Source organism: Dromaius novaehollandiae, chromosome 7 (genome assembly GCF_036370855.1).
Source record: "Dromaius novaehollandiae isolate bDroNov1 chromosome 7, bDroNov1.hap1, whole genome shotgun sequence".
NCBI classification, from domain to species: domain Eukaryota; kingdom Metazoa; phylum Chordata; class Aves; order Casuariiformes; family Dromaiidae; genus Dromaius; species Dromaius novaehollandiae.
This window is the reverse complement of record NC_088104.1, coordinates 1,238,853-1,382,390: the sequence shown is the minus strand read 5'-3', so window position 1 is coordinate 1,382,390 and position 143,538 is coordinate 1,238,853. Positions and strand designations below refer to the sequence as shown.

Sequence of the window (143,538 nt, the reverse complement as noted above, 5' to 3'; positions counted from 1 at the left end):
GAATATACTGATAGAGTTGTTCCGCATCTATCATGTATGAAATTGCGTTATTAAAAAAATGGTATAGATTAAGTCACATATAGGGAACGTACATTATAACGTGCTTGAGGGCTAGCGTGAGAATTAACTGTTGCAAAATGCAGCACGCAAATCATTGCATGAAAGCAGGAGTCAAAAGAGGCATCAACATGTGAATCGAACTCTCCCCTTCCAGGTCTCCGCTGCACTAGTGCAAACAGGCTGCTGCTCACCACCTCCGGGGCTGCCAGCTCCAGCACAGGTCTCCTCTGCACCTCGCCGTTCCTGCACAGAGAGCAGCAGGGACGGCAACAGCCTGGACTCGTACCAAGCACTGCACATGGGTGAGTGTGCCCTGCTGCTCACAGAAAAGAAGGGTTCTCTTGGATGATGCAAAGGCCACGTGCATTAAGATTTTGATCATTCATAGGTGTTTCTATAGGAGACACTACTCCACCACCACCAGTTGTGACCGTGTGCACCCAAAGGGACACGCTTTGAGGCCGATTCTGATCCCCTGTAGCCGGTACTACATCCCCGTTACAGCACAAGTTCCACTGACTTCACTGGAGCTTTCTACAGAGAGGGATAACAATGATGTTAAGAGCAAGTAACAGTATGAGAACTTGGCCTTGTAAATCTTATCCTTATCTATTTTTCAGAATTCTTCTCACAATGCAAAGCTTGCCTAATACCTTTAGCACATATTTCTGGAAAAATAACAGATGAAACAGCAATCTGAGTGTCACTGTTGTTACCTATAACATGAGTAATTCCTAGACATTCAGAAAGAACTACAAGTTCTTGAAAAGGCCTGATTCTGACCTCCCTCTTTTTTTGCATACTTAGTTATACTGATCACAATGATCCAAAGCCCACTGAAGTCAGATGGAAATTTTTTCCCTCCTGTGAATGGATTTTGGATTATGGTCTGTAGGAGCAAGAAGCACTGAATCAAGACATAAACCACAAGCTCATTACAGATATTTTTAGCTGTGGGTCCAGAACAGACCCTAATTCTTAATCTACATATTTCTTTTTGAAGCAAAATAATGTTGATTAGCCACAAACAACTAATTGCTAGAATTAAAGGATATCCCCAATATACTGCACTTCCACTATTTCTTAATACATGCTAGTCTCCTACCCAAATTTTATCAAGAGTCAACAAATGCATAGGAGACATTAAGAAGTGGCATTTTAGGTCCTAACTGATAAAAAAAATCCACCAAAAGAGGACTGGCAGTATAATCTCAGCTATTATGATTGATTTGTTAGCTAAATCTGTGTTTATAATCAATTGCCCTCCAGATAAATTGGTGGTTTAGCCTGGGTGGTATGTTAGATCACTAATGAAAGACCTAGGGTAATCCCTGAACAATTATGTAGTCCTGTGCTTACAAAACAAGCTCATATACTGAATCCATTAACCAAATTTAGGTATTTAAGCACTGTCTTTTGGATGTCTTAGAATATTAATTATACCTGATACATAAACTGTATTTCATTACAGCTAAATGCAAATCTGGATGAATTAGCGACACATATAAAGAATTACACACATCCTCTTCTCTGTTATGAACAATTTAGCATCAGCTCTGAAGCATAAGGCTTTGTAACATAAAAGATGTTGGTAGTGCGAAATCAGCTGTGAAGAACTTCACGAGAAATGGAAAAGACGGAACACCAGAGATCTCCTTGGCCACTGCTCCACAAGCTTGGGACATCAGCCAGGAGCAACCTCTACCACTTCACCAATGTGCTACCATGATCATCAGTGTGTTCTAGGTAACGACAATTTAATTTGGGGGAGGGGAAGTGAGAGAGCTCTGACTTTCAGATTTATGACTCAATCTCCATACTTTCTTTTAAAAATCCTAACTGAATGCACTGACCAGAAAAGACCATCTCAGAACCTCTACAGATCGAAATCCTGGCGTTTTTCAAAGTACAATGCACTACTACTGCACCAAACACTCTCCACGTGGCCATGCCATGTGCTGTTAACTTCCCCAGAATGATACTGCCCTTTTCCTTCACAGATTTGTATCTGTGGCCATTCCACCTTGATCTCCCTACTGAAACTGCCAACATACCTGCCACTTACTGTTATGATTTTCAGATACTGTGGATGGCTGTCAGCCAGAATGAAACTGGGCTGCAAATAATGGTAAAAACTGGAGATAGTGACATGGGTATCAGAATCATCTTTTAGTGAAATTTAGTTTCCCTTTTCTTCAATTTCCTGTGAAGACTCCAGTATGTACTCATTTATCCTTCGTCCAGAATTAGACCTGAAGTTTATGAAACTGTACTTCAGGCTAAAGAAGTTAAATGAATCTCTTTCTGCTAACACTACGTCTGGTGGTCACACGTAGCAGTTTCTTCACCACTGCGAAATGATTCACAACCCAACGTGATTTCAAAGGGATATTTAGTATCTCCAGCATAAATACGCATGGAAATATGCATGCTTCTACGAGCTTTTCTTGTGAGCAAGTCATTAGCTGGCCCTGCTTGAGCACAGGGTTTAGGCCAGACCATCTCCAGAGGCCCCTGCCAACCCCAGCTATCCTGGGATGCTGCAAGTAGTAGGGAAGTTCTTGGAAAAAATGTTAAAAAGGGGTAAATACCTTCAAAAGAATGCAAGGCCAAGACAGGTTTATAAAACATTATCAGTTCCATTCAGGCACTTCTAATCATTTCTGGCCAACAGAATCAGTTATAAAAGTGAATAGTTATCTGTCTTTTGACCAATGTCCCAAACAACTTTTCACCATTCTGTCACCACCACCAATTTACACCGCAAATCTATTTAGTGTATTTTTACTGCTTCCAGCTTGAACAGCAACGGCTGTCTAGCATTAGCTTTAAACTATGCAGATTTCCTCAACGGCAAAGACAAATACCAGAGCCACTTCCACCATTTCTTCTTTTGAAAGAAAATTAATTCATTTCCATGCAGTTCACTACATCAGGGAACTTTTGGATAAAACCTGCAAAACAGATGCCCCATTTCTGTATGGTTATTAGGGGTCATGGCTACCTGAAGTGCAGGGGGCTGAGTCAATGAACTGTCTTTCCTTATCCCTTGCTCTGAGGTGCAGTGAAGGTATATTTAATTAATTAATTAAAATTTTGCTATTACCTCCTCGGAGAAATTCTATTTCCATTTTTTATTAAAAAATACTATTGCTGTATTGATTACTTAATTATTCAGATACAGCAAACTTCCTAAACACTATAAAACAAACGTCCAAAGAGGAAGTAAGACGATGCCTGCCTAAACGGTGCTGACTAGCTTTAGCGAAACCCTGCAGCGGGAAATATCCCCACGGAGTGATCCCAGGTAGTGATTTCACAGCATTTACAGAGAAAACAGAGCGTTTTAAATCCTGAAAGAAAACTTACGGAAATATCATTTCAAATGAGAAAGGATCTCCTCAAATAATCGTGGGGAAAAAAACCCAACAGTGACACTGTCTTTTATCAAAACACTTGGTGTGCAAAAACCCAGCTGACTGCCTCTGCTCAGCGCCTTCTCATGTGCACAGCTACAACAGCATTAACCAAGAGGATCACGAGACCGCGGACTAAAAAATGTGACTTGAACAAGCAATTAATTGGAACGATTCTAAGCCCCGAGCACTGGAAATAATGACTTCAGAAGAACTTGCAAAGTACTGTTAGCAAAGGACTGTTTCCACGGTTGAGTCACAGAGGCAGTCTATCTTCCCCGAGCTGCGAAGATGAGTTGCACGGAACGAATAATGCCAAGTTTTCAGGTTCACGTAGCACATGCATGTGGTGCTTGGGCAACGACGGGTTTCGCCTGCATACAGAAATAATAGGAATCAGGAAACACCACAGTCCACCCAGACAGTTAAAGCGTTCACTCAGTCTGCAGGCAAAACTAGTCCCAGAATTTTGCAGGCAATTTTTGCTACATCTCTCACCCTACCACTACATTCAGTCAACATAAGGTGGGGTTTTTTTATTATTAAACATTAAAAATATACATACTTTAAATACCCCAGAGCAACACACACCATACAACTGTGAAGAGCATTTTTAATACATTCCAACAAATAATCTTATCTTTATGCATGGATATCTCGGTTTAGTGGGGACAAAGTACAATTGTTCTGCTGCTGTATTCCTGACACCAGTAAGATCAAAGCAAACAGTTTAATAGGACCCTCTTGGCTGAATCGCAGTTGTTTATAAAAGTGTCCTGTATGTTACTGGTACACAAAAATCACGTGCAGCTGGGCAGCACGTGATCCCAGATCAGATTGCAACGACAAGGGAGACGGAGCACGTATATATTGTAATAGAACATAATCACCAACTCACAGTATTTCTGAATAAAATACACATCTGCGCTTCTCTGCATTCTCAGGCACACCCTGAGCCCCAAATTTAAAAGAAAAGGTGAGAAGAGCTTCAGAGCAGCTTGTGCACGGGTTCGCACACGGCACAGCGACTCGCGACAACCGCCATGCCGTCCTGCAAGCCGCGGACACCCGGCGCTTTGCACGCAGGTGCCACGAGTACACATGCGTATGGAGCAGAGGCACATCCAGTACCAGGAACCGCACCGACAGTCACACGATCCCCGGGCGTGCATATGTAACTGCATTTTCTGCTACGCTGCACCCACTTCTCTCTCCTACGTGGCAGTTTCACACCAGCTATGCTCCGGTGCAAAAACACAGCAAGAGGCGCAGCTTCAGCCCAGCTTAACCTAAGGCTCAAGCTAGCCCTGCTCCTGCTCCGCGAGCAGCGCCTCGCCCCTCCATCGGCCTCCCAACGAGTGATGTACTCCACGCCATCAGCTGCGCCCCGGCATGAACTAGCTGGTTTAAAACCAACAAACCAATTAGCCTACAAACAGCCGGTCTCCTCCTAATGACGTGAAACCCGGAGGGCATCAGGCTGCAGCGTGGCGGCCTCTCATTGGAAAACGACGCTCAAAAACTGCAACGAGCAAGCAGAAGTTATTTTTAACTTTCACTGCCATTCATTATATACGTATTTAAAAGTTTCTCCCTCAAAAACCTTGCAAAATCTGCTCTATCGTGTCAGTGCACAGAGAGCCCTGTGGAAACAGCCTCGCAGGGACCCGGCACGGGCAGTCCCCCCGGCACGGGGTGCTCCGACGGCTTTGCCGCAGCACGAGGTGTTCGTGTAGTTTGGGACGCACTGCAGACGCTGCTGCAAAAGGGGTTACTTTCAAGGTCCCATCTGTGTGGTATTTTGATTTTTGAATACTGTTTGGCATGAATACACAGATCAAACTGATTTTTAATTAACACCTGCATAAATGCTTTCTGGCTGCAAAAATGCTGCAATCTATTATTTATTCATTTGATTTTTATAACATCGGACCCCTTCTTGCAAGTGAAGCCTGCTTTTTTTTTCTTCTTCTTCCTTCAGAACTCCCTTTAGAACAGTTTTTAAATGCAGTTTTGCAGTTCCTGTGGCACCCCTTGCTCCTCACAGGACGTTCGGCAGAAAGCCAGACGTGCAGCACGCAACCACCGTCAGGACAACAGCAACGAGCACCACAAACATTCACAGCACTCAAGCGGATCTCAGAAGAGGCGACGCACTTTGAAAGGGGGTACTCCTGCGGGAAGCCCTTAAGGAAAGCAAAAAACATAAGAAAGATTACAGCAACACCGCCCTTAAACGCATGGACCTCAGCAGAACTGCTCACGCACACAGAAAGACGGTGGCTGGAGATTCTGGCCCAGGTACAGCAGATATGTATTTAGGAACAAACACCAGAGATGTGCCATTTCTCCTACTGAAATTCTAAAATTCCAGGTATCAAAATAAGAGAATTGCACTATTAAAGGTAAGGCCGAAAGCTGTTTAAAATAATAACAAATGGTGTTCGAGCATCAGGTGTTCTAAACTTGTACGAGAGAAAAATCATCCTAGGTTTAACTTCTTATTCTAGCTACTCTTTTATCCTATATTCATTCTTCAAAACAAAGTTTATTCCCCAAAGCAAACTTAAGTTTTTTTTCCCGTATTCAAAAGAATCTTAAGAGTCCTCCAAAACTATTAAACCACCACCATACAGAATCTGATTTAACGTGCAGCCATAGTGTAATCTTCTAAGTCTTCATAACACATCAGATCCACGTTGCTTTTTCCCACTTTCAATATCACCACTGCTTAATCTTAAACTGTTAAAACACTTGATAATACCTTCCCTGGACACCGTCACTGTGTTCTAATACTGCTCCTTTTGCAAGCAAATCAAGTCCAAATCCATGTAACCCATGAATTTTAGAACAGTTCAGGTTTAAGATCTACGCCTAAAGCACCTCTTAACTTGCTCTAAATAAATGTACTGATATCCTACCATAAATACTTGACAGGACAATTCAATGTTTCAATGAATGCAAACGGAAAAATGCAAGATTTATGATCTTTCAGATAGAAAACACCTCAGGGTAGTCTGACCGTCTTGTAAAATGGAAGCACGTTGTTTGTCACTTACCAAAGAATACCAAATTAATAACACCACAAGGATTTTGAAGTAAAGTTTGAAATACAGATTGTGAGAAAAAGATGGATGTAATTAAGAGATCTGTCGTATACATATCCCCTAAATCTAACATAAATATATTCCCTAACCCTTGAGCCATGTCTGATTCAGATATGGCCAGCTGTCATAAAGACTGTTTTAAAAGTATCTGAGTTCTTTGATACCCTTTTTGCACTGAAGCCCTCCCGGGACGCACCACCTTCCTTCCCAGGGAATATATTTTATCGAAGCTCCACCAGAGGCAAGTTAAAATGCAGAATGACTCTCTCCATTCCCTCCTTCCCTTCCCCCAAGGATACCGGAATCTCAGCAAGACAGGTAAAAGTACCTTACCATTTAAAAACTCTCATTAAAGTATTTCATCTTAGAAAAAGAAATAATCATAAAGTGAGAAACTATAAAATCCACAAAGTTTCTGTAGAGTGTAGGATTTTTAAAAATGTCAAAGAGAAACCCAATAAATATATGCTAAGATAAAAGTGACAGTAGCAAATGATTAAAGTGTGGGTCCAATACTAGAAAATACTTCTCATAAGTAAGTAGAGAAAATGCAATCATCCTGCCAATGAAAAGCAGTCAATTACAATAAATAGTGTATGAACGCATCTTATATGCTTTCTATGCACTACACACAAAGTAGAACTGTTGAATTGTTATAATTTGCATGGGAGAACTACAAATGAGACATAAAATATTCTTTTGAAATGCAAGTTATTTTTATTTTAGAATTAGCATGATCAACAGTGATGCCCTGCATGCAAATCACCAGGCAAGGCAATAATAAATCGTACGTACCTACACTGCTGGCAGTAACGAGAACGCAGGGTAACTGACTGCTTTTCAGATGTATTACCAAATACACTATCCATCCTAAGCGTTCAGGGGGTGCTGTTTTAAAGTATTCAAGTTCATCCCAGCATCTAAGTGCAAAAAACGCCATAACAGAACCTAAATACTATATCGTTCCCTATGCCCTATTCCCGATTCCTACTTTGTCACTGGTATCTTTGGAATACTAATTTATTACTGGCAGTTTTCTCGATTTGAGTTGCATAAACTAAACTGGTGACCTCAAGTGCCTCAGCTAATATAAGGAAAGAAAAAAAAAAAGATGTAAATTGTTACTGTGGTATTTTTTGTGGCCCAGAAAGGCCAAGTTCTCATTCATTTATCTCCTTATAACCAGAGATCCATAATAAGTCATTTCAGGTCATAGCTTGAAATGGCACTTCAGCAGGTACAATTCCCAATTTCAAAGCTGAACCGAACAGACACCTAAGAATTGCATCAATCAACTCTTGCCCATTACGTGCTCCAACGTGAGGGTCGTTTCTCAGACCTGATCAAGAAACTGAAAAAGACAGTCGGGGATGTACTTTACACAATGTTTCTAAACAGCTGCATTTGCAAATATTTTTCCTCTAAGCCCAAATCTTGTTGAATCTCCTTAATATTTTCTAATGCTGGTTGAGTAATTTATTCCAAATAACTTGCATTAGAAATTTTAGCCATTTATCTTTGAATAATTATCCACAAAAATTTGCCACCAATCCACACAAATTAGGTCTTACTAAAGCAGCGGTTCCACTGGAATGAATGGAATGTATTGTTCATTTCTAGACTTAATGATTAGTTCCCCGTATCAATGCATCTTGTTCGTAATAACAAAAATGAAATATTTGTGACTATGGTGAAGAAAGCAGAACCATTTATCTTAAAGACTTATTAGTTTTGAATAAATGCTGTGAAGGACCCGACTCATCACACAGTTTGATGTGCCAGTGCTATCATTTCTGTGGTCATATTCTCAACACTTGTTACCCTTATGTGTTCTTCGGCTGTGGGTCAACACAAACAGATGATCAATCTAGGACACGTGAAATTCAGAGAAAAAAAATTGTTGCAAAGATACAATTTCAGTGGTAGAGATTTACTGGTTTATCCATAGCAAGAAGTCTTACAGTCCAATCACACAGATGTTCCATGAATTTTCAATGTACATACATGGAATACATGTATAGGTTTCTTTAAACTTGACCACTTTGGGGAACATTTTTCCACTTGAAATTCCAACATTTTGCTCATGTTCCCCTTTTCCCATCTTCCATCCTTTTCGTGAGGACACTCTCTCCTCTGACACCAGACACTAACTCCACCAATTACAAACTGCTATGACACTTCTTATGAGCTGAAAAAACTGCCCACCCCACTTCTGCTCCAATCTCTAATTCTCTTCCAACTTAAGTATTTTCAATTTTGCAAGGTATCATCGGCTAAGCTCCTGGCCAAGGATCAGAGCTTGGAGGATTCTGCATTTCAGCGTAAATCTTGGTTCAGAAGAACATCACTGCCATAGTCATGGCCTGGTATTGCCAAGGACACACCTAGTTACAGGTAAGGTTTCACCACTCCAGTGCCACAAACATACAGGTTGGCATTGATCAACATTGGTCAAAAGCTCGTCAACTACTGACCTAGTTGAAAGAAGACTGAGAAGACGGATGTTTGTTCAGGACCTCTCTGGCCTCATTTCTCATAGTTCTTCTCATTTAGGTCTTGAGTATTTCCACAGCTAGCCAGTATTTTCATCTAGGATTAGCACGATAATTAAGGATGAGAAAAGTCTGTAATCTGCGCTCAGGAGAATGGCGTGGCCTATCCTGGACTGGTATTGCCAACATGCACATGTGTATTTTGGTCTGCAGCATCGGATATGCTTTTGGTCTAAAACTAAGGACAGATGGGGGCTTGTGCATAGGGCTGACATGCTGCACAAGACTATGGAAGAGGATAGTCTAGGCAGTGGAAAGGCCAGACCAGAATAGCCTGACAGGTAATCTGATGAACTGCCTGCTGTATTTATGATATATGCTGGAAAGCGTAACTAGCCTAGATTTTAGTTCAGGATTTCTGTGGAAAAAATCAGAGATTAGAAATAGTATGGGCCATTTCAAAGTAGTGTTGTGCTTTGGGTTTGGTTTTACCTGGAAAAAGTTTAACAGGGCACAGACCGGTCTTGAAAGAAAGCTGGATCTGACTTAGTGCAGATAACCCTAAGAAATTACTTGTTACATTTAGGACTGATGCTGAAAGATGTCAGTGATATTTTATCCTATGACAGGTGTAAATGTTAGGGTTAAAACTGTGAGAGGTCTGGGATTAAGGCTACAACCTGAGCTCAGAACAAGCAAATATCAACCTAAAACTGTCAAGGCCCCTATGTCTGTATTTTGGGTTGGGACTGCTATGTGTAGGACTAAGGCTGTGGCTGCAAGATAATTAAAGGGACACAGTCTGGGTTTAAAAGGAGACATCATGCCTGAATGCGAGCAGGTATCATCACGTTCCAGCTTTCTAAATTTAGGACTATTTCTGTAATATGCCAGTAGCCTAAAGTTAAAGCTAACAAGTTTGGATTTAAGGCTACAGCATGGCTAAGGTTAAGCAGTAAAGGAAACTGATTCAGAGAGGCTACCAAATTGAACTGAGATCTCCTCTCCTAAGGAGATCAAAATTTAATCAAATTTTAATTCAAAATTTTAAAATTATGCTGTTAAGCAATGCCAAAAGTTTTCTAGAAAATTCACATATTTTTCTAAGATGAATACTCATATGAAAGAGGAAAATACTAGGCAACCAGAATTTCTGACACATTCCTGCTGTTATTTTAAGACTAATTTTACTTTTCTACTTCCTTCTTATTACCTTCTCTAGTCAGTCAGCTTCCCTCCTATTTGATAAATTGAGCACCATAGATAACATGCTATTCCAGAAGCAACATTTCATCACATGTTACTTGAAGATCTTGGCCTGATGCATACGGGCACTCCAGTCTTACACTGCTACCCTTCAAACACCACCGCCCCAACCCACACACAGAGTCAGGCACTGGTGCTGGGATGCTCTCACTGCCCCGGTACATTCGGAGCTGTGCAGATGCCCAACGAGGGGCTGTCAAATACTGCTTCACTCGGCTCCTGAAGCACTTGCGACTGGAACTTCCAAGTCTTTCCCATTTTCCATACACTCCCGGAGAACTCGCCTCCCTGTTACACAGGCATGAAAAAGGTTGCCGAGCAAGCACGTCCCTAACACCGCACAGCTTGCAAGCCTAGAGCAAAGAGGGTGCAAGTTCCTTTCTTTGACTATTACTTTTTTCCCCAAGACACTACAGAACCTCGTGGTTGATTCATAATTCATGTCCTACTCCTGGAGAGGCTGCAAGGAATTTTTTTCTTATGGAAGACCTGAGAACCTAACCCAAGCTTGGATTTTCCACTGGCTGCATTCCTCCAGCTCCACTAACTTCATTAGAGAAAGGCTGATCTATCCCCGATGAGTACCAGGCACCAGGGTCTTTCCAAACCAACCTGTCAAATTCTACTTGGCAATTCTAAAGATGAGAGTTTTAGTCATCAGGACACCTTCTATATGGCTGCTAAAAATCCTCAAGTATCCAAACGCCATATTATACAGTTTTCCAACAAGCTGATGAGCCTCCGAGAAGAGGAGGCTAGCTTTCTTAGCCCTCAAACTTGGTTTCTTCATTGGGAATTTCAAAACCTTTAAAAGCAATACTAAATAGCTTAAGATTTCCACTGAATTTCTTTTGCCACCTTTCTTAAGTAACTGGTGTGTTTAATTCACCCATCAAGAATATCCTCTTATCACAAAACCTTCAAGCACTGTAGACTTGTCAATTATGGCACAACAAGCAATAAAACCCAGTGCTACCACATTTTGGTCAGGTGTGGTATATTTTGATTGCTTTTTTTACACACTGGAAGGTAAAGCAGACTGAATGCCATACAGACATCTTCTCCTTGCTAGGAATTTGCAGAAGTTTCTAGAGTGCATCTTCCCCCATTTTAAAGCATCCTTTGTTACCACTTAGATCAACAGCTCTGCAAGTAGGCTCAGTCACTTGGGTCCGTGTGCCCCATAATAAAATAAAGCCAAAACCAACAAAAATCAGATTTCCCTTCATTACTGTGGATTCTATCTGACGATATGCCCATATTAAGATGGGTAAACTCAGATGCAACTGTAACATTCCCATAATGCTAAACCACTTTGAGATACATTAACACAGAGGCAGTTTTCATTTTTCATTTCTGCAGTCCATGTTGGTGGCTTTGCTGTCTCCATGAATTAAAAAAATAAAAAAGCAGCAGCGAGAATAGGGAGATAGTACAACTCTCCAGGTATCAGAAATCTCGTATGTATACCCTTTGGGCTTCCAATTTAGGATTCCTGGAAGCAATTTTTTATTACTTTTTAAATCTAGTGTATTCTAAAGCAAATAAGTATACTAAAAAGGAGTTATAGAGTCAGATCAGTTGCTTGGTTGGGGTATTTTTCCAGCCACTTTAAAAGTTACAGGAATTCCATTATCCCAGGCAAATGGATCTTAGTTTCCATGCCTATTCATTGGCCTGATCAAGCAAAATGCAACCCTGATTAATCAATGCTGATGGCCATCATTTCATTTTCCTCCTGGTTTCCGTAAACTGACTAATTTGTTCTGCCAAAAATCGTGAATTTTCTATCTCTTTGTAGTCTCCAATTAAAGTATATTATTAAAAGTAATGAATTATTTTATTGGTTTCATTATCTCTATAAAAGGCAAGCAAATGCTGTATGCTGCTTAGACTTATCTGGAAAACAGACATCCAGTCTGAAAGATGAGCTCCATATAAGGAGCACAGTATCAACAACTTGATGCAAATTTCCCAAACCAGAAAAATACACAAACAGATTTAATCTTTCCAAGTTGTGGATACACCAATTTCTTCATCTGCTCATACTTTTTAAGTTACCATACCTATCATACATTGGATGGCAACTCTAAAAATACAATACTTTAATTTAAAAAAAATCACAATTTACAGTTATATACAAAAAAGAGAAAGAAGAAAGAACAGAAGGTAGTTGAATAAAAAACTATATATTAATATCTTTATAGAAAGCTTCCAACCTCTCTTAAAATTTTCTCAAGAGAACATTAATTTTCTATATACTGCTCTTGAGAAGCCCATGTTTGATCAGGACCACAATGCAGAAAAGCATCCTCTTCATACTCAGTTGGATAGCAACAGGAATAAAACTGCTCAGGAACCTTCAGGGTGTTTGACCCATGCAATCACAGAAACAAAAGCGTGCCTTACAGTTTATGGTTGCTTGTCAGGATAAGCTAAATTTTTACATTTACACATTTTCTGTCACATTCAGAGATCTAGAAATCTATTCTCCATCAAATCAAATGATAAATTTTAAAGAATATTTACGGCAGTTATTTTTCCTTCCTTCTCATTTTAAATCAGCATTGAATTAAAGACAATCCTGGAACCTGAGGTAAAAAAAAATAGTTAAAAATTTGCCAATAGGAATATTTTAAAAACCATTTATAAGGACCTTCTAATCCTCAGGTGAAATTAAATTGTATTTGTCAGTCATAAGTGTGACTGGTTCTATGAGACCTGTTTTTCAATTTCTGTTTTTCAAACAGCTGCTGGTGTCCCAGGGAAAGCCTGTTTTTAAGAATTCAGCGGAGACGTAAACAGATACTCTTAAGCATCTGTTTGAGTACGTTGCTGAACAAACACGAAAGCCTCTCCTACCAAATACTCGTCTCTTCACTATTTTGTTTATACGCTCACGGTGAGCGGTCATCAGAAGTCCTGACCAGGGCTTTCTACAGAGGTGAGAAATTCAAGACCAACATCCAAGGCTGGGAGCTCACAGGCTGTCTTCAGATTTACTCATTACTTTTAGATGCATCTCCAGATCTCCAAGTACTTAATTTCTGCAACAGCATCTTCTTTTCCATTTTAGTTTCGTCACAAGTTCATAAAAAACAAAAAGAAAAACCACAAAGAAGCTATGCTTCTTTCAGCATTACTTTTTTTCTGTCAACAGTACCAGCACCTTGTTGGCCTGCTTTCCATATTAGATCACTGCTTCTTTCTTTTTCACCCATGCAATGCAATCCCCAAGTTTCATCAGCTCTGTCATCCTACCACCCCTCAAAACTAACAGCTGGCTGCAAAGTTTTTTGGCATAATGTATTTACTGTCCTCATAAAAAACCTATGCTATTTTATTATAAAACCCCCATCATATTAGACAGGCATAAGCCAATTACCATGAATTTAATGTTGTAACTCTTTCACCTCCCATCTCCAACCTTCATCTTTTTATAACATAAGAACATGTAACATAAGAACAGCTTTGGTCCCCTACATGTAAGTACTAATGGAAATAAGTCATTCATCATCACTGATACTTTGCCTTGTTAATTTTTCTACAATATTTAACCAACATCAAACCTTTCTGATTTACCTCAGCTCCAGCATCTATTCACCTAAAGTTTATTCCTGACAACTTCATCAGTACTGCAGTGAAAATAATAGACTCATTTTTTGCCTTCCACAGATACTTCTTTTAAATGTTTCATTCATCTCCTTTGACCACGTATTTTTCCTCTTCCATGACCAACTGCAACCATGTCTGCAATTCTGCCACATGTCTCTGAACGATTACATCCAGTACCCGCAGAACTGGCCAATACCTGTGCCTTTGTCCAGGCATAAAATGGAAGAAACTCCTCTTAAGAGGGTTTTTAAAACGCGTGCTGCTTGTACTCAGGGAAGCACAGGACACGGGAGCTTTGGTCAGCTAAAGGAGACCAGACGCGGGAAGCGCTACTGCAGGTGAGCAGTCTCAGGTCACCCCGTAAACATAACCTCCCTGTAAGCCACTGGGCTACTGCAGTATTGAAAACAATGTGCCTCGTGTCTTTCTAACTGTTCTTCTAGCACCTCCCTATCTTCAGTAGCCCGTTTTTTATTAATTGATTACAGTCAAATTTCTTCAATTTATCCCACATTCCTCAAAGTCTGCTAGTCTAAAAATAACCCTTTTGAGCTACTATCTTTTGTATAAACCCTCAGGTGGATTTCAAATATGATGATATGATTCCTAGACCCTAGATATTCACCAGTTTCCATCATATTTATCATACTCGGTTCATTTCCTAGAATTAAGGGCCTGATTCATTAAAAATTATATGCCCCATTTAAGCAGGTTTTCTGAATACTTTACTCAGGAAAAAATGCTGAATGCATTTTTTCCCCCACATAAAAGTATGTCTTTTTTGTGATTTATCAACCCTTTATACCCTGCATATCAGTGCATGCCTCTCAGTCATGTACCCTAGTGGTACATAACTCCTGAAAAGGGGAACATCAGGTGATAAGGAGCATTGCCAAGTTCCAGCTCAGAGTCTGCAACTATTTCAGGCAGAATAAATGTCATGTGCTTTTTGTTTTTCTCTTTATAGTATTTAATTTGTGTGTTTTTATTCCAGCACTATGATTCACAACCTGAATTCCCTGAAAGGGTTAAATTCACACTAAGTTTCATTTCAGTTTTGAAAGTTTCATATCCAAGCATTTGTAGTCAGTCAGATGAATTTTTTTTTCCCCACAAGCTCAGATTTTCACATTACTGTAATTTATCTGTCTTTATTACTTTGGAGATTTAAGTGATCATCTGCTGTTAGCCATGCCACAGTTAAGCACAAGAACTTTTAATAACATCTAGGATGAAATTCACTCTTGGGCACCGAGCACAAACAAGGCTCTCGAGCCCACCTGAAGGCTTCAACGTGGAGTTTACATAGCGAGGCACCTTTGCATAACCTCTTTGGATTATGCCAAATTTCATAGCTGAGGGAAGAAGAGTCTTTTCAACATTTACCTCATGAAACTGTTTCTTCCTTTTATTTCTTTTCTGCTTCTGGGGCGGGGAAGGGGCATTAGAGAGGGGAAACAAGGACCAAGGGGCAGATCTCGGAAGAAACCGATAACCATAGAGGATGAGACGGCCGTGTTTAATCGACATTCTGTTGTTTTGGAAATACTGAAAACTGATTACTAAAACTAATACTTCGGTATCTTATAAATCAGAAAACATCTGAGCCAAAAAGTTGTGTTTATAATGGACAGCTCATAAGTGAGTACCAGAAAGCTTAAAAAAAGTAATTACTGACATTTGTAGCTGAGTATAAATGCTATGTTCTGAACACTCTATATATATGAAAGCATGTTTCCCATTCAACACTTGGAAGCAGTCACCACTAACCAAAAAAATCCCAATAATTATCAACTCTTGCTGATATTCAGCTCACTGGAGAACAAATGTGGTATCTGAGAGCACTCTTAATAAAAGCGTACTGTAAGGATTGACAAGGATGGCCCTGTAAACAGTCATCAAGTACAGAGCATTTTCATAACAGAAGCTACTAACTGCAAGAACCACTGACTTTGCATATAAGAGCTATCACATCTTTTTATTAGTAGTATATTCAGGCCTAGAGAAACTTAGAGGGGATTCACCTGCAGTTCAAACCAAGAAGGTCCCAAACACTTGCAGAACGCTCAAGCATGCGGTCGCACTACTGGACACAGGTATACAACGTAGGAGAGAATGCCACCGTAAAGTACCAGGAGGAAAACAGTGCAGAAGCAAAGCGCAATTTTCAACATCACACAACTCAGAAAATCTCAACAGATATTCCATAGAAAGCAAGACACTCCAACTGACTAAGTTTTGAGTTTCTTCTCCAAAATACAGAAGTCCTGGAGCTATGAAATTCGGTGAGGGGGAGGTTTTGCTATCCTCTCTGGGGCTGCCATCCCAGTGATCATGAATTTGTTCACAGCAATCTTCTGCTAAGCTGACCCAACGAGTTTCTGCAATACTACTTTGCCTGCCACGGCAGATAGTCCTGGAAGGTGACGTCCCAGGAGCAGTTACTACCTGGCACGATGTGCCAGTTCCTGGGCTGCTCTGGACCGGGCTATACAGAGCGCAATGACCTGCGAGTGCTGCAGCTCGTTTCCTGCTCCCTTCTCAACAGCCTTGCTGCACTCAGGCTTATAAAAATGGTCAGCAACAGAACTTGTTGTTTCGATGCTTCTTCTTGCTGTACCTGTATCTCGTTTGGCAGAGCAAACAAGTCGGAGACTTCTGCTGCTCGTACCGTTTGGACGGGAGAAGGCGGGTTGCTGAAGGCACCCGTCTCTTCAGAGCACCCGACGCAGGACTGGGCCCCTCAGTCTATTTGCGTTATATCAGATAAAGAGGAGTGAAATTGTCTCTTCTTTTGTAACCTGAAGTGACGGGGTTTGTTCTGAAACACAGTTAGTTCTTATTTCACATAACTTAATAGTTAATACACACAAATGTCTAATTCTGAAGTTATATTAAAAGATTACCACAATAAGTAAAATACTCCATCTTTTAATTTTTCAAATTTTTTTAAAATATATAAATGCTAAGCTTTGTGCAATTATTGTTCTCATTGAGCTAGCCAGCCAGCCAGCTTCAGAAAACGATAAACATGTTAGCACACAAGAACATTGCTATTTTACAAACACTGTCTGTTTCAGCAGGAAAAACATCCCCCCAAAAATCAAGATGTTTCCTTGCAATACAAGGGGCATTTTTCTGTAATGTACTTTTATAATACCTTCGTGTTTTACACCATATAACTGAGGACTGAATCATTTCCTGGAGCTCCATGGATGCTCCTGCAGCAGACAGTTACTTGCTAACATTTAGTAAAGATTTAGTAACAGAAAGGAATCTGCCGTCTCGGTCTCTGTCTACACCGCCGAGTTTTACAGGCACAGCTACCAGAGAATTAGACTCAATACCGAACAGAAGAGAAATGCACAGATTAATGAGAAAACAATCTGACAAAACTGCATGAAAAATCGTCATAAAAACATGCCTGGGATTCGACTGAGATAAAATACAAGTTGGCCATATAAGTACAGGGCATCAAGTGGCTTTTTTTTTTTTTTTTTTTTTTTTTTTTTTTTTTTTTAATTTTCAGCTTTCAAGTAGGCAGTGAAAGTAGCACGAGAAGCAGGCAGTTAGCACGGAGGAGAACAGATTCAGCTGCTGATAAAAGACTATTCACAAAATTGCAACCAGTCAGAACACCAGTTACTCAGAAGTACGCTACATTTGCAGTATTTTGTATGTTTTTCAACAGCGAGTCTATTCCACAGGCTAGCAAAGACAACACACAGTCATGGCAAACTATGCAACACTACTCCACTGTATCCAATTTAGCAAAAGTGTAAAATTAGGCCAATTTTAGTTTTACATGGAACAAAGATAAATCATACTGCAATTAAATAGAGTTACACTTTACTTTTATCAATATCCTATTAAATATGAACCTGAGCAAAGTTACCAAAAGACTAATTTTTCCTCAGCTTTGGGGGGGAAGAGAACCTTTATCATAGCTTCATTTCAGTATGCATTTCGATATTTGCTAACAGTTACAGTTTTTCTTCTAATTATCTAGAAAACAACCTATTCATGCAGCCTTTGGGAGGCTCCACACATTATCCCATAGAGTTGGGCATACTGCCTACATACACTTGCATCAACCTGAAAACTAAAAGTTCAAGCCAACAATAGAATAAAAAAACATTTAATGTCAGGCACAAACATCTTCCACATTTACTGCCACAATTAAACCCATATGCTATTTGCATATAGAAATGAGACTTTTTTTTTAAATGAAATAGCATCCAGTTAAAATTTGTTAAAAACTATAAATGAAAGTTTGCATAAGTGCTTTTGCAAGATATCCCTCCTCTCAACTTAAAGGCTCTTTTTGTGCATGTTTTCCAGTTGTTTTACTATCCACACAAATGATCTCCCCATAAAAATCTTAAAAATTTTGTAATCATTCCTATTGTTCCTACAGTTCTATTTGATCTACACTGTTTATTTTGTTAAGCATCTCATGCTATAATACATCTTTACGCAGACACTGTTTCAGTCATCACCTACTTTATCAGTCACATTTCATCATGTTTTGTATTAGGCTGTACACACAGCTTTAAATTTTTGCTTTGAATTACATCCTCACAACATTTGATTACGCCTAAGCAAAAGAAAGAAGCCACTTAAATATTTGCTATAAATTTCCCTCCCGTATGCTGAACATGACATTCATCCCAGCCAAATCATGGAAGCAAGATTAAATTGTCCAGAGCATTTACTGGGAGAAGTGCTGGCAACATGGAATAAGATTCTGGAAGGCACGGGTGGGAGGAACGAGAAGAGCTTTAAAGATTAGAAGGCCTAATGGAGTTTGGAGGGGACACATTTTGAATCTATCAGACTCTGACATTTGAGGTAGCTTTATATTTTGCTTCAAGAATAGTACAGACACCAGTGAATTATATAATGGAACCTGTCGCCCAGTGTAATCAAAGCTGGCCTAACAGATCCGTCGTTCTGGTGATAGAATCTACCAAAAATGGTCACTATAAGGAAGTCAGAACCAGGTTCTAATTACAAAGAGAAAAATCACTTTTTAAAAACATTACAGGCTCAGAGAAAGCAATTCCTACCAATTATAAATCCCACAATGACAACCCATCAGGAAACTCCTCTTCATGACTTCTGAGGAACGTGTGCCACACACGACTTTTGATGTGGTCAGAGCCACCAGAACTTAAGGCAGCTGACAGGGACAGAAAAGTACAGTTACAGGCAGGAAGATACACACCAGAATTATTGTCCGTAGACCTGTCAAAAGTGAGGACCAATAATTCAACAAACTTCACAATGCAGCACTGAGTAATTCACATTGCTTAACCTTCAATAACTAGCTGTAGGTTCCCAAAGTCAAGTTTACCTGTTGCTAACTAAATGGAATTTTAGAATTGTTGTCAACTGAAGTATGTAATGCTGATGTCCAAGAAGTTGAGAGTAAAGAGCAAGATTCCAGTAACAGATGCAAAAATTGAAATTTATATTGTCAAGCAACTTAACAGGAATACCTAAATCAAAAGACACAGCCACTGCTGGTTTCATGAGCATGCAAAGTAAAGCCAGTCAAATACTATTTGTTAGACCATATTATTCAATTAATTTGCCTTCTTTACTGAATAATTTACTTGATGAGCCAATTCTTCTGGTAACTGATCACTTTTAAGTCATATTGATGACTTCTGTGTGGGCAAAACTGATTCTTCTTTTGGCATTATTTTCCAGAGCCAGCACAAAAGGCATGGCTGGGTCAGCATGTAAACCGAGGGAAACCTATAAAGATCATCTGGTGGTGGTGAATTAGTAGGTTACCAGCAGTCTTGTACAGTATGCTGAGGTTCTCCTACCACTCAAAAAGGAAGTTTGTAGGGAGCACGCAGAATTTCAGAGCCACAAAAGAACTGATGGCTTTCACAGGAGTAGAAGCAATAGCTTCTCTATTACAGAGAACGTGCTGCCATTTGGAAAGGCATCCTTTATCCACCAGCCTGAACTGTTAGAGTTTTTCTCTCCAATCAAGGAGCTATTACATCCCAAATTAGCAGTGTTTATATGTCAGTAGTATATGAAGAAATCACTGCTCAGTCCATACCCAGCTCGGTTCCTGGCCTCAGTCACCCTCCTGCGGGCATTATGGAGAACATGTCGGCAGGGACAAAACCTGATTTTTTAAGTGCCACAAAATAGCCACAACAAAAAAAAGTCAATTGTAGATAGCCATCCACATATAGGCACTCATGCCATGTAAAAGCCTGCACCTAAGCAGAATAGCAAACAAGTTGAAGTTGTTGCTACTAGTGCCACTAAGCATGTGAACTGCTGAGTGTTTTAGTAAGAAGTGTAACAGCACATTTAAAAAGGGGAACCTTCTCTGCCAATAGGTGCACAAAGATGGTCCTTTTCCAATGATGCTATAGACATTTGCCATTAAAATCATCTATCCCATCTTTGAATCCACATATGCAATTGCAATACTCAAATGGGGATCCGAGATTCAGGAAGAGGAAAGCGTGATGACACTAGACCTACTCGGATACAAGGAATTCCTTCAAAACAGCATGGGGCAGCAGTGGAAGAGTGAAACAGTGTCTTATTCTGACAGAGTATTCAAGATTAAGACCACTTTTTGCCCCTGCTCTCAGTTAAAGATTATGGATGAAATAGCAAAATCCTCTCTCTCAAACTACAAAAAAAATCCTATCGACCCAAACAAAACATAACTAGTGTCAACTTAAATACATCAGTGATGTGAGGCTGGAGAACAACCTTCCACAATGGTTTAGTACAGGGAATGAAAACTATCTTTCCAAACAAACTATTGATAATTCAGAAGCTAATTAAGTAGCTAATATTCTTGTGAAAAACACCATTATGTTTAGGACCTAAATTTTACATGTTCTACAGAAATTACAAGTTAGAAGTTTTACATTAATTTTACAGAAATTTCATTTGATTCAAGAATTCAAAGGTAGCTTCTCTCTGGCTTCTACACAAAGTTTTGTTTTTGAGAGAAAGTATTCATCTGGGGCAAGGGAATGGTCGCTGTTTTACATCACGTCCTAAACAAAGATCCAGTTAAGGGTATAATCAGCTGCATCTGTGAATCAGGAGTCATTGAGAAGCAGCTAAAAGGCAGAGAATTTAGCTACAAGAAGAGTTTGTGAGATAGTGATGCCTCCCATGACCTTGAATCCTGCATTTGCTTAGACTAGCAGAGCGGACAGGTATGTAGAACAAGATGTAGAACTGGAACTTTAAATCACTGAGCTAAACACAACTAGCACGAGCTCCTTGGGAGCTTGTAGAAGAGAAGTCTGCCACATACAGAAATGAAGGAATGCCACTATTCCTTTTAACAGGACTGAAGAGCTAGCCTGAAAGTAGATATTTTCATTAGCAATAAGAGGATGTTCTCTTTTTCCCTTTCAGCCCTATTTCCCTGTGCTAGCACTGAGCAAAGCTGTTGGTACCTAACAGGAATCCACATAGGATACAGGTGGTGGGAGAAGCTGAAAGCTCTGATTCCATTTCCATCACAATCCTGAAGAAATACCAGGGACTGCAGTTATCCGCTAGAACCTCCAGAAAAGTACCAGAAAAGTCAAATATGTTGCCAATAACTTAATTTGGTGAAAAGTGAGAAAGTGTTGTGTAACAATTCTAGGTAGCTTGAAGATGCTTAACTATGTCTGTAAATATGCTCATTATTTACTTGCCCCATGTACATCGGTCCAGGTGTCTATATAATAAATATGTGCACATACAATAACAAACACTTCCGCATGTTATTTTTGTGTCTTTAGTGCTTGAAGTTGTCAGTAGCCTTGGATGTGGAAGTCCTCCCTTGATCCATGAGGTTATCAACAGTGCTCCAACAACACGCTGCAGCCCTTAGGCCACCATCCCTCCCCGTGGCATGGGAGATTTCATTCCCAGAGGCACCCACGTTCCACCTCCTCTCTGCCAGGACTGCTACGACGGACGCAGCCCTTTCTCAACAAGGAATCACTTAGGCCAAGCCCATCCAAGTCACCAGAGGCCACAGAACAACCATGCTAACTCACAGTTGTTGGCAAACTATGCCAGTTTAAACCAACAGTGCAGATGCTGAAGTATATTTTTTCCCTAGTTTGACCAGCCTCCTAGATTCCCTTTAAGTATTAAATATGATATAAAAACTATTAAGACCAAATTTTTATTTTCACATAGTTGCATGACTAGTGAAAAGTGTTACAGCATTTTTAAAAATGAGGCTTTCCTGTAAGCAGCATCAATTTGCTTAAACTGTTTGCTGTGAAACCTTTATCTGGGAGAAAAACTAAACATAAGGATACAGATAGGAGATATTTCTGCATCTATTTGAAGAAATCTCATCCATAAAGAAACAAATTGCCATGGTAATTATCACTATCTTACTTGTAATTGTAAGAATAACCGTACATGGTTTATACATATGGACCTTTCTCATTCCATTTGCTTTAATTCTCCCTAGAAAGAAATAATCTTTTATGGAGCAGAAGTATTAAATGTGTTCTGGCAACCAGGAAGCAGTGGTTTATTTAGGTTCTTTGCCACAAAACAAGCACCGTTGGTGGATTTTTAAGCGTTCCTGGTTGTGCTTCAGTGCAGTATAACTGAAGACTAAATGGCTGAAGGTTCTAGGAACACTAATTCAACATTCCCCAGCAAACCTGAGAACTACCTGCATGTTTACTAGGAGAGCACTGTCCAAAAAGTCTCAGATGTTATCTGCACATATAGCAGAGCTAGTTTACATTAGATTTCCTTTCAAAGTATTTCCTACAAAACAAGAAAGGGTCTGTATTATCTACATTATGAATTATTTAAAGATCAAGAAGGAGGTTGAGTTTTGTTTTGTTTTTAAACTGGCACAGCACCATGTAAAACTAAAAATCAAGTTTGCATTACAAAGCTATCCATGGATTACTATTTAGTTCTGCTAGTCGCTGCAGATAATCTGTTCTGAATGGCCAAACACTGCAAGCACCCATATTCCTAGTCCAATTAGTCAGTGGAGAGAAATAGGCAAAGTCTTTGAAATGATAACCAGTTACCTATCGGGAGTAACAGCCATCTCCTGCTTGCTCAGGTGGCATGCACAAAGCAGCCACAGCCTCAGTGCAATTCTCTAATGCTATGTATTTATTTCCTGAATGTTTGTTAAGTATTTGTAAACAAGAGCAGGTTATTTCATAAAGCCAGTTTGATTTCAAAGACAGACTTCCATAAAATTGGTCGAATTGAAAAGAGTCAGTCATCAGCTGGAAAAGCTCTGTACGGAAATGAGAGGCTCCCAGGCTCTGCCCAAGCCACGCGAGCAGAGCGGACTCACGGGTTGCCCAAATGGCAGCATCCGAGTCCGATTTCCCACGTAACAGCTCCGCAACCCAGCGCTCTAGAGAGGTCACATGTGGTCTCCCGCAAAAAAAAATGTACCAGGCAGAAGTCGATGACTAACACTGAGAACCACATTAACTCATTTCCTCTAAGTCGCCCACACTGAGCATTTTGCTGGCTGAGCCGGCTCCGAGCTCCTGGGAGGCCTCAAAGAGCTGTTGCAGAAGGGGCTGGTGCAGCAGCACCTCAGCTGTCTCCCCCACTGTGCCTGTTCCAGACTTGGAGTACTGACATACAGGTATTTTTCTAATTTTAAATATCTAATTAAATTCTAACCTTTGCATAATATCTTATAAAAACCCTGCCACTTAATCACAGTTGCCCAGTACTCTCCCATAACCTATTTTTGCATCCTCAAATTAAACTACAGGCATCAATCCATATACACCTAATTTCTGCTTGAGGCCAGAGAGTTAAAAATGGGTAATTACAAAGAAGCGTATCCACTGTTAAATTACAACTACCTTTTTAAGAACCTGTATCAAGCCATAATAAAGGCTTGATAGATAAGGATGGGAGCTGACAGAAAAATCAGCCTTTTTACTTTTCTGAGATACAGCTATATTCATAGTTAATTGTTTTAAATGCTTCTTTCACACTACATACATCTTTGTGGGGGATGCTATTTGTAAGTATGTGACAGTATGAAATATCAGTGAGTGTATCTCCAAAAATGAGTTCACCAGGAAAAAGGTTACCCTAAAGAATGAGCAGTTACCCGCCAGCTGCTGATGGAGGAAAGAGGAGGCCAGAAGATACAGACATCTTATCTCGTGAGCAGGGCTTGTTCTGCAGGGTATGGTTTAAACTCTTGCTAAGGAGATCAGACTATGGAGCTGCGAGGACAGAGGTTAATGAGTCCTTAGAGGAGAACTGACCAGTGAGAAAGTGCTTGTAACAGGCTAGAAATACTAGCCAAGTCTGATGGTTAACTCCGACAAAGTTTTCAAATATCAAGATGTACAACAGAGAACTGGCATTTACACCTTAAATTTGGTATACGCTTAAACTAGGTTTGTTTATTAATCCCTCAGAACAGAGTGAATCACAGTCCACAACTTCCATTTTAATTTATTCACTACTAGTTAAAGTTCCTACTGAAACCAAAGAAAGTCAGCCTACAGAAGGCTTAAACATATACATCCGTATGTAAGCCAGCACAGTAAAGTAACCTCATAGAAGATAAACCATAACTTTCACATTACTAACTGCATCCCAGTTTCACTCTCATTAAACTTGGGAAAGATTTTATGACTCATTTCAGGATGAAGATTAGCTCTGAACTTAATACCTTAAAGAAAAAACATTAGTTTATCTTGCTAAACTAAGAAAAAAATACTTGCAAGTTAGAGACACAATAACTTTGGTCATTGATTAAGATACTGGAAACTTTTCACATTTCACTTGGTGCAATGAACATTTCTATAAAATATTTTTAAGGAAGATATGGCTGTTTGCCTAATTTTTGAGCCCACAGCTATACATACACCATACATGTATACATTTTCATATTACCTTTGACAACACATAAAACAAAATGTAGTAATGTGCTTGTAGAGCAGATAGTTCAAGGCAGTACACGTGCTGATCGTAGAGCAGGTAGATAAGCGATAGCATCTGAAAAAAATTACAGCTCATTTCTGGATATTCTGCAGGCGTTGGAGAATTTCACCGCTCCTGCGGACACAAGGCTGTGGGCAGCAGTGCCGCCCTCACCTACCCCGAAAGGCACCTGCCCAAGACTCATTTAGCTATGCCCACTCCTTGGGTTTGGCTTTACTAACACAAAGCCAGAACTTTCTTCCCCTTAAGATTGACAGCTTCTCTACTCTGGTACCTTCTGCAACAGCCTGCAGGGCCCGGAGGCCACACACCCCGTCAGCACCCAAAAGCCACATGCAGCAGGCTCCCGTCGGAAGGCAGCAGCCTCGGTCACTCCCTTCCCAGGAGGGCTACACCTCAGTGGCCAAGATAAAGTACCACTTATCACAGGGCAAACACATCCGTGTATTAAAATCAGCTCTAACAAAACAAGCCAAAACTCAATACATTCTGAGAAATATTACAACTACCATATTTCCGTACCTTAACTTTCAGTGCAGTGTTTCAAACAAATCAGACATGAATCAAATTAAAAAATAAGAGAACAACAATGAATCGTCTCATTTTGTAGTCTATATGTTTTTCTGCTAAGATAAAGGAGTTTGGTAGGCTATATCTTACTGCTTCAATAGATCAGAAAACTGAAAATATTGTACAGGATTGTCTATAAAATCATATGCCATAGCTGCATCTGTGCAAAAAGTCTGTTTCTTGGTTTCACAGTCCAAAAATTAAAGCACTTGAAAATATTTTTCGTAATTTGCGTTTAATTATTTTTGACTCAGATGTTTATAGCAATCAGTCTTAAGAAACCTGGAATTTAAAAAAACTCTCTCATTCGTTAGATTTTTCTAGTTCTGCATGAAACTGGAATTGTTACTGTAATATTATTTATGAGTAATGAAAAAAAGACATTGATTTCATTTCTAGCCTCAAAAAAAGAAAAAAGTTTGCTATAATGAACAATGCAAATATATATCAGTTTGGAAAAAAGTACAGGTCTACAAAACACCAGTGCCCTTGTAGCAAAAGTGTGGTTCTGAGCTGCACAAGAGCTCCTTGGAAATGAAACCCCCTTTCACCGTGCTCCAGCTGCATGACACTCTCCAAGGAAAGCATCACTTCAGATGAATCTGAATGAACGGTCTTGACGACAGTGTAAAACTAAATCGGGATACAGGTGACAGCAACATTACCCAGGTTTAACTCCAGCATTTCTTGGCTGCAAAAACTTCAGGTTGCACTGGAGTCACACTCAGATCTCTGCTACTGTCGGTGTCAGAGGCATCGAGGATCAGGCAAGTCATCATTTCATCTCTTAAGTTTCTAGACATATGCTCAGTACCACCACAGTCCACTTTCAAAGCATCCTAACTGCTGCACTACTTTCCTCTACTAGTTACAGGGAAGTCTTGTTCTAATCCACATACTACGGCTACTCCTGACTTCCACAAGATCATAGGAAGCAGAGATTAATTAAAGTGACCTCACAACCGCCTTAACTTACATTAGGAGCTGATCAGCCGTGACTCCTCTATGAATGCAGGGAATACAAAGGCATAAAAGAGTCTACCCTGTGCACTCATCCTACCTTTTATTCCTGACACATGTATATGTATGAGGAAACAGAAACATACTTACTCTAGAAGTTTTCTCCCAGATATTTGGTGTGAAGTTTGTTTAAAAAAAAACACACAGAGGCACCTCTACTCCCATTAATAAATGCAATTAAACTTCAAGCTAGAATGTTAATAAATAATCTCATTCAGGTAAAAGACCTATCAATTAAGATCTGATTACTCCTCTGACTTTAGTCTTGAATAAACTGTTATTTGCCTCCAAAAACAGCTACAGGACTCAGCAGTTCATGAGAACTGGTGCTCAGTGCCTCGACAGCAGGCATCCTAGGATCCAACAAATTTTATCATCCATGTCCTTAATACGTTCACATATCATAATCATTTTGAAAGCTTCAACACATGTCTTCTAATGGTGTCACTCTATATAATGAGATATGCAAATCACAATGTTACAAGAGAGTCTTAATTGCATTATATCATCAGTTCTAAATGTTCAGGTAGTTACTATCCAGGTAGGGCAATCAGTAAAAGAAAAGAAAGATATGTTCTTTTAACTTTTTGACCCCAAAACAGAAGAGACTGCCATTACTAACAGACATACTAATATGCTTCTCAGACACATGCAGCAACAGTGGGTAAATACAAATGGCTTCAGGAGATGCATCAGTTTTCCCCCTATAAATACTCCAGGAATCCTGGCTTCAAAAGTTTTGGGGTCCTCTGGCCATATTTCATATATTGTTTTTAAAGCTTTCTATAGACCCTGAGGAGGAAAACTTAGATCAAATACAGTCTGACAGGTAAAGGGCATTCTGAAGACTCCACAAGCATACCTGCTACAGGGGGAACGTGGTCGCAGCACAGGAAACCCTTTCTGTGCCACGAAGAAAGATGTCTCCCTTGCAAACTTTTTCAAATATTCCGTATTACTGATGATCAGGAAAATGACTGTTTCACTGATTTCTAGTGTAGGCACTACCTTACCCCTTCTGCGTTCTCTCCCTCTCTGTCACGTTGCTACTGTGCAGATCATCAACTGCAGAAACTGCAAACCAAGGAAGAGAAGAAAAACAGTATTACAAATATCCTCTTTATATCTGAACTACAATACACTTGAAACAAAGTCCTTCTGTATGAAATCAGTGCACTTCATAGCAGTGATAAAGACTAGAAATGTGGACATTTCCAAGAGTCTCTTTCTGCCTTCTCACCAGTCTAGCCAAGAGGAAAAGCTCACATTTTCATCAGTGACAAGCATTTTTATGTACGTAACTTGAAGTATCTTAATGAGGGGGGACTCCTCACACAGCTCCTCCTGGAAGCCAGCAGTATCTCTCACACGTCTAGATGCAGGTATCCAGAATCTCTGCTCACTTTTGAAAAAATTGGTCTAGGTCAACTTAAGAGTTGTATTTAATTATTTTCCTACTTAGTAGCATAATTCTCAAGAAACAGTACTGTCATTCTCACCAAGAAAACAGCTGTTGGGCTAACAAGGCTTCCTACAGCAACAATCACAATTAGAAAAAGACTGTAAAGCATAGTATGTTTTGACTGTTTTTAGACTCACAGGTATGTATACCTATTGCTGTAATACTTTCTACTTCTACAATGCTTTCTAAAAATCTCAAAACTGTCCACTCAGTCTTTGCAGTGCTCATGTATATGCTCCAGTTTCTTTTTCATGCATTGGACAAAAAACCAAACATTCTTTAATGACAGAACAGCCAGACTTTTATTGACATGTTACACAGTAAGTTTATTATACGAAAAGCTGACAAAGCAGTACTGAAAATAATCTTGAGTTCAAATTTATGTCATGTTACCTTTATGCAATCAAACTGAGTTCAACTGAAGCAAGACAAAAAATTGTAACACAAGGAAGATGTCAGTCACAGGCGTTTCCTTAGTACACACTGGCTACCCACGTGCCTTCAGCCGCCAACAGCATCCACGCACACCCTTCGCGTTACCATGCGAACTTCCATCAGTTACTTCATGCCTCTGACCCCCAGCAAGGACACTGCGATGTTCACACACGTCACCGCTAGCAAGGTCGCTGTGCATGTGCTACAGCATTATCACTTCGGGAATTTGTTGCAAGGGAGGGGTTTTTTAAAAAAAATGTATTTACTGTAAATTCCACAGATTTAGCACTAGAGACCTCCAAACAGAAGCTGCAGAACAGGATGAAGATTGGCGTAACCAGACGAAGAGGAACAACGCAGGAGGATACTCACGACAAATGGTTTTTTGATCAAGAGCCCACCCACGAGGAATTTCAAGTCTGAAAAGCTGCCTATTCTGCCCAACAAAGTACAGCTTATCTGTGCCCTGGAAGAAGCCTGTCCATCCTTCAGTCACAGCTTTTCAGCCAGCACGCCCTTGCCGCTGCGGCTTTCTCCAAACGCTTCCGAGCTGCGGGATGACCCGCCTGGTCACCGCTCCTGCACGCTCCTTCGGCCCCAGAGAGGAAGACGTGGTTTCAGACAGCCCCAGTCCTGCTCCAAAGCTCTCCCGTCGGAAGCAGATCAGCCTCACGCACACCGCGTTCCCTCAGTCCATATGAACACCAGAAGGCAGGACGTTTCGGCCATTTAGCCAACACCCCGCGCAAAACCAAGCCCTGCTTCTTCAGAGCCCTCCACCCTGGGGAAGCCCCAGCTCCGGAGGGCCCAGGGCGAGAGGCGCTGCAGCCGGCTGCTCATCGCGCAGGGATTTCTGCTCAGACGTCCCACCGCGTAGCAAAATACACGGAGAAAAATCAAGGGGCTCCCAGATTCAGAGGCATGCTGTACATCATACCTAAATTAAGTAGCCATAGGCGTCTATCCGCCTGCAGGTAGCACGATCATAGTGGTCCTCTGAAATCATGCTGAATAGCATCAGCGCTTAAAGCTCAATAAAAGCTATGAAAGACGAATTTGCATAGATTTGAATAGATAGAGCTGCAGCAGGCACAAATACCTGATCTATACTGGCTCTCATCTTCCCCTTCAGTAAGTGTAAAATACAAGAATATTATGACACTACTTCAAAACGTGCATTCTTCCCCTTGCAGTACTCCAAAAGTATTCTCTTTTACCTTACAGGTTGTCTTAGCTTTGCTTTTTCTTAACTACCTTACCAGTATCCCATGGTATCATCCATTCAAGATGACTTCCCACCATTATCTAGTAATTTACTTGATTTACTATCAGAAAATGCTTTACTCAGGTGCACTCACTGAAAGCACCTACATTAAAAATTTGTTCACTGATAAATAACTTAATGACTATTTTGTATATTTTGTCCATCCCAAAGATCAAAGTGTTTATTATTTTCATGCTTGCCTGTATGTATTTCTCTTTCCAAAGAGATTACGCATTTACATTTTCAGTCTCAGAATAAGGGAAGCTACAGAAGATGGACATTTCTTTAAAGGACAAAGTCCCAAAGGCAAATGCATTTTTACTCAGGAACTGTGCTTACTTTCACAGAAATTTCACAGAATCAGAAATAGAACCTAAGAAGTCATACAATATTCAGATTTCAGAAATCCAAAAACAGGTAAGTTATAGACTATGTCACAGCACTGTAGATGTACTGTATAGCCTAATGCTATGAAAATATGGCCTGGCCCTATGGAAGCTGCCTATTAAAACACACCTCATCACTGCATGGTTTTTAGTTTTGGTAGTACTCATCAGGGAAGGCTTTTCAAGCATAAATTGAGTATCAGTAGTCTTCTGAACTCACAAGATAAAGTGGAATGTAAGATTTGATATAGAAAAGTGGGAAATAAATAGTAGAAACATTCTTGTAGGATAGAAGTACTTTCAGGCATTATCAGGACACCTTGGCAGATACAGCAGGAGATGAAGATGGACCAGGTGCATTCTGCATCATGTTGACTCCTCTAAGCAGTCACATGAAAATTAAAAATAGGAAGCAGAAATAGGAAGTAATACGTAATCACACAGTAATAACCAACAAGATGCAAATTCAACACCACATTTACCAGTCACCGAATCAGCTTTCCATTCAAGCATAATTCTTAGCAGTTATTACATTCCAGGCCTCCTCTCTGGCTTAGTAGAAACAAGACAAACAGGTGTCCTTTCCTGACAGATACATATATATTTATATTTATATATTTTTTTCTCCTGAGAAGATAAAAAATATGTTTCTCATCTTTCTAAGCATTATTTTTATCTCTAAATTAATTTTATTTGGCTTTACAATGCATCTTATTCTCTCATATAAAGTTACACTGGCTATATACTATCAGAGTCATAGTGTTGCTAAAATGTACATTTGCAAATATAATAGAAAACAAAATTTGGCTTCAGTAATGTCTTACAAAGACACTCAATGCTAAAATATCTCTATTTCCTAGTTTACAAGTATTTAGAACCAACTCATAAATTAACTAAACAGCAAGTTCTTTTGTTAGTTCATTAGCATGAGTCATAACACCTTAATGAGATTAAGGTAAGCCATGGTATGTTTAATTCACTCTCAAACCCAACATTCAAATACCGCTATGTCTGCTTTAAGAAGTTAAAAGGACTTTAAGTAGGCTTCTCACAGGTGTCCTTAGTTTGTATTTGCTTAGCTATTACCAACAGTTATGTTATTGACAGCTATTGTAGCCCTACTGTAAATAACTGTCTACATACGAAAAGCATCTGGTTGGTACAGAGTGAAGAATTTAGCAACACAGTTTAGCAGAGAGAAGTCACATGAGGTAAAACAGTTCACCTGTACTATTTCACTGTCTGTAGATGACTGCAGTGAGATCCCAAAACACATCTGTTTTGAACATCCCTAGGCTGTTCTCTGTTAAACTTCAGGAAGATGGGTAAGTCTGCACTGAACTAACTCTACACAAAATCATTAAGCTAGGTCGTGTGCATGTTTGTTTGGGTTGGTGTGTTCATTTAAGTGACTCTTCCTTAATATTTTGAATTTATTTGCACCTAAACTCAGAGGCAGAATTCGGCTCAAAACTGAAGCAAACACAGCTGGGTTTCATAAGGATTTAGGTCTGGTGCTCATGTTGATGTGGATTTTCCTTCTTCAGCTTTCTTTTCCTGCAAAGTTGGTATTTTGCACTGCTTTAACCCAGCAAAATGTGAAGACTCTGAGAAATGTCTGATGGCTTTCTTCCACACTGCTGTCTGTTAGAAGCATACAATCTTCCTTCTGAAAGTGTGCACCTACATCTACAGGCAACAGAGAGACATGCCAAATGGTAAACTTCAATACAGGTACACTTCCACAGAATCTGAAATTAAACTATTGTTATTGCTCCATTCAAGGAATCCAATGACTACTAACCATAATTTAGCTAAGATCAAGTGTAAAATCTGTTTAATAATATCTGAGACATCCTCCATCTAGGAGATTATATCCTGCATTTGCAGGGCATTGACTCAATAATCTAATAGGTCTTTTCCATCTCTGACTTCTATTAGCCTATGAATTATAACAAAAGGACCATTAGGCAAACCATAATTGTGGAAACAGCCTTTGACACATGAGACTAACTACTGCTATGGTACAGGAAAAAAACTCCGAAAATTAAAACACGGACAGACAATTGAAAGTAAAGCTTTCCCTTTATCCAAGTGTTAACTTGCTTGATTAAAATCATGAAAAAATTCACTAAGTCACAGGGAAGGCACTTTTCCCCCCTGTCTTGTTAGGTAAAAATGCCTTGTTTTGACTGCACAGCCCCTGAAAGGGAACTGGAACTAGAGGGTTACATGAAAAATTTTGCCTAACTGCTGTGTCTATCCAACAAAATTGCCTTGCAGGCTACACCAGTATTGACAGCGTGCCCTCGTCCTGTTGAGGAAAGCTGCATGTCTTATCTTTAAGTGAGGTTTATGGGGGGAAGAGAGGCAGGCCTATTGCCAAGGTTTGCTATCTGTGAAGGATTCTGGAAATTCAGACATCCTCTAGCAACACTGTCTATCGCACATTCCTGCAAAGAAGGTCATCAGCTTTGCAAACACCTTAAAGAGAAAAAGACGAGTAAGAAATGAAGTCACTTTTTAATGCATTTACAGTGAGGGTAAATGCTACAATAGCCCAGCAGCATAAATACCCGCAAAGAAGATCAGCAAAATTTTAACACTCTTCTGCAGGGGCTAATTTAGATTTCTGAATTTTTTATCCTGCTGTGTTAGCAGGAGTCAGCTCTTGCTCTCCCATCATGTGGCAGCAGTTGCCAAAATCAATAAGAGACAGAAGGGCTGTCTACACGGAAACGCTACTTCTCCGCGCATCCTGTGCCCCCTCCTGACAGGCTGTCCCGAACCAGGCGCTCCACCTCGCCGCCACTGCCAGCGGGACCCCCCTGCACGGGACCAGCCACAGGACCAGCATTCCCAGCCGTAGCTGGCTGCAGACCTACGATTCACTTCCCATTTGTGAATACCGGGTTAATTCCAGTAGAGCTATGCACCAAGCACAGAGGTAACCCCAGATCTACGCTTCTTTATCGAGGCCTTGGTGCTACCAGCACACAGAGGCTACGCTTCTGACACAGGTCCACTACCTCCAGGTGTGCGGAGATTTAACACACCACGAAGTTATGTCTCTTTGGCTCCCTACTGTGATAGTTCATAACTGCATGCGACCCCTCCATTCATAAAGAGGGAGCAGAGCACACGGGTATTTGATATTAGTAAGGCACCGCTGACAGTAGGAGTGAATCACTGTTAATACACTTCTGACAAAATCACAGCTTTCAGTTTTCCGTAAAATTTCAAGTTTAATTAGCAAGTACTTTTTGCATGAATAATTTCCTTTTTTCCGATTACCTTCTAAAATGAATGTTTATGCAAAACATTCATTAAAGACAGCTCTACAGTATTATCTCTTTATGCTGTTGCTGTTTGCAAATGCTGCAAAGGAAAAGCACTGGCTGGTATCTTACCTTTATAAATGTCTATTGCTTACAAGTGTATGATTTCTAGCTGTAGGAACTGCAAACTGGAGCCAAGCCCATGCATTCATTTGTTGTACAAGCTTCCTCACACAGCTGTGCCAATGCACCACAAAGCAGACTTGCAACACATCTGCTCACCCAGTCCCAGCCCTCTGCCGAGGCGAAGCTGCCAATTGTGCCTCGCTGTGCCAAACCATGTGGCTGGGAGTTTTTATTATTATTTATGATACAGAGGGATATCCAGCAGGGATTAGGAGGACTCTCAAGATCATTTCTGTTTGTGACTCAAGCAGGATTTGAAAATGGGTCTTTTCAAATGGCAGCAAGTAAAATTACACATTTTTACAATATCGTACTTATAGCTATATTAACACTTTCATTTAAAAAATCATGTTTCCATGGGGTTTATGAGTTGGCAGTAAATATTCTCCATGGACCAATAGCAGCCACGCCAGAATTATATTTTTCTCACTAAAATCAAACCCCAGAAAAACACATCGATGCAGACAGTGCCTGCTGACTGAACAGAAGCCATGATAACATACAGGCAAAACTCACTTGGGTTAAACAGAGAAGTTTAATGAAAATGCTGGCGACTCAGCATTTCATCCTGCTGCTCTGCTGAACTCTGCTGTTCTAGCACGGAGAGGTTCATCACATTAAGAAAAGGAATCACTGACTGGTCTATTCTGTCCTGCCTTTCCACTTCAGATCACATCTCCAATTTTTCTTTTGTCTGCATGTCCCGTGACAAAAGACTGCGTTACATTTCCTTGCAGCTCTGATTTTACATCTTTCAAGTTCCTTCCTTCTCACTAAATACCTGTGTTCTGTATTGTTTCTGCACTAGACAGCAAGTAAGAGTTAATATGGAAAAAAATACATAAAGTGTCAACCTGACCCTGGCCCTAATTGATGGACGCAGCTTGTCTCAGGGAAGGGACTGCAGGTTGCATTCACCCAGAACCTTATAGCTTCTATAGGGCCCTGTATCTATTGGTAAAATAATATTAGTAGCTTGGTTGTTTGAAAAAACGTTTAGCTAATTTCACCTAAAAAATATGATACACCTGCTATTTATCTTTCAAATCATCAATAAAGATGTTCATCAAATACACTGGGCTTAGCACCAGCCCCTGCAACAGTTTACCCTGGAAGCCTGACCAAATCCAGCACCATGCAGTCCATCTCTGCACTGCTTATGGTCTTTCAGCTAGTTTTCAAACACGTCAAAGTGCTAATATCCTTGCCAGCTATAATTAATCTTTCAAGTAAGATTTTATGAGGCACTACATCAGAAGTCCAAACATATTAAAATCTTCTGCATTCTTTTTCATCCACCAATTTTTGTAATGCAGTTTAAAAAAATAATTGAATTTGATGCCATGGTTTCTTCTGTATTAAAAAAATTCTAACCACTTTTATTTTCATGTTTGCCTGAATGAAAACCACCAATATTAATCCTAATTAAGTATTTGCTGAACTTGTAAAGGAATTACAGATGCAAGAATAAACAGAACAAGATTTTTTTTGAAATTGCACTCAAACACAGTAACATCTATATGTGTTCTTAGGAACTGCACATCCTCTGTTCACTACACAGAATAAACCTTTATAAAGTTTCCATGACACAGATCTTTCTAGGATTCCAGAAATAACAGCTCCTCTCTAACTCCTTGCTTACTGAAACTGCAACTGCTTTCATTTCTAAGATTTTGACAAAGGAATAGAAAGTGGACGTTTGCAGTTGATTTTGGCTAACAACAATCTCACCCTATTTGCTTTGATATCAATAACAACTTGCTCCAATTAACTTTATGCCACTATTTCAGTTTTGTAAATCTGCTAAGAAACACAACTCTGGAATAAACATATTACAGAAAATACTTATACTTCTCTTAGTTGTAGCCATATCCCTCATTTACAAATGATTTCAGAAGTAATGTAAATACATGCAACTTGTTTTTGTTATGAAATTAAATGAAATAAAAATTTTACAATTAAGTTCCATAAGCTCCATCATTGGAAATTGGCACAAGGGTTCGTTTTTATAAAAATTTCAAGCTAAAAACCTCATTACATGATTTAAAGTTAATCTGTAATAGACACAACCGTGTTTTATTACCCTTGCTTATGTACTCAGCTATACTGTTATACTTGCCATAAATATCTAATACTTGGTTTGGGGTTTCTATTCTTTAGGAATCTCTACCATTTACTACATATGTTATGCTGCTATAGCTAGCCTCCAATACTAACACGTCCATTAGCTTTGAAAGTTTGTCAATGCCAGCGTATATTTGTGCCTAAGGTTTGTAAAATCAGGCTCCCATTATAAAGCAAAATTCACAGCCAAATACTGGAAGTTATGTCACAGTATCCAAAAATGGTATTGATGTCCTTTGGAAACATCGCATCCAATTTTACATTATAACAGAAAACAAGATCACTACAGGATCTGATCCTTTATCTTCCCAGAATGCTTAACAGCAGATAGGGGAAATGTCCTCAAGTTCTCTTCTAAAAAATATGGAAGTCCTGAAGCTTCAGCAAATAACCCTGGTTACAAGACAACACAGAAAACACTGGTCACAGGAGCAGTGAGTTTCCTTCCACTGAACTCAAATTCCTGTCTTGACACTTCTACATTTGCTATTTCTTACAACAGCAGAATGTAAAGTTGTCACAACTAAGGATCCGAAACTATTTAGATGGCTTTGAAACAAAATTACCCAACAACTCGTAATTATCGTTATGTCTGCTTATATAAAGGCATTTTAAAACTGGAGGCAGTTAACAGAAAATGCAGTTTGCGAGGATACTTTCCAAGCACTGCTTTACAAAGTGGTCCTTTAATGCCAGTGGACTGACCTACCCAGCCTGGTAGCACACAGGCAATGCATTTCACTGCAAGCTGCAGGTGGACTTCTGATCCCAGACCGCAGGCCACCGAAGCCGGGCACGTCAGAGTCACAGCGCGTCGCAACCGCAGGGAGCGGGGACGGACCACGCGGCTGGGCTCGCGCAGCATCCACCCCTGGCAGCCCCGTGAAGCAAAGCAACCCTGACATCACTGCCAGGGAAAGCTGGTCACCTGCCCTCCCACCTGGAGGTAAGGAGCTGTCACGGCAGCTGACAAGGAGTAAGTGGAGATAAAAACACAAGAAATATCTGGGACAAAAAAATGTCAGACCTTACAAAGTCAGGCACATTCTTAAAGAGAATAACATTTAGGAGTAATCCTACAGAATTAGCCATGTCAGTGTTTAAAAAAAAGTGATCACTGGATGTTCAAAGGTACAGAATTACCTGCAGAACTTTCTGATGAACCTCTCACAGGGAGAGGGGCAACTGCAACGCGTGAAGCTTAGTACCCTGCTTCCATACAGCAAAGGATTTAAGAGGCTGCACTTAATTTTCTTTCAGAATGGTAATGCTTAGTTACCTTAAGTAAACATACAGGCACAGCTACAACCACTGTAAAGCTGTACACAGAAACAGGGTCACCCCGGCTAACCCACATGGCCGTAGCTGCAGTTTAGTCCTAGTTGGTGCTGCCAAAAGGATCCCAGCTGTCCCTGGTGCCTCCACATGAGCACAGAGCTCAGCTGGGCAGAGCCCGGCTGCCTGCTGGCTTAGCAGCATCCTGTTCGTGAGATACTGCGGCTGTTCTCTACCTTCCAACTTCATATCAAGTATAACTTCAGATACTGATTTTGATCTAGAAAAGCCTCTGAAAGATGGACCCAGCTCATTTTACAGGTTGTTCTAATCCGCACATTATAACCCGAGCCCATCTCGGGCTCAAGGTGACTTTCCCTCGGGGAGGCAGAGGAGCGCTTCCAGAGGGGCTGGCGACAGCGGCTCGCTCTCCTTCCCGCAGAGCCCCTCTCTGCTGGCCTCTTAAGCTGCACTGCAGAGCTTGTCGCTTCTCTATTTTTCTTTTTTTAATGAAGAAGCTTGAGAATTTCTTGTTTTAATGTAGATACCTTAACTATTAATAAGGATATGAAATCAATGTAGGCCTAACATTTTTCCCTGCTATGCATTACACTGTGTCTGTGACATCTCCTCACCTTTGGATCAAATACAGGTAATTACCAAATCCAAATTGTGCAGCTGTTTCAGTAACTAAATATAGTCGCTTTCATTCTCAGCATTTAAGGAATACTACAAGTCCTAACTCTTCCTGGAAGTTTGGCTGGAGAATGGAAACATAAAGCAAAAACTTTTTGCCATTTATTGTACTACTGGATTACAGCTGCATTTTATTACCTGCATTTCTCCTTGGGTCATTGTAGCATATTGTGTAATTTGCATGTGCATTAAAATCATAGAATAATTAGAATTTTAGATTGATGTCTCTTTGTAGAAAATGATGCTAGCTAAGAAAGACTAGCTAAGTAACATTATTTAGTATTTATTAACATGAGTCCATATGCATAAGACCTGCAACAAGCATTAAAAACTATCTCAGCCAGTACTGTACCACAGATTTGTTCTGCTGAAGCCTTTCCACATTCTGGAGACCACCTCATTGTAGAAAAGCAAGCGCAGCAGCAGAATTTTTTTGAAACAAAAAAATTCCACTGCCATTTTGGAAGTTCTCTTATCACAGTCCCAGATCTACCACCTAGATTTGATTTCTTACAGAACACTGTGCATAGATGTAGATAAACACTAGAAATAATCTAAACAGAGGCCTATTTAAGTAATTTGTTGTTTACATTTATCCAAAATTACTTTCAGCATCAAACAGTCATTCAGTGGTCTCGCATGTTCGCTATCTTGTAGAAAACATTGTATTTGAAACGCCAGTGATAACAGATCCACAATTTGTAGGTATAAAATCATCTTGCTGAATTAAATATTACTGTCTTGCTAGTACTGTACTGTAATAAACCTAACACACATATACAGCATCTACACTAAGTTCTAGCCATGAAGAAATCCCTTGCCTTCAGAGTTGTGCTGATCTGTATGCCAGACATCTTTCTGTCAAAAGAGAACACAAATCACCTGTTTTGTCAAAGTGAACTCTTCTGGCTATAGTGGCATCACACTAAAATGTAATAATACCATTATTTACCTAGACCCATACTTTGAAAATCAAAGAACAAAGCTCAAGTTCCTTGGCAGATCCATCCTCCTGCCTCCAAACCAACACCCCATACCCCAGCAATCTGTGGAAGGCTACTATTTGCTACAAAAATGGGGAGGGGGGAGAAATAATGGAGGAAGTCAGGAAAACAGAGAAAGAGCACACCATACATAAAATGTCAAATATGTCAAAACATTCATGAATACCAACATCTCCCTCTGCACCATAACCAGCTGTAAAGGTTACTTAGGGCTAACGTTTCAGCAAGTGCAGATTATGCAGCAGTGGGTTTACTTATACATAAGAAATCAGCTACAGGTGCATTCAAAGTGCTTTTATGTATGCAGCCAGTACAGGGATTTCTACCACTGCAAGAAGAGTCAGAAAGGTAAAAAGGAAAAAAAAAAAAAAAAAAAAAAAATCACATAAAACATGAATTTCTAGCTTTGACTACCCTAGACATAAATTCCTACTGGCTGCTTTCTATGTATGTGACATATGCGATGAGGATAATTATGTAAAGGACTAAGAAAGCAAGTGTTGCTGATTGCATTCCAAAACTAATAAGGCTCCTACAAGGGTCTCATGCCCACAGTAATTCATCTTTTCAGGACTACATTTAGAAAAGGCAGTTTGAGAATACATTGCAACACTTTCTTGTCCCTAAGTCACCAATTGTGAATTATATCAGAATAACTGCAGACAAGTACAGTTTTATGGAACTTACAGCATAATACATGCAAGACATATTTTGTATTATCCAGGCCCTCAGATGAATGAAGCTTAAATTAAATGCTAGAAAATGAACAGAATATACTGTATAAGCAAATACCTGACCTGAATTCACCCCCAGTTTGTTAAGTTTGTAAATTTTAATTTATTTTGGAAAATTATATTTTAGTGCAATCTTCTCACCCTTTTGAATCAGCTAGAGAAAGGTATTCCACTTTGGAGAAGGAAAGAGCAATAGGACAGTCCACAATAAAACTCTATGTAGGCTTTACCAGAAACATAAATGTGACTTTCAGATAAATAAAGCAAAAGAGATGCATTCTTATGCATCCATACATTGAAGGAGTAACTCTTTAGAAGTCAGTGCAATTGTATGAGCAGAAGTTAGGTCTGAATCAGCCCAGAGGCATGCTGATAGCATGAAGTAGAGAAAAACATCTTGAGGAACAAAACAAAACATGTTTTTGTCTGCCTTCTCACACAAACCAAGCAGAAAAGGCAGTAACAAATTTCATTATCTGCATGGAGCTAAAATAGTTAATACAGCTACTAACCTGGAACACTGTATGCCTAAAAAAAAAAAATAAAGCTTTTAGTAAAACATCCCATTGATACTACCCTTTAAAAATGATTCCTTCGACTCTGCATTTTGTGTTGAGTTTCCACTTTAAACACTTTTCTAAATGTCTCTATATGGTGTTTCTTTCTTTCTTTCTTTCCAGGGGGTTCACACACACACACACACACACACGCAGCAGCCCAGCAGACTCCTCTCGGGGAGCACACTGACTTACGTAGCCCCTACCTCTCTGACTTGCTTGCCTGCTGAGAGCTGTTAAGATGAGAGAGCCCCTACACACCTGGAAGCCTCACCTCCTGAATCCTAACCAAAATCCTTTCTGATTAATTAGATACTACTAGTATCTACTCAGGTACAGGCATGCACTGGTCTTGCCCACGCTCTGCACTGCAGCAAAGCGCAGCTAAACAGTCGCCACATTCACCAGTGCTCCAGCGACAGAAGCAGTTCATGTGTATGACTTTATGTCAGTGTGCCTATCCCCTCCCCAGGAGTGAAGGGCAGAACTAGAAGACATGCTGCAGATGAAACCATTTAGCAGCTGTAAGGAACAGCAAGTCAGGTGTAAAATGGCTGCATCAGGACAACTTCTGCTCTTTTGCAGACATAGAGAATTAAGCATGTTAGGAAACTTATGATGGAAGATAGTGAGAAGGGCATGTAGTGAAAAATTCCTTCTGCTTAAGAGATTAAATCTGGCATAAAATTAAAAGAGGTAGAGTTTTCATTTATGAGTTAAAGTCACAACAACTTAGGCAATGTCTGTGGCAATATTATGCACTGACTTCACTAGCCCGATCCAGCCAGAACCTAACAATCTACTCCCAGACCTGGTAACAGCATAGGCAGGAGCCTGCAATACCACTGATTTTTATTTCTTTCCACAGTTCATATTATGAATTCATTCCTCTATGCCTATCCAAGCCATACAATTTCCACCCCGACAAACAGAACAGGTTCCTTTCATCAGAAATGACTGCATTAAACAACGCTGAAGCATCTGGGGCTTCGCAGTGTCTCGTGCAGCTCTGGGCCTAACCCTTCAGAGCGCCGAGTGCAGCGGCGGTACCAGCAGGGCAGGAGCACCCCAGGACCACCAAAGGGCAGGGGGGAGCGCTCACAGCCACCACCACCTCCACATGCTGCTGCTGGGAACAACCGCACTACAGAAACCTGGCTTTCACCACTGCGCCCCAAGAACAAAGAGATACTAGCAGAGCCCTTCCACCTACAAAAAAAGGTATGCACATTATGAACACGTTTGGGGCTCCCCAGAGAGTTGTTTTAGCATCATTTACCAGGGAACAGAGGCACAGGGGCTGGGGACAGCCTTCACAGCCCTGGCCCACCACACCGCACGCAGCATGGAGGAGAGGACTGCAGCACCTCATGCGGGAGAGCAGACTCCCTCCCTCGCAGCTAGGGCCTGTCCCCCAAGCAAAACCCTCCCTGCTCCGCAGCCTTCACGCACCGCTCGAGGTCCAGCCTCGCTGCCCTCACGCTAGCCGCAGCCTCGAGGCCTCCTCAGCTCTGACAGCCGCCAGGCCGCCTCTCCCCGGCCGCGCGGCATTTGTACCTCACGCAGAGGGCAGCCGCCGTGGGCCGCCCCCGCAGCCCAGCCCGGCCGCGCCCCGCCGCGCCCGCGGCCCTGCCCCGCCCCGCGCCCTTCCCGCCCTCGCCGCCTCCTCACAGCCGCCCGCGGGAGAAGGCGGCGGCGGCGGCTCCCGCCCGGCCCGGCCCGGCCCGGCCCTGCCGCGGCCACCCGGCACCGGGGCGGCCGGGCCGGGGTCGCCTGCCTTTGCCCGCGCTCTCATTTGTTTTTCCGATCACAGAAGTGGGAGCGGGTGAAAAACAACCATTGGGAGCGATGCGATCGATTGCCATAATTTCCCCACCTCTCCCGCACTCCGCGCGCGGCCGCTTAACCCGTTCCTCACAGGCGCCGGCGCCCGCCGCAGCCGGCAGCCCCTTCCCCCCCCCCCCCCCCCCCCCAGACGGGGCCGCTTATTATGCTTAAAAACTTTCCGTGATAGATTCAGCTGGACGTTTGGCAGATTGTAAAGGACTTGTTATCATTTCAGATTTACTTAGGACCTGACAAAAAGCTTAATAACCTATTACATAAACGTGTGCGTGCATAAGTAACGGCATCCTCGCTGCCTTTACAGCCGCCCGTGCGCGGCGCCGGCTACCTTACGGGTGTCGCGGAAGAAATAAGCTTAAAAGGCCGTAATGAACCGACACCGATTCCCGTAAGCTCCCGCACTTGGCTCGCTCGGCCCTCTAAAAACAAGGGAATCGGCCTAAAATACATCAGAGGTGCCTCGAAATAATTGGTCGGCGGCTTTTTGGTTTTAATAACAAATATTGGCGATGTAAAACCGCGGTATCTGCGGCCGCGCAGCCCCGTGATTACCGCCCGCGCGCGGCGGCACTGCCTGCCGAGCGGCCCCTCACGCGCTCCCGCCGCGGCGGGTAACGGCCGCCGCGTGAGGCGGGAACGGCCGCGGCGGGTAACGGCCGCCGCGTGAGGCGAATAACGGCCGCGGCGGGTAACGGCCGCCGCGTGAGGCGAATAACGGCCGCGGCGGGAACGGCGGCTCCGCGGCCCGGGCGCTGCGGGGCCGCCGAGTGCGGACGTTTTGTGGCGACGCCGCTTCCCGCAGCGGCGAGCGGGCGGCGGCGGGCAGGCGAGGCCGGGGGGCCGCAGCGGCTGCCGCTTCTCCGGAGCGGGCGGCGCCAAGACCCCCGCCGGGGAACAGGACGGAGCCCGTCGGGGCGGTGCGGGCGGCCTTCCGCGGACCAGCCGCGTCCGCTGCCGCCTTTGCCCGCAGCGCCCAGGGGCTTCCCCGCGCGGGCCGAGCGCTGCGCCGCGTTTCGGCCCGACGGACGCGCCCGGGCCGCCGCCGCCCCCCTGACCCGCGCCTCCGCGGGCCGCGCTGGCTTCTCCCCGCTCCCCGGAGGAGCCACCGCCTCCGCCCCGACGGCGAGGGCCCCTTCCCGGCCGCGCCTTCGGCCCGGTTCCCCCACGGCCGCCGAGCAGGGCTGGGCCCTCGGCTCAGAGGCGCTCGGCCGGGGCCGCGCCGGGCTGGAGGGCTGCGGGGAACGAAACCCGCCGGGCGCGCGGGGGGACGCGGCCGCGGCACTGCGCTGCGGGGCGGGCGGAGACGCCGCTGGGGCGAGCCGGGGCCGGGGCAGAGCCGCCCGGCGGGACCTCGTCTCCGCCCGGGCCGAGTGTGGGCGCGGCGGAGCGGCTCCGGCACCCGGGCCGTGCCCGCCGCTTGCCGCCGAGAGGGCGCGGGCGGCCCCGCACCGCCGGCCCGGCCGCTCCGCCTGCCGCCCCCGCGGGCCGCGCCGCTACCTCCTTATGCCCCGCCGGGGCCGAGGGCTGCGGGCGGGCGGTGCCCGGTGACTCGGCCGAGCCGGGCACCGCGGAGACGTTGCGGGGGTGGCGACCCCCGGCATCGCCTCTCCCCCGACCCGCGGGGCTGGCGGCTCCCGCTGCCCAGGCAGGGCCCGGCCTCGCCCCGCCGGGTGCCCGCGCCGCGCCGCTCTGCCCGCCGAGCCCCAGCCCCGAGCCCCGAGCGGCTGCCGCCGCTGCCTCCTTCTCCGCTGCCTCAGCTACGGTGCTGACCGCGAATGATTCCTGCAAACCCAGTTCAGACCGACCCCCTCCCTCCTTCAGACGCTCGCTTTAGCGAAAACCCCAGGTCTGCGGAGGGCAGCAGCCAAGCCCAACGCCAACAACTCCGCTACCAGCGCGGCGCCACGCTTTGCGCGGGCTTCGGGGTGTCGCGGCGCACGTGGGCTGCCAGCAGCCCCTGTGCGTGTTCCCCCCCCCCCCCACGCTGAGCAGACCTCGCGGGTTACGGGACGGGATTTGGAAATAAAGGAGATGCCGCAATAAGAGGCATTTGCTTATGCAAACACCTGTGCAGCCAGGCTGAGAGATTCCGTGCCGTAAGAGGGGCGTTCGGGTGCTGCAGAGACCTGCCACGAATAAAAGCCAAGAAAGGACCAACCTTGCAGTCTCAGGCTCTCCTCCTCTTCCTCCTCCAGAGCGGGCCAGTTCTGCTGCACACCTTACTTAAATGAAACAGCCCCATCCATTCTCCTTTGCAGTTTATTACTACATTGTCAGTCTATTGTCCTTTATTTGCAATGGATGCTGGTGTTGATGCTTCTCACTTAGACAGAAAGAAGACGAAATTCTATTCGTTTACATGTTTTATTGTTGTAAACATTAAAATTGTCTTTCCCAAAGAAAGAGTTATCAGGAAAAAAAAAATCAGCGTTTCTAACTGTCATACACCATAGAAAAAAAGGCAGTGACTCGTATAATGTGCCATACTGGAAATATACAAAGAAAAATATTACAGAATATGGCAATATTAAAAATATTACTCGAACATAAAATAATATATTAACCGACAATTTTAGACATTAAAAAAAACAAAACAAAACAAAAATTCAAAGTGCTCAGTAATTTCCAGGGAGTTATGTATATTATAAGCACTCTGGAAACAGTCAAAAGCTGCTGCATGCAAGATTTGTTTAGCTTTAGACAACAAAATAATCAAGATATAAACTTCTTTTTTTAATCAACATCAACAGTACATACAACACTTACAAACAAGGAATGTTGGACGGTGTTTACAAACACTATGTGTCCCTTTGTCGAGGATTTCGGGTTCTGTAATACTTGTGCCCACCTATTTTACAATTGAGAAAATGTTTGAAGCTTAGATAACTACCAATCTTTATAAAAGCTAACAGACTACATAGTGTCTGAAATACTATTTATAGAATATAGACATTACTGAAATAGCAAGTGCCTATAACATTGTCACCCTAGCATCATCATGCTTTCCTTTTACGGATTGATTGATTTTTCTTTCTTTTTTTCTCCTTTTTTTGCAAACATGTTTAGTTTTATTTTTGATTTTTTTAGCATTGTTTTCCATATTTGTTCATAAATAGGCACAGAATAATCAGAATAATTTTTTAAAAGCCAAACTAATAAATTTACAAGCCTTTGCCTTCTTTAATGACATGCCACCCACGCAACATTTAGGTTTTATATTTTTAGGTTTTATACTACAGCTTTCTTTTACAGCAGAAAACTTTAAGAGGGTGAGACTTGTGGGTCACTTTAATACTTGTCATCGTATGAGTCTTAGCTGCGCACCTGGCGTTGCCAGATATGGTCATCTTTTTAATCAGAAGTCCTTAATAATAAATTCATTTTTAAGCTGATAATAAAAAGTTTATACCATGGTATTTGTGTAGTCCATGATCTGAATCCATGATGCCCCAGAGCCAAAATGCCCATTCGTGTTCTGCCTGCAGGAAGTTAACAACAGTTTTTGGATGGGAATCTGGCACCCAAAGGTGCTGCTTTGCGCCCAGATGAATTCCCCTTCAGACAGGTGGAGTTTCTTTTGAGTTCAACAGAGGTGCACGGGAAGAGTCTTAAAAAGGTAAAGTGTCCAGAAAAAGTTTGTCGATTATTGCTGGAGGTGGCACCAAATCTTCCAATTTCAGGTAGAAAATGCGCTGCAGCCCCTGCGTGCAAAGCGTGCGAAGTTCAGGGAGCTTCCCCAAGAGTTTGGACAAGTAATTGGGGCGATTCAGCCCCCCGTTATTGAAAGTCACATGGTCTTTGAGACAATTCACAATCTTGTTTTGAAGTTCTTCCACCCTCTTGGGTTCCTTAAGCCCATGCCTCTCTGCAAAAGACAAGGAGGCGCGACGTTACGGGTCTGACACCGGGGCAGCGCGAGGGGGAAAGGCGATGCCTGGTGATGCTGAGGGGAAAAGAACCCGGGGAAGACACTGACCTGTCACCATAGCCAGGGCAGCGATGCAGGAGAACGCAGATATGTCGATGTTCATGTTCTGCAGGTTGGAGGAGAATTCCACAATGGAGTCAATCCACTCCCCAAAGCCGCGGACACACTGCAACCGGTGCAGCACGACCCCGTTGCAGAAGATGAGCTTGCCCTCCACGGGGTTTGACCTGCGAGGAACAGGACAACCCCAAAATGAACAGGGGAATGAGTGAGACAAAGAAAGGAAGGCAGAGCCGGAAAGAGAAAAACAGAAAAAGACATAGAGAAAAAGAGAGAGAAAGAAAAAATGAAAAAAAGAGAAAGAAAAAAGAGAAATAGAAAAAAAAGAGAGAAAAAAGAAAGAGAAAAGGAGAGAAAGAAAAAAGAAAAAAGGGAAGCAAGGGGGGGGAGAAAAGCTAAACAACTAATTACTTGAGGAGCAATAAATGAAGGATTTAAGAGGCACCTAATTACCGAGGAGTTAATAAAATGCAGATCAGTGGACCTTGAAAGGCTCTGATTTCATGATCACCCAGAAGCCCCCCCGGATTTTGGCCGCTCACCTGTAAGCCAGCCGCAGCACGAACAGCTCCAGGAAGGCCGATTCGAAGAGCAAGTCCTGGTCGGTCTTGGGGAGATCAGTGAAGCCGGGGATTTTTTCTGCCCACCCTCGGATGATCTCCATGGAGCCGGTCAGGAGATCGTAGAACTGCTGGATGTGCTGAGTGTCGTCCCCGCTCATCTGGTAGTCAGGGCTGGCCTGGAACTGCAGATTCATTTTAAGAAGCGCTTAATGAGGTTCTCTAAAGTATATAACCCGTGAAATTGCTAACCCCGGCTCGAGTAGGGGAGCCCGGTTTTTATAACAATTAAACCCCTCTCTGACCAGTAAGGAAATTAGATGTTCCAGGGCAATTAATTCAATTAGGAGCGGTGCCACGAGGTCGCCGCTTTAAATATGCAAATCGCCGCTCGCGCGCGGCCCGAGCGCGGGGGCGCAGGGGGGGGCGCGGGGGGGGGGGGGGGCGCAGCCGCGCTCGCTGTCCGGCCGCCCGCGCCGTCGGGGCGCCGCTTACCCGCGCGTAGTCCAGGCTGCTCATGGCCGGGTTGGAGTCGACGTGCGCCCGCACCAGCGCGCTGAGGAGGCTCACGGGGGGCGAGGGCGGCGGCGGCTCCTGCGGGCTCTTGGGCTTGGAGGGCAGCCGCCCGCGGCGCCCCTTGAGGCTGTCGGTGCGCACCACTGCAAGAGAGGCGGCCGCTCAGCGCGGGGGGGGCGCGGCGGGGGGGGGGGGGCGCGGGGCGCTGCGCGGCCGCGCACTCACCCTCCTTGACCATGCCGACGGCGAGGCACTTCTGGAAGCGGCAGTACTGGCAGCGGTTGCGGCGGCGCTTGTCCACGGGGCAGTTCTTGCTGGCCAGGCACACGTACTTGGCGTTCTTCTGCACCGTGCGCTGCGGGCAGCCGCACAGCCCGTCACCGCCGCGCCGCGCCGCTCCCCCCGGCCCCTTCCCTTCCCTTCCCTTCCCTTCCCTTCCCTTCCGGGGCGCTTAGCAGGGGCGAACCGACAGCGCTAACACCTGCGCGAACCTCGCGGCTCCCGGCCGCGTTTTCCCCGCCGGGAGCAGCGCAGGAGCCGCTGGCTAAACACCGCTGCGCGGGCGCTCCCCCCGCCGGCCCGCCCCGGGCCGTTGCAGCGGCTCGCTCTGCAGCCATGGGGCCGCTCCAGCGGCACGGCGACAGCGAGCGCGGCAGCCCCGGACCCCCCGGCCCGCGCCCCGCGCTCACCTTGAAGAAGCCCTTGCAGCCCTCGCAGGTGCGGACGCCGTAGTGCTGGCAGGCGGCGTTGTCGCCGCAGACGGCGCAGAGCCCCTCGTTGGACGGCGACCCGCGCGAGGGCGGCGAGGGCGCCTGGCCGTCGAGCAGCGGCGGCGCGTGGCCCAGCGGCAGCCCCGGGAAGGCCAGGGGCGGCTGCTTGCGCAGCGGGCTGGGCACGGCGAAGGGCTGCCCCTCGACGGCGCCGTGCGCGGCGGGCTCGGCGCCCAGCGGCACGTGCAGCGGCGCCTCGAAGCGCATCTGGCAGCTGGCGGGCGGCGTGCCGGGCGGCGACTGCTTGAAGGAGAAGAGCGAGAGGCGCGACACGGGCGCCTTGCGCTGCTCCATCATGTGCGTGGTGGCCACGTAGTTGGGGTGGAAGTTGTGCAGCGCGCCGGGGTCGTCCCACACGGCGCCGTGCTGCACCGGGAAGCCGGGCGCGGAGGGGGTCGGGGGCGAGGAGGGCTTGTAGTAGACGGAGCCCGAGTGGGACATCATCTCCTCGGCCGGGGGGGGCAGGTGGCCGTGCTGCTGGTAGCCGTGCATCTGGATGTCTTCCACCTTAATGGAGGACTGCTGTCCGGACAGGGGCACTTGGTACAAGCAAGGAGGCTTCACGTCGTAGCTGGTGTTGTAGTTGTCCATAAAGGTACTGAAGCTGGGGAGAGACGTGGTGGCAGTGATCTCGGTGTTGGTGAGGTCCATGCTAAACTTGACGAACTCCGGAGTCAGGAAGTCGGAGCTGTATTCGCCGGAGGAGTGGTAGCTGTAGCTCTGCGAGGCCGGGCTGGCTCCTTGCGGCGAGGACCCATACTGAGCCTGGACGCAGGGCATGGCTGCGAACGAAACGGCGTCAGCGAGAGGCGGCCGGGCCACCGCGCCGCCCGCCCGCCCCCGCCGCGGCCCCGGCCCCGGCCCCGCCGCCCCGTCGCGGCGCTCACCCACCTGCGGCCGGCGGAGGCAGAGGCGCTGGGCGGGCGGCTGGCGGCGGCCGGCGGCGGGGCGCGGCGGCGAGCGGAGTTCCCACGGCGTCAGCGGCCCGAGGCGGCGGCCGGGCTGCGCGGCGCGCTCCCTGCAACACAGACACCGCGCCGCTGCGGGGGCTCGCCGGCACCGCCGCGGGGGCCCGGGGCGCCGTCCGGGGCGCCGCGCCGCTCGCGGAGCCCTCCGAGCCCTTGGCTCGTCGCCGGGAAAACTTTCGGCCGGCGGCGCCGCTCGCTCCGGGCGGCCGCTCTGCCCTGCCGCCGAGCCGGCGCGCCGCGGCCCCCAGACGGCCCCGGGGGGACGAGCAGCGCCGGGCACCAGCCGCCCTCCGCGGGAGCCCCCGGCGCCGCCGCCGCACGCTGCGCCGCGGACGACGGGGAAGCGCCCGCCGCGCCGGGACGGCTCCGCGCCGACCGGCCCCACGCGCGGCCGCGACACGCCGCGCCTCCCCCGACGGCGGCCGCGCGCGGAAACCCGGCGGGCGACAACGCGGCGCCCTCCGCGGAGGAGGAGGCGGGGGGGGGGGACGGGACGGGACGTGGCCCCATGAGCGGCGGCCGCGCAAGTCTCCCCCGGTCGCGCCGCGACAGGTGCGCGGGGGTGCGCGGGGTGCGCGGCGCGGGCACTCACCGGAGAGCGGAGTCCTGAGCATTCATCCACGAGCGGCGCGGCGGAGCGGAGCGGCGCTGCGCGGGGAGGAGCGGCAGGAGCGGGAGCGGGAGGGCAGCGCGGCGCGGCGCGGCGCCGGCGAGCCAGGCGGAGCGAGTGGCCCCGCCGCAATGTGCCTTTGTTTATGTGCGCTCCGTGCGCCGCGGCCAACCTGCACCTAAAGGCTGCGGGCGTCAGCGCGCGTCAGCGCCGCCCGCCCAATCAGCCGGCCGCGGGGCCGGATCGCCCCGCTCCGTTGGCCGCCGCTCGCTTTGGTAAATTTCCGACGTGACATCACCGCCAGCGCACGGCTTAAGGTGGGAGCGCGCTACCTTGCTTCACCTTGCTGCCGCCCCCCCGGGCCGCCCGCGACGGGGCGGGCGATCCCTGCCTCCCCCCCCCCGCCCCCGCCCCGCGGGGCGCACCGGGGCGGCGCTGCCCGGCACACGCGAGCGGCGGGAGGCGGCCGCGGCCCCGCCCCGCGGCACCAGCGCGGCCGCGGACCGGACAGCCGCCCCGACGGGACGGCGATGGACGCCGCGCTCCCCCCCCACACACACTCCGGCACGGCGCCGCCGCCGCCGCCGAGCAGCGCGTGTCGCGGGTGCCCGGCGCGGCGGGGCCGGTCCGCCCCGTCCCGTCCCGTCCCGTCGGGGCGCGCGCAGCCCCCGCGGCCACCTTAAGCGGCGCGCGGGAGCGGGGCGGGGCGGGGCGGGGCGGGGCTCATTTGCATGCGCGCGGCGTCACCCGCCCGCGGGCGGCAGCCGACGAAAGGGAAAAAGTGAGAGCGGGGCGGGGCGGCGCGTGACGCAAGGGGACGCCGCCATTGACGCAACCGCCCGGCCGCGCCAAAAATAGCCGCGGCGCCCCGCGCCCCCGCGCCGGCCGGCGGGGAAGCCCCGGGGCCGCCGCCCCGCCCCACCCTGCCCCGACGGGGGCCCCGGCCGGGGCGCTGCTCGGCCAAGCCGCGGCCTTTGCCCCCGCAAAAAAGGGGGCAGCGGGGAAAGCACACGCATTCCACCGCCGAACGCGCCTCCTGCCCCGCTCCGGTGTCACCCCCGCGCCTCTCCCTCCTCCCCCGGGGAGTTCTCCTGCGCGCTGGGGTCAAGGGCGCTGCCTGGACGTGCGTGTGCGCGGGGGAACGGCTCGGCTTTCACACCGCGGACGCACGTTTTGCGTAGCGCCCTGCTTGCTTAAGACACCCAGCAGAGTCGTAAATCCACTCGGCAACGTTTTATTGTGTCTGTTTCTCACACCTGCACGCACAGCGCACTGCTCATCGCGGGAACTTCCACATCACACAGCGAGAGCAGCTTCACGGGGTGCCTGACAATGCGCACGCCCCTCTGCTCCGCGGCATCCGGGCCAGCACAGACCGCGAAGGGGAGACAGCACCCGCGGGAAGCCCTGGCGGGATTAGACCCCAACTGCTGTGGTGACATTAAGTGCACAGCACACTGAAAGCTGTCAGGAATGTGACCGAGTCAGTGTGACATCCCCTGCCTGTGCTGCGGTGCCACAGCACGCTGCCACGGAGGCAGCGATCAGGGACGGGCTATCAGAAGCGGTGATTTCACAGAAACCATTCGGCCTCTTCCGCAGCGGACTCTTTTTCCAAGTGCAACTCTGCATAATTCCTGCTTTCCTTCACGTTGAATCCTCTGCTGCAATCCAGCCTGTGAAAATGAAAGAAGCCATATAAATACACATCATTTTCCATAACAAATGGAAGGCAAATTGTGATGCTACAAGATGTATGATCTATTTGCAGGTGCTTCCCCTCCCTCCCAAAACCCACATGGTTGCCATTTTCAATAGACGAGAGAGTATACCCAATGTGATAATGCTAGAAAAAAAATACTATCCTGCACATCATCCATTTTAAGCACTGTTCTGTACAGAATAAGAGCTGATGCACAACAAGCAGTGCAACCTTAACCCAGAAGGCCAACATTTTGAACACAAGATTCTCCCCTTACATAAACAGCTCTTGTTTAAGTGCTTCATGGGGTTCTCATGTCAGACTAGGATCATCCTGTTGTAATACATTTCTCTCACTTCAAATCAGTCATCATCCTCAGTTTGGAAATTCTTTTCCCTTAAGCTTAAGCTACTTAAAAAAGAAAAAGAAAACCCTCGCAAACACAAGACAGACTGCTTAGCACAGCCTAGCTCGCTAGGCGCACCTGCACCGACAAAAACAATTTCCACCTTGTGGCTATATCCCCTTACAGCCACAGATCGCCCACCGAGATTCACTGAACAGAAGAGGTGATGACAAAGGCTGGTGAAGAAATCCTACCACGACGCTGTACATCCCTCAGATTCACAAGAGGAGCTCTTCAAAACAACTTATTTTTTATATATAAATATATATATATGCTTCTACCTGTGTACATGTATTATACATACAGAGATGCACATTTACTCACGCATGCACGTACGCGTGCTGGAGACGCGCAGCTCTCCGCAGCCGCCGCGCTGTCCCGGCCGGGGCACACCGCTGCGCGGGCGCTGGAGGAAGCCTGCGGGCCAGCCCGGCGCTTGAACCGCTCACTGCTCGCTCACTGTCACGCAAAGATCAGCGTTAATCACAGCACAACAGCTAGCCCAGGCCACAGCGCCAACGTTACAGAGGAAACGCACAGCACAGGCCCTTATAGTGATAAGTAACACATCTAATTACCATATCCTTAGAATAGATGCAATATAAATTTCATTACTCACTTAAAAGTTCTAAAGTTAACAGCATAAACTTGAAGTTGAGTAATTAAGTAATCCTTATATAGACACTTATTAAAGTATTTATACATATTATCTTAAATCTACATCTATCATTTTGCCAATTAAAATTAGGACTTTAATTGCAATTAAGTAATTTAATTGCCAATTGAACAGCAAAATTGCTAAGTGACTAATTTTAATGCCTATTTTAATTACCAATCATGACTGGGGAGGGAGCTAATCAAGCAGTATCAGAGTAATGATGTGAAAAAAAAAATGGAGAACAAACATTCAAGACTACATGCTTTTAAAAAAAGAACTCTAAATTAAATAAATGCAAACACAATTTTACACATGTGGTGAAATGCTGTATTTTGGTATCTAAATACAGGAGCACAAAGAACACATTTAATTAAAAAGAACTGTCAGTCTTCCACTAAAGTATTAAATATGAAGTGCCCTTTACACTTTATTTACATGTTAGTCTCACTTAAGAAGTAAACCCAAAACTGTGTATGAATGTGAGATTTGAACAAGTGAATGAATAACCTGACAGGCTGAGCTGCCATGGAGTTGCAATACTTAAAAGATAAACATATATACACTTTTATTAGTAAATCTAAGAAGGTATAAAATCCCTCTCCAGCACATTACACACAGAAACACTGTGGTACTAATGAGCCAGAGGCATATGTAATATCTAGATCCCCTAAAAAAAGTTTAGATTACTGACTGCAGTAGCAGTCACATCAAAATGAGACAACATCCTAAATGATTTAATGCACTGAGGTGAAGGATAAACCAGCAGCTGCGGTGGTAACACGGTGAAGGGCACAAGGACAGGACGGGGCGTCCGTGACCCGCAGGGTTTGTCACCGTATTCCCGCACACTCGGATGCCGAATCCGCTGCTTTCCCAGACGGAGCACAGGCACGCATGCCGTCGTGTAACCGCTACTCCCACTCTCCTCAGTCGGTGGCTTGAAGGACACAAGGGTGAATCACAAGTGTTTTGACGCTAAAATGCAAGGTTTAGAAGCACTGTATCTAAACATAAAAAAAAAAAAAAAAAGGAGAGAGAGAGAAAAAACCCCACGTTCACGAGGGGCCTCACTCTCACAGCGGGATCATTCGTTTGCAGCTCTGAGCGACTCTCCGGCAGGGACTGCTCCGCAGCCGATCCCGCCGGCCGTGTTTTGGGAGGCCTCCCCTCCCCGGCCTTGCTCAGCTACTGTTATTTTAAAAATAGCGCAGGAATTCACACCGCACACGTGTGCCCGCAGCACAGCGGGGCTCAGGGCGCACAGGGAGCCGCGCCGGCTCTTCCGCACCAGCGGGCCCCGGCGGGGACCGGCGCCGGCTGCAGCCCAGCACGGCGGGGACGGCGCCTCGGCTCTCCGGGCCCGCGGGCGAGGCCCTGCCGCCGGCACCAGGCAGCGCGGGCGACGTTACGCCGCGCAGGAGGAGGCCGGTGCCCGCCCGCCCCGCCGGGGCCGCGAACGGCAGAGCGGCATCGCCTCAGCGCGGGGGGGGGGGCGAAAACACCTCAGCGCCGCGCCCGCCCCGGGCCCCGCGCTACCGCCCGAGGGGCGCCACAGGCCCCGCGCCCCCGCCCCCCTCCTCCTCCTCCTCCCGCCCCGCCGTACCTGGCGCCGCCGCCGCCGCTCCGCGCCCCCCTCCGCGCCGCCGCCGCCAGGCGCGTCACGGCCCGTCAGCGCCGCAGCGCTCCGTGACGGCAGCGCCGCCCATAAATAGCCCGGCCCGGCCCCGCCGCGCCGCCGCCGCGGGGGGAGGGAGAGGGGCTTCCGCTGACGCCGCCGCCGCGGGGGAGGAGCCGCCCCGAGCCGCCGGGCCTGCGCGCTGCGCCGCCCCCTGACCCGGCGCTTGACCCGGGCCCGGCCCGGCCCGCTGCCCCCGCGGGGGCCGTTTCGCCCTCGGCGGCCCGCTGCCTGCCCGGGCTCCCCTTGCCCGGCCGCCGGCGGGGGTTGTCGCGTGCCCCGCGGCCGCCCCTCGTCTCGCGTCCTCGGGCTGGAACTGCGTCCCGAAAGCGCCCTGGAGGCCTCAAGTGACGCGTAGAGCTTGCTTGTAAAAAGTGCACACCTGTGTACATACCTAAACGCACACCCGCGTGCGTGTTATGCCGTAACGCACGTGCGCGTGGCGTTTGTAACTTGGCAGCGCTCTCTTAAAAGGCTCGAAAATGCCCAAAGTGGTACCTCTACCGCAGGGATCATTACAGCTTCTAATTTATTGCTCATTTCTGAGCTCTTACTACCTGGCAGCGGAGCCAAGCAGGTTGGAGGAATGGGCGAGCAGCGGTAAGGCTTTCCCCTGAGTTACACGGATCCTTTGCGCCGCCGCCTCGTTAGTCGGTAACGAAGGCGAGGGTGGGCGAGCAGGGCTGCGGCACCCTGCTTTTCGAGCCACCTTGCTTCCAGGAGGATATTTGAATGCAATTACGCTTTTGTTTCAGATTTATTCTGCAGCCGTGGAGCTGCATATAGATCAGATGCTGCTAATTGAAAGTGCTCGCGAGGGGCTGCGTGTAATTACGTGGACGGACGTATCTGACCACCGACTCGGCACCTGGACGCCCGGTGCCAGGGCGCGGAGTGCTGCGAGGCGGCTGGTGGGTTGGCCAGGAATAGAAGTTTCATTCGCATTTAAAAGGCCCCACACCCTCAGCGACTGCCTGCAGGTGGTCGTGGAGCAGCCCTCGGTGTGCGAGGCCGGCGGGGTGGTCCCAGGGCAGACCCTTGTCCTGGGCTTGCACGTTTTCTCACCCATCGGTTCCAGAAAGCGTTCTGCCAGCACTGGAAAACCAACAAAAATGCACTTGAGTGACGTGTTTATGTCATGAGCACCCTCAGATAGTATAAATGCACATTGTTTTGTTCTGTGTTTTGGTATTAACTGACAAAACACATGGAAATCTGACTTACTGAACTTCTTTAAGTGAAATATTTTTCAGTTTTGGGTGCTTCTCTCAGCATATCTGTGATCCTTCCCCTTCACAGAGCCTTCAAAAATATATTCTGTGAAAGATACTATGTGTGACTGCTAGAAAACAAAAATTCGCTGAAGTTTGTGAACATAAAAACGGGAATTATTATGCTTTGTAATGTGCTCGTGTTGCTTTCCCTTAGACACAGCCGTACTTGGTGCACGTGCAGTTCAATACATCCTGCCCCTTTTGCTTATGTTTCTCACCTCTTGGCAAAGCGCAGGTGCTGCTGACTCTGAGCCAAGGGAAGTGTTCAACATGAAAAAGGTGTGGGTTTTTTTTCCTTTTCCAGGGTGTTTTTCATTAATTAAGCCTCAAGACAGCAGCAGGAGGTTGTGACGGGTTTCATCTCGGGAGCTCTGGGTGCCGAAGCCCTGTGAGCGAGGTTGCTTCCCAGGACGTCGCATCGCCGCCGCTGCCTCCTGCCCCGCGTCGTGCTCGCGCCGAGCGCCGCAGCCGCGAGACGTGCTGCGGGAGGAACATCTGGGCTCGCGGAGCTGGTAGTCAATCTATTTCTGTCATCCTCAGCTAAAAACAATTTGTCAGAGACTTCTCAAACGGCTTCCTGTGGAATAGACGTGCTGCCAAATTCGTGGAGTTTTTGGACTCGAGAATTCGTAGCCGCAGTGAACGAGCATGGCCATTATCTCCCAAAAATATTTCCATAGGAAGACATAATATTGCTAAAATAGCGATGTTGCTGCTGTGTTCATAAAGGACAGTTACGTAACAGCGCGGGTTGCTTTACTGGCCGTGGTGCTGTTCGCTGTGTGCGTTAAGTGACGTTTATGGGCTGGGCCCGGGTTCTCCAGAGCTTTAGGGTCTCAAGAAAATTCCCACCAGCTCCCACCGCTGACCGTGGGGTGACCAGGCTGCGCTCCCGCGTCCCCCCACCAGCGGTTTCTGGTGAGACAGTTTGTAAAACACACTTTAATTTCTCAGGTGACGTTGTAATTTGCAATCGTTACTATGAAATCACAATTAAAAATGCAGTCACTTCTTGGCGAGAGGGCTGTTAAAACGCTTTTTTCCCTGCTGAAGTTACTCGTAATAACCAATTGAGCAAGACGCGGCGCAGCGAGCTGCGGCTGTGGTCGCGCTGCGTTGCGGTAATCGGAGGCTGAGTTACGAGCTTTACGCGTTTGTTCAACTGTTCGTGGGTAATTGACCTTCTATAACTTAATCTGTGACAGGTGTCAAACAATTAGTAAGTATTAGAAAAGAAATTAAGAAAAAGATTCGCGTGAGACTTCTGATAACCTTCTGTGTAGGAAGAAAGGTCGTGGACTACTATACGCCTTCAGAAATAGTGGTAAAATTAAAACTTAGGCTAGTTATGAACTTGTGAAACTCTTCATGTACATGACTGTAACTATCATTAGAGGTTAATGGCAGGGAAAATAAACCCATTAATGCAGGATGTTAATTGAAAACAGGACTTGTGTAGAGAATGGAATTTGTAATTATGAAAATAGTTATTAAAGTATCATTTTGCTTTGTTAAATGCCTGACTTGAATATAGAGTGTGGAGGAGTTGCATTTAAAGAAGTTAATTTCCAGTGTTTAAAAAAGGAGATCTACCCTGAAAATGACCAGTTGTTAAGGCTTTGTTTTTTAAGTATCAGCGTTAAAAAGTTGCTTTAGAATATCAGTTGAAAGTTATTTTTGTTTTCATTAAGAATTGTCAGTTATTTATATGTAGATTCTGCTCCTTTCCAAGGCTTTTAGCTTGACATGGAGTTTTGCTTCTGGTGTTTCTGTGGTGGTGGATCCCGGCTGCAGCTTTGGCTTTGAAAGGGCTCCTGGATAACTTTTTTTGACTCGGCGTTTTGGCCTTTTTCAGGACGGCTGCCTTACCTGTGGCTGCACGTTTGGAGGACTCCGGCAGCGGTGCTTCGCCGAGGGGCCGCCCGGGACCGTGCCGAGCTGGAAGGGATCGCAGGTGCCGGGCCCGTTTCCCAGAGGGATGCAGGCACCTGGCAAGCATCGGGAGGAGCAAAGAGGAAGGTTTCCGTGGGGATACGGTGCCGGTCAGGGCTGGGCACGTGTAACGCGGCGGACGCTCAGCTGGGCAAAGCAGTGACAGCTGCGGTGCCGGTCTGTCCGGTGTGGCCACATGGGCTTAAAGTTGTTAAATTAAGTATTCACTGGAAGGTTTACGTGCACGTAGAGGAGCACGTAATCTGCTTGTGTGCTGTGCTGCGGTTGACTGGAAGTGTCCCCGTTGCAGTCGCTCTCAGCGCTGGGCGATTGCCCTCTGCTAGGCATCGTTTCTCCCCTCCTGCTAGTTGTCTCCCACGGCTGCGAGCAGCACAGATGTTTCAGCAACGCACACTCCGTCCTGCAGCTTCCAGATAGCCTTGAGGGACCACAGCAGAAAGCGACACTTTAACAAAAACCTCTCGAGAGAAGCCGTATTTTCTGTTCCTGCACGACATACCAAGCAAGGTGCGCTAAGGCTCCTTCGTCCCTGCAGCGTTCTTCTGCTTTCACCAAGATTCGGCTTGCATTTAGTGCAAATACAGGAGTTACATATATTCAGTGGTAAACAAAGAATATACTTACCCTATTCAATCAATAAAATAATTACGGAAAACCAGGCAAGTCATAATATACAATAAATAATACAATCTTTGCAACATTTGGAACACAGTGAGTAATAAACACTGATTTGAGAAAAGAGTGTTAAGTAAAGATATTTGAACTATAGTTTAACTTGCACACAAAATTAAGGAAAAACTTTTTTTGGTTTCAAATAAATGGAATCTGGTTTTTCAATATAAAAAAGTAGATTAAAGTTGAGGTAAAAACTGAAACCTGCTGATAGTACGAGTGCATGAAAATACATTATTTTTTGGATCAGAGAGCTTTAATAATAACAAATATTATAAAGAGAAATCAAAACTAGATTGTATACTCACCAGATTGTTCAATACAAAAGCCAACAAAATTAGCCCATATTGATGTGATAAGCAGGAATAAATATATTAGTTTCCAGATCACGACATTTCGGTACAAGATATTGAAAAACCAGGTCAATTTTTATATCAGTCAGGTTCCTTTTAAAGTGGTCCATATCCTTCAGCAGGAAAATCTAGAGAACTGGCCCCTATTGATGTATCGATCATTAAATGTAAATATATTGCTTTCTGGTTCACAGAGATTCAGAGAGAAAAGCTAACAAAGTGCTTGCGTTCGGCGTGGGTGAAATCGGACCGGGTGCTGAGTGCCGCCGGGCACGCGGGAACGGGTCCCGGACGGGCCAACGTGGGGCACCCGGGCCGAGCCACGAGCCCTGACGATCAAACTCATCCTCCAGCTCGTGCACCGACCACGGCGGTAAGGACTCAGCTTTGCGGTCCGTGTTCGCTGGAGCGTCCTCAGCGGCCCCGACCGAGGGGAGCCGGTCCCCTGTGAGGAGCCGGGCCGGTCCCGTGGCCACCCGGGGCTCGTGTCGCCTGCTGGCACCGCAGGCTGTGCGGGAAGAGCGGCCGCCGTGCAAGAGCCCCGCTGTCGGGACTGCTCAAGGACACGCGGGTTATCGCCTGAGCAAGTTTCAATCGGGGCAGAAAAAGGTAAACAAAAGGGAGCAAATTCACTCTTGGAGAGAGAGGCCCTGGATAAACCTGGATTTTATTACGCTTTAGCACCTTTAACAGTGTCTTCTAAGATTTAGGATCTGCACTGTTTCGCTGATGAAAAAATCACTGCTGCAAATGGAATTAGTGTGGATTAATAACAGAGGAAGGAAGGGGCTGTCTTATGATCCAAAGTCTTTGGGCTGTAAGACTTGGTCATGTTTCTGCGGAGTCTGGGGTAAATTTGACTTGAGACAAGAATCAGTTACAGGGTTTCATGGGAATTTGAAATAGTCTCATTAAATTACTTCTTTAGAAACCCTAATCTTCCTTATTTACCTGAAATAATGTGTTTGTAAAAATGTATTCTCCATAATGATAGCTCTGTATGAAGAACCTGCTCAACGCACACTGTAATTAAGTGTCTTGTGTGTCTAATTATTGTTCAGCCATACATCAAGGTGCTTTGACACTGCATACTTGCAGACTAGGCTAGCGTTTAAGGAAATTTGTAGACCAGTGAAAACCTCATTGATAAATGTGACCAGTAACGTATCTATTAAAGTAGTAAATCTGCAATTTTGTTATACCAGCAGTATACCATAGCTTAGGTCGTAGCGGGTAGCAACTGGGAAACCAGTTTGGGAGTTGTATTCGGTGGGAATTAGAGCAGGAATTAACTGGCTGTGCTGGCATATTGAAAAACAAACAAACGAGACTTAACCCTGCCTTACATGATCCTTGTTGTCACGGTTAATGCCACTGAGATAAATACAGCCAGCAAGGAAGAGGAGATGATCCTCAGGAGTAATATGTCTAGGAATGGGTAGAACAGAGGATGAGGTAAAGAGCAGGAGGGAATGTTTGTGTGAATATGAGGGAGGAAGAAAAATGGGGGGGATCCATCCTTAGACGGCAAGGTGGAGCATGCAGGTCTGCTCGCTCTCGTTATCTATACGCCCATCAGCTACAGAGGCTTTCGTTTGATGAAAGGATCAGAGGAATACTTGGAAAAAAGCTTCAATTTGAGGCCTAAATTAAGTGTTGATATTAATAGCATGTTTAATTATGAGTGAAATCCAATCAGGTAAGCCTGGGAAGGTAAAATGAAGGGGAAAATGTGCCATAAGAGTTTCTGATTAATAAGTAAAATACAATTAACTATTCTCAATAAATGGAAAAAACGTTAAACATTATCAGCAACATTTTGGCAGAGCTACCTGAATGTGTCTCTGTACCAATGCGGCCGCACAGTAGCTGGACAAGAGCTGGTTTCTCTCCAGTCCACAGCGCAGGGAGGAGCAGGTCGTGCGTATCTGTCCTGATTGCATATCCTTTGCCTACAGTTTTATGGTTTGATGTTGAAAGTACTCTGAGCCTACGTAAACAAGGTACTGGGGCAAGTTTTCACTCTGTATGCAAACAGTTGTGGGGTTTTTTTTTGGTTTTTTTTTGTTTTTTTTGGTGGATTCTGTGCTTAACAGTTGAATTTCCCTTTGTGCTATACAGGAGGCAGAGCAGCCTGACTTGCATTGATTCTAGCACCTAAAAACCTTGGGTTAAAATGTGCAGCACTGCAAGGTCACAAATCTTTTTACAGATGCATACTATGTGCCTAAGTCCTTTCTAAGTCCCTTTGTTTAATTAGTGCTTGAATTTCAAGGATGTAGGATGAGAAGATAATAGTTCAGGATCTTGCTTTTTTCAAGCATTACATATTATTACTACTATAATTTCAGTTCCTGAGTCAAAAATACTTCTTCCTTCTTCACTGCATATAAAGACTGAATTGACATACTTGGTGGTGGTGGTGCTTTCTGCTTCTGAGTAATCTCTTCTTTCACAGTCGTAGCATTATAGTAAGATAGAAGGATTAACTTCAAGGCTCACTGAAGGAGTTACTGTGACACAAATGGGTTTGTCTTCCATGAGTTGAACTTGAGGTTCGTTGTATAATAAATTTCCCTTACAGGAATTTGTTAACCTGAGTGATAGCAGTAAACTCTTGTCCTGAGGGTTTTACAGTTATTCACGTTCCTTTTTAGTATAAAATTGTTGTTGTCCTTTGGTGTATGCTGCTTTTTCACAGCTTATTTTTAAGCTTGTTTCCTGTAACATAGCCGACTGGCAACAGCACCCCAAAAGCATGTGAAAGATGTCTTCTAGATGCTGTTCTAAGACAGTATTTATGTTGATCTGTTTGCACTAGCATAGAGGAATAAAAGCAGTCATTCTGATATTTTTGATATCACTAAACAATACTGAAATGAGATAAAGTTTAAAGCTTCTATTTTCCTCTTGGCCCAAGAGTAGCCTAGTACTAAAACTTAAATCCAACCATATCTTACAAGAGCTACCAGTACTAGCTCTTATTTTGCTTTTCTGTGCCAGTGAGTCTTGGTAAAGACCATATTTCTACATGGGTCAAAAAGTGAAGAAAGCATGATTTACATGAGAAGATCCATGATGTCCGAGGGGAAGATACTGAGTATATCAGTCTCCTGATTGGCAGAGGAGGCAAAGGGAGCAGTGATTTCCAAAAAACAAACAAAAAAACATATAAAGGAAGTCTGTGTTTGTAAAAACAATCAAAATGCCATGTTTCTCAAATGAGATTTGGGGTGGAAGGAAAACTGTGGCCACTTAACTGCTAATGGTACAAAGTTAAGACCTTGGCAAGGCTGTGCCGCTGCCGGCTGCGTAACCGCTGCCCGCAGGGGAGAGGTCTCCGAGTTGCCGAGGATTGCTTCCTAAGGGCCCACGCCAGCCCCGTGAGCCTGGGTGCCGCCTAACTACCTTAGACGGGTACTTAATGACTGCTGGGGAAGTTCATCTCTATACAAGGCACTGCTTCCTGCGCTAAATGTCCTAATTAGTAGTTTAGTAGCACAAGTAGTGCTTTTGCATGACTTCCCAGTAAATTGGGGCATTATTTTGGCAATGCAGTTTGAGGTCTGTAAGACAGCAGTTTTAATTCCTCTGCTTTTGTGAGATGGGCTACTTGTCGATTGATCATACATTTAAAACTCAGTTAAGAAACCTAAGCTACCTCAAAACTCATGAATACTTGCCAACAGAAAAAGGCGCACAGAGAAGAGGCTAGCGCAGGCGCAGCTGGAGCAGTTGTCCCACTCGTTCAAGTACCTGATGCTAAACTATCCAAGTGTCTTGCGTAATGCTCGAAGTTTGGAGTGTTCTCTCCAGTGATCAGCCTTTAGAAATATAAAGAAAAACGAGTGAGCCAGAGGTGGAATTTCTGTTGATAGCTGGAAACTTGGTGTTTATGACAAAGGTTTTATGATTCTTTAATTATATTTGAGGCAACTTGCCCCAATAGCAGAAGAAAAGGGACCAAATAGACTGTGGGAAAGAAAAGCCTTAATCAGTTTAACTTCTTTTGTCCTTGCAGAAATTGAACCTTTTAGCTGTATTACAAGTCAGCATTTCACAGAGAAGAAATTGTTAGCTCTCGTAATCCACCGTGATGAACAATCATTAGGAAGCGCAGACAAGTACGTGTCAATACGAGGTTACATCCCCGGGTCAGTTTGGCTGTATACAGTTGTACTGCAGGCTTCAAGGGCTACAAGCCTCATCCTGTAACGTCTCAGAACTACTTATTTCAAAAAATTACCCCTTTTGTCTGAAAAAACATTTATATTTTGGATTCCAGATGTAATACGAAGAACGTGAAGAATACAGAAGCAAGAGATTCCCTTTGAGAATCTGGAGCGCTGGAAACTGAAATTCTCTGTAGGAGTCGGAAGTAAGAATAATGCTTGATTTAAGAAGTATCATTTTTCACTATTACAATGATGAGTATGAGCCTTCCCCTCTTGTTGTGTAATTTCAGGCAATCGGAAAAGATCCTAATTAATATTTGTAGTGCTACTGTGGTTCAGATCAGGGTAATGAGCATGTCCTGTGTTACTTATCACTGGTAGGTAATGTTTCAGTTGAGATATATATTTCCAAAACTTTTCCAGGAACTACAAAGAACACTTGTTCCAACAGAGAGCTCATATCTCTTCCTTAAAAATATGACGTTTAGCAAGCAAACTGAAAAATAAAATTTGTCTTGCCTGTGTGGTATGTTTTGGCATGCTGGGAACAGAGTGAGAGCTGCAAACTGGGAATAAGGCTCATAGAATAAGTCAGTGCTTCTAAAAGTAATAGTAAATAATACTCTATTTTTGCAGAGTTAGGATAAAACAGTTTGCAGAGTATTTTAATCAGGTGTTCTCTGATCAAATATGAAGTGTCCTGTTAAATGATCTATCCTAACGAGAATGCTGTGTTGATTTCCAGATCAGCCTCTGTCTTGGCTTCACAGGTAGGGTTGTAAATTAAAAAAAAGAGTGTGGGGGGGCAGTAGCATTTAACTGTCTGGAAGCTTTGGCATTATAATCTGTGTAAACCTCTCTCTGTATGACTATGCATTGTTACTGAGTTTTACAACAAAACTTCTATTTGCATCAAATCCTGTAGTGTTAATTTTCTTCTCTTATTAAGTTGAAGAAGAGTTGAAGTTCCTTTTATTAAGTTGTTGAGACTTCAACCTGCTTCCTGAGGGCTAAATTTGGCTGAGAGAACCATTGTAATATTGTGTAATTAATTTGCCAGTCAAATAATTTCTGCAGGGCTATAATTTACTTATCTGTCTGCAACCCTAATGAATCTTCCAGTTCAGTGCTTTAGTCCTGTTTTCTGCCTTTTTATCTCCCTTTTTTGACTCTGACTTTCATAATCCCTTTAATATGGGCCGCTCGTTAATCTTGTGTTTTGGGGATCATCTTATGCTATTCTCACCAGCAATATTAAAAAACAGCTACATACCTAGAGTTTGTAGTATGAATGTGAACTAATTGAAGACTTTCTTGCTTTATTGCTCCATCTCAGGTGAGCCACCATAACAAATAAGGGAGTGGATTTAATAAAAATCAAAAATGTAAAAATACAGGAAAAAGTGATTTTTATTTTGAGGCTTTAAGATTGTAACTTCCATTTGATCTAGTCTAACATATGTGCAAAAATTCCTAATAGTTATTCTGAGCACTATATTCCTTAATTAATGGCACTAGATAAAACCATTCACTAAATGTAAAATTCAGCTAATTTTTGAGTTGTTTAACTTTTCAAATTGCTCACAAGCTTGTCCTAGTTTTTTCCAATACATGTATTATTTTTAAAAAGTTTGACAAGCGTCACGAGTAAGCAGTTGATGTGTTATTGATTATCCCTGAAATTTGTCAATTTAGTTAATGTTTCTGACCTCTGACAAATTTTTTTTGAAGGAGGAGAGGAATGTTTATTGTAATCATTCTTATGAAGCTTATACATTAGGTAACTTTGAAACTGAACTCTTTTCAGACTGAATTATAGAAATCCATCAGCAAATCTTGGAGAAAGATTGCCATGGAAAAAATACAGCGAATTTAAGAATGCACCTAAAGAGAATTGATGAAAAATGCAAAAACTGGACCAGATTAAATGAAAACCATTTTCTCAGGGACAATTAAGGCCTCCCTTAAACAAGCATAATGTTTGTGAGGTACCAGGAATGAGTTAATCCCAACAAGGAATGTAGGGAAACTGCTAGATAATAGAGTGACATTGTTTTTCCCTGATGTCAGCATAGAAACCCAAACACAAAGAGGTGAATGTAGTCCTATGAGAGCGCTGTTGAGAAAGCTGAATGTTGAGTTTGTGCTGTGGCATCCAGCAAAATTAAAAACTATTCTGCACACTATGACAGCGTATTTCCTGGAACCAGGGATTGCTTCCAGACATCTGGACAAGGCTGACGCTGTGGGGGTATTGAGGAGAATCATGAGATACGCATGTGGCATCACTGGGAATTTTAGTGCTGCTATGGCAGCAACAGTGTTAGATTCCTGCTTTCTGAAGTATTAAAAACATTCAGTATTGATAGGTCTGAGTTTGCCAGCAAGTAGATTTACAGCCATATATGGGTGATTTTGTTTTACTTTATAGCTTAATGTAAGGCATCTTATTTCCTTGCATAGGATCCACATTCTAGCCTGAATTACTCCATTTATTCTATATTTAGTAAGTGATGGTGTAGAGGGTATTCGGAGCTAGTTGCAATTGAAATATTGTTTCACTGTAATACCAGCTGCCCACAGCCCCTTGTACTGTTAATACATGAATATTAATTAAGTACTTGCTGATCCTCTGTGGATCTGTAGCTGCTCTTCTCAGCAATTTGCATGTGCTCTTGTCTTGATCCAGCTCCCAGAGAGGAAGTCTCACAACTGGCTCCACCATCCATCGAAGCTGAAAAATCCATAAAGGCATAGTAGTATCTGTATTACTTATTTTCTACTATTCTGAAATCTATGGAAAGATAAATGAAAGGAGAGAAACGTGAAGAAAAGGTTTTAAGTAGCTGTTCTTTCTTCGAGTGGTTGGTACCAACATGCTCTGCACCCTGCACTCGGTCTTGCTGCTAGCCATTGTTATTCTGTGCTTTTCATTAACAGACAAATCAAATCGTTTGTATGCTGTATTAATTATGAAAAATTCAGTAACTTCTAAAGGTTGCTATATAAAATCTGCTATATTGAAGACAGTCAAGTTATATGCTATTTTCTGATAGCATAGAAAAATGATAGTCGTAGAGGTTACGAATTTGAAAATCCGGAACAGCAGAGGAACAGGGTTTGGTGGCAAAGAGTGCTCATCATCGCAGGGTGCTTCAGCGTTTGTGTACACCTGCTTGTGGTGATGTTGTTATAATAGAACGGTATAAATGAAATGCAATATAGCATTAGATATCCATGTTGTGGAGAGAATAGCAGCTATTAGAAAGCAGGAGACGGTGCTTAGATTCTGCAAGTATACCTGAAAGGAAGGTGGGAGCACAGATAATTCCCACTAAAGCTGACGGAAGCTGTTGGTTTTTGCTGGGATTGTACAGTCAAAGACTGACTGCATTCTTTTTCTTTCAGCATTGGGAGTCTAAACTATCCAAGTCCAGGCTCAGATGGGAGAAAAATCCTCCAGGAGCTGCATGTTATGCCATGATGTATCTAATCACTCACCTGACAACTTGGAAGCTGCGGATACGTTAGGAAAATCTGAGACTAAACAAGGTGTACTGAAGATGTGTGTGCTCATACGGGGAATCATTGCATGTTTTCACAGGTAGGATACCAGAAATGATTGCATATTTTTACAGGTAGGAATAAAGAGTTGATTAAAATCCATTTTAAATGAAAGAAGAATGTTTTGATTGTGAGTTTTGAATTCTTAGAGGAAAAAATCAATAAAGGTAAAGGAACTCAAGTCGCTGTGGACTAGCACTTTGCCAGTTTAAAGATTTTCCCCAGCTGGGAAAGTGGCCTTGTCCAGAGCCCCAGCGAGACAAGACGTGGGTGCGCAGGAGACGTTCCCCGCCTGGTGCTCGGGGCGATCTCTGCCCGGCGGCACCGCAGCCCCTTTCGCAAGCCGCGGTGCGGAGGCTGACGGCCCCCTCTCCCTGGGGGCAGCCACAGCTCTTCCTTCCCTGTTGGACGTGTTTGTTCGGGCCGGGTTTGGTGCCTTCTCCCCCGCTGCCTTTTCAGGGCTTTGGGCTCCGGCCAGCGCTTTCTCCTCTCCAGATCCTACACGCAGACTGGGCTGCCTCACTCATAAACTCTGGAAAGCTGGAGGAAAGGGATCCCTGCTAGGAGCGAGTGCTGGTGGTTCTTGCTCCTCCTGCCTCTCAGCAAATCCGGGCTCGGCAGTGACGGTAGCGCGTTGCGTGCCAGCAGGGCTTGGCAGGGACCTGGTCTGAGAGATCTGGCAGCCGATTTCGCAGTATGCCATCGGTCTGGCCGAGTTGTTGTGGAAGCAGGAGGGGTGGTTTTATTCCTGTGCAAGGGACACGCTCAAACTGTCAGTCTAGCAGCGTCCGTCGGAGCTGGCCTGGTGAGCTCAGCGCAGGGACACGGGGCAGGCGGGCACAGGGACTTGCCCTGCCACCAAGGGGAAGCGGGTTGGATTGATTTATAGCCCTGTTTGCTTGAGCTGGACAGCTTTTGTTGGAAAACACTCACTTAGCACTTACTGCGAGTCCACCACGCTAGAAAGATTGAAATGAGGTGTGCAGTACCGACCCCTCTGACAGCAGCAAACTGAGCCAGAAGCTCATTGCAGAGCAGTAGAGACCTCATGCCGTATCTGTCAGAATGGTTTAAAAGTTAGAGGAACTTTTTAGAAAAATGAAAGCATGTTGTTACTGGTTTAGGATGAATAAAACAGTAACCAGGAGGCAAGCGTTGAGATCAGGGGCTGAGCAGCGTTTGGTTCGGCTGTTGTGGTTTTCTTGTCATGAATGCTGTTTTATTATTTTGTGCGTGTCCTTACTTAGGCTTTTCATTCTGCATGAAGCGCTTCGTTAACGCTGTGTTACAAAAACGAAGTGGTGTTTTGTTTTGTTTTGTTTTTGCCTGCCTCGCTGCTGCCGCCTCCCCGGGCCGAGCCGAGCGCTGCCGCCGCTCTGATAGCGCTCGGGGAGAGGCTGCCCCAGCCGGGGATGTAGCTCAGTGGTAGAGCGCGCGCTTCGCATGTGTGAGGTCCCGGGTTCAATCCCCGGCATCTCCAGCGGCTCCTTTTTTCCTCCGCCCGCCCGCAGGGGCCGCCGTTTTGCCGGCAGGCAGCGGCGCCGCACGCTCCGGTGGCGGGGTGCCGAGCCGGGCCCCCGCGGCAGTGCGCGGCCCGCCGGCGCTGCTCCTTGCCGCCGGGCGACTGGACGGGGGCAACGGCAAAAGAGAGCCGCGCTGCCGTTGCCCACGCTTTAAAGCCGGCGGGTTTTCTGCCCCCAAAAAAGAAAGTGCATTGGCCGGGAATCGAACCCGGGCCTCCCGCGTGGCAGGCGAGAATTCTACCACTGAACCACCAATGCGACCTTCGGAGAGGTTCCTGACGGCTCCTTGCTACAACACTCTCTACAACGGCGTTTGGGTCTGTTTTCTGCATCCCCCACCCCCTTCCAGCTCCACGCTCACAATTAGTTTTTAGCTGCTCATTTCCAGGGAAAGATTGCTATAGAAAGTTGGTAACGTTTGTATACGTTTTTCCTCTAAAAGAAAACACCTACAGATCTTTATACTAAATCCATCATCGTTTAAACTTAAAAGCTTTCAGAGTAAGTAACAATATGTTTGTTCCTTTTATGTGCCACAGTTGCTTGACTCTGCTGGAGCAAGCCACCATTTCAGCGTTTAGAGGTTCACGTGGTCTGTTAATAAAGTAACCATGGTGGCTACGGTGCATCAACTTACATCTTTGTTTTGTCAATTGATGCAATATTATGGGTTCTGATATTTCAGTACAACAATATAGCATTGTGCAATGATGATTTATCAGTATAATGCCATTGCTTGCACTGTGATGTAATGATATCATTTTCTAATATAAATTATGTAAAACCTTGACGTTCAGGTCGTCTTGGACAAGCTCCCAAGAACAGCCATGCATGAGACAGAGCTTAAAGGAATGCAACATTACATGTTTCACATCAAGAGAAAAATAAGGCATATATCTATATAGATGGATATGGAGAGTATCTGTGATTAATTCTATGATGCTTAAGAATAGAGTCTGAATTGCATGAACACCTGTCCCAGTCATCTCAGGAAAGGTAGTAAGCAGGTGTTTTATTCTTGGTTGAACGGTAATTTAACACTGTGGATAATGTTCCAATTTCATGTGTGAACTTACATTAATAACAAAATATAAACTTGCCTATGCAGAGGACTGTGCTTATCAATCCTGAAGTTATTACCTAACTTCCCAATTGCATATTTAGTTCATCAAAGAGCAGCTTGTCAGAGAGTAACATAGTAAATTCTTTAAGTAGTGATTATTATTTAGGCTAATGCTCACAATTTCATCAGTCAGTCTTGAAAAGTTATTTTCCCAGACAAGCGTAGAACCAGAAATCCCATAACAGTTAGGCAGTGAAAAATATTCAAGGAATATATTATCCAAAATCCTAAGAAGACTCTAATTCACTATTTTAACATACCTGAACGTTAGTCATGCTGAGGTAAATAGCAGTATTTGATGAAATACTTTTTTTCTTCCTACTCTTATTCTCTCCCCTCCTTTCATCTCCGGTCGGCTGGGATCCTGCAAGGCGGGGGCTGCTGAGGGAGGGACGCCTCTGGGAATATCCGTGCAAAGCCGGCTGAAATTGCCAGAGCCCTGTGAAACAGAAGAGTCCTTGGGTTGGTCTCCCATGGCAGATCAAGGTGAGTAACAGAACAGGTTCCGTTTCTGTCGGATTAGTCTGTTGGAAAATCGTTTTACGGAGGATTGCCACATGAACATGACACAGTAAAAAACTCTGTGCTATCAGCAACCAACCCCGTGTCATCCCCGAGTAATAATGAAACCACTTCTGACAATAGTAGTTAATAATTTTGAGAACTGTTGCCCATGTCCATCAGACCACTTCTTGCATCTGTTCAGCACATCTGTGAATGTTGACTGAACTATTACAGAGAGCTCTGCAAATCAGATGGAGTTTGGCAATACACATGCCTCCCTGTAGCTTAACTGTTGCTCTAGGACATGCTCTGGACAGCTTTTTCAAGCTGCATGACACAGGCCCATGCTTACCTAGCCTTTAAAAATGATTGTATGTGGGAGGCTGCTGAATGAAGGAGAGAACTGAGACCTCTAGAATCAGAAAATGATGGTCCAGAGCCAGAACCGATGAAAAATTTGTAGTATTGGCTCAGTTATTAATAATCTGTGCCCTAGTCCAAGAGGATTTGGAGCCTTTGGGAATTCATTTTCTCTATCAGCGTGATAGCTGGGGAGAATGCTCCCTGCAAAACCTGTGTGGAAGTTGTATGAGACGATTAGAGCAGTGCAGGAACACTAAGTGAAATAATGATCTTAAACTAAATTTAAGTGCAAGTGCTTCATAAAAACAAACATTTCTCAGTACCTCTTACCCATAAATCAATATAATTTTAGAACTTCAGTAGATGGCTTGAACGGCATCCAGAATCCAGCTTTATATAACAAGGCTATAAAGTCTAGGCAACTACTTTTAGCGAGATTGCTTAAAATGTACTTTTGTATGTTCCTATCCAATACCTGGTGAATGTGTGAGAGGAGTTATCTCATTAGAGACTCGGGTCATCACCGCTTCCATTCAGCTCCAACACTCTTTCAGGCAGCCGAGCAGATACCAGAGACCTTCAGCAGAAGCAAGGAGGGCAAAACTTATTATGGGAAGAAGGAAGCGGATTTTCCTCACCCTTTTTATCCCTCAAAAAGGGACAAATCCATTTTTTTCTCTCCCAGGTCACCTTTGGAGGAGCTCTGCCCCTGCTGCTTGACATGGTGTCTTTCCCCCGGGGCTCTCGGGGGAACCTGCCTGCACCAAGCGCCGTGTCACCGGGGAGGATGCCGTGGCTCAGAGGCACTTGCGACCTGAAACATTTCAAGCATATGTGACACAGGTGCAAGAGGAACAAGGTAGGGCCTGATAGGCAGGCGGTGGTAAAACAGCTCAAATCAAACCTAGGGCTGCAGGTGTGAATTACCTGGGGAGGGGTAAGCGGGCACCACTCGCTCCTTCCCACGTTGCGTGACGCCGTCTCGGCTGGGCAGCCACCCACGTCTCAATCAGTGCTGCACCAATCTCCATAGCAGTATATGAAAAAAAAAGTGTGATGCTACAATTTGCTCAGATTCCTCTTTTCATGTTGTGATGTGTTATGTGGAGTTCTTGTTAGAAATAATTCCTAAGGAATAATTCAGACTGACCTGAAATGCAGCATACCCCTTTGCAGAACAAACTGCCTGGTGATCTGTTTCTTATATTTAACTAACTAATGCTTAATCCTTAACATTACCAAACTAAGCACTTCTTATTGGCCCCCAAAATAATGAAAAATAACTGCAGACTTTTCAAAAGGGCTTCTAAAAGCCCTTCCAAATAAAGGTTTCCAAAGTGTACTCTTATCTCTGTTTCCACAGCACAGAAAATTTGCACCGTCCCTGGCACCTTCTCTGCCGAGTGGAATACACGCACATCGACCTGATTTTACCAGGCCACAGAGTAAGTTGGGCATTTAAAAATATCTGCCTTCTTAAAAAGACAAATGAATATATATTGTGTGGAGCCTTCAGCAAAGATTGTTGAAACAAAACAAACAAAACAATTGTGGTAATCTTTTAGGTAAGACTTATAATGTAGAACAACTTGTCAGTGCAGGTTAAAGTTTTAAGGCCTAGCAATTTTGACAGTGTCCCTTTAAGCACAGCGAAAGCACAGGGACTAGTAGGACAGGAAAAGGTCACTTGGTCACACGTATCTGCTGCCTCTTTTAAGTTTATCTCAAGACCCACGAGGCTTGTCCCAATTAATTATTTAAATACGTGGGGAAAATATTTCTGTAGATAAAAAAGTACAATCTTAAGTTCTGGGGAAGCTACAGGATGGCCAGTGTTGTCAAAAATAGCACTAAAAAGCAGCTGAGACATGATATCCAATCTATAAGCTTAAGATGCTAAGAGAAGTGATTTCTCTGTAGCAACATATATGTGTTTCTTTGAAACACATGTACAGTATCAGTGAAATGGGAACTTCCAGATTTTCACATATCCCTTTGTTTTCTGCTAAACAGTTCTGTATTGCAAAAGGTCACCAAACCCAAATTGACAAGGTACATGTGGTTATTTAAAATAACTTTATTTCCATAGACAACTATTGATTATGTGGTTAGCCATCCACATAAGTTTCTTACAAATATATGGACACTGCAACTCTTTGTCCCAGATATTATTCAAATACCTGTAAATGAAGGCGATCAGAGAAGCAATGATTGTGAAATGGATGTTTAGAAGAGGACAAGAGATTCACATCTTTTCTTTCCTTAGTAATGCATTGGAATGGCAGGCTAAGGCTTTCCAGGTGATTGTACATGTCTTCAAATGGGCTTTCTATGATTTTTCTCTGACTCAGTGGAGAAAATGTGTGGATAAAAAGCAAATGCACATATTCACTTGATATGATTTTGGTCTATCCCTGTTTCAGAGAAAAAAATAATATAGCACAAATTCCAGAAAGCCTTTTCCATTCCATCTTTGGAATATAATCTCTCCCTCTGCCACATATAAAGAGAAAGGAAATTTAAAAGAATTGTTATAATTTTGCTTCCTGCCACAACAAAAATCTTTAAACAACAAAAAATAAATACACTTAAATAGTCAAAACAATCTTGCTTTCCATAACATACTATCTTTCTTTTCTCTACCAAGCAAATTAATGTTCTCTATTAGATCTTAGACCTAGCTCAGCTGTAAGCCCCAGAAAAATACTCATACTCTACCTGCATTCTTGCACATTGCTGCTTTGCAGCAATGCCTATGCTACCGTCCCAGGGAGAGGCCAGTTAATTATTGTGTTTGTTCTGCAACAAATAATGTGACCTGTTACCTTATTCTTTTAAAACTGCAATTTTTGCATTTGGTTCTGTGACTCAGACCTGATCTGTTATCTTTATGCAACAGCAAACGATAACACATAATTATGATGATGACACATTACTTTTGTTTTAATAGAAAAATGAACCTCTTTCTCTTTTCAGTCACGCACACATGCGCACGCGCACACACACCCACACCCACCCACCACCATAGTGGATTTTCAACCTGTTGCGGTTCAAATGGGGAAATATTTGTGCAAACCTCCTACTTAAACACTAGCCACACAGCCCTGGTTCCGTTGGTAAGCTGAGTGTCTGCTATGAAGCAACACAGTTGGATTTCTGAATGACACTTGATACCAGCAGCCAGAGATGGGACATTTTTAAATGTTTGCTAGCCATGACTAAGTACTTTTGTTTTCCAAAGGTGGGACCTACAATGGCTCCTGCTTGAAAAATCTCAATAGAGAGATTCTGCTTCTGTTTCTGTCACTTCATTTCAACTTTTCTGCGATTATTATTACCCCTCATTCCTCACAAAGACATTTTCCTGAAGATAGAGTAGAAGAAAACATATTTGTGAATGTATGAACAGATTTTCTTCTTATGATACATAACTTTGGCATGCAGTCAGGAAATGATGATAATCTTTTTCTCTATCTTCTCTTGCTAATGAAGAGAAACTGCCTCTGGGGTTAAGGACAAAAGGTGAACTCTCCCTGAACACAATTTACACCTGCTGAGCACATGATTTCGGGCATCTAAAATTCTTGTCTTGGCAGGTGTCCCAGGGACCAAACCACATGCACAGATTAAGGAGGTAATATTTTCATCTAGACATTAAATAAAAAATAGACTCAAGAGGGATGAATTTTGTGATACTTCAAGGCATCTCATTTTTTGTTTAACCTTGTAAAAATCTTGCAATATTCAAACTTAGGAAGACCCATTTTACCAAGCTGTAACTAAGACAAAACACAGCTGTTGTTGAGCTTAATTAAGGGAGTCAAGAATTGTCCACCCCTCATCGGTTGGTACCTGGGTCTTGATTGTTTGGAGAACCTCTTCTGGAAAAGGAGTGTGAAATAAAGGTAATCTTTGTAGCAAGTTTCACTCATTCTTGGGTTCCCCTTTTGTGGGAAGAGTAGTACAGCTCTCATTTTATACCCCCTTCAAGATGTGGTTGGTTTGGAAGACTTTGTGAAACAGAGACGGTTGGGAATGCAGAATGTGCTCACTTGGAAACTGCCTATGTAGATATATTTTACCTTGATGCGCTCTCTTATTTTGAACCAACCCAAAGTTATCACAAATTGATATGGATAATGCAGCCATGTGTAGGTAGATCACAATCTTGTGGAGGGAGAGGGTAGAGTTTTGCCCAGTTCCAACAAGCATATGATCATGTTTTCAATATCGGTTAAGAGATGAATGAAGCTGCAAAATTTAGTGCCATGTTACTGTGTATATGGTAGCCATTTGCATCTAAAATTTTCATTCGTTGGATCACAGTGAAGCTATGAAAATTATTTACCCAAATTGCATTTAAATCCTCTTTCCTAGCCCCATTCCTTTCTCACCCTCTTCCTCCAGAAAGAAGAAAACCAATGCACCCACAGGCCTCCGGGGCTTTGTCTGGAGGTGCCTCCGTTGCCGTTCCTGCTGCTCCGTTGAGGTATTCCTGTGGATCCCAATCGAAGCGTACATATTTGAGCTGCTGCTCCAGATCATGTTTTGAGACATTACTCTGTCTCCTAATCTGTCTAGGATAAAAACTGCTTCCAGCATGGGTGGCCTGAATATCACTTAGTTTGCAAAACTTCTGAAATCCAACCCTTGGAGTTGTTTACTGACTTTAAATGCCACCTAGAGAGCTGATAGCCATACATTATTATTGCAGCTTCTAATTTAGCTCATCTAGTTATATCTGACCCTCTGTGTACATGTAAGAGGGAAGGATTGGGTTCCTATGGCCTCCTCAGATGAGACCTGTTGCTGACATTTAGCTGGCTGACAGGAGCTGGAGCGTGCCTCAAGGACACCGCGTGGGAGGGAGATGTGCCCCATCGCTCGTTGCAGCAGCAGGTTGTTTTTCTGTTCCTGATAGCAAACACGTCTCATGCTGCCTGCAAAGCATGTTGACTAAGCACTGAGCAAGGAAGAACAGCAATAAAGGCAGTTTCTGGGAGTCAGCCAAGTAGCGTGGTTAGAGACACATGCTGATCCCTGCATGTCTGGAAAGCAGGGAACCACGGCAGTACAATGCATACGGGACGCAGGGCTCCTGCATTTGTGACACCGACTACATTAGGCAACTGTTAGAGGCAGCATATAGACAAAGCTGGACTCATGGAGGTGTGTTTATGGATATAAACAGTCACTGGATCAGCTAGTGTTTTGGTCTAGCATGGAAAAGGAGATCCCAAACACTTGCAGGACCATGACTGGAGTGCACAAAAAGTGTAAGGTTGCAGGAAAAAGCGCAGCCAAAAGTTCAGCAATGAGTTTTGGAGAGGGAGGAAGATCCTGATGTACTATTAATTAGCGTCTGGCTTTCTCACTGCAAAAGAAGCAAGAGTTAGGAATGTCCATAAGACTCCCCAAAAGCATGGCCGTTTGGCAGCTCCCACAGATGAGCCGTCAGCTGTGGCCCTAGGAAGCTGGTGCAGCTGGGTATTGAGATGAGAAACAAAGGACTGTGAGAGACCTTAGTTCTTAACAAGAGCTCTTCCAAATCTTGTTGCTTGGTATCACAGAATAGAAGGTAGTAAACAGAATGAGGATATACAAAATTTCTCAAGGTATCACTCAGTCAGCCTGTGTGTCTTGCAACTCACGTATCAACCTTGAAGGGCAAGTGTCTAGTCTCATTCTTGGAAGTTCAAGACTGGAGATCTGCTATTTTAGAGAGCAAATGAGCTGGAACACTTTCAATTTAGAAAGCCCTCAACAGGAAAAAAAACAAGCCTGTATACCCTGTGCTGCAAAATGAAAGCGAGATCCACTCTGACCGAGCACTTGGTACTGCAGAGGATTTCCTCTCCCCACTGCTGCAAGCGCAGGCCAGCTTGTAGCATCCTGTGGTAGACTCCATCACCTGTGCCCCAAAGGGGTGGTTGTGCAGCATGGCTCAGGGTGGAAAGTTTGGCGGCTTCTACTCTACAAAGACTTGGATTAACTGCTAAATTCTGCTTCTGCCAAGTCTGGTAAAAATCAGTAGTTCAGCAGGGTTTCACAAGAAATTTCAGTTGAAGCAAGAGAGCTGGCAGATGCATCAAGTCACGGAGAGACAGACACAGATTGCATTTCTTAACCAGCTTCTTGCCATACTATAGCCACTGGAGAGGAAACAAAGTGAAAAATGTGACTCTGGCTCTATATATCCATTGTGCACTACCTGTTTTTTCCACAGATGGACTGTGAGAGATTTACTGTTTTTCTGGTCAAGAACTCTTGGATTTCCTCTGTGAATCATCCACATTATGAACACTATGACTCTATTACAAATCAAGAGACGTTGGAAAGGTCCTCTCTCTGGCCACAAATAGCGAGAATCTCTGGACTGCAATTTCATCTAGTAGACAAGTAGGGGAGGATCAGTGGCAGATAAATGGACGTTATATTAATGTGATAGATCTGTTTTCCATTAAATGGCTTTGTAATTTAGAGGGAAGCTGTCGGTGAGCAGAGCTAAACATCAGAAGAATTTCTAGGAGATAGTGATGATATATTCAATCAAATGGCCTCTCCTGGTTCAAGGCAAGGCCAAACCACCCCCAGAAACTAGAACATGGGGATCCAAGGTGTGAAGCCTTCCACGATGAGACCGCAGTGTCCGAGGCAGGTAGGATGGATCGGACCGTCAGGGTGTTTCACCCTTCAGTTAGGTCTTCACCCGAGGCAGCGCAACGCCCGTTACGGCCCTGCAACGCAGGAGCGTTGTACGCGCTGCCTATAAACCGACCGGCTGAGCGACGCATCACCTTCGGCGGTGGCGTAAAGGACAGATAGCCACCTCGCTCCTCAGCGCGCACAGCAGAACCGTCACCAGCCCGGGCGAGGAGGGCTGCTCCTCTCCCCCGCGGGGTCCCGCAGCGCAAAGGGGACCCGGCGGGAGGAGGCACGGGGCGCTCTGGATGTCGGGGTCTCGGCGAGAGGGGCACGACTGGCACCGTTACCTCACCAAACGCGGAGACCCTCCGGCTGGCGGGGCCGGGTGAGGGCCGTGAGGCCCGGTGGCCCTGCCGGGCTGTGGGCGGCCTCCCCCGGGGCCGGACCCCGCGGAGGGGGTGCCCGGGGCGGGCAGGCAGGGCGCGGCGCGGCCCGGCCCCGGGGCGCGCCCAAATATAGCCCGGGGCGGGCAGGGCAGGGCAGGGCAGGACGCGGCGCGGCGGCGTGAGGCAGCCGGGGCAGAGCGCGCTCCTTGCCGCCCGCCCGCCCCCCGGAGCAGGGCGCCGCTCCCCTCAGCTTCCCGCCTCCGGCGAGCCGGCGCGGCGGCCGCCGCCACAGCGCGGTAAGGGGCTGGGGGGGGGGGGGGGGCGGGGGCCGCAGCGGTAGCGGGGCCTAGCGCCTGCCCTGAGGGGAAGCCGGGGAAGCCGGTTGCCGCAGCCCGCCATGCCGCCTCCCTCCCTCCTTCTTTCCTTCCGCCGCGGCGAGGCCTCCCCCGGCCCGGCGGCGCGCCGGGAGCCTTGAGCTCCAGGGTCGCGGGCGGGCGGCCGGGCCGGGCCGGCGGGGCGCTGCCGCCGCTGCGGGAGGCCGGGGCAGGGTGGGGGCGGCGCGGAGGCGGCCGAGGGGCGAGGCAGGGTTTCCCCGCTCCCGGAGTAAGTTGTGGTTTTTTTTTTTTTAATTCGAGGGATTAATCCCGCTTTTAATTGGAGCTCGGGCAGGCGGGAGCCGGGCGCCCGGGGGTCTCGCAGCCGGGGCCTGGGCCGCAGCGCGGGCGCCGGTCGGTTCGGGCGCCCGGTGAGGCGGGAGTCTCGGAGCGGCCCGTGTTCGCCACGCGCGCCCGTGCCATAGCCTCGGGGCTGAGTTATTTCAGCTTCACAACCGCTTTATTATACGTTTATAGCAAGTGCATCGTTACGGTGTTCCTTTCTCTCCAAATTTTGCTCTAGGAAAGCACAGTAAGGGCAAAAGGGTTGTTCAGAAGAGTTTCAGCCCTGCCAAGGGCTACCCATGCCCTCCCTGTGGGTTTTTTTTTAATTTAAGTTTTTGGGAGTCAGGGAAAATAGGAAGAATGAAGGGGAAAAAATGAGTGTGTGGCTACATTATGAAAGCAGCGTAAAGTCCTTGGAGATATTCTGCCTTTCCGTCTGTCGTAGCCTCGCTCAGCGCCTGGGCACCCCGAGAACTTCCTGATAAACAGAGGCTGTGACTGTGCAGATGCAGAGGCTGATTTGGGGGCTATTTGCACACGTGCAAGCCTGTCTGTACAGCAAACGCTCTTTTTACAGAACCCTTTCACTGAATTTTCTTTAGCTAATAGAGCTAGTGGAATATCAAATCTCCTGTTATTAAAAACAGCATTTAAGTGCTGTTAATGTAGATGCTGGGCGTAGCATAGCTGTAGTAATGCTGATGAACTTCGGAAAGTAAAAATGGAGTTATCTCTAACTTGCATTGTGCACTTTTATGGGATCACTTCTGGGTGAGGGTATTTCTGTGTAATAAGTAACTGCTAAACTTCTTTGAGTCGTTCTCTTCTAACCAGTCACTTCAGTGAATGTTTGTAAGGCCATGGCTACATGAAGAAGTGCGTGTGTGTGAAGACATTGAGTTTGAAAATGCCCAGATTTACTACCTGCTGAATCTGCCATTTAGTGTGGGCTGGCATAAAGATGCATGGAAAGCAATCTTTTCCACCTCCTGCTGCCAGGAGCTGGGAGGTCTGTTTCTCCCGCTTTTGGGAGTGAGTGGCAGAGGGGAAGAAGTAATAGCATTTTTTTTATTTGCTGTCCAGCTTCTCACTGTGCTGCTTAACGTCTCCTCACTCCTGTAAGAGGTCCTGCCTGTAGTGACCAGTGCCTGCTGCAGCTTCCACGAGCTTTCTCAAGGGACAGAGGTATTAGATTGGCAGGAGGAGCTGTAGCAACAATGCCATCTCCAAGCTTGCAGGTCGCAGTCTACTTGTGCTTTTTTAAAAAAGGCTGGACAGCTGTAGAAGCAAGGACTGCTTTGCCCTGAAAACTTAGACTGCTTGTCTACTTCTGAATCCGTTACCACTACAAACTCCTGGATTTATCTTCTAGTGGTTCTTGGGTCATGATTATACTTCTTTGAATATCTCATTTTCATTTTCTGTATTTGCAGTCTCTTTCTGTAGTGAGCTCATTTTGAACCATTGCTGTTACTCTGTTGGGGTTTCCACCCTGAAAGTTTCTCTGCATCAGAGGTTTGCTCAGTTGTAAGTACTCTGACAGTAGCCTGAAGACTCTGAAGTTGCTTTGTAAAATAATCCGGTAACCATGGATAAGAAATGGGGTTGAGGATGCAGCTGTTAGTAGCATGGTGTATTTTTAATTGCAGTTATCAGACCTCTCCTTTTTCTCACTTATTTATAGGTACGGTTTCTCAGAAATGCCTAGTGATGAGGAGCAGTGACTGGGGATTAGTTGATAACTACTTGATCTGATATTTCAAGGTTTAACAGTTAAGTCGAAGCCATTATAGGCCCTTTCATAATGGCAATAAACTGAAAAGCTAATAATTAAAAAAACAGACTTTACCAGTTTTTTAACCTACCATTAGATACTATTTTCTAGCAGGCAGAAATGTGTATGTATATTATTATACACACATACACCTTGCATCTAATTTATAGTGTTATTTTGGTTGTGCTAACTGTGGATATACGCTTTGCTTAATTGTGTGTGGACATATATGCAAGCACAGGAGCACAGTAGTAATGACTTTGAGCTAGGCTTTTTTTTTATGTACTGTTTTCTTTAGTCGTCCATTACTATCTCCTATTCTGTCACTTAAGTTTAGAAAGCTGGAGGTCATAGGTTCAAACACCATTAGTGCAAAATGGAAACAGCATGTGAGTTCCTTTCAGCTGCAACAGTTTACTCTCGTCAGGTGCGGTGTTACAGTGCTTGCTTAAATACTGGCAAACAGGATTTTGAGAATTATTTTACCTCTAAAATATGTGGAGCTAGTCACAGGGGTCTGATAATCTGCTTGTATAAATTAGTTAAAATATGTTATGTATTGCTTGAGTCTGCATTTTTCCAGGGATTAGTTCTTACCTTTGTGGGTATGTCACTGAAGTTAATTGGGGGCTCATTTGTGTGAACAGGATTGCAGGAGTTGTTCTTCAGGAAGCAACAAATAGCTGTGCCAGTGACTTATCTGGGTGTGTACTTGTTGCTTTCCTTCCCAGAAGCTTCCAGGAGAGTGAGAGACCACTAAAAAGTAAACAAACATGAAATAAAAATTAGGATACAGGCTGGAAACCCCCCCCCCCCCCCAAACTCTGAACCAGATCAGACAAAAGTGGGGATACCATCCTTTAAAGGAGGAAGACTGAACCAGTATCAGCTGGTGAGACCAACAAAATCAGCTGAAAAGTATCAGCTGGAAAGACCAACAAAAAAGTGAAGTTGCAGGAAAACATACATAGCAAAAAGTAGTTTTAACTATTGGCAAATATAACAGCTAAAAGAGGTGTCCAAAATATATTTTGAGCTTACCTCCCTGTACTGCTTTTTCATTTGGAGAGGAAAAAGAGAACAGTAGTTTTGACTCCAAAGAAATCCTATGTGGTCCTTTTTTCTGAGCAGAGTATTGGGACACATCGCACTCTAGTGCCTAAATACTTAGTATTTACTATTTATTTAGTATTTACTTAGTATACTTAGTAACTGCAGTATGTCTTGTGCCACTGGATGTAACTAAGGTTCTAATTTGGGTCTTTACAAATTACTATGGGATCATTAACAAGGCTGCAGTTAGCTACAAAAGCACACTTTCGATCTTTATTTCCTGATCCTCTCATCTTTCTATGCCTTGGTTTGTTGTGGAGTGTCTTTTGAGCATGTGAGGAGGACTCCTTTTGGATGAAGCTAAATGGGAAGGTTCCCTTTTGGAGTGCATCTCCCATGCTTCAGCTGCTTCAGGGGTATCTGTGGGACCAGACTGGAGCTAGTTGGAGGTGAGCTGTGCAAAAAGTGTGCATCACGGAGGCTGTGTTCTCGGCACCAGCTGTTTTGCTCTAGGCGCCTACTCCTGGTGTGCCACACCTTTTGCTAATGGAGATGTAACCTATTTTTTCCAAAAACAATGCTTTATAAAACAGTATTATGTAATGAAAAACAATTTTAAACCAAAACTATTCTACAGGAGCACAGCATTTCTATTATAAAAATACTCCATATACCTAAATAACATTGCTTGAAATAGGTTTGCAAGGGCCCATCTCAGCTTTGTTGCAGTGGGGTTTCAAAACACCCGCTGAACCCGCCCTGAAGTTCTGCAGTGGTGGTAGCAGCGGTGCAGCCTGGTTTGTTCCTCTGCTGGCTGGCTGGGGACTCCTGATTGTGACCCTTTTTGCTTGCTTTGCATGTGCTTTTTGTGGGTTGCTCAAACTGGGCATTAATCGTGATTTCAAGATGTTGCTGAGTGCTTGCCCCTCCCGTTGGATTAGATGTGCGTGTACTCATCAGACCTCTCAACCTTTACCCTGATATAGGAAATTAGACTACTTCCTTGACACACCTAAGTAATTACCTAATTTGCAGCTATCTTTAGGGAGGTGCCTCTTTGTATATGCGGCTTCATGCCCATCATTGTAATGGGCAAAACACTCTTTTCTAAAGCTTTCTCCTCTAGCATTTGGCTAGAAGAAATAGCTGTAGGGTTTATTACAGTGATTGGTTTCATAGTATTTGTAAGTCTGTATTGTCTGTGGGGGCAGGGGATTTGTGGTTGGTATTAACCCCCACTAATACAGAGAGCAGAGAGGGAGAATGGCTGTTTGAACCATCTAAGCTGAAAGACAATGTTGGCACAGGAAGAAAAGGGTATGAAAATCATCCTGCATAAATTTAGTCAGCAGTTAGGCCAGAGATTAGGTTTCCCGCTCCTTGGATGGCAGGTTTTGAAGAAATCTTTCAGTAGGACTGGGAGGAGTTTAAATAGTTGTATGAAAGAACTTAATAGATATGTTACGATGATCATATGATGTGAAAGAAGCCCTAAATACGTGATGACCTCAGTTTCTTTGCATTCCCGTTAATTCTGAAGCGCAGTGCCTGGAACTGTAGCCATTAGTGTCAGCATAGCTGTTACTGTCAGTAAGTATTGCCTCATGCACTGAAACTTACTGCTTTTTTGGCAAGGTTATTAATATCTGAAATCCCAAGAAATATTTGTAAATAAGAATTCTTTTCTTCATTGCCTGTAAGACAGGTTTAGATATGCCTATGTCTCTGGATCAGGAGTGGGGAAAAAAAGTAGTTAGGTTCAAAAAAAAATAGATGGACAATGGGAAGAGAAGCCTAGAAAGTTTGCTTGTTATTGGGTGCAGCTTAGAGCAGCTGGGACATTAGCTGATGTGTGGTGGGAAGATCTGTCAGCTGTGTACATAAAGTAATTAAGCAGTTTAAAGCAGTGGGGACCATGAGGAGGAATGAGGATGGTATGGCTGTACTTGCTTTTTCTTTTTTGTTCTTGTCATGCATGGCATGCAAGGCAGCTGCTTTGGGGCATGATACCCAAGCTGGCTGCCTGTGCTGGAGCGTGGGAAGGATTGTCCTCATAACTTCTTGTGTGGTTAGTTTAATTAAAAGTGCTGTAACTTGTGTTTGAGAACCTGAAGTAGCCATCAGGGGCTTCGAGAGGATCTGGAGGTTGCGTTCTTCTGGTGACGGGTCAGTGTTTGTGCCTGCTGGAGCTCTCCCATGATGTGTGGTTTCACTTGTAGATATGGCTTATGCTAATTGTGTTTAGAAGTCGTGCTTCCCCTGGTAAGATAGAGAGCAAGTTCTGGTTGCTGTTGGAAGTGTTTCTTTGTTTTTATATCGTGTGTGTGTGTGTGTGTGTGTGTGTGTGTGTGTGTGTGTCTTTGTTACTTAACTTAGAAATAGCATGGCAGAACCTGGGAGATTACAGACCCGTATAAACTGAGGACAAATCCTTGGCGATTGTGAGGAGTGTTGCAGAGGAAGTATCTTTAGTTTTGTTTGATTGAATCACTTGCTTCTAAAATGCTTGCTTCAGTTAGTCTGCTCTGACATAGCCTTTTGGAAAACAAACAAAACCAGCTACGTGAAAGCTGGTGGATGGTCGTGCTATGAGAAGGGAGATCAATGTGACTATTTTCTGATTACATCCATTCCTTTTTTTACCTTGGTTTTGGCTGTTTCCTGCATTGATACAACCTGCAAGCTGTCAGTAATGTGCTTTGAGAATCATACTGCTTTAAATTCAAGTTACCCACAATAAGAATCATAATTACGGGCTGTCTCGCTACTGTTTAACTCCCTGTCACAGTGGCCACCTTCATAAGCCATCCTGCAAGCAGGATCAAGAGCTGGATGGACAGGGAGCGGAGGGTACCAGCTCTAGCTGGTGCAAGAGTTTTCCGCTGCCTCGGCTTCTCCCCTTGGCCTGGAGCGGTAGTGGTCTGGGGCGTTCATTGTCCAAAACCCACCTGGAAAGCTTTGGGAAAGAAAGGAAAACATTAAATTGGACAGCAGTACTGTGCCGATGGCAAGTTATGCAAACTGTAGTGGTGATGATTATAAGTTTTCTATTTTTGAGTCTTCCATTGAGTGACTCACTTTATTAGATGTGTTCATTTAAAATGGAATGTGCAGCACCCAGATTCCATGGTAATGGCCTCATAAAGCACTTAAATATACAACATAACAGATTGGATTACTTCTCTTAATTTAACAGGTTTTGCGTCTCATACACCATGTCTGATGGCAGCATACAGGGCGTCACACACTTATTGCTAAGCTTTACAGTTTGTATCCATCTGTCTCCTCGTTTTTGCTAAAGTAGTCGTCTTTCTTTGATCTCTAACTTGTGAGATTGCGTCTGAATTTTTCTTCATACCCCCTCCCTTCCCCGCTTCCTCTCCTTCTTCTCCCAACTTTGGCTATGCACTTCTTAGATCCAGCCCAATATCTCAAAAATAAGAACAGAACTTGGGTACAGAAATCCTGGATGTTGCGACACTGATTTCCCATCCCCTAGCCACCCTGAGCGGGAGCGGGGGCTCTGATAGGTAGCAGTGCGTTGTCTCGGCTGCATGGAGTTGGATGCTTCAAAATAAGACCTCAGAAAATAGGTTTGCTGTCTTGGCACTGCCTGGGCTGTGCCCTGTGGGAGATCACAAAGACAAGTCACTTCTAGAGTTTGTATTGCCCTACGGAGAACTGCAGGGAGGCAGACTTGTCCGCATGGGGTGTCACCTTCAGAAACATCTGCTGGAGGTGGGTGTTGAAATTGCTTCCTTAAGAAAAGCAGAATGGAAGCTGCACTCTGTTTTTTCTAAATATGGGGGAGAAAGTGAAGTGAAAGAGCTGTCTCTATTGGATGCACTAAATCAGTAGGTGGAGCACTTGCCTGTGATGTAAGAGATTCAGAGTCTGTGTCGAGGCTCGGACCCGCAGAGCTCGCTGGGGCTGGCCCTTGCACCACTAGCCCTGGGCTCTGGGTGGGAGCCGCCGAGGGAAGCGGTTGCCCCCCGGGGAAGACGCGGTTGTTTGGCTCAAAGCAAGCGTGACTGCAGGTTAGTGGTCGGGAAGTGCAAGGCAGAAGGCAGTGGCTGCTCGTGTGAAGACAGTTTGTGTAAACTTCTTTAATTTTGGAAATTGAAAGTTATCATTGGGACAAATTCATGCTTTTAAGTCTCCTGCGTAATTTCCATTTCATGTAGACTTAGCTCTCTTTTTCCCCTTTGTATTTCCTTTGAAGTTTAAAGCCTATTTCTTATCACAAATCTCTTAGTAGGTGGAGGTTTGAACCACCGTCCCGGTGACTGTTGCTGCTTGGCTGGTTCCCTGAGAAGCACTTCCTGCGGGTTACTTAACCCGCTTGGACGGTTCACGCTGTATGCAACACGCTCTTGATGGTGTGCAGCTTGCTGTTCCCGTGGCGGTGGGGAGCTCCCTGCTCCCATGCGAGCTTGCTCCAAAGCCTGTCGAGGACTTCGGTCAACTCGATTCGAGGGCATAGGTCCAAGGTGTGCCGTTAATAACCTGTTCTGAAATGAAGGCTAAGGCTTACTAAAAACGTGGTGATTTCCAGGTTGTAGAGTTTTAATGTTCCAAGTGCAGCTTGACACTGGTTGAGCCATTTTCAAAAATTACTCAAAATATGTGCATTATGGAAAGATAACATGTCTTACTGCATTACTTCTGGTGCTGTTTGCTATTATCATTTCTATTAATATAAAATTCTATTGAATTTCCATCGTTTCCAAGTAATTGATCCCAGGCTTGGCAGAGTATCAAGTTATATAATAAAACTTGCAATAATTCTTTAGTCTAGTCTCTCCTTCATGTACGTAGTGCTCCACGTACACTCTTCCGTTGTAATTGTGTGGACTAGGACTACATTCTTCCTCATTTCAGCAGCTTTGCATAACTGTCATCTTCTGCTCTCTGGTTTCTCCTGTTCTGTGCTTACGGTAGCCTTCAGCAGCTATTCTGGGACATAACTTGAGGAGAAAATTGCAAGCGGCTCTTTCACAGTACACATGCAAAGGACTCTTAATTTTTTGGGTTGTGTGTGCTGGGTGCACTCATGCCTTGGCCGTGTCCTGGTGTCCCGATGTGGCAGTGTTTAATCAGCCTTCCTGTCCAGAGGAGATACTTTTGCATGCCACTTTCCGCATGCGTTGCAGTTTCTTTTGAGGAGAAACCTGGGCGTTTGGGCAGGGAGAAAGGCCCGCACGCTGGGAGGCCCAGGGAGAGCCTGCGAGCGGAGCACAGCAGCCTGCCACGTGCGTGCGGCGTCCCCGTCGGCTGCGTGTCTCGGGCTTACTTATCTGGAGTACCAGCTAATACCTCCCGTTCAATGCAGCCTAATCCAAATACAGCTACTGGTAATTCACAAATACAGACTAATGGGTTCGCGGGATGAAGCTGTGACATTTTGGGTTAGAAAGCATTGTCTGTAGGTTTGAATGCCTGTCTGGCTTTACATTGGAGTGGCTCGTGTTAAGCTGTATTTTCCTTTCTGTCTCTTGAATAAGCTTTTCTCGCCAATGATGAACAAGATTTATGTGGCAATTTGAACAGCTGGTCTCCCGGGAGTGTTCTTTTCTCTGAAGAATTGCGTATAATCTGGCTATCAGCTCTGCGAGGAGAGCTAATGATACAAAGTGGAGCTAATAATACAAGTACCAAACCGTCAGGCGAGTAGGGGATAGGGCCTTTATTGACAGCTTGCTGTTGGGACTAGAAGCTCTGGCTGTGTGAGGGATGCTAAGCATGCAAGTTCCTTCAAGTTGTTATCCTGCATAATGAAGTTGTTGTGGCAGAATTATTTTTAGTGGCATATCTGATTTCATTTTGATGTGGTTAGGATAGCTGTGTCCGCAGTGAGAATGGTGTGATAGACCAACACTGGAATAATGGTTGAATGTGCCTTATGCAGATGCACTATCGTGCTTCACTGCGGTAGGGCATGGACCTTGCTGTTTGCAGCACTTAGTTGCTGTAAGCAGCTCGTGTTCGTAAGAAGGCTTGTCATAGCTCTCTGCATGCTCTGTGTACACCAAAAAATGGGGCTCGCTTGTGGGAGGAAACTATGGGGCAGTTGGATCATGCTGTGACGGTACTTGGGCAGCCAGAGTTACATTCTGAGAATGTTAGACTTGGACAGCAGAAGCGGACACCACTCCAGTCTGATCCTCCCCGAGACTGGTGCCTTTGCTGCTTTGAGCAGCTTCCAAACTGCGGCAGTTCACAGCCTGGTCTGCACGTAGACTCGAGCCACTCTTGCAGTGAGTGGGTTGCCCCGTTAGCTGTACCCAGCACGTGTTGCTGTGGGTCCACAGATCAGCTTGGGGGGAAAACAGGCAGGCAGGGAGCAACCGGCTCAGCTCTCCACGCCTGCCCCTTCGTGTGGCTGCGCATCAGCCTCTTCGGGCACCGGTGGAGCGCAGCAGGCTTCTGCATATGCTACTTTGCACGCTGGTTTCTGCAGGGTAGCAAGTCTCGTTGGTGGAAACCTGAAGGTGGAAAAGGCTAGTAGGTTACAAGATTATGGTATAATAAACGGCGTTCTGAAGACTGTACGTGTCTCATCCAGAATTGTCAAGAAACCAGTTCTGAGTAGGAGCTTTCACTTGAATTTGATAATCTTCTAACTTCTAAAGTCTGTCTGTCCTTTAATATGTACAGAAGACTGTTTATTGCATGTAACTGGCAGTGGACTCTGCAGGGCTCCTAATAGAGATTTTTGTGTAGAAAACTGCTAAATAAAAGCTGTTAGCCTCTACAGTTGTGGAGTCAGCTGTACTGTGGTAAAGCTGATGACAGAGATGCTCCAAAGCTCTTAGATCAAAGTATGTATCGTGCTTTTTATGAAACCAGTACTACTGTCTGGGAAAGCAATTGTTTATTTTTGTAGTTAATGAATGAATGAGAAGTTACGGTGTTATAAGAACAGGTTGCCTGTTGCTACAAGTGATATGCCACTGCAGGGTTATTCTGAAATACGTCACGTAAAGTCAGGATTAGGTAAGCTAGCATCTTGGGCTGCTGCTCCCTGGTGGGAAGCATAAGGGAAGCGGCATGGTCAGCTTCTCCAGCTGAAACTTGGGAAGGATGGACAGTGGGAGACGTGGGGTCAGCGCCTGCTCCTTGCGGAGGCTGACTTGGAGGTGGAAATGGGTTAGATGTAGCCCTCTTTGGACAGGAACAGGTGTAATATTAGTTATAACCTTGTTATTGGGCCAGTGCCAGAGAATAACTTTTTAAAAATCTTAACCAGAACACGCTGGTATCATCTGAGGAATAGCATACCTTCCAATTTGTTGGGAAAAATGGCCCGAGGCCATTCATGTAACTCAGAAGTATAGTCAGTGTATGGCTTATTTTGTGTGTGTGTGTGTGTGTGTGTGTGTGTGTGTGTGTCTTTTTTTAAGTTCATGCAGCATTGTTATGCACAACTTAAAATATCTGCTGAACAACTCTTTGAATTTGTACTTTTTCTTCATATATGCAATGATATTTCTTATGTGATTCATAAGGAGAAAAGCTTTAGATCTAGGTTGATGCACTGAGAGCTGTTTAACCCATAACTAAAGATAAGTAAAGGTCAACTGAATGAAAGACTTAGCTACATTATTTCTTCAATTTTAAAATCCTGGATTTTTTTTTTCAAAAGTGTTGAAAATGTATGTTAAAATGGTTTATTAAAACATACAGTCCTAAGATCATGGCTTCCTCATTTTAAGAACAAAAATGAAATGGATTTTAAAGTTGTCTTGGAAACTGGATTCCTAAAGTGAACAAGTGTAGGAAATGATCACTGAGGTTTTATTCAGTTGTAAGCTGGTATACCTGATGCTGCTCTGCCTTCAGTCCTGCTGAAGGAAAATACAATGGTTTAGCTCTGATATGTGCCCTGTCTTCAGAATGAAGTGTCAATGAATAACGCATTTGCTTATTATATATATCACCTTCTGCAACAGTTCTTAGCTTCTGAGTACAGTTAAAAGCAAGTGTTGTTTGTTTTTAAAGCTGAGTTTAACTCCAAAATAACCCTGGCTCAGCTCTATCCAGAGATATAACTTATGTACTGGAAGAAATGTATTTTAGTAAGGCCATATATGAGCCATTCTGTTGGCTCAAATAACTAGAAATGTTCAGGTCTCCTTGCCTGATCTAATATTTTTTTTTCCCATTTATTGCAGTGTTGACTTAAAACATGTGTTTGTCTGACACATTCTCTTTTACCTCTTCTGTTTTCAAACTGTTCAGACACATACTACGTGTCCTTTGTGGGCTCTTGGTTGGTTCCTGACCACGTGCAGATCCGCTGTGGGTTTCGGTGCGGTGTTTGCTTTGCGTGGGAGCCACGTGTCAGACTGACAGTTCAGCTGTGTAGGTGAGGTGGTGGCTCAGTCTGTCCCACGCTGCAAGGGGCTGAACAAGAAGCCGGGACTAATTATCTGTGCTTTGTGTAGCTCCCTCCTGTAGGCTGCCGTTCTCCCAACCTGTGTTTAATGCTGCAAGTTGGAGAGTGATTTCTCCTTTGGGGAAGGTGCGGGCACTCCGCGCTTAGGAGCATGTGGGACTGCTGTTGCCATCCAATATTGGCTGCTCACCTATATTCACACTTAGCTTGTTAATGAACTGTTAAGAGTTTTGTTGAACTGGAACAAGCAGGGACTCGTGTTTCAGAGTTACCCTTTGTCACTGAACTTGATAGAAATACCGCAAGGATACGCTTCCATTTGCTTGCTTGAAGGCCGGTAGGTTTTCAGTTAGGCAGGCTGCCTTGTCGGGAGATGCTGATCTGCTCTTTTTAATTCACTTGGATTCTAGAGCATATTGTGTTCCCAGGACCAACGTTTACAAGCTAGAGTTTCGTAGTCTGATTGAAAGTGATTTCACTCCTGCTGCGTAAGGTGCATGAAACGGCTTCAAGATTGCTGCTAGCCTGCAGCCCGAAAGCGTGGCTGTCATTCCCAGGGATCTGAAGAAAACTTACGGTAGGAATAGACCGTCTGCAGAGTGCTTGGGTAACGTGCGTGTATTCACCACCACCATATGTTGTGTACCACTATAGGCAGCGTGTGAACTGAGGTGGAATTGCCTTATTTCCTAGGGGATTGTAAAAGTGTGGCGACGGCAATGTGAGCTTTCCAGCTGCAGGCTTTAGCTTTGTGGGGTCTTGAATCTTATATTACATTGCACCTCCGTGGGCAGCCGCAGCCGTTTCCAGGTGCGTGGAGGTGATGCTACACGAGCTGTCTCTGCCCACGGGCCGAGGGCTGTAGGGCGGCAGGTTTCTGGTGGCGTGTGCCCGCGGTGCTGGGGGTCGCTGGCTCCTGCTCTGCTGTTTCCAGAGCTGGCTGCTAGCTTCTGAGGCTGGTCTTCCACTTTTTTTTCCCCCACCTCCTTCTTGCCTTTCCCTTTTACTCCTCCCTGTTGTGATATAAAGTAAAGATGAAGTAGGTCCTTTCTGAGACTGAACTACAAAGTAAATGGAAAATGTGATCATACTACATACATCAAGGAGGATATCATTGCTGATAGGAGCCTTTAAAAGCAAACCTGCCGCTTATTAGTGCATGCTACTGTTCAGAAAAACCTTTATCGAGATATGGGGCTTGGAAAGCTTTTGCATCCAGTAACTGTGGTGGATGGCCTTTTTTTTTTTTTTTTTTTCCTCCCTTCATTGAATGTGCTGCAAACAAAGCACACATAATTTGCAAGTCTTATTGGCAGGATTTTTTTTTATATGTGATAAGGCAATGACCTCTACATGTCCCAAAACTCTACAGTAACAGCTTGGTTGGTATTTTTTGAGCCTTGAAACACATGTAGCATAAGACCGGTTTAAAATCCTTGTACGGTTCCTTTTTGCCTAAAATCAGGTTGACTGAGTTAAGAATGATACTGTCTTAAAATGAAGTTTTCTCATTTGGCTTGTGTTAAACATGTTTGTCTTTTTTAAGTTATGCTAGCTGAAAGAACTAATAGGAAAAAAGGATCGAATATGTACAGATGTATAGTAATGTACAGTATTTCATGTTTAATTGCATTTACAAGACCAAAGTAGTAACTCTTCAGTTGTAACTCAAGTTTACTGCAGTTTTTTTTAAAAAAAGCTATACATTGCCAAAAGTAATACTAATACAATCTAATCTGATATATTTAGTATAAAACCCGCAGTAGTCAGAGGAGGACGGTGCTAAGCTCACTAGGTCGGATGCACTGCGTCTGGCCTGCCGCTGAGATAGGGACACGGTGACGTGACTGAGATTTTGGGGCTGGGTGGCTGCTTCTCGGGAGCAGCGTGCCGGTCCCTGCTAGGAGAGAGGAGGAAAGGCCGGGTGCCCTCGCAGGGCTTTGGGAAGGCGTCCGCTCCCGGTCGCTGCCGGGTCCCGGCTCGGAGGGACGCGGGCGCCGTGCTTTGCGTGGGGACAGCATAGTGCTAACGCGGTGGATCGCGGCGCCTGGCACAGAGGGGCAGCAGGTCCCGCTGGGCGTAGAGCCCTGGGATCAGGGAGCAGCTGCCTCCCCAGACCCCGCAGCTCCCGGCCCCGAGCCAGCCTTGCTGCGCTGCCAATCTGCTGATGTCCCGGCTTTGGCACGGGCTGTATGCGTTGCTGACTCCGCTTCAAGCTTTAAGCGTGCTGGATCTCTCGTATGGAGTCTGCTTTGTGAATCTGGGCCATGGACAAAGATGTCTTCACAGCCTAAGAACTTGGAGCCCTGACTGAAGTCGTTCAGCCTTGACGTGTGTTGTTTCTGATGGGACCGGAGCTGCCCGGTGCTGGCAGGATGGGTTAGGTTGTGCCTGCTTAAGATTCAGGTCAGTTCCACGCAAATTTCTCATTCAGCGTCCAAACACTGGGTCTTTTAAGAATTTGCCTGACCCACATAAGGCTGGTCTTGTACCTCTGCAGCAGGATAGAGTCCTGCGCTAATTTCAGGCCACTTACTCTTCTCCACCGTCTTTGCTGCTGCCGCTTTTCTCTGAAGCACCCATTCCCTAACTCTCCGTGCATCCTTCTGTGCCGTTCCTAGGCGGGACGGGCTTTGCTGGTGTGTAGTGCGTGGTGGGACCACAGCTCTTGGACTGAAAGCGGGGTAGAGTGTTGTTGAGAGAACGTGGTTGTAGAGATAGCTTAATGGGATGGGAGGGTGACTACAGGTGATCTTGTCAGGCAGATCAGCTGTTCTGTTGCAACAGGGATTTAGTGACTGTCTGACTGATGACAAGGTGTTCTTCTGCTTTTGCCACAGTACTGTAAGCACTTGTCACAACATTGTCATTAGTTCCTGCAAGTGCTCGATTCTACGTTGTCTAGACTCTAGCATGGTAAAACCACCTATTAATTTTTATCTTCTTTTCTTACAGTAAAAAATGGCATTTCGGAAGGCAGTAAAAGGAACTGTTCTCATTGGAGGAGGTGCCATAGCAACAGTTTTTGGCCTCTCTCAATTTTCTCAGTATAGAAACAAACACGTAAGTATTAATTACGATTTCTGATAAAATATGAAACTTAAAATCTGTTTGAGCGTATGTTAGCCTTATACAAATAGTTTTGTTTGGGAAGGAATGCCAAGAGCCTCTCAGCTTGATTTGGTGGGTGCAAATGTAGAGGACAGCATTAAATGATGTTTCACTACTGTAGGTCTTAAAGCAGTAGGAAAGTCTGATTCTTATAAATCATATTTAATGTTTTTGCTTAAAAAATGACCTTTGTATAATACTGGAACTTCTACTTAGTTGCAGGAGGAGTGGAATGTATGAACTGAAGTATAAACAGTAAAATAGCTCGAGCAGTATTTTCAAACTTAGAAGCTTGAAGTAAAACCACTAAGGCTACCTCTGAAAATCTCAGCTTCACAACAGTAACTGCTGCAGCTCTCTTTGTCTGAAAAACATGAAAACTGGTTTAGGATGGGATCTCTCCCCAGTGGAGCCAGTGGAAGGGCTCCTGTTTCTGGTGGGCACTGGTCTCTGCTTGGATGGGTACACTCTGGACACAGTTCGGTGGTGTTTTTCAGGTCATTAGGGCACATTGACAGAATAAAATCACAGAGAGGTAAAGGGTGATGCTAAAAACACTGTTAAAGTAAAATAGTGGTGGCAGAAAGAGATGCAGTAGATTCTGGTTTCAGTCTGTGGGTTGATTTGTGCTGTTGTAAGAAATTCCCTTGCATAGCTGCTCCTTCAGGTAGAATCAGAATAGCCATTTTGCCCCTACCCATTTTTTCAGTGCAGAAGCTAATGGAAAAGGAGTAAAAGGAACATGAGTGTTATGGACTGGCTTCAGGCAGAGCTGGTGTTGATCAACAACTACTGTCTTTGAGCAAATACATACTCATTATGTTTGTACAATTGTGCTGTGCTTTAGAGCTGTAAAACAATTATGTCTGGGCTGAATAGATGTGCATATAGGAACATGTTTTCTGATGTTATATGTAAGCTCTGAGATTGGCACCTCACCTTTGGCAAATCAATGGAATCAATGTTCCCTGAGCTGTTCAGTTAAAGTAGGTGGTATAGTGAGAGCCCTGATCCTACTTGCTTCACTTTGGGTTTGGAAATAGAGCCTAATCCCTCAGCGAGCCACCTCCTTCTTCCTTTGAGATGATACCAGTTTTGGTAGCTGGGTGAGCAGGTGCTAATCTTGTATGGTGTTTTTTGTTTCTCACTTTCGAAATTTAGTCAGCTCTATAGCCTGTTAAGTGTATGAAGTGCTTAGTTAACATACATTTACTATACACTGCTGTTCAAATTGGGCAAACTTAAAATAGGAATGAGAGTGTATCTTACCATTCTAGTTCAAGAAAACCAGGGAGTGATGGGAGCCCGTTCTCACTCAGCTCCAGAGAGGTGAAGGTGTGTACTATTGCTCTTAATAAATGATAATCTGAAACTTCTGGATGTTTCCTGTGGAGGAGGAGTAGCAGCTGAGATAGTGGGAAAGCAAATGGGATGACTCATTCCCGGGGAACCTAGCCGGAAAGTAGAGAAGCCAGGATCCTTGTAGCTTCAGATATACTGTTGCAGAAAATAAAATCTAGTGTTTTAAGTGAGCTTCCCATTCAGCTGCCTGTCTTACACCTGGCTGATATTACTGCTTCTAACTCTCTCTGCAGTCTTCATCACAAGACTTTACAGTCTGGCCTCATTACTGTCAAAATGGTAACTTCAAAGTTTAGAACCTTAAATAATAAGTGAAGGAGTTTGAAGGGAAAACAGATCTGGATGATAAATGTGTCCTCATAACTAACTTGTTATGTATGTAGTATTCCAGAATTCAGAGGATTCCCCATTTTGTGCCATTATTGGATTGTCATTATGAATTTCCTGAGCAAGATTAAAAATCTGAGAATTTGATCATAATGTCAAAATGAAATACCAGTTGTCCTCTGATTTCTGAACCTATTGTAATGTGTAGAATCAGTTTACAAAGGATCTGTGAAAATTTCCAGCATATGTATAAGCAAATGGATCTGTCAAGTGAACAGCATGTTGTTTTCATGTTGTACCAACTTGCGCATTTCCCATGTGATGTCCCTTAAAGCTGCTGCCTTAAACACCTAATATAGGGCAGCAGGTGGAACATCACTGGAGGGATTGACACAAAGGAGGACAGTCCATTTGTAGTGTTGACATATCTAAGCTGTGGGCATGTCCCCCAGCCCAAGTGTCCTCTTTTTAATAATGCCTGCCAATCAAATATATGCTGGGGCAAAGATCTTGTCTTCCAATGCCAGGGAAGGATGTTGCCCCAAGACGTGCACTAATTGGCTACACACTGTAGGAAATCTCTGGTTATTTCAAGAACAGGCTCCGTCACATAAGACAGGAAGATAATTTGAGTGAACCAGCATGCTCACTTCCCCCCCATGTTCTGAAGTATTTCCTCCCGCACTCTGGCTCTGGGTGTCTGGGCTGTGGTTAGCATCCTGGGACTTGGGGTGTCCTGGTACAGAATATTTAACACACAATAGAGCTGATGTATTTTACTTTGCTTCCTGTGTTCACTCAGCAGGCGTTAGCTGCGTCTGCGAAACACTCGGCTGTCCTGGGTAATTCCGAGGGAAAAGCTAAAGGATTTTTTTTGGGTAATTTATTATATATACACACACATTATATATATGCTTACATTTTGGAGTGTAGTTTTGCAACAGCAATTGAGGTAATATAACGAAAGAATATGCATCTATGTATACACATGCAGGCATAAAGCAGTGTAGTAAATTGCCCTTCTTGTGTGTCATTTTCTGACACGTGTGGCTCCCGCTGAGAAAAGGGAGGATGGGAACGTGCGTTGAAGTGACAGGACTCTCGTTGAAATTAATTCATAAGCTGATAGATGAGTGTTGCACTTGTGTCCTGTATAGTGACCTGATCGCTGGGATATTTACTGAATTAATAAGGTAGATTCACTTAATAGCGTGCTGTAAGGGAACAAGTAGAAATGACACTAATTCGAGCAAAATCTTTCTGTAAACACACAGTAGTTCTTTCGTATTGAATAACTGTTAGCCTTAAGGAAGTTGGCTGAGCGTGCTGCGTAGCCGTACTGCCTCGTGCTGCTGAGGGCAAACGGCTAGATTAAAGAGACTTTGGCTAGATTAAAAAGAAAAATCTCTTTTCAGAGAAAGGGAAACATTTGGGGGACTCCATACAGCTGGCAGTGCAAACGTCTGAAGCAGCCAGTCCCTTCTGAACCACTCTCAGATAAACATCATTCTCTTAGTCTCTCTCTGTTGTTGTTATTCAATAAAGATTATGAATTTGACTTTGCAAAGGTACCTGGAGATTAATGCTAGCCGAATTAACAGGAATGCCTGCTTATGGGTTACTAGATCACTTTATAACTTCATGATTGAATTCCAACCACCAAACTAAATCTCCTCTTGCTAAGAGTGTCATCAAAACCATTCGAGGAACTCTTGCCTGAGAAATAGTAGATATAAACAGCAATTGCTTATTTCAGTAAACATATGTGTTCCCTGCCAAGCTAATCACGTTACTGCAGATGGGATCCTGGTATGCAGCTCTTCAGTCTTGCGTTTAATTGACAGCGAGATGAATCATATCTGTATCAATTCCTAGTGTACTAATCACTGTGCTTATGTGTCAGTCTCTGGTGTGCCAACGTCTGCCCTTGCCGTACCAGTGGCTGTGGGCTTGGGCCTCTGCTTTGTGCTTTACTGCGAACCGTTTGTTGTAGATAATGTTGTGGGGGGGGGGTTTGTTTGTTTGTTTTAAACAAAGTTAAACCAGCTGATGTTAGTATTTCTGGAGCTCTGAATTTTGCTGTCTTCTGGTATTTTCATATTCTTCTGAAGTTAAACTAATCTGAAATAATTAAATTTATTTCTTTTGTTGAAGAAAGTATTTTTGGAAGTTTAATGCAAAACTAATTTTTGAGGTGAGATATATATTTAAGAAAAAGTTTAAAAAAAGCTGAACGTAGCGAGCTGAATTTGAATGCACTTGTGACTTAGTCTTGCGTATGTTTTGGTTGATCAGTCTTTCAGATTTCATTCTTGTTACTATTATCTGCTGTTCATGTGGTGGTATTTAGGGAAGCGAGGAAATTAGAATCAGTTGTTGTCTGTTTATATTCTCTGCAATTATACAATACTAAAAGGCGTGCTTGATGCAACAAATTGCTGAAGAAAGAACAGAGGCGGAAGCCAGGCAGTAACACTTGCTATTCTCTTGCCTGTGCGACTGAGGAAGCCGTGGTGGTGTCGGTTTTTCAGGGTGTTCAAGGCATCCCCCCATTCCTGGCACTGTTCTCGCTGCCTTTGGGGAGGGAGCCCGGAGCTGCGGCCCGGGGCGATGGTGGGATGCTGCCTCCAGCCGTCGCGGTGCCCCGCTGCCGGAGCGCAGGGGCGGCAGAGGCACGTGTGCAGCGAAGGAGGAAGGGGGAAAGAAGTGTTACCGAATACTCGGCTTCTTCCTCCTTTTCTGCGTAGCTCCACAAGAAAACGCGTCTGGAGCTGCATGGGAGGGGAGCGCTGCGGGAGGCGGGAGCGCTGCTGCCGCTGCCGGAGGCAAGCGGGCTGGGGAAGAGCAGGGTAGGAGACAGAGGTCGGTGGGAACGTGAGGAATTAGTCAGAAAAGTTATGTAAAAGTTGCATTTATTCACTGTGCCAGGACTTCATACCTCACTTGGTGAACCTTGCCAGTCTACACATGCTAATATGTTTACGTATTGGAGCAAGTAGAGAATTAAATTTTGAGGTTAATCGAGATTCATCTGTAGCTTTCCTTTTGCCTTAGCCTCGCGCGTGTTGCATGATTGCTTGATCTCCTGGGTTGGCAGCACATGCTCAAATCCACTGCAGTCCTCAAACAGACAATTTTTACATTGAGGATTAGTAAAAACATTTCGGTTGTCATTCTGCAGCAGTATTAGCTCATAATTTTGAGTGAAACTGCTTAGGATGCATAAACCACTGAGGCTGAGTTTGGGCTTCCTGTGCCAGGCCGTGCTGGCTGTTACCTTGCAGGGGAGCGTTGCAAGGATCACTCTTGCTTAACCCACGAGGACCGGTTACGCCGCTCTTCGTGGCACCAGCGAGTGGTTTGCTAAGGAAAGCTGCGCCGTTTGGCTAGGTGTCTCACGGAAACCTGTGCAGCCAGGGACATGAGCAGATGGCTCCCAAGCAGCTGAGCTACCTTTGGTCAGTCAGGCTATTTTAAATGTTGCAGGTGTGCGTTTCTTTTCCTGGCGAATGCCAGGAAAAGTGGTTCGAGTTCTTGAAACCTGAAGGTGGCTTATGCAACACGTAGCTTTTTCGTAGCTGCAGTGGTCTAGGAGCGCGTGTTTGGGAAGCTCACCGTGACTGCGAGCAGCGAGGAAGCACCGAGGCAGGGTAAGCGGTGTCTGCGCTTGTTTGTTCATAGCGTGGGACTGCGCTTAAAAGGTCTCTTGATAGCGTTGTAACTCGCGTTTAACAGTGCAAAAGGCTATAAAGCTATCTCTATAACTGAACAGCTCATCTAATGCAGTTTGCCCAAAGAAAGCTTGGAAATTAAAACTTAAATGATAGAAGTTCCTTGCCAGTGTCAGCTACTGTGGATTGCAAGCTGTAGATGGAAAGAGGTTAGACACATAGGAAACTGTGTTAGAGGATTGTGAGAAGGTGATATTTATCACTTGAAAAAGTAAACCAATACACATTCCCTTTCCAGGAGATCTGGGCACAAGCTGCTTTACATCAGTTAAATTACCCTTTGGGCAAAAACCTGGATTATGCTCACACCTTAGAGGCTACAGGGTTTAAACAATTATTTTTCTTGGGTGGAAAGTGTTTCTTTATAGTTGTTGTTAAACTTTCTGACAATACTCAGTCTTAACTTCCATTTTGTTTGTTTTTGTTCATTTTTGGATTGCCCTCATAGGTTCTTCTGTCCTTGGTCTCCCAGTCTGAGTAGTGTAGACACTTACTTGTTTTCACACATGTATTTCAAATCAGTACTGGCTTAAACTTTTCTTTTAAGTGCTGGGTACTAGGAAAAAAAGCACTCCTCTCAACCAGTCAAAATTCAGAGCACCATAGTTATCAGTTATTTCCGAAAAAGTTAACTCAAGCAGTGCTCTTAAGGTCATATGAAGCCTGTTTCAGAGCTGGGGATGTGACGTGGGTGTTCTAGCTCCCTGGCAAGCGTCTTAACTATCCTCCTTAAGTGTCCAGGCTTACACATTACTTACGCAGGTGTTTTGTCTTCCAGATACACTTGCATACAAGCAGTTGCTGTGTGGGCAAGATAGGTCCTTTGCATCTTGGAGAAAAGTGTTAAGCAAAGCTCACTATCCAGTTTTGTGCAGAGTGAAAGGCAAAGGTGAATGAGACTTTGAGGAAAAGAGAAGGAGCTGGAGCAAAAAGCAAAGGTGGAGCTGAAAGAGAAAGCAAGCATAACTTCTGTGGTTTTTCATCTTATCAAACTGTCTAAATAATTATGATACCTGGCTATAGCTCATTGTACATGCAATTAGTATAATAACCATCAGAGGTGCATTGGAACCCACAAGGATAGCTCTCCTAACACAGATGGAGTATATGATTGGTAGTAGGGTTTGGGCTTTCCTGTGAGTGTGAAGGTCTTCGGAAGTGTGTTTTAAATTGATGCTGACTGACAAGAACCTTCAGAAACTAGTGAAAACCTTAAAACTTAAACGCATGGTCCATGTTAGTTGCCTAAGCTAGCACATCAGCCTTTCTCCCTAGCACCGCTAAACCGAGAGCAGAGGCGGCCCATGGAGCATGGGGCAGTGTGCTGGAGACGGTTACTCTAAAAGCCTTCAAGTAAAATCTGAACTTGTCTGGAAATTGCCATGTTGTTAAGTTTTGTCACTTTAAATAAAAATTGTTTTTTAGCACAGCGTATGATATAAATTGCTTTGCTTGTAAGATTTTAAGAAAGGTTTTGGAAATAGTGTTTTGGAGTGTTTTGTTTCGTGTTTTTAGAATACTGTCTTTGACTGCAGACCATACAGTCTTATGAACCTGGTCAGATCTGAGCTTAGATTAATGCCATTTTACAAGTAATCAGTTTGAAATATAAAACATACACTAATTATGCTTAATATTTACTAAAAATCCAAAGGACTTATTTTGTTTTAAGGAGTTGAAAGCCTGACAAATCATGTGTACGTTTATTAAAATACTTCCTAAGCATCCTGTAGCCTTCTACATAGAAGGCTATTTCTAAAAGTAATTATTACAGGTAAGAGCCCTTGTGTACAGTAGCATATTGAATTATACAAGGTGAAATAAGTGTGTGCTAACCCTTAATGTTTTTAATGCTGTTTGTCACTGCTTAATGTTTTAATACAGTATTTTTATTAGGTATAAATAAAAGCAACTTGGAATGTTTGAGTATATCATTGTTAATAAAATGTGCTGGGATTTTTGTTGTGTGTGTATGACTATATACACTATAATTATATGAAAATATATCTATATAAAATATATCTATTTATAAAATAAAGGCAGATCCCCATGTTTTGTTTTTTAATCTTTGTAGGGTACTCTTGTGTATGTTCAAGCTGCAGAACCTGTGGCTGTTCCAATAAAGAACTATTTTCCCACAAGAGAACAACAACTTTTGACCCTACAGTCTGCGAGTGAATTTGATGTCCTCGTTATAGGCGGAGGAGCGACAGGATGTGGTTGTGCTTTAGATGCCGTCACTAGAGGTGAGGCTTGAAAACAATTTGCATTTTTTCTTGGATTACATGGTGTGTTATAAGTTGGTCAGCCTGGCTTTTCAAAGCTGCTTGAAAATTGAGAAAATTGAGTTTACCTTGAATGCCTGGCTATGTGACTTCTTTCTTTGGATCTGAATGAGCTTGAAGGAAAAAGTGGAGTTATGTTGTTTCAGCATAATCTTTATTGTCTGGTACTTGTACACAGTTGTTTACATCAATATAAGCTTTTTTGCTGGTTGCTCTTGGGTGGACTTGTTAATTCTCCATTGCTTCTTACTCAGTGGGTTTGTCTGTACCGACGTTCTGCTCATTTGTACAGGAGAGCGTCTGCAGCGAAGATGACAAGAGTCGCATAGCACTTCCAGCAAGGGGGTTTTGTGTGTTTGTTTTTTAGGGGCTGGGCTAAGCATGAATTCTGGATGAGGCACGGTGCCTCTCAAGCTCCCATCTCTTACATCATGAGACATCTACAACCTCTGTTCATGCTTTCTAGCTGCTAGTTATACTGCAGGTTTAGAGAAGTCTGTTTAGACTTTTAGTGAAATGCATTAGTACCATTCAGTCTGGAGGTACTCCCAGTGAATCTGTGCTCCAATTTCTGTTGTTTTTTGGGAGATTAGCTGTGTAACTGTGGCTTAAGAAGCTACTAGATGCAGCAGAATTGCTTGTTGGCTTAGTGCATAGTCTTAACTTCTGGAAAGCACAAGGTAAAATGAGTCTAAGCTGACACTTTTTACATGCTTCCTGTGAGAGGATGAGGATGTGTCTGCTGACATCGGTTGGGGCCTAATAGACGTGTGGCAGCTCACTCAGTGGCAGCCCTCCGTCGTGGGAAGAGCTCCGCTCGGGCAGCGAGAAAGCAGGACAGCGGCGCTGACGCCCACGCCGTCCGTCAGCCCCCTCGCCACAGCCTCGGCGCTGGCCAGCCGCGTCTCATCAAATCCGACACGGCTTGCAGAGACAGCAAGTTATTGTACAAGTCTGATGAAAATAGAGCCCCAGATAGAGAGGTGGGGCTCCACGAGTATCTTTTCTGAGGGAGATGCTGTAAGATCAACTCCTGTTCTACTAGAATGCCATATTCCCCCAGAATATCATATATTTATCCAAAATATTACATAAAAGATTGTTGAGAAAAGCTTCCCTTGGAATATATTCTCTGTTGTTGTTTACAGCAGAATCAGCCAATGAGAGGGAGAACCAGCCTTCATCAGATCTTGTGCTTGTAGACTTTTTTCTTTTTGGAATAAAAATGAAAAAAACCCTGCCTTTGTTATATTGTGGGGGGGGAATATATTTGTAAAACATATAGAAATCATTACAGGTAATTCATACTTATCCTTTTTCTATATATTCTGATTATATCAGTAGATTTCTGAAGTGTGAAATATTCATAGGCATTTGGTTAATGAATTGTGTATTGTTGCTGTTCATTCACGGAATTTGCTCTTTTATTTTTGCTTCACTTAACAACAAATTTTGCTTTTCATGTGTTTGATACATTTTCACCAAATTATTCCTGATTGTATCCATTAATCTTCAGTCACATTTGACAAAAATAAATTACTCTGATCTTTGAAAGTTACCAGTAATAATTAGGTTTTTTTTTTCCTCCTTTTTTAAGGACATGAAAGTTTTGGAAGACAAATAGATACTAAAATGTGTGTTCAGCAAGCAATAATATAAAGGACCCCTCAATATGCTTGTGTGATACAAGGCGAAAGAAGGACCCAAGGGATAACTTCTAACGCAGATAACTTTCTCCCTGGGCACACATACTTGTGTCGTTGCCGTTAGCTGCAGTAACGATATTGCAGAATTTCATTCATTTTTTTGCCTTGCCTGCCTCACTTTAGAAAGCTGCCAGTGCTGGAAGGGATCTATTATGCTAATTTTTGTAACACAGGTTGTCCTTCTAAGTATGTTATTTATATATAAATGTGTGTCTATATATATATATATATATATATATATATATATATATATATATATATATATATATATATATATATATATATATATATATATATATATATATATAAAAAATATATATAAAAAAAATATATATATAATATATATATGTTTATATATATATATATGTTTATATATATGACTGAGAGGCTGCCAGGCAGTTGTGCTGCGGTACTTATCTCAGCTGGTGTCACTTACGCCTGTCGCTGGAAGCCGCTGGTGGTTGCCTTCCAGGTACGTGCCTAATGATGTGGCCAGGCTTGTTGCCTGCATCTTATCATGGGAAGGCATCTGGTTTGTGCAACTCCTCCCTTGGTCTAACCTGCATCACGTAGTGCGGGATCAGTCTCTCTCATAAAGACGATGCCAGCACTTTCTTCATGTGAGAGGTGCCTCTAGTCAAAGCGACTGAAATACTCGGGTATGTGGTTTTATAGTGCCTTTATATGAGGCACTCTTCCTTCATCCACTGAAGGCTTTTCCCCATCCTTCAGTGTTACTGGGAATGTAACTCGTGCAATAAAAACATGCCAGCCTCTTCCCAGGTGTTTGTTAACTTAAGCACTATGGTGCTGCACGTTCATTAAAGCTGTTGTCTTGTGGAAATCTGCAGGCACTCGTGAGCTGCGTGGTTATCCCCGACTTGGGCTGGCAAAACTCTGAGTGCATGGCAGGACATGGTACGCACGGGGTGTCCATGCGGACCTATGTGCCTATGCAGTACTCGGTCATGTCTCCTAACTAATGTTTCGTGTGTGTATATATGCCCTTTGCATGCATAATGAGGATGTCTGCATGTTGCAGGAGTGCTGTGGTATGTACGTAGTATGTTGTAGATCAAGGTTATTCACTTTGCTAGCGTTGCTAGAGAACGTATTTTGTATTAAACCTCAATTGTAAAAAATAACTTCATCTGTATAGCAGAGTCTTGCATACAAGTGTGCATCGTGTTTTCTGTAACTATGTTGGGTCCAAATGTAAAGAAAAAATTAAGTAATTGAAATGACTGCAAAACCAGGAAAATCTGATTGTTACTAATCTCAGCTCAGAAGCTGAGATTCAGTAGTGTTCTTGTTGCATATTGTTGGCACATTGATGTTTATTTAATTTTACTGGTAAAATGTGTGCAACAAGTTCATATTTGAACAAAAATACAAGTAACGAATGACAAGAGTAATGTTAAAAGCATTTATTCACTGGCTTCCCAATAAAATCAGAGGGAGTTATCTTATCTTTGAAAATTGGAACTGTAACTCTTCATGGTAGGTTTAAAGCCAGTGCGGAATTTGGTTTGGGGGTTGGTAGGTTGCTTGTGATGAGATACTCAGTACGTGCTTAATCCCGAAAGATCGGTCTGCATTGGGTTCAGTCTGGCTCTTAAACTCTGAGCATTCCTGCTTAATCTTGTGCTTGGCACATCTGTGAGCGTGGGGTTCTGTTTCTGGCTGGGCATTCTGTTACACTTTCATAATTTTCCGTGTTACTCCTTAAGTAGCTTTCTTGTGACACGTTAAGGAAAACTTCTGTATTCTTATTTTGTAAAATAAAATTGCGCTGGAGCCCTGGCTTTCCATTGACATTCACTATGATTTTGCTTTCAAATCTTCCTCCAACTACTTAATCAGTTCTTCTGGGGGTTATTAAGGTTTGTGTTTTGGATGGAGTTTTTCTTTCGGATAAATTTTTAGAGAGCAAAATAAAATGCCTGTACCTGGATTCCCAAAGATATTGCGGGGATGGTTTTAGACAGTTTGTCAGAATTTTGTGAGCTCTCCTGTGAGCTGCATGGACACCTTTGGCTGCTTCTCCGTCGGCATTGGGCTCCTCTTAAGTGAACTTCAGGAAGACAAAGATAGCAGTTGTCTGCCTCTCTCTAGTGTGCTTAAACTGGTAATGTGATAGGCTTAGAGGACTCTGCAACAAAGAGTTAAAAGTATTCATACAAATATTCTGTTCTTGCCATGAATACAAACTATAGCTTGCTTGAGGGAGCGTGGCCCCCATAATGTACTGTAATGCCTTTCTATTGTGAAATTTCCAGGTTTTAATGTGCTGCTGTTTAAGGTCTGTTTTGACTTTTCCCTTAGGAAGAGGCTAAAATTTTTCATTACAACATAGACAGTGCACTACACTTTGAATACAAATTTATCCATGTTCAGAGTAATTTTTCTTGTGATTGTCTCTACCCTAGAGAAGTGTCTTTAATGAATTACATACAAATTGTGTAATTTAAGAAGTTAATTTGGTTTTCTGGTAACACAGGACTAAAAACAGCCCTTCTAGAAAGAGATGATTTCTCATCGGGGACCAGCAGCAGGAGTACTAAATTGATCCACGGTGGAGTGAGGTACCTGCAGAAGGCCATCATGAAGCTGGATTTTGAGCAGGTAATTGTTTATGCTGGTGGTTAAGCAAAAATTGCTAGTAGACACTGCTCTCCCTTCCAGATTACATCCACATTCTTGTTTTTATTTAATACTTGACTGTTGTATTCCAGAACCACTGTATATGGACAATATTTTTCCTAGGTGAATTTTCTAAAATATGGAAACTGAGTGTTGCTGCTCCTTGCTAAAGTCACTTACAGTCAGTCCAATTGCCACACCATGTGGACTGCGTATGTTGTTGGGAGGGAGAGCAGAAATTCAGGTGACTTCAGAATAAAAAGATCTTCTTACCAGTTATTTGATAGAAGTTTGCGGGAGGGAATGCCTGTGATGTTTGCTTATTTGAAATGCAGAAAGCAAATATAGTAAGTGAATAATTAATATATTAATGTTTTCATGTATCTTTGTTAGTGTTGCTTTGGTCTGGTAGAAGCATGACGCTCTGTTCTGAGAAACCAGTTTGCTTCCTCATTGAGACATCTCTGGTTTAAAACATTAATGCTGATAATACCGTAAAGGAAATAGTGATTTCTCAGGAAAAAAAAATCAAAAGTACAATTATTCAGCTATAGAAATCAGCATCCATTTTTCCTAAACAACTTTGTATTATTGCTTCTGTGTTTGCAGCTTAACGTTAGTAGGGAACCTAATTGTGAGAACTGGAAGAGAAGCAGTGTCTTGGGGTGAATTCTAAACTTTTTTGAGCCTTATGTCCATAGTGAAGAGTAACACCACGTATTGGGCTTCATATTCAAATGAAAAAATAATTTGAGTGACCTGGGATGACACCAAAATGACTAGAGAAGCTAATTTACTTTAGAGACTTTCTTGGTAACTTTTGAATTTTTAATTTTTGAGCAAAATTCATTGTGTTATTTAAAGAATAATAAAAATTATGTAACACATTTGTCTTGAGCAGACTTTTTTCATTAGATGTTGCATATTGTGACAAAATTGAATAACTTGGAATTCATATGTACATTCTTGTTTTTCAGTACAAGATGGTGAAAGAAGCACTTCATGAGCGTGCAAATTTGCTTGAAATTGCTCCTCATTTATCAGCTCCTTTGCCTATAATGCTGCCTGTTTACAAGTAAGCTCTGCTATAATACCTCTCCATTAGCATTGCTTTTGACAAGCAAGCTATTTCCCTGGAGGAGTTTCTAGATGTCTCTTTCTGAGCATGTTTTTAAACCTGTCACAAGCTTTGTCCTCCAGCAGGTGAGAGTTTGTTGCCGTATTGTAGAAGCGTGAAGTTCTCTTATGGCACCAGCCTGCCAGCACTGCTGTCCAGTAGCACCTCTTGGACTTCAGCCTCTTTAGTGGAGTTTCCCCATTAAGATGGATGGAGAGGGGAGCAGGTGTTGCAGCTGACATGATTTTTCATTCCCAAGAATATTATTCCCTATTCTTTCTTGTACATCCTTCTAGTCTTCAGCACGCGCTATCACAGTGATCTTCACAATGTACCTTTTAGTCCCTACAGCCAGCAGTGTCTCCCGAGTTGCTGTGCAATAATTCAGTGCGTTTGCCTTCCTCAGTACGTGATAGTTTTCTACTGAGAGGACAATTATCTTGCATCCCTTAAGAGAAAGGGAGGAGAAATAATTTCTTCAAATGGAGTGATTTGGGTTAGATTTTAGATCTGTAAGGATGGTTATTTACCAGAACAGGCCACTTAGAGCGGTGGGCTTTTGTTGAATGATCTTAGTGTATGGCCTTACTCCTGCCTTAATAGAGGGAGCTTGAATAGCTGGTCATGTCGGTCAGCAGTGGACCATGTTTGTTTGATCCTGTTTGTGCAGGAGATGGTCAAGACATGCATTTGAGGAACCTTTTTAGCTCTAGCACTTGCAGTCTCATGGTTCTTCCTTCAGCAAATAGCTTTAGTTTTTGTATTGCACTGAAGTACAAAACCCCAGTTTCTGATCCTAATTCTAGGATAACTAAAGTCTTGAATCTGCTGTACTTACTCCTGTGAGTAGACCCACTGAAAACAGTAGACAACAATACATAACATTATGCATATTTATACATGGTATAAACGGTATCACAATATAATATATGATGGTACAAAAGTAAAACTAGTGTAATACAACCTACTGTGTTACTTAACACATATATTACAAGACTAAGTGTTATGTGGTATGTATGTGTGCATGTGTGTGGTGTGGCTTTCTTTTTTTTTAATTCCATCTTGCTAGCCTTTTTTTTCTTTCTTTTTCTGGCAGATGGTGGCAGTTGCCATACTACTGGGCAGGAATAAAACTCTATGACCTTGTGGCAGGAAATCAGTGTCTGAAAAGTAGCTATGTCCTTAGCAAGTCAAGAGCCTTGGAGTACTTCCCAATGCTACGCAAAGACAAGCTTGTTGGTGCTATTGTCTACTACGATGGTATGTTCCATTTCAGTGTTATGTTATTATATTGTGCTGTATTTTAAGAAAAACACAAATGTTTAACTATAGATCATGTTCATGGAATCTAACAAGGGAGAAAAACAACCTGAAGGATTCAACTTGCATCTTAATTTATATCTGCTAAATTAATGCTTATTCTGCTCACTAATATACTGTTTTCCTGGCTAGTAGATACAGTGATATGTGAAAGCAGTCTAATGTTCTGATGACTGTCCACCACTTTCCAGTTTATATTACATGATTTTGAGCCTAGAGAGGCTCTTTCTGAGCAAATACTACACACATGTGGTACTTGATGCTTCAGTTTGTTCTGTTTATAGAAGTTAAATATCCTTACAGTAGAGACTGAATAATACAAATGATTCCTAATCAGTTAATAACGAGATGTTGTTAGGTTTCTGAATCTTGTGTTTACTTCAGACTTAACTTACCTTTTTTTAATAAAGCCAGTGCCCTTACTGTAAAGCGTACTTTACAGAACGCTTCCTACAAGGGATTGGATTGAACAGTTCTCAGGCTGAACACTTTCCAAGGTATTGTATGTGCAGAAAGTGTGATCATGCTGTAAAGTTAAATGGTTTGCTGTAGCACTTTTACTCTGAAAATAGTTTCAAACCTGTCTAGATGACTTGGCTTCCAACTGTGATAACTGATTCTTACATTGGGTTGGGTCAAGCCTGGATTGATGATTTTCCCCCCTCCCCCCCTTTTTGTGTGTGTGTGTGTGTGTGTGTGTGTGTGTGTGTGTGTATTGCCCTCTACCCCCAGTAGGATTGGCCACTCTGAAGAGAGAAGTTTTGTTGTAATTATAATCAAATAGATATTGCTATAAGGCTTGAGTGCTTTCTGTTACAACCTCTACATTTAAAGGGTTCCAAATTCCTGAGGGGAAAAAATGTCTCCAGCTCAAAGTTGTTACATATTTAATCTATTGCATGGGATTCAGTTTTAGGTATATTTGTGTGTAACAGTTGCACAAAATTGGTGCCCGTGTTGGAAAAAGCAGAGATGCTTTCTGGAAGTTTTTTGATGTTTGTTTGAAAAAGAATGACGATTCGTAATAGAACTTAAGTCACTGCAATAGCAGTTTTTGTGTTCAGAAGTGCTCATATATGCATGTTTGGGAGTGTCACTCTTCATGATACAAGAGCTGGTAAGTCTTCTGTTCATGTTTGAATCTATAAAGTAAGTCTAGTGGTAAGTCCTTGCCTAGCTGTATAGCAACAGGTACCACAGTGGATCTTCCAAGCAGAGGATTCCTTAAACCTAATTTTGTTCCTTCAAATTCTACAGATAGACAAGGCAGTCTGAAAACAAAATTGGAGAATGCTTAGTTGGCTTCTTTGACAAATGACTGCCCGGATGTTTTGCTGATCCAAAATATTAGTGTCTGATGCACAGATGTCTTGTGTTTTATCCAAACTGCTGTAGCTTGATACCTTCCAAAATCACAAGTTGCATCCCTAAACTGTCAGAACTTAATCGTATGCTTAATTTTCTGTAAACTGAACAGAGCTTCCATTTAAAAAAAAAAAATGTATTTAATAATACTGAGTTTTGTACAAATTTTAAATGCTGGAAAGTTCACTGCTCTGGTTGGAGTACCATGCTGTCATAACTGTTTTCTTGGTGCACTTGCTTATGTTTGCATATCCAATAGATAAAATTCAGACTTGTATGCTCTTATACAGTATGTTTAATTGGATTGTTTTCCCCCATCTCCAGTCCTTCTCCATTTCCCTTCCAAGAGAAAGTTTTTTGGTTAAAAACTTTCCCGACGATGGGGCCAGCTTGGTAACTTAAAAATATCAAATGTGTGGGCGATGGTAGGGCAAAAAAGCCATGGATTCCTTGCAGGCTTGGAGCCCTCTAGAGAATAAATAGCTTAAATACTGATTTACCTCAGTAGTGGCACAGTTCTAGCTAGCTTTTATGTGAAGATGTAGTTTTTGACCTTTGGCAGCCAGAAAGGTCTTCACACGAGACTGATTATAAAGGTAGTTCTTTTCCCTTTTTAGAACTACATTTACACTATTCATCAGCTTATCAATAGGTGCTTTTGTACAGGAAAGTAGAGGGACTCTTGAAATGCACTGGCCTCAGATAGTACTTAGGAGGCTTCTGGTGAAAGTACAGCATATTGATAATTGCGAGTTGTCTGGAATGAAGCCCAGCATAAAACATGTGCGTATACATTTTATATACACGCGCACGTGTAGGTTCTTGTATGGAAATAGTGTGAAACTTAAAGGAAGGACTTAACTTTCAGTGATCTCTGATGGTGAATGCATCTTCTCTATTGCCTTGTTTTTAATGAAATAGGAGGCTGTTTACAAGCAAAATTTGGTATGGGATTGTGGTACTTCCAGACCGTGCCAAACCGAAGTGAAAACTTCGTATGTTGTAGCAAGAGCTGCTGCAAACAGCATACCTAAAAGCAGTTTAGCTTTGGTTTTTTTCATTATCATAGGCCATTCCTTCCCTTAGACAGCTTCAGGGCATTCCAGGAGTAAATCAGAAGAACCAAGTGGTTAACTGTAGTTATAAATAGAATGCTCTTTGGAGAAGTACAACCTATCGCAGTTTTGTTCTGATTAAATAGACAGCTTAGATACATCACGACTATTTACTATTCCAGCATTCTGAAGATATGCATTTAGAAGATAGTCTGTAAGTTCTGTGGACAAAAAATGCTTTTAAGCCATGTTGCAATGAATCTAAGGATTCAGCACCAAGATAAAAATGTAGTCTTTTAGTGGAAAACACCTGTGCAGCAATACAGTGCAAAAGTCTGTGAATGACACATCTCTGATGGTTTTGTTTCCTTCCCAAGGAATAGGAAACAAACCCACAGTTTACATATTACAAATGCAAGAGGGTAAAATGAATTAAAAAAAAATTTTTTGAAATGTACAAAATAGCGAAGGGCAGTTTAATGAAGACTGAGGGTTGTATAATCACTCTGTTTATTCCTTTAAGTTTCATTAAAAACAGGTAGCTGGTAGAGACTCTAGTAATGTCCTTTCAGTGGAACAGCTGCAGTGCAAGCCCACCTCTAGTTATGCTTTTGAGACTCCAATTTAGCAAGAGATCTCAAAAACAGACTGTAAACTTTGCTGCTAGTGAACCTGCTTGTTTAGGCTAGTTTATCTGGTCTTGCTTTGCTTTCCTTAAAGGACTCTGGAGCACTAGAGTTATGTCATCCACACTTTTACGCAGTTTAAAGAAATGTTGTTTTGCAGTTTAAAAAAAATAATAATAATAACCAAACCCCTCAAACTGCCCTCACCAAAAATAACCCCCCAAAACCCCAAACCATACCAAACCCTCAATTGCCTGTTAACATTGGAAGAATAAAATTTTTCCTGAAGGACTGAGGTATCAAATTTGGGAGTTCATAATATATATTTGAGTGCTTTGAGGTTAAGCTGGCCAGAGTAAAAATTTTCTAACTAAAATGTTAGATCGATGCTTGACATGCCATGTTCCAGAATGATGTTCTGTCTCTACTAACATGCACCATAATGTTTCTGAGTGGCTCGACCTGTTGTCCATGGCATAGATGGGGCACACTGCGTTGTAACACACTGATTGGTGTATCTTAATCAATCTGTTCTATCCAAAGTAGACTGCTTTTTAAAGTCATAATGTGTCAGCACACACACTTTAGATCTTGTATGGCTAAGCATACAAGTATAATAATTTACACTTTCATACACTAAATCTGGAGGAATGGAGGACAAAAGGGACATGGAGTTGAACTTGGAAAGTGGGCAAGGGAAGTGAAGATTGATCGACACTCCTTTTAGTTCTTTCACCAGAATTAAAGCAAAAGAGTAGATCATTAAATAATGGCAAAACAACATTTAAATCTTAAGATGTCATATCTCTTCCGTCTGTCCTTTCCTGTCTTCCCTAAATAATAAATAAATTGGCTTTTTAAAAATGGAGTGTCTTAACTGGTTCTACATAGCTAATTAAATGTGGTTTTTATCTTTTTTCTTTCCTTTCTCTATTCCTGTCTCTATCATACTTTCTTTGTATCTGCAATACTTAATAGCGCCTACTAGTAGCATATCACTGTTTGGCATGTTGATTATTGCCACTAAAGGGATGAATTTAATATACTGATTATGTAGGTTATTTTCTGATTTGATAAAACGCCTGTCCAGTTATTTCCTTATAGGTGGCAATATTCTTTTGCAAAGGAAAGATCAGAAATGGTCGGTCTTGTTTTATTTTGTAATTGTTGATCAAACTAGTGGCTTGTCAAATAATCCATTATTCATGAATATGTTCTATTCTGAAATGTTGCTCTGGTTGTCTTAATTACATTTAAAAAATTGTTTATACAGGCAAAAAAAAAAAAAAAGATTATAAGTGTTGGAAGTACCAGCAATAGCAAATCACAGACTTTACCAGAGGCTATTCTTGCTCTGTCTCAGCATCAGGAAACTAAAGCATATGTTGGATGTTAGCCTGGGTGTACACAATGTGTCCTATTTATTCAAGGTTTCCTTTGAAGCCACAACTTACAAGTTTGTTTCTTAGGGGTACATGTCAGACTTCATTTAGCATTTGTTGGTATTAGGATACTCCTGAATAGCAAAAAGGCAACATTTTGGGGGAAGAATGTGGCTGCTATCTGAGCAGTGATCTGTCAGTTCCATTTATGTAGCTCAAGGAAAATTGGAAAAGAGGCACTATGGAGAAGCTAATGCTAGGATCTTGCGATCATGCGCAGAATTATTTTAAAGCACTTTAAATGAAGAATTAATCTCCATTTAAATTGTACATAACTCATTATGTTAAGAACTAGGAAAAACACTAAAGCAAAGATCCAGCTGACCAGAATATTACAATCAAGTGTTTAGAAATGCTTGCTAATTCTAAGTGGCAGAATTCTTTTTAGGATGCATTATTTTGTATCTTTAGGTTCTTGCAGACTTTTTTCTTTACATATTTTGCCTTGAAAGATGGGTCTTAAGTGTATAAGGAAAATTTGTATTCTCGAGTCAGTCATGAATTTAAAATTTTAGCGTTTTGTTGATCCTGCTCTTTATTGAATTTGCTGTTTATTTTATGAAAACATAAATGAGCAGGCACTGATTTTGTGACTGTATTGCAAGTCACTGTTTTGGCAAATCACATTTGATTGGTTAACATCTTGTTCCACAAATTTCCAGTATACTTGCTGGGATATAAGCAATTGTACTTCTTATAACTTTGTATTCTCCGTGTTCTTATATGTATTCTGTCCTGAAATATTTTAATATGGAGCTTATTTAAAGGTGGAAGAGAGAACCTTTCACAGAGGGTTTAGCTTTCCTTGTTTACAGCAAATCCCATGAGAAATCCTTCCTAGGCACACATGCACATACACACAGAGACGCACACAAAAAAAATCAATGTAAAAGAGTAAAGCATTCATTAAGCTGTCAAAAATGGAATAAATGCTTTTTTTTTTTTATTTAGGCTCTTGTAGCTATTTTTCCTAGAATTTGAGTGTGTCCTGAATTATGAAATATTATACCTTTATAATTCATATTTGACAAATTAATATTTTGAGTGTTGGGAGCTGTAATGGGGTATTACCCTATTATAGATGCAGACAACTGTATGACTTTTTTCTTCCCTGGATATAAAAACTCTTTGACAGTTTGTCACTAAAAAGGTTTTCTATAGGTGAAATACATTGCTAACCATATTTCTTGATATTTCAAAATTGAAACTAGATGAATTAGAGAAGCCTTGCAGACACACTAACTGTAGGTATAGCATGGAAAAGACTGTCTATATCCACCATGTCCAGGTGCTTTCAAATGCATTTTTCCTATGTTACATATAGTAAAATTGTATGTAAAGTCCTGAAGAGAACGAGTAGCCTGCTACAAGAAGCCTTATAAAGGTATTATTGGCTGCCTCTAGTGGAATACACGTAGAATGAAATACAAGTCTTGCTTTGACTGAACCTATGGAAATAATAATATTTTTATTTTCCGAGGTCAATATAAATATTAGTGGGGAAGATAGAAGCATAATCTGTTATAAAAGGTGCTTCTGAATTCCCTGATAAAATCTGCTGGGTCTCTGTTTACTTGTAAAGCTTTTCAGTGCAGAGTCGTTTGTATCACATAGTGCTTTATCCATCAAAGAGCTTTTTTTATCATTTTCAAAAGGGATAAAATCAATAGCTTAAAATGACTTGCATCTTTAACCCAGTTTTCCTTCTGTCAAAGGGTACAACTATATAGGCGTACCTACAGGAGTAATAGTTTGCTCATAACAAAAGAGACCGTGCATTCCAGAGCACTTTTTTTCTTTCTTTTTTTTTTTCCTTCTTTTTGCTGGAGGCGTCGTTCCCAAAAGCATGCAGATGATAACTGCATCTCCTGCTGTACCTGTAACAATTTAATTGTGTAAGTCAGCCCAGTCAAGCATCCCCAGCTTATGACTGGGAGACATGAAATTCATTGTCATTATTGTCCCTGTCATTTTGGATCATTATATCCTGCTGCAGAATTTTCCTCACTTCAGTGCTTTCTTACCTCCAGGAACCAGGGATTATGGCTGAGGTTGGGGTGGGGGCAGGACTGTGAACTACATTTACCTCAGGGGAGCCACAGATTAAATTGGCTTTGCTCTCTGACTTGCTGGATTCATCTGTTTGTACGCTGTGGGTTTAAGGTTGGAAACGATGAATATTCTAGTGAATTCTATGCCTTTTTTTATGCTCGTATAAGCAAAGGATGATTTTTTTTGTCCCTTAAGTGAATGGTGAATAATTCTTCAGATCATGTTACCAAAAAGATTTAAGATTATTCTTGAGCAAAATGACATTATTTGCACATTGTGCCACAAACATCTTAGTATTCCCCAGCGTGTCATGGCTTTGGGAGGAAAGACTCCATTGAAGCATGTAACTTTGCTGTAATTTATATGTGTGCATTTTATGTGAACCTAACAGCAGATCATTAGTTAATGGGCATATTGTTCCATATTGTGGATATGAAAATATATATGTTGAAGGAGAGTTGATTGTGCAGTTTCCGTCGTGCTACGTTTTTATGAGATTTTAAAGGTGTTTAAGTGTTTGTTTTACTCCTGTAAGGACTAATACAGCCTAGCTACCTGTCTGTGGTGCCAGGTGCCTTTGGGGTGATGGAGCTCACTGAGGCCCAGGTTGGCCCAGCTGATGGAGCAGCTCTGGGGCATAACCTGAGGAGTGGGGAGGGAGAGGGCCATTTGCAGTGCTCGGCGGTGCTGTCGCCTGTGGTGTGGGACCTGTGCGTGTCATCTTTGCCTGTAGGGCCGGGGCCGGTCCCGTCCAGACCAGTGTGGGGCCTGGTGGCCTGAGGAGCCGAGGGGCGTAGCGCACCAGCCATGTCTCGGCCGGCGAAGGCCGCGTCACCCCGGCTTTTCTGGCCTGTTTCCCTACCTATGTGTGCACTGGACTTCTAAATCATATGTTAAAATGCTGTTCGATTTTCCCCATCAAACGGCCTGGGTTCTTCGGGCAGCCGCAGGGGCCGTTTGAGCCCTTCTGTGGATGTGGAAACGCTCGGCAGGCCGGGTCCGCCTGTTGCTAGGCATCCTCATCGCCATGGCACTGCGCTGTGCGCGCGCTCGCTGTGCTGGGCTGCGGCCTCCTTGTCCCGCCGTGCCGCTCGCTCCTCCGGTCCTGTTGCTTCCCGGAGCCCCCGTGGGCTTGTCCTGGGTCACCCGGCCGCGGCCACCGTCCCTCCGCAGCGAGCAGAGCGCAGGCAGCTCGTGGGTTGACCGATCCCTAGCTGATCCAGATCCTGAACAGCACGCTTTGCGCGCGCGGTGGAGTTTGCCCCAAATTTGGGACACCGCAAACACTAGTTGGGTCTCGTGGCCCGCTGGTACGTGGCGAGCTGCCCTGACGTGGTCGTGCTGCTGCCCGGCGCCGCGGGACGGCTGCGGCAGACCGGCGGTGACAGTTGTTCGTTGTGACACTTTAGCACCGTTTCCATAAACTGACAATGACAATGTTTGGTTTCATTTTAACACTGTGCTTTTACCTACACTGACACTGCAATATGATTGCAGTGACAAGTTGAAGGCTGATACAAAAGAAGTGGGAAACAACATAATTACAAAGCAGTAGCACAGAACAGTAATTCCAAACTTTCTCATTTGGTATGCCAGGATGTTGTGTGAGGTTTTTGTGTGTGTTTTTTTTCATGCTGGTATCTTAGCTTTTGTACTATAACATGGCAGTAGACTTGATTGGCAATGAATATTCTTAATCTATTGTGATTTTTAAACAACCCAGAAACAAGCTTTTATGGGCCTCCTTGGTTTTGGTTGTATTCATTTATCTATAACTCTGCACATAAGTTGCAGTGTATTGTACTCTCATTTGCCAATCTTTATCATGATTCTGTCTGGGTTTTTTGTCCCTAGGTGCAATTTATTTGATTACAGCTTTCTTCATTACTTTAATCTTTCCCTATGCCAATAATCTTCAATTCCTTTGGTTCCTTAAGTTTGTCTTGTAAAAATAGTAGTTATATTACATCTTGGGTGGTCTTTGCTGTGCACTCAAGCTGTATGTGTTAAGGTTTGATTAACGTAGTTTTTATTGGTAGATGAACATTAGTTCTTCCAGACATCTGAGAAGTGGAGCCTAAAAGGCAGATGCTGATAACTCCTATGAGTGATGGAGGTGAAGAGGTAATGTGGAAGGCTTTCGTTCATTTTTTCTTTTTGTGTGTAGTCTAAGTTTGTGCTAAATGGAGGAAGCAGCATCTTATTTTAAAATATGACTGCTACTAGATTATTTTAAAAACTTGATGTGTCAAATCTTCAGTTTGATTGTTGGAATAAATTACCTGTGAATAGGCCAGATTGTAGGCTCTCATTTCTATTGCTCCTGTGGAGTGAGGACTAAAAATAAATACATTTTTATTTTAATTCTTTAAGCCTTGACCAAGTGTTTTTTTAATTCTTCTTCCCCAGTGCAAAGTGCATACTTAGATGTGTATTATTCCTCCCACTTGAGATATATTTCAGCAGTACAGATAACCAAGTGGAAGGCAGAACTCAAATTATACGTGATTTGTGTAAGAAGTATTAATAGCCTGGTGTGATTTGCTACACTATTATATGTGGGTGTAATAGAACTGATTTAACTGAGTCAGAATGATCTTCCCTCTAACACAGTCCAAGAACAAACAATATGCATGCTATGTATCCTAGAAAGCCTGTTGGTTTTCAGTGAATTTTTAACCTGACTTAAATGTCATGTGATTCACAGAGCTAAGAAATGGTTTCAGGTCTGAGGGCTTTTTTTTTTTTTTTTTTTTTTTTTTTTTTTAATGTGACTTGTGACTCATGACTCAAATTTGATGTTAACCTCTGAGTTTATTCTACTTATGTTTGGGAGAAGAATCTACTGACTTCTTTCTCTAAGAAGTCTGGAAAAATTTTTACTTGCTCCAGCTGATTCATAATCACTGAATTAGAATACAGCAAATTTCAGTATCTACAGCAGATGTTGAGTTCCTGTTTTAATACTCATAATAAAACTGATTATGTGATTAAACACTCTTTATTAAAAAATTAGAGGGTATGGGCAGCCCTGATAACTTCTAAGTTACGTATAATTCTGTACTAATTATAGATCATGAGCTTTAATTTGGAAAGGGGTGTGTATATATATTCAACAAGAAAATTTTCATGCACCTCAGATAACACATCTGACTTCTTGCACTGCTTTTCTTTGCTGTGTGAGTGCGATTATCTAGTGCAATGCTGCTGGAAGAACATAATTTGTCAGAATAGAAACATACTTTTTAAAATAACTTCTGGTGTATCAGAGCTTGTGGGGACAATGGGTGTCTCAGTATTATTGTGATGCAGTAATATGCCTCTCTTGATACTGCGTGATAGGTTTTGGGGTATGTTCCAAATTCAAGGGACTGCTTTGTGAGAGGCAGTTAAATATTTTAGCCAAATAAATGGAGTTCACTGATAGCAGTCATGGAGTAACAAACAAGCAGGAAATTAATTTGTGAGCGTTTAGCTTGCTGTTATTCTGTGAAAAGAAAACAAAAAACCCTACCCGTTTGCAGGGCTGTATTATGTGGAGAGGCAGAATTGTGAATGTGTTGTGGGCCTAGTTCTCGCATTGACGTATTTCTTTTAATTCCTGCTTCCATTCAAAAGAAGCCTGGTAGGCTCCTCTGGGGAGAGAGATGCCCTCTTGAGAAAGTTCATTAAGACTGTCATATAGCTTCTTGCATTTCTAATTCTCCCTTAAACATGAAGTCCTCAGCAATATCTACATAAGCCTAGTCAGAAAAGCCTGTGAAGTGAGGGGGGGGGAGGAGGCTTTCGTGTCTGCTGCAGTGACCAGCCTGCTCTTTAAAGCAAGAAGTCTGGCTCGTGTTCCAACAGCAGAGCTGTAATATTATGCAGTTTTGCAAAGTTTATTTGGGGCAATCACTACAATGTTTGTGCGTATTTAAGTGATTGTGTTCCCAGCACAAGAGGGATGCGCGACAGCAAAATTTTACTAGTTAGCATAAACAAAATGTTACTCTTTAGGACCAAAAAACCCTTCTAGCTTCTTAAATGCAGTCACAGGCTACTGTGTGGTGTTTATCTGTAGCTGAATAGACAGTTCCAGAGGAAAAAGCTATTAGCAAGTTTGGATCTAGCAGAGGAAGAGTAACTATCTCTGCAAACTATCTTGCATAGGCACACAAAGGTCAAAAGCACTCTGGTTGTATGGGGCCTTATTACGGCGGCGTCAGTGGAAGCAGTCACCTTCCTCATCAGTAGTACAGTAGCCACAACCACTAGACCAGCCTTCTTAATTACAGGAGATCAGGGCTGGGATAATTTGGTCCTTCTTAAGTGTTAAGGACCTGTTGTGTCAAAGATGATGTGTGATTGATAAAATACATTTATTTGCAATCAGATGTAGTACCAGAATCCTGGGAGCAGCTTTATGTACAGGTGGGTAATGGTAGAGACAGGAAGGATCTGCATGCCCAGTTTGTTAAATTATAACTTGCATGTTGCGTGTAGCTATGTAAAAACACAGATAAAAATATTTATAAAAAGTGACATTTGTACATACAGTGATAGAAACTGTCGTGATATTTCGCTTTGGCAGGCACTACTGAAAAGATTCTTGGGGTTTCAAACAATTATCTGCTTACATTGGTTTATATTTTCCTTAATGTTGTAGACCACTATTAATAGAATAATTTCTTTCTGCACTTTTAGGCAGGAATTGGATAAAAGTAATAGATGTCAAAAAAGTGGCACTGTACAGAATATACTAGAACCAGCAGAGTGCATTATTCCAATTAACCCTGTGGTTTTCAAACAACTCTACTAAATCAGTCACAAACAAATTCGTACAGTCTGTGGGCTTTGTTACCACTACTGGCTGTGTTTCAGCATAGATAAAAATAAAATTGAACGTACACTATGTGCACTCTGTGGGAAGATTCTTTTGGTGCCAGCGGAAGCATTGTCTGTTGATCTTTGAAGAAATACAACATTTGTTACGAAGGAATGAAAATAGAATTTTCCTAAATTACAAAAAAGAGAAGAAATTATAAACCAAATGGCATCACTGTTGGCCTTAAAATGGTTTAGAACACACTTAGACAAAATGTCTTCGTGCACTAAATGTCTTCACTAGCGTGCCTCTTAAGAGTAAAGTGTTTTTTTCCCCCAAGAGGATTCAGTGTCACTTTAATGAAAGCGGTTAGACCAGTGTTTCATTGACAGCAAAGTCAACTACACTTAATGAAAATAAAGTGATTGCAGCATTGTTACTGTGCAATGAGCAGGTGACAACAGTAAATAATGAGGTGGAGGACTTTTTTCAGTTTTTCTTACCGTAAGTATCTTAAAGGATTTAGGCATCCTCTCATTTTCAAACAATATCATAGGAGCTGTGAAGAAACTCAGTATGGTCGTCGGTTGACTCTTGGCCATGCCTCAGCATCTCTGAACGAAAGCCTGCCTTTGATCACCTTTGAGATGCATCCATCTGAAGACGCGCACACCCTCACTCCCAAGTGCTTTCTAAACTGTAGCCCTCAAGCAACACGAGTGGAGCGGCAATGACCTCTCCAGGGCAAGGTGTTACTGAACATCTGTTGTTGGTGAATGTCACAGTTATAAATCCACTGTATTGCCCACAGGTTGGTTGTGATATCTTCAGCAACTCACTTGCATAAAAAAGCCAAATTACTTCATCATAGTAATTTTTTTATAGTCAGTTACTTCTAAAGTTTTTAATTTTTTTAATTGCAACATCTGGAAGAAACTGAGGGTATGCTAGAAGAGTTACCCCAGTAGCAGGGGGAGCTGCTTGTTTGTTTTGTTTGGCTTTAAAGTGACTGACGTAAAAGCCGACGCGTGCAAAACTATCTTAAGTAGATAATCTAGAACCTGCTCTGTGAGCATTTGGCTGTCTTGCCGCTTATCACACAGCTATGCCTGATATTTTCCGGGAATATTCTGACTACAGTAGTAGTACTAGTGTCAAGAAAGCTTTGTGCCTCCTCTGAGGAAAATTAAACTTTGGGTTACCTTGGGATTGGAGGATCTTGAACTTACATGAGGTGAATGGTGTTTAACTGAAAACATGAAAAGGCTGAGATGCAAAACCTTGGTTTTGCTTCATCCTTTCATTCTTAAGAGTGATAAGGATCATCTAGGTACCAGAACACATACTGCTCTTTCTGAAACAATGATTCTTGACTAGCATGCACATAAATAACTGATTTTATGTTAAGTGGTGGAAATTATGCTCTGTGATCTGAACTGCGCTGTAGTGAGAGTTGCTCTGACTACAGTACCTTTCTAATCGGTGGTCAGCGTGGAAGCAGCATACATGACAACCACTTTGGGCATCAAGGAACAGATAACTGCATATAAAGTGCAGGGGTTTAATATAACTGCATTGGGAGGAGGGGGATGTGCTTGCAAGGTGGAGGAATGGAGGTTTGAAAAAGGGGGGGGAAGCTTTTCATGAGTATAAGAAAATTACTGTACTTGACAGTATGTTAGCAAACTGAGGTATCATTCCCCACGGATGATAAAACTCTGAACTAAGAGGTCACTCTCTTCATTTGTCTCAAATCTAGATCTCTGCAGAGCTCTGCTGCTTATCCTAGGAAAAACTCGACTCCCACTTCAGATTATATCAATCTCAAGCCAGTGGATTTCCCCCAGCCCCCCCGATAAGTAGTTAATCAAGAACTGGTTATTTCCCAGTCATCTTCTGCAAATATAATACAAAGGCATTCAGAATTCCTTCTGGACAGTTGAGACTTGAGTAGTAGCAAGGGGGCTTGCCCATCAGAATAATGATGTGTGAAAATGGTGAGAGTTTCAGAGAAAGCATGAAAATGTTATTTTGAACACAGTGGCCCAAATCCTGAAATGTGTTGAGCGTATCCTTAGCTTGCTCTGACATTACAGGAATTAGGAGTCTCAACAAAATGCTGAGCAGCTCTTGGGTTTTAGGCCTAATAAGCAGTTATTACCTCTATGTTTGTTCTTTTTGGAAATTATGCCTGCTCCTCCATTACTTATTCTGCAGATTAGCTTCTCTGGATTGCTTTTGGCCTAGACAAATAAGTCACAAAGCTGGGAAGAGGCAAGCCTGCAAAATTTAAACAATAAGACTTCCCACAGACCAAAATTAATACTGGCTGTAGCTGTAAATTGTGCTGCTTTTGTGTGATGAATCCACATTCTGGATCAGCCATAGGAAATCTGTTAGTATCGGGTGCCACCTTATGTATTGATAGCAGGAATAAATTGAGGGAGGATCGAAAAGTAGATGTGGAAACCTTGGCCCTAAGATCCTTCTACAATAAATGAATAAACTTTACTGCACTGAAATGGGTAATTCAGGGTTTCATTCATAAATAGGTGGCATCTGTGTTAGGGCAGTGTTTTTGTTGTGCTGGATTTCTTGTCCTGTAAAGCCAGGATTTACAGCATGCTGTAAGTCAGGCTTCTGGGTCTCCCAGATAGAGAAGCAGAGTAAAGAGGGATGTCTCCAGAACATCCCACTTCTGAATGCTTTTGATTATGAACTAGAGGGTTATTTTCTGAATTATTTTAACTTATATGCTGTATTCTGCTGTAATTTGAAGCAGCTGCTGTAATGCAGCTCATGGCTGTTTGTTCCCTCCTGCCCCTGTATCTTTCCGCTATCTAGTGCTCCCTTTGCACATGAGATGCTGTACATGCTCTCAACCCTTCATTAAATGTTAAGGTTTGAGGTAGACCTCATAAGGTCATTTTATCCATTCTCCGACACTGCTGCAGCATAAATGTTGATGCTTTTATTTAATGATTTGCCTGCCACTTCTGACAGATGGTTGTTTAGTCTTATGCATCTCCCGTGATGGAGCATCTGCAACTCTTCTTGACATCTTGCTCAGTTGGTTTGCTGTTCTTTTCTGCAGTTTATTCCGGGCATTGTTTGGTTGGTTGAACTGGAGTTACTGTTTGTTTCTTCTTCGGTGCTTTATCATTTTACCGTTTTTGTACACTTAGCATAACTTTTTTTGGAGTTGAAGACTGATTGCACTGTATCATCTCAGCTGTGTTAGAATGAGGAGCTTGGGGAGGGGAGCAGAGCCCGCAAGGCCATTGATCCCATCTTTATAACTTTGCCCTTTTAGCTAGTAACAGATGATTTGCACGGTGGGTCAAGATTGCACAGACAGAATGAGAAGGACTAAATTTTACATAAACCATTTATACTAAATGTTTGGGATGCTGGCGACATAAATCAACAACAATATCTATTACAAATTCATCACATTATCAGTATTATTTTTGATGGAAGCAACCCAAACACGTGGGAAAGTGAACCATAGCTCAGGAAGTTTAGCCCTTTCTTGTAAATTAATTATTCAGGACACACAGAACCTGGCTGTTTCAATGTAGAGTAATTCTTTCCAGCCAACATCCAGGATTTTAACTTCAGTGGCAATAATAAATAGGAAAAGTCTCAGGTGAAGCCAGTATTTTAAAGTAATTAATCATCTTCCCCTCATGGTCCCTCTGCCTCTCTCTTGGTTTTCTTTAACGAGGGAATTTCGGTAATAAATCTTTAATGATATATGTTAAGAATCCTTCATTAATTCTTGTCTGCTTATTTCTCTTTTCTTGATGGTTTTATGTTGTATGTGGTGAAGTGAAAATGCATATGAAAGAAATCAGTTATAGAAAACTGATAGTTTAACATAAGAATCTCGTTCTTGTGCTTCCTCAGTGAAGGATCATTCCTGGGACTTTGCAGTGTTGTGTAGTGCAGCTGCTAATGGGGACTGGTAATAGCAGTGGGGCTGCCGAGCACTCGGATACTGTGAGAATTGCAGCACGACTGCACAAAGACATGGTTTGTCTGCTCCTAAATTGGAGGTGAATTAATACTAATTCTTAATTTCCTAACACACGAGATGTTATGTAGTCTCCGCCGCTGCGAATGCCCATACGGGTAAGTGCAGTTGCGTTTTTCTGCCGCTAAAATAGCAGTTTAATGCTCTGCCGTAGACGAGACAATATATCTTTAAATAATTCCTGCTAGACCTGACCAGCCATCACGTCTATGCAATGTGACAGGGACAGATGTGACAGATCGGTTCTGACACACTTCCATAGCACGAGTCAGTGGCTGGAGGTGACTCGTGTCCTTCCTCCGCTTCCGTCCCCGCTGCAGGACAGCACAACGACGCACGAATGAACCTCGCCATCGCCCTCACTGCTGCCAGGTACGGCGCTGCCACAGCCAATTACACTGAAGTGCTGCGCTTGCTCAAGAGGACGGACCCGCGCAGCGGCAAGGAGCGCGTGTGCGGGGCGCGCTGCAGGGACGTCCTAACAGGTGGGTGGGCGGCTCGCGGGCCTCCTGCCTCGCCTGCCTCCGTCCCGGGGCTTCGCGGCTCGGGAGCGGCGGCACTGCGCGCCTCTGCGTTGGGACGCGTGCGGCTCCGTGGGCCTGACCGAAAATCTTCCGCAGGAGCGTTGCCGTGTTCCAGTTCAATGCAAAAGCACAGCTTTCTAGGGGAGCATATTGTTTTCATTAAAGAAACGGAAATAATAAAATGAAGGGGGAATGGGGAGCACAGATGTTTGTAAATACCAATTAGCTGACAAGGAAGACATCCTTCCAGAGTGCAGTGGCATATCATTAATGTCAATCATCTTTAACTTCTGTCAGGTTTTCACTCAAATCCTGGTGCTTTGGCAGGGTAGACTAAGCTTTACATCCAAACCCTTCTGTCAAGCAAAGATGACATTGTAAAATGCTATGTGCTGTACAGTAATAATACCATTTACCAAGTTCAAGAGTTGAGACTGAAATGTCTCTTGAGAGGCAAATTTCAGCTAAAAAAAAAAAAATTATTCTACCCAGTCTTGTGCCCTGTCTTCACAGATGAAATGGAATTTTACTGCAAAGAATTCTCTTTCAAATGTGGTGTTAAGTCAAAGCTTTGTTAATTTTTAAGAAATAATTCCAGCTGTTCTGTTCAGACAAACAGTATACTTTACAGTAGGTTAAATTCATAGATAGATTAATAATCCCGAGTGTCAGTGAGCAGGAAAACAAATGGTGTATGTGATTGATACTATTTTCTTTCACAGGGCAGGAATTTGATGTCAAAGCCAAGTGTGTTATCAATGCTACAGGACCTTTCACAGACTCTGTGCGCAAAATGGATGATCAGGAAGTACCAAACATCTGTCAGCCAAGTGCAGGCGTGCATATTGTCATGCCTGGTTATTACAGGTAACGATATTCAAAGCCTAAACCATTTGTAACAATCTCTGCTGGTGTCTGTAATAAATAAGGTTGCGGAGATGGATTTGCAGTTTTTACGGTAGTCTCAAATGCATGCTTTGCTTTTTAAAGAAAGGATGCTGGCACTGTGCCTATTAGAATAATAATTTTATCTATTCAGAAAGAGCCCAAGTCTTGTAGTTCTTACTTAAAGCTCAGCAAGGCAAAACTCTTGCTGAAGTAGAAGAGGGTTTAGGCAGAATATCTGCTACTGATTTGTGAAGGGCTTCTCTTAGAATAACGAGTTTTACAGCTGAGTGTACTGACTGCTTGTTATAGCCCTCTTAGAACACAAATACCATATATATTTTTTATATGGAGGTGGCAACATCTCTAGAAGGTTTTTTCTTTTATTAAATATCAAACTCCATGCAATGACTATCTGCCATTAAGTTTTGCCACTAATACGATGCTGTATTATGACTCCAGTTGTAATAAATATGAATCCAGCATGTACATAGTACAGAAAATAGTTCAAAAGAACATGTTTTAGTTAAATCCTAACATTGAGGGAAAGCAGCATGAAACATCGAACACTGAGAGGTTGGGAGGAATACTGTTTTGTATGAAGGAAACAATTATGGAGATATATAAAGAAGAGGGGCAAAAAATAGGAGGTTTCTGATATTATAGTGGGAATTAATCTAGACCAGTTTTTCTGTAAATGAGATCAAATCAGTGGAAGTCAGTAATGCTTCTGTTTGCATCAAAATACTTGGAGACTACAGCAGAATTCATGAAGTAAAGAAAGTGTGGTGTTTTTTATTGTTCGAAGATACAGATATTGAATTTGGTATCTTCTCTTTGTGCAGTTTTGTGAAGAAGGTATATTCAGCTGCCTGTAGGTAAATTCGGGCAATAAAGTTTTACCAATTTTGAGTCTTTAGTCTTAAATTCTGACACAGCTGTGGACATGAGCCCTCGCAGCCGTGCTTGCTTTTGGTAGAAAGGGCTTATCTCCCTCTGCTGACCCCGTTAAAGAACACGTTTCTGTGGCATTCTGTGAACATGCTCCATGCAGATTCCTTTTGCCTTTTTCTCGCTTGCTGCTGCTGCTATACCAAATCCTTTTCTACCAAATAAGACTCTTCAGTTGAAGCTCAAATAGTACGTGTGGTTTCTGAAGCCATTAGCATTCTAATGGAAATTCACAGTTTATAGACTTATCCCAATTCTGTTGATACTGTGCACTTATAATAATAATAATAATGCCTTCTGTATGACCACTGCACTATTATATGAACATAAATTTAGACTTCCAGTGCACACGTTGTTTTTGCCCAGGTTATCCCAATAGCACATGACCCATGGGCTGTAATATCGAGGCTTTTTTTGGCCTGGTGTGAAATTGCTCCTGTATTCTGTTGTTTCCTATGTGTTTTCCACCTGAAAAATAGCAAAATGACCTGATAGTTGTCCTGAAGAAGTAGCAATCAAGAGAAATGGGGTTGTAATCCTGGTTTTGGCATGTAGTGTGCAAGGAGTACATGTGACCCTGCACCAAAAGAACATATAATCATATGAAGTAGATGTTTCTAGACTTTGAATTGCTATGTAGCTTCAAAGAGAAGATGGCTTCATATACATGATAGCTCTAATTTATGTATTGTGTAATAACCTAATAATTTTAATTGGAAATCTGGAGAATTCTTTTTCTGCTTGTTCCCCAGCGTATGGCAGCATGTGGGCATTACTTTTCTTGTAAAATAGTATCTACCCACATACTGCCTCCACAGTACTCCCGATCAGATAAAACTGCACTGAATTTCCTTTAAGTAGCATAGCTACACTAAGGAACTGTCTGCTAAATACAAAATTCTCATGGTATTTAATCTCAGTTGTATCAAGTGTCTGCTCCTGGTGCCAAGTGATTACTCCTGAATGAGTAAGATTGTCATTTCCTTGTGTCCATTTGCCTTGGCGATAACTGTTTTGGAGAATCTTGGCCTAAGCTCACACGTTGAAAGCTTTTATAACAAACGAGTAGATACTTTTGTATCTAAACATAGTGAAGAATTTATAAAATAATGTTAACAATGCATTTATTTCCCACAGGATTTCTACCTTTTTATGTTCTTCATTAATAGTCCCAGCATTAGTCTTCTCATTAATTCTATTTTTAGTATACACACATCTATTCTAGTAGCTGCAGTAAGTCTCTTTCGCTCCTTATCGCTTAAGTATGTCATAATTTTTCCTGCCAAAATGAGAAAGATGGGGGACTGGGGGGAGGATTTCAGCTACCTTTGTGCATTTTCTGCCTGAAATGTGTATATGTATGAAATACTTTCTAAACTCTTCTGACAAACTTCAGATGTTTTCAGTCTTTCTGGAATTTTGCTATCCACTGTACATTTCAAATTAATAACACTTTTAAAGTTGAACTTGTGGGGTAAACCTTAGTTCTACTGTCTTGAAAGTCACCTCTTCCCTATTTAATTGCGTTTGTGGTGCTTTGGTCAAATACTTCAACTGGAAGTTTTCCATATCTCTTTTCTGCTGTCTGTAAAATGTCACATTCTAAAGTCTACCACGTACTGACTTCAAGCTTGACAGTTCTGATCTGTTCTCCAGTTATATCATTCTATTTAATTTTGCTGCCACACAGTTTTTATATATATATAAGACCATAAAATGTATTCTGTTTTCAAGTTTCTTTCCTCATTTGTCATATATTCTACATATATTCTCCAAGTTGAATACACTGCTTTTCTGAAAAGGAAGCATATTTAAAAGTAGAGATTATGCTCCAAAAAAATCCAATTGTTTTAAACCATCTCTTAAATATCTTATTATAGCTTTATCATTAGGCTTGTAGAGGGCTAAGTAGCTTGATGTTTGTTCTGCTGACAGTCACTTCAAACCCATCTGTACTCTAAGACAATTCGTATTGGCTCCTGCAAATTTCTAGGTAAAGTCATCGTTTTCCCTTCATATTAAAGTTTGCAATCCATAACTTTCCCATTTTAATAAGTCTCTTAAGATTAGTAGAGGAATCTTACAGTGAGTGGTTACTGCTACAGCTTGTACTACAGTGGCATCCATTCCTTACTGTTAGGAATTCCTGTCCTGTAGAAATGTGTGTTTAGAAGGTATGCACTAGTCTGGCTCCGGCGAGATTCCAGAACAGCCAGTGTCCTTGTGTGAGGACACTCCTGTTGGATAGGAAATGCCTTCTAAATTTGTTTCAGTGGCTTTTCAGGTATTTATACAAGATGGAATGAACATAGCTATCGGAGACTGAGAGAGTTCTTCCCTGGATAGCCAGTAGTCATTAATTAATTAAATTAATTGGCATATGGAAGAGACTGTTTCATCCTTTCTCGTCATTTCACTATCATCTGATTTGTAAACACTTCCTTTCATAGGTGAAAGTTATCTTCAAGTTTCTTCTTGTTTCTTTCTCATGTTTTAACTGTTCTTACCTAAATTGCATTTAAATTTTATTCATACTTTTGACAAAGTATCTGTTCTAAAGTTTTCTGACTATTCTGATATTGTATATTAAATCTCTCGTTTCCTCTGTCTCTAAATCAATAGCTTTTTCATTTTAGAAAGTAATCATTTGTCTGACGTGATTTACCTTTCACAAATCTGTGTTGACTTCCCCTATTAAATTGTACTTCTCCAACTGTATGCTTAAGCTGTCTATAAATATCATCTAAAAAATATTCTAATATACATGCTATATATGAAATTTTCAGCTTCTCTTCTAGCCTTTCCAGATATTGAAAACTTATCTTCAGTAATCAGTTTAGACTACCTAACAATGAAATAATGACTGATTCAGCTTGTATCTGTCTTAAACAGGTAATCCATATCCAACCAGTTCTTTGTCTACTTTCAGCTTATAGTGTTAGTTACTTGAGTCCATTGAATTATTTCTCTCTGGTGGCTCTTATTAGAGTCTAAAAATATACCTCATATCATGACTATTATCAGAAATAGATGCAGAACCTGAGGACTGCTAAGCAGACTGCAAATGTTTTTCAGGAACCAGAAGTCCTTGTAAATGAAAGTCAGTGTCTGTTCTTATAGAAGCCCTATCTTTCCTGAAATATAAGTAAAGCTGTTAAGTAAGATATAATTTTGCTTTCCTTTGTGCATGTGGATTTTCTTTTTTAAGTTATACCGGAAAATGCTGATGCATAAGTTAAAATTCCTTATACAGACAACTACTGTTTGTTTGTTTTTTTCGTCCTACTGAATCTCTTTTTCTTTTAATCAAACCATGGATTTCAGTATAGGATTGCCATAACAAGACCTAAAGTATTCAGAATATACTTCTGAATGCTGATCTGAATCCCTTGGGAGGCTGCAGGCTTAACTTCCAGTTCAGTTGGCAGGTCTTTAGCAAACTCAGTTTGTAGCATCATTGAAAGTTTAGTGTTTTTTTTTAATGTACTGACAGTGCTCATGACTTTAATCTTGTTCTCTAGTTTTCTTCCTTTTTGTTCTTACTACTAGCACTCACACCTACCCCGTGAACCTTTGCCTTCTGTGAATGAAGGTTGCTACAAATGTCACGGGACGAGGGGGTTTGTATGTCTACATTTCTTTGTCCTCTATATTGGAGGGCAGCTTAGTGATATCCCAGGTTACCAGTGCTTGGTCTTAGATTTGTCTCCTCATATACTTGAACTCGTGTTTAGGCGTATACATGTATGCACACATCAAAACTGAACTAGAGATCTGTTCTTAATTCTTCCATTCTAACATGCACTTTTTTGGCCTTACCTTTCCTTCATTCCATAATACTGTCTTCAAGTTAATGCTGTTTTAGAATTTACAGATTTTTGTGTTTAAATTTGTACAAGCAAGACTTCCAAGGGTGAACGGAGATGTGAGATGCCAAAGGCCTGATTGTTTGATCTAAAGAAGCGGCCTTCATACTTGTTTAGGACACAAATTCCAGTAACATCTGAGAGTTGCATTAAAGGGCCTTATTTCTCAAAACTTCTGGGACTACCTTTTAAAATTGGGTCATGGCAACTTATGAAGTAATAGCTGATCACTTCTTAATCTTTTGGCCTAAGAACAAAAATAATGTTCTAATACTTCTAGCAGGGGTAGGAGGTGTGTAAGATCAGACTCCTCACCTTCATTGTAGTGATGCCTGATGTGTTTTGAATGTGTCTGTTCTCCATTTCAGCCCTGATCACATGGGTCTGCTTGACCCAGCCACCAGCGACGGCAGAGTGATTTTCTTCCTGCCGTGGGAGAAGATGACGATAGCAGGGACCACAGACAGCCCAACTGATGTTACTTCCCATCCGATACCAACAGAAGAAGATATAAACTTTATTTTGAGTGAAGTGCGCAACTACCTTAGTTGCGATGTTGAAGGTAAACCTTGTCGCTGTTTTTCACTGGGAGGCTACTGATGAGTCCACAGTATTTCAATGCGAGTAAATGCTGCTTGTCTGAAGTTCTGTGTGACTGTGATAACTATGGTTCTTGTGCATCTGGGTCTTTCTAACACAAGTGGGACATGAGTGTCATCTTGATCTATGTTTCAGAGCTGTAAAATGATGCTTTGCAGGATATTCCTGCACTGCTTGGGCTGCTTAAATGGAAACCAGTTGATATTAGAACATTTAGATTTCACATACCTTTCAGCTACACTGCCAAGTCTGCTGGTCTTTCTGGGTTGCAAATGACAGTTTTGTGGAAGTGGGACAGTTCAGTCATACATCGACACAAGTGCATCAAATCATTCACTACTACTTCTTGAAAGAAGAGTTGTTTTGACTTTTCCCATTTTTTTGTTTTTATTTCTGTTTTTCTAAGTACTTTATTCTTAACATTTACTTTTCTTGAATTGATAAATATCTCATAGGGTCAGCTGTCAGTTGGAGAGGGCAGTATAATGGGTAAAAAGGAAACTTACAGATAGCACTTGGTGATAGCTGTTCCACTCAGTAGTGGGCTGGAGAACACCAGCTCATTTGTTGTAAGACACTGGCCCTTTTGGATTCAGTGTGTTGGTTTGAAGGTGAGAGGCTTCATATCTCTTTGCTATGTCTTTGAGCCATCCAATTTCCGTTGTAGTGAGGATTTTTAAATGGTTCTGTGAAAGCCCTTGTGCTCCTAGATTTCTCTTGTAGTAGCAGCATTAAAATAAATCTGAAGAGCAGTCTTGTCAGGAACATTACAGCATCTTCTACCCTAGATTTAGGAAGCTTGCTCTTCAGAGGTTGGAAATGCTAGATTATTTGTTTATTCTTCCCTCAAGTGGGTAATTGATGACTCTATTTTGTATAAAGTTAAGAAAAACAGTCTTTACAAAATGCACCATTAAGTTTCCTATGCAGAAGTCAATATAAATAAGTGTGATAGGCCAGACAGGTAGCTTAGACTGAGTTAGACTGTGAATAAGACAGAAATTTCGCAAGGTATTTTACAGAAGTACATTATGAAGTGTTTAATGCTTTAGACGGAAACCTACCTAGGTGCACGCTGTTTTTCACATATGCAATTAGCAGTGTTTATAGATTGCCTGTTATTGAATTAACAACTGTGCTGGCCATATCAACTCACTGCAGACCTGCCTTTTTGCTGCCAGAGACAGTGCCAGGGTTATCAACTTACACAGGCTTGGATGTGTTCCAACTGTTTAATTATAGTGTCACGCATGCTGCTTTTTCTAGTTTCATTAGTTTATAAACGTAATATGGTATCTTATTTCTGTGATTAACACTTCATTTTGGCAGGTTAAACATGCTGGCAGAGCACCATTGATTTCTGAAATCTATTTCGTGTTCTTTGGGGGATATTTTTACACCCTGTTATTGATTTTTTCATTATCAGTTATTTGAAAGTTATAGTAAAAAACGTTCCAAAGGCTTTAGTATAAAGCAAATTGTCGATTTTTCTATTGTAAATTTAACAAGCAACAAAATTAAGTTCATTAAATTCTCTATTGGTCCCATGTTTTATTTAAAATAAATACTGACTTTCAGAGGCTAGGGTATCTTCCTGCAACTGTTAAGGGCTTTTTATTTTTATTGTTTGATGCCTTCAGATTTTATTTGTCTAAGTTTACTGAAATGTCAGGATTGGCTTTAGAGGCGACTGACAAGAAGCAGAGGAATAGCACATGTGGGCCGGAGGCGGGGAAGCCTTTTGGTCAGGCTTATTGTAGAGTGGGAAAAAGTTTCTGAAGTACAATAGGGACGGGAAGCCAGGTCCCAAAGGAGGTATTTGTGTAAGGACAGTGTGTACTTCTAGTGAGTTGTGTTTGACAAGTCAGCTGGGCCCCTTTGGATTGCTGAGCAGTGACGAGTGCTGGGGGTTTGGCTGGGGTATGAAATTTGGGGTCTGGTACAGCGTACTGCAACACAGCCAATAAAAAACTTGCTTGTGTGTATGTGTAATTATGCTTCCAATACAGGCTCTGGATAAAGATCATTTGTCAAGAGGAAAATCCAGAAAAATAGCTTACTGTATTTAGAAAGAACTTTGAGGTCCTTAAAGCAAGATGTTACGCTCTTGCAGGAGAAGCTTTATCCGAGGTTCCCAAATGCAGTGTAATGACTGTCCTGTCAATAAAAGCAAATAAGGAGAAGCCTTGGTGCTGGGGTGGGGTTGTTTTGGGTCAGGTTTTTTTGGTTTGTGTTTGTTTTTATTTTTTGAGTTGCTGAGCAAGTTCAAGAGTTTAGTCTCATAGTGGATCAGTTCTCAGAGCATCTCTAGTCTGTTGGATTTTTACCCACTGGGAAAAATGGACCTGTCAGTGACTTGTCTGTTTTTGGGTAGAGAAAAGACATTATCGCTGCAGATCAGGGCCGTGCCATTTTATCATTCTCTAGCCTAATGCATTCTATTACCCTGGAGAATCTTCTCTGTCTTCTTGAGTTGCTCAGCCAACAAGCATGGTGTGGCGCAGTCCTTGTTTCACACTGAGGATCTACTTGCAAGTTAATCCCACAAAGAACATAAGAGGACTATGAGATAAACAGGAATTAGTACCTAAATTTCTTTGCTGTTCTTTGGTTCTCAACAGTGAGAAGAGGAGATGTGCTGGCAGCATGGAGTGGCATTCGTCCTCTGGTCACGGACCCCAACTCTAAAGACACTCAGTCAATATCCCGCAATCATGTTGTTTCTATCAGTGACAGTGGCCTTGTTACAATAGCAGGTACTGGAGGTTCATTTTAAGTAAAGCTTGGTTGGGCTTCCCCAGTGAATTTTACTGAGAACTTTAATGCTCTTACAGGATTACTCCTTCACATTCCTGTACTTACTAATGATATGTCAGTGGTAGCATGACTGACTTATTCTTACTAGACTTGTTGGAATAATGATATGTAAAGTATGAAGCTGGCATGCACTATATGTGTTTATTGTAATTTCCCCAAATAAACAAATAAATGTGTTGCTCACAGGTGGGAAGTGGACAACCTACCGTGCCATGGCACAGGACACCATTGACGCTGCTATTCGGGCTCATGGATTCAACGTTGGTTCCAGTAGGACTGTTGGGCTGCCACTGGAAGGGGCTGAGTACTGGAGTCCTACTCTCTACATTAGGTTAGTCCAAGACTACGGACTTGAAAGTGAGGTGAGTTGTTGGTCTTTCTGTTTATGCTCTGATGCTTCCGTGTTGGAGGGTTTGGGTTTTTTCATTCAGTCTACTACCAGCATAATTTGCACAAAGGTCTGTTAAATCAGATAAGGCCTGGCCAGGGTAAAGATAGTTTTATAAGAAATAAGTTCTAGTAATTATTCTTTTCTCACAGACATTATATGCTATTTTTTCCTTCTCTTCTCATAATCTTAAAATTGTTTCCAGCTTCTAAATGCATAGGACAAGCCAGAGTCTCTTGCCCTTCAAGCCTGACAAAATGTATGCTTCGGATGTGATCCACAGTGTAGCAGAAAAGAGTCGAATCATCGTTAGTCACAGTTACACTGTGTAGTAGTGTTAGTGCTGGTCTAAGCATGCACAGCACAAGTAGTTTCCTCCCACACAATCAAAACCTGATACCCTCCTCACCCTATTTGTTGTTGGCGATGGGAAAATTGACAAGAAAAACTTGCATATATTTGGAGCGCTTTTGAAAGAATACTGCATTTGCTTTCAATTCCATAGGTGGCTCAGCATCTAGCTTCTACGTATGGTGACAAGGCTTTTGAGGTGGCAAAAATAGCCCAAGTTACAGGAAAGAGATGGCCTATTGTTGGGAAACGTCTTGTATCTGAATTTCCTTATATTGAAGCTGAGGTATGTGGAAAAGCTACGTGATGCTCTTTGATTGCTTTCTCAGAAAAGAAGCAGGTTCTAGATTAGTCTGTCTCTCCGTAAAACATCTTCGTAAGTACTTTCCTTTGAGGTGTGATTCTGGGATGTTAAGAAATATGAATAATGTTCTGTAAAATATGAGAAGTTCTGATTTTTTTATCCTGTTTTTGCTTTTCCCCTTCCTCAAGCACATTTTTAGAGTGAGAGAGCGAGAGAGATATCATCATGTTTGATCCCAGATGCGTTTTTTAAAATGTTCTAAGGAAAAAGAAGCTTGTCTAATATTTCTCTTGGTACATAGGGTGGGATCTAGTTACAGATTTTTTTTTTAGTTTATTTTGTTAGTTGGGCCAGTGATGCAATTTGTGATACTGAAAATAATTTCCAGGCAATGTTCCTGTTTACTTTTTCATCCCATTTGCCAATGCCTTCTGTTGCTTTTACCTTCCTATGAAACAGCTCATTACAATGCTCAGCTGTTTAAAAATAAATAAATAAAAGGCATGTTTTTTCCTCTTTTTTTTTTTCTTTACATTTCTTACTATTCTAGGTCATATATGGTGTAAAAGAGTATGCCCGCACAGCAGTGGATATGATTTCCCGCCGTACGCGCTTGGCCTTCCTGAATGTGCAGGCTGCTGAGGAAGCTTTGCCAAGAATTGTAGATATAATGGGGAAAGAACTTAACTGGAGTGAGCAGAAAAAAAAGGTACAAAGGGCGTTCTTCATCTGAAACTGTTTTGTTTCTCTTAAGTAGTTTCCATGTTAACAATCTAAATCAGTTGAATGGAAAACTTCAAATGATGCTTTCTTCCTGCGAGAGTAATTCCCTTGGCATGTTTCAGTATGAAAGACTTTATCAAAATAGTTATCAACTGGATTTGTGTTGGCTGGGGATGGACGGGCAAAGGTCTGTATCCTGGTATTCCCTACCTTACAAAACGAAAGCAAACTTGGCATTATTATCTTATTTCCATTCAGATATTTTTTTTCACAGTGACACTTCTTAATAGGCCAATCTTGGAAGAAAAGGAGAATCTTTTTTGTGTGTGTCAATGCTTCCTTTTTGTCTGCTGTGTCCTTTGTAAAGTGATGCTACAATTCTTTCGCCTACACTAATGTTTGTAAGGTCACTGTTAACTTCCTGTTCCCCCCGTGGCTTTGTGCTCAGATATAGTGTGGGACTCATTTCATTTTAGTTATGGTGTTCGTAATGTAGCCAGCTATATCCAAGCTAATTTCTGTACACCTCCTCTGTCGTTAACAGCATTTGGTCAGAGTCACCCTAAATGAAGGCATTTGATGCATTGAGTTGAATCCCACACTCACATTTCGATCTCCACAAACTGTCAGGACAACTTTGGGAAACTAGCTTAGATGTAGATACGCCGTGTACTGAAGTGAATCCTGCTGCTTCTGACTTACCACAGAAGTTGCTGATCATCCTTTCTTTCTGTTTTTATCACAGAAGATGGATGTCCAGAATATTATAGGCAGCACTTTTAATGCCGTATAGAGTATGGTGGAAGAAGGCAAGCACAGTGGGTGCTGTATCTAAGTGGGATCTATGGAGTGGAACTTCTTTCACTCCGTTAAAGTAGCCGGGACCTACGAATGCTCACGTAATTCTTCCCCCTCCAGAAGGAATAGAGTTTCCCTTTGCTCACCCGTGATGCCTTTTAGGCAGTTAGCTGCTTCATTACGATTCTGAGGGAGCTCGTCTGCATCCTGCCAGGCAGAGGACCCGTGGTGACCTGAAGCCTCCCCAGAGGAACGCGTACAGAGAAGGCTACCGTCACGTCGGCTGTCAGCTCGCGGTTGTGAGCTGTGTTGCTTGTGCATGTGTGTGTTGAGCAACCTCGCAGTCAGAGGTGCTTGAGCAAAATCAGAGAGGTGTCTCGCCCTCACCCAGTGCCACTTGCTCGTGTACTAATTTACTGTGTTAGACAAAGCTGTGTCAATCCTTCCATAATGATAGATCAGAAAACGTGAAGTTTCCAAAGTAAAAAACGTGAAACCCATGCGATGCGACAGTTGCATGTCAATCCTCACCGTGGCCGCCCGAAGTCGCAGAGCTGGGCACCGCCGCTCGCGGTAGGCCGTGGCAAAGGGAACGGACAGGCGCTGCGTGTGCCCGTGGGATGTGCACAGTCTCTCCGTGCCTTGCATTCCCTGTGCATCCCCTGTGCAACAGGGGAGCCTTCTGGAAAAATTCTTCTTTGGATGAGGCTAAATACCACCCCCGTGAAGATACTGAGTGTTGTTTCTATAACCAGACTTGGGCCATCTTGAAGTGCTGCATTTTTACTGTGATTCTATGGGTGGTTTTTTATTTTTTACTTATTTTTTTATGACAACTTGAGGTACAAGGCAATTCCATGCACATTCAGAAGGTGTCTCTTCATTCAGATCTGATAAGACCATTAACTTGAAGTCTTTTTTGGTTTGGGACTGTAAAGCTAATTGCATGCTTATATTGCAATATGTGAGGGTAGTCCTGTATAGCTTAGGTGGTGTCCTAATATGCCTTAAAGAACAAGTCTTTGGCTAGATAAGATCCTTGGCTTAAAGTGAGATATATGTATATATTTACACACACACGTATGCCTAGGAATTTTTTACTGTTAGCGCAGCTATTACTCAATATACTTGTACTTATTTGTAATCTGTGTTGTGAGCTTTCCATACTGGTGACTTTTGTGGCTGATGCTTGTACCACTCTCTCAGAACCGCCTTTGATGTACCTATAGCTGTAGAAAAGAACCGTGTGCTCTGCAGTACACTATATATTGTATTGGAGAGGTTTATCATTTTTTTAATACTGGCCACAGAAGAGCTTACACTGAACTTGCAGTTAGTAACTTAATTTTACTACCCTGAAAAATGCGGTTTAAAGCATCAAGAACCTGCCTAGTGTTGATCCTCCTGATCTTTGCTGATTTTGGACAGTTAAGTGAAACATTGTGCTGAGATACCAACTGTGAATTAAATGGCGTTTCATAGGTATGGTTCTTCCTGATGTTGGTCGAAACAGCTTGTGTGACTGAAGGCATGATATGATCCCAGAAGTGTTTACACAGTTCATGTGTCCTAATGCAATTATCAAGTCTAGTAAAGACTTCTGCCCTTTTTCAAGAGTAAAAAGTGCATAAGCTTATGTAACTTATTTTTTTTAGATATTTTTCAGCTACCATCTGCTTAATTTTTGGACCTCATAAATTCTAGTTAAGTGGAAGGAACTAATAAAATACTACATTAAAAATAATTATGTAAAATTGTTGTTCCTCAGAAACAGAGACAGTTTTTCTTTCCTGATGTAGGAAGAACTTGAAGCTGCTAAGAAGTTTCTATATTATGAAATGGGCTACAAAGTAAAATCTGATCAATTAACAGACAGCTCTGAAATCAGTTTAGTGCCTTCAGATATTGAAAGGTAAGTAAAGTAGAAGTAGACTTTCCTATGTTGTTAGGAATTAATTCCTGTCACACTTCTGAGTGCCGTTTTTCTCACTGGTAATCCTTAACTTGCAGATACAAGAAGCGATTTCATATGTTTGACAAGGAGAAGAAAGGGTTTATTACTATACTGGATGTCCAGCGTGTCTTGGAGGTAACATTTTTCTTACGTTCTTTTATTTTCCTTTTTAAAGCTCTTAGCTAAGCTGCAGTGTGTGGCATAAACAGTGCTGAATAATCCAGTGGCATTCTTCTGTATTTTTTTTTTCCTAGAGCATCAGCGTTCAGATTGATGAAAATTCACTTCATGATATTCTGAATGAAGTAGATCTGAACAAAAATGGACAGGTTGAGCTCAATGAGTTTTTGCAGGTAGGTGTTTCTTTGTAAGGAGAGCTGTAGCTTTAATGAACAAAAGCATGGGCATTTATTTTGTTTGTTTGTTTATTTCTCTCCCTCTGTCCCCACTTTTGCGGGAGGGTGGGCTGGAGTTGAGGGGGGCGACGCTTGGGTAGTGCAGTAGTTTTAATGCTATTTGCCAGATCACGAGACAAAAGTGCTGACACGCAGCCATCCTTGAGCAAGTTTGAAACACAAGGATTTTTCCTGAGCAGACATTAATCTTATAAGACCCAAAGAATAGGCACTGTTTGGAAAATCTACCTGAATTTGACTTTCTAATGTAGAAGTGCTGTTTAAATCTAGTCAAAATGAGACAATTGCCCACTGAAAAGTATATTGCACGGTTATATACATTGACATTTATATGGGCCTAGTAAGTGGCTAAAATATTCAGAATAGTCTACTAAGTACTAGAGAATGAGGAAATATAAGTTTGTTGTTGAAGCGTATCTAGTCCGTATTATCCTGTTTTAACCTCTGAATTAACTAAAGGTACCTCAGTGTGCATGAAAGATGGTACATTAGCAACCCGTACATCTTCTGTTTGCAAGGCTTTAAAATAAGAAAATTAAAGGTGCTCCTAAAATGTTTGTTTGCTCAGCTCCCCTTGCACGAGCAGTTTGTTTCCAGCCAGCCAGTTTCATTTTTGCAGAGCCTTTCTTGGTCAGGTATTTCAAGTGACTGCCATGTCTTTCCTGCACGGTGGCAATGATGAATGCCGAACATGAGATAAATTAATGCTGGGGATTTTGGTCAATGTCAGCCCTTTCTTCACTGTGTCAAGTTAAACAAACAAGATCAAGGCAGAGGAAATGGTAATTGTCTCTCTCGAGATGAGCTGTAGATAAGAGCATTGTTGAATCTAAATGCAGAAAATTTTCACAGGTTGTGTCCAGCATTACAAAAAAGGAGTATTTATTTGCCTAAAATGCAGTGGTTTAGCTGTGTGAGTAAAATGCATTAAAAAAAAGGGGGGGAGGCAAGAGAGAGAAACAATGGCTTTAGGGGCTTATGCTTATGGATTTAAATAAGAAAATCACAGGTAGTTTTCTGGCTATTGAAAAAGGTCTCTCTCTCTCATGTCCCTTTGCATTTGAAAACTTTAATTGGAAAAAAAACAGTTTACTGTAATGGCTGTGTTAAACTCTGATTCGGTTAGTTTGGATACATTGTGGTTAAGAATTCAGAACAATTACAAATTATGCCTGCTGTGGTTTTTTTGGTGGGTTTCTGGGTTCTTTGTTTTACTCTAAATTGTTTCATTAGGGATAGGAATATTTCTCAAATATAAATGACAAATTGCTACTTTGCTATTTTCAGTGTTTACACCTTTTTGTAACTTGTTGGCTAGTAGCTTCTGCTCTGCATTTCACAATGCAATCTGCATATTTAAAGCTACTGATTGGCACTGCAATAGCTGGATCGTTTGTGCATGTGCACTTGCTTCCTATAGAGGTGGACAGCAGCACACGGGGAGCTGCTGTGCAGCCAAGTGTTAAGTAGGAAGTGTGGTAATAAAATTAACATGAGGTTGCCATGGAAGGAACAAAATACATTAAATGTTTGTTTAATTTTTTTAATGGATCTGTTAAGTCCGTTCCCAATACTTCTGTGTTTGCTTTCTGAAAACTTTCAAGTAATTGCATTTTACTGGCAGAATGCTTGGGGAAAGCTGTGTGCAAATATTTGTGGACGTTTATATTAGAATATAGGAACACGTTGTACCAGGGTGGGGAGTGGAGCAATGCCAAGTGGTTTCGTTTGGCCAGTTGTAGATTGCCAGTGTAACTCAAATATAGTCTTGCAGGAACTGCTCTCAGCAGAGAGACTAATGCTTACAGGTGTTTCACAACACAAAATGAGCTGCATCGATCGGTGTTTATTACGAACAGGTCATTCCGATTTTAAGTTTAAGCAATTTTTTTCCTCGGGTATTAATACTGTACAAAGCAGCCCTGGTCTCTTGGTTCATATACAGTGTTTTTACACCTTAGTGGAAGAACTCTGCTGCATCTGATCACCAGTCTGTTGCATCAGTCGGTTACTCAGGTGGTGCAAACTCGCAGCGTTTCCACCGTGGGAGCGATGCAGTTTTAGCAGTGCTCATGTACACATGGAGCTGTCTTGGGAGAGTGACTATTTTTGCTTAAGGCTTATGTACAGAAGCCTTGTGCTGCTGTTGTTTATGCTCCAGAAGAGGAGGGAAACCTTTGAAACTAGTTTTGGTGTGTAAAAGCAAAAGAAATCTATTAAATCGGGAGGGGACTCTTCCTGTGCCATGCTTCCTTTGGGCTCCTGGCAGATCTGCGTATCAGAAACTCTTATTTTTACGTGGCAGTGCTGAAGGATCAGCCGGCTTTGCAGGGGTGGAGGGGACCCACAGTCAGCAGGCCTGTTCAGCTCAGGATGATGGAGTGGGAGTGATGGCAGTAGCTGTCCTCGCAGAGCCTCGGTGTTCATCAGCGGGTGCTGCTTGGCCGTGGGAAGGGAGATGAGGGTGAACAGCAGGTCCAGGCGCTAGGACACTTCCCTTACTGCCTGCGGCGGCTGCTGCTCCTGCCCCGGTGCTCTGCTCCCCGACCCGGTGCCCGCGTTTCCTCGGGCTCTGTAGGGTAGCCAAAGGGTGGGAGGCTCTTCTGGGTCCCTGGAGTACTGGGTTCCATCCTGTCCCCTTGCCCGTCCCAGGCGGTCATCCGCAGACCCTGCTCCAGATATAATATCCCATAATATCCTATACAGAAGGGAAGAAACCTGAAAACCTGAAGGATTCTTAGCACTCAATGGGAGTAAGAAATTGCTTTTTTTTTTTTTTTTTTTTTTTTTTTTTTTTTTTAAGTGGTGATTGCTTTCCATATTAGTCTTTTACAAGCTGACTGCATGTAATTTCAGGTCTAATGCTCATTTTATCCATGGGATAAAGAAGAGTTTAACTCAAATCTTAGCACTAGTCTGTGTTCATTAAGGTAGAGCTGAGTCCAGTTTCAAGGACTTAAAGGCAAATTAGTTTTTAAAGTCTATAAAGGAATTTGGATTTGAAGGAATAGTGGAAGTCAAGTACACTCTCTCTACAAGGAAGGGCAGCTGAATGAAAAAGGCTATCGCCCAGGGCCACTGGTAAATCAGGAAGTGTGCTCTCCTTATTCCGTGTTTAGCTATTTTCAGATTATTTAAAAAAAAAAAAACAAAAAAGAATAGAATAGATGGGGTAGCCTAACTGACAGTGAAGAAACCCAGTGTTGATGGTTGCCTGCACCATTGCTTCCAAATGGATGATATTTGATGCTTCCTGCCACTTATGCCTGGGCACATCATGCGCTGATATTCCTGGAAAACATGTAAGTTAACAGTATGCTCCCCATGTTGTTTCTTTAAGCTCATGAGTGCTATTCAGAAGGGCCGCGTCTCTGGGAGCCGCCTGGCCGTCCTCATGAAGACTGCGGAGGAGAACCTGGGTCAGAGGGTGGTCATCCCCGTGGACCGGAGCGGTGGTGGTCTGTGAGTCTGAGCGTCCTGCTCCCGGGTGGAAACACATTCCAGTGCTTTCGACTGTCTTTGCTCATCCAAGATGACTTGTATCTGTCCATCTGTGTAGCCCTTACAAAAATACATTGGTGCATTTGTTTTCTTTATTAATGGTTTTGTACAGCTCTTAATACTCCTGCAGTATGTGGCCTTTTGGAATGGGTGTGCTTTAGATGTAGTTTATTAGCAAGAGTTCAAGAACACAGCGTAGGAAGATCTGCATGCAGACACGGGTGCGTGTGAACACGCAGCCTTGTTCATTAACTTTTACATCACCTTTACCTTTAAAGAAAATGATGCTTAGAAAGTGAATCCCCACTTTAAAGAGAGCATTACGTGGAATTCTGCAAATGCGCAAAACTCGAGCATTTAAAAGCTGCCAATCTGTCCCCCTTGGAAAAGAGCAAGAGGGAAAGCTGCTGTCCTGGAGTTCAGGATAGTATCACAAAGCAAACAAAAACCTGAAAACTTCCGCAGGTAACTGTTATGCTAAGGAGTTGTCATGATTATTTACAGAGCCTTCCGTGGACGGCTGCTTTTGCTCTTCTCAGTGCTGTATCATTTCAGTGGTACCAGTACTTGGCTAGACAAAAAATATTAGCGGTATGAATCTGGAAAACTGCAAGACTAGACAAAATCTTGATTTATCACCCATAACTTAAAATTTTGATGTTAAAAGGGGGGACAACTTTCCTTTCTCCCATGTTTGTAAAAATAAGCTTCCTTTAATAAATTACATTGTCTAGAAAGCGATGTTTTGTGCTGTAAGGTGTTTCGTACTGTTTCCGATTTTGGACAAGTACTGGTGATATGTAAAAGTGACAGTTTTTGATAGTATAACAGTCTTAATCACTTATTTACAAAATTCTCAAATACAAAGTGAAACAGTGAAATTTATTTTGTATTCCAGTAGGTTTTTATAGAAAAGTGAAAGGGCTATTTTTCAGCAGATTAATATAAAGATTTTAAAAAAAAGGACCACTCATTTGAGCTGTTTTTGACAATGTTGCATCTGGCTATTTGCCTTTCTTTTGTTAGATCGACTAGGATCAAGATCAGGTGGAAGATTTCTGCCTAATATAGAGCAACAAAGGGAAAAATAGTATTGATTAATTTCTCATTCTCTTGTATTCTTTTGAGTATAAATACCAGTTTACATCTCAAACCCGAAGCCTCCGTTCTAAGGTGGGAGAATTTCTACTTGTGGAAAATCTGATAAATTTTAACCGATGTCACCGCTTTTGCTAATGGGATAGAGCAGTGCAGCAGTGAACAGCAAGGATTACCTTCACGTTTTTAAAGGGAAAATACATGCATACCCAAAATAGAGGTGCTGAGGAGTATTAGTATGTAGTATGATAGTAATAAGTACAGATCTTTTTTGGGCTGGGGCGACAGTCTTTCAAAATTTTTTTTGTTTAAAAACCACTAGATCTCTAAAAATGGGAGCAGGGAAGCCTCATGTAAAATTCTGTGAACAGCTATATTTCTCTCAGTCCAGACACTTAGTGAAATCTTCAGCAAAGGAGGCAGTCCTTACGAAATCTCAGGTAAAATGCCTTTCAAATGGTTTCGTTCGTTAGTTTGTATAAAATTTGCCTTGTACTGAAATGCATCTAATGCTAGGGGGGTCTGGCTGCAGGTTAGGCGCAGGCTATGTGAGTGAGGCTTTGCACGCACTCGACAATGTGAGGATTTGTTTTATGAACAAAAGGGGTTCGTTTCTGTGGTCCTATTAACTTTTCCTTTTGAAACATATTCCAGTATTTTCAGGTAAAGCACCTAAATGTTTGGCACAGCTTCCCACTTCAAAAACCCTCTCCAAATAAAAGTAAAGAACACAAAACCAGACCTTGCACGTATTACAGAACTGGAGGGAAATGAATGTACAATATACAGGTTATTTTGGTTCACTGAGCAAGGTAAGGGGGGAGGAAGGGGTTAAGATTCTGTTGTTAATAATTGAAAAAAATGTAAAAGTGGCATAGGAGCTTTTCCAGGCCAAGTAAAGAAAACAATTGTATTTAATGTTTGGTATGTTTAAAAAAAAAAAAAAAAAAAAAGAAAAAGAAAGAAATATCCTCCTTCACTCCTCTGTAAACGGCACTGTTAATACAAGTTTCTCTGTAAAGCCAGGATTTTCTGCTTTGTACACAGAGTATGCTCTTTGTGTGGGTATGTTGTGGGGTGGCAGTGGTGTTTTTCTTTTTTTTTTTTTTTTTGTAGCAGTGCATACAGAATGTGACGCTGGGGTTTTTTTGGCTGTATGTCTGTCTCCTGAAATGGATTTGCCTTGCATCTCTGGCACTTTACTGTCATGGTTCTCTGCTTTTTTTTGTATGGCACAGCAAGGTCTTGTGTAACTACTTTGTATAGCAAGAGAATATTGCATATGTTAGTTAAAACAGTTAAATCTGTATATGGAAAAAAATTCAGAACTACTAATTTCATCACCTTATGTTTGTTTTCTGAAAAGTTTTTTTTCTTTTTTTTTTTTTTTTTCTCCACATGTGAACGTACTGTTGAGATGGTTGTAAAATGTGACTCTCTTGCATTGTTCTGACCCTAGGTGGAAAAATAGCGTTGCAGTTTTGAGATGGGAGATGGGATTTCTGGATGGTGTTCAGGGGTGGTTTTTGGTTTTTGTTTTGTCTTTGTTTTTTATTTGTTTTTTGTTTTTTAATCATCTGGAGCCTACTAGTGGGGTAGCGTGTGTGTGTATGTACATACTGCATGTTTTTACATGTGGCACTTAACGTATTTTGTTAGGTTGTTGTTCTAGATTGAACTGTTAAATACTGTGTTTGAGGCTTGTCATTTTTATAACTGTCTTGGTGTTTTATTGCCGCTATTTATTACTTTTGATATACAGAAAGAGCTGCATGCATTTATAGAGCAATAAGAGGATGTATTTAATGTGCCTTGTTTTTAACTGAATAAGAACTGAAAGCATGAATCAATAAAACTGATTAAAAATGGTCCATTCTCTGGCACCTTGATGTTACGGCAGTTACAGAAATAACTTTGATTAGCCTTGAAAAAGTTTAAAATGTGCAAAATAGATGGTTTTTAATAAAACATGACATAATTTTGTCTATATGTTGGCACTGCAGCTCAGAATTTAGCACTTTGTGGTTTAAAAGTGAGAATGGGGAGTTAATGCAGTGTTTAACATTCTCGGGAGGTGCCGGCTGTGTGCGCTCGCTGATGACATGCAGGGTAAGGTATTCTGTGCTGCAGTCTCGCACTGAAATTACAGCCAGCCTATTGTGACTGCGGGTTTTTTTTTTTTTTTTTTTCCCTCCCAACAAAATCCAGGCCAAGTGTTCCTTTGCACACTGATGAATTTTATCATAACTAAAATCAATAGAAATGAATGGAAAAGATTACATAATCCATTTTGATCATTTTACATGTCAAGTTAGTCCAGGGTTGCCATGTGTTGATTAATGTTCTGACAGAAAAAATGCTATATATTTTCATTGTCAGTAAATCAGTAAAGCTGTTATCAGTTTTAACACAAATTTTATAATCTCCATATTATTTTATAGGTTTTAATTTACACGTGTAATAGGGATAATCCACAACTGCAGTTTAGCTATGCTGAATAGTGAGGTTGTGTATGTGCAGCCAGAACAGCTCCCTTCCCTATATCCCACACGCAGAGAAATAAACAGGGCTGATACCTCCAGAGTATAATTACAAAGATTATGAATTTTATATAATCTGTGGTGTGTAAGTAATATGTCAGAAAACATTTGCTGTAATCATCTCTGTCTCAAATATTTTGCGGCACTAAAATCGCCTTGGGGCGTGATCCTGAATTTGTTCCTCAAGACAAAACTCCCATTGAAATGAGTAGGAGTTTTTCCAGAACAGTATTTTGGAGCTGGGTTCCCTTGCTTTGTATGATTTCTTCATTGAATGCTAGGAATTCAGATTTATTGCAACTTATGTTCACTTGCTCACTGCAGCCTGTTTTAGAAATATGATACGGAATATCATAGCAACATTAATATTTAAGCATTGATGCTTGAGCTGGGTGGTTCCCGTGTCAAATATGAACTGATTGCATCTGTTGAGGAGGGGAAACCATCATGAATGAGGATGAATCTTTGCTCCTAAATAAGCATTGTTTTTTCCTTACCGAAATGAAGGGTCTTTCATATTTTTAGGTGTTCTCCCTCCAGGTTTTAGTCGTCCTTCCCTTAATTACCGCCCGAGCTGTGAATGCGTGCATGCCGATACAGGAGCTTTGACATGCACAAAGCATGTACACAGGTACTGTGACAAGAAGGTTACAGACTTCATTTCAAAATCAATACTTTTCTCACTCTGAAGATGCCAAGGCTGTAAGCATTTGCTAGGGTAATCCCTCCTCTTCATATATTGCAAATAAAGCCAGAGACTAAATATTGCTCTCCTGAGCAAGCCTTTTTCTTACTGTGTTTT

At 43.0% G+C, this 143,538-nt stretch overlaps 2 protein-coding genes, 3 long non-coding RNA genes and 2 other non-coding genes across 16 annotated transcripts; 4 read left to right on the top strand and 3 right to left on the bottom strand.

Moving 5' to 3' along the window:
* Positions 1–44,108: 44,108 nt before the first annotated feature.
* Positions 44,109–49,450, bottom strand: NR4A2 (nuclear receptor subfamily 4 group A member 2). The gene is made up of 7 exons (XM_064514530.1): positions 49,158–49,450; positions 47,517–48,379; positions 47,053–47,182; positions 46,807–46,970; positions 46,294–46,496; positions 45,740–45,918; positions 44,109–45,628 (listed from the first exon to the last, which is right to left on the bottom strand). Exons 1-7 carry the CDS (start codon positions 49,177–49,179, stop codon positions 45,372–45,374), a joined length of 1,818 nt encoding a protein of 605 aa, XP_064370600.1. The 5' UTR covers positions 49,180–49,450; the 3' UTR covers positions 44,109–45,371.
* Positions 49,451–50,393: 943 nt separating this feature from the next.
* LOC112984865 (uncharacterized) lies at positions 50,394–53,741 on the bottom strand. Of its 3 annotated transcripts, XR_010389869.1 has the most exons (4): positions 53,545–53,741; positions 52,789–52,945; positions 51,608–51,742; positions 50,394–50,851 (listed from the first exon to the last, which is right to left on the bottom strand). It is a non-coding gene; the product is annotated as an uncharacterized LOC112984865 (long non-coding RNA). The 3 variants fall into 3 exon arrangements; XR_010389868.1 differs by having other exon boundaries at positions 51,608–52,945; XR_010389870.1 differs by having other exon boundaries at positions 51,608–52,916.
* Positions 53,735–65,781, top strand: LOC112984855 (uncharacterized). 5 transcript variants are annotated; one of them, XR_010389874.1, is made up of 5 exons: positions 53,735–54,216; positions 55,195–55,808; positions 56,746–58,477; positions 62,154–62,246; positions 64,733–65,781. It is a non-coding gene; the product is annotated as an uncharacterized LOC112984855 (long non-coding RNA). The 5 variants fall into 5 exon arrangements; XR_010389875.1 differs by having other exon boundaries at positions 56,746–58,241; positions 62,154–65,781; XR_010389872.1 differs by having other exon boundaries at positions 62,154–65,781.
* A 1,234-nt stretch (positions 65,782–67,015) lies between these two features.
* On the top strand, positions 67,016–67,087 carry TRNAA-CGC (transfer RNA alanine (anticodon CGC)). Its single transcript has one exon. It is a non-coding gene; the product is annotated as a tRNA-Ala (tRNA).
* A 230-nt stretch (positions 67,088–67,317) lies between these two features.
* Positions 67,318–67,388, bottom strand: TRNAG-GCC (transfer RNA glycine (anticodon GCC)). Its single transcript has one exon. It is a non-coding gene; the product is annotated as a tRNA-Gly (tRNA).
* Positions 67,389–68,609: 1,221 nt separating this feature from the next.
* Positions 68,610–75,593, top strand: LOC135328822 (uncharacterized). Its single transcript, XR_010389867.1, has 3 exons — positions 68,610–68,739; positions 69,806–69,979; positions 70,484–75,593. It is a non-coding gene; the product is annotated as an uncharacterized LOC135328822 (long non-coding RNA).
* Positions 75,594–76,246: 653 nt separating this feature from the next.
* On the top strand, positions 76,247–142,065 carry GPD2 (glycerol-3-phosphate dehydrogenase 2). Of its 4 annotated transcripts, none has more exons than XM_026103025.2 (17): positions 76,247–76,447; positions 90,991–91,098; positions 98,641–98,812; positions 103,058–103,182; positions 104,178–104,275; positions 105,414–105,577; positions 121,341–121,505; positions 122,267–122,411; positions 127,615–127,808; positions 130,468–130,602; positions 130,850–131,025; positions 131,557–131,688; positions 132,257–132,415; positions 135,027–135,139; positions 135,238–135,316; positions 135,436–135,534; positions 138,938–142,065. In XM_026103025.2, exons 2-17 carry the CDS (start codon positions 90,997–90,999, stop codon positions 139,061–139,063), a joined length of 2,184 nt encoding a protein of 727 aa, XP_025958810.1. In that variant the 5' UTR covers positions 76,247–76,447; positions 90,991–90,996; the 3' UTR covers positions 139,064–142,065. The 4 variants fall into 4 exon arrangements, with proteins under 4 accessions (XP_025958810.1, XP_025958811.1, XP_064370599.1 ...); XM_026103026.2 differs by lacking the exon at positions 76,247–76,447 and adding an exon at positions 76,736–76,754; XM_064514529.1 differs by lacking the exon at positions 76,247–76,447 and adding an exon at positions 90,423–90,441.
* The last annotated feature ends 1,473 nt before the right edge of the window (positions 142,066–143,538 follow it).

What these genes read in the sequence shown, in the direction of transcription:
- NR4A2 (XM_064514530.1), bottom strand. Translation starts at nt 49,179, where the DNA reads ATGCTCAGGACTCCGCTCTCCG. An exon ending in GCTCAGGACTCCGCTCTCCG is followed by an intron (nt 48,380 to 49,157) that starts GTGAGTGCCCGC and finishes TTTCGTTCGCAG; the next exon opens with CCATGCCCTGCGTCCAGGCT. An exon ending in GCAGCCTGGACTACGCGCGG is followed by an intron (nt 46,497 to 46,806) that starts GTAAGCGGCGCC and finishes ATGAATCTGCAG; the next exon opens with TTCCAGGCCAGCCCTGACTA.
- GPD2 (XM_026103025.2), top strand. Translation starts at nt 90,997, where the DNA reads ATGGCATTTCGGAAGGCAGTAAAAGGAACTGTTCTCATTGGAGGAGGT. An exon ending in CTCAGTATAGAAACAAACAC is followed by an intron (nt 91,099 to 98,640) that starts GTAAGTATTAAT and finishes TAATCTTTGTAG; the next exon opens with GGTACTCTTGTGTATGTTCA. An exon ending in GGAGTGAGCAGAAAAAAAAG is followed by an intron (nt 132,416 to 135,026) that starts GTACAAAGGGCG and finishes TTCCTGATGTAG; the next exon opens with GAAGAACTTGAAGCTGCTAA.